At 41.8% G+C, this 144179-nt stretch overlaps 1 protein-coding gene across 4 annotated transcripts; it reads left to right on the top strand.

Moving 5' to 3' along the window:
* Window positions 1–30977: 30977 nt before the first annotated feature.
* On the top strand, window positions 30978–125979 carry LOC102781360 (axin-2-like). Of its 4 annotated transcripts, XM_035907693.2 has the most exons (16): window positions 30978–31122; window positions 45009–45212; window positions 62762–62942; window positions 63151–63205; window positions 68307–68424; window positions 90866–90923; window positions 111045–111988; window positions 114523–114663; window positions 117363–117465; window positions 119230–119370; window positions 119977–120398; window positions 120484–120633; window positions 120716–120949; window positions 121074–121178; window positions 121556–121681; window positions 124196–125979. In XM_035907693.2, exons 7-16 carry the CDS (start codon window positions 111156–111158, stop codon window positions 124320–124322), a joined length of 2382 nt encoding a protein of 793 aa, XP_035763586.1. In that variant the 5' UTR covers window positions 30978–31122; window positions 45009–45212; window positions 62762–62942; window positions 63151–63205; window positions 68307–68424; window positions 90866–90923; window positions 111045–111155; the 3' UTR covers window positions 124323–125979. The 4 variants fall into 4 exon arrangements, with proteins under 4 accessions (XP_035763586.1, XP_006790631.1, XP_006790628.1 ...); XM_006790568.3 differs by lacking the exons at window positions 30978–31122; window positions 45009–45212; window positions 62762–62942; ... (1 more) ...; window positions 68307–68424; window positions 90866–90923 and adding an exon at window positions 109412–109642; XM_006790565.3 differs by lacking the exons at window positions 30978–31122; window positions 45009–45212; window positions 62762–62942; ... (1 more) ...; window positions 68307–68424; window positions 90866–90923 and adding an exon at window positions 109865–110173.
* The last annotated feature ends 18200 nt before the right edge of the window (window positions 125980–144179 follow it).

Below are 144179 nucleotides of genomic sequence, written 5' to 3'. Positions count from 1 at the left end.
CTTAACACTAACAGTATCTCCCAGCGTGTAGAACATAACAATAGTACTACTTGGCAAAGTAAATTACTTTTGTGTAGCAGACAAAAAGAACAAAAAAGAAAAAGAAAAAAAAAAGCAGTTTGAAATGAGAGCGAGCAAACTGAAAGCGAGAGAAGTCCGTTTAGTTTTTCTGTGATTCTGGACACATGCTTGCACATTTGGTCGAGTGGTTCCAGCCCTCCCATTCACAGCTGTTTCCACTGGCTGAAGTCGTGACTTTATGTCCAACTTTGCATCTGCTCCTCTGGGTCCTGGAAATCAGTATAATCTTTCATTCAAAATCTCATTAATTTGTCTTTATGAAGAAAAACGAGACACATTCTGTGACTTTGGGGTTCATATTCTCAGACAAACTACATTGACTAGAGTCACTATTGATTAAAATAGTTCAAATCACAACTATTTGGATTAATTAGTGAATTTTGTTTTGTCAGCACATTAAAAAAGGATCATAAAAAGGATTTCAAGCATTCTTAAAGTGTGCAAAAAAGAAAACCAAAAACATACATCCTTCCTCGTGGTTTCAGGGCATCTGTAAGCCACTTTGCACCCCGCCTTTACCCCGTGTCCACCTTCCATGCTGTGACTTAATCATATTCCTGTTTCTATCAGGCTTTAACTTAAATTTACTTACTTAAATTTACTCAAAAAAGAGAATGACAAATTTATAAATTGAGTGCAAATTGTTTCAGTTTTTCAGATTAAAATCTAATTCTAAGTAGATTTTATATGTTTTTCATCACAGTATACAGTTACCATTAAAACATTGCAGCAGGTACAGGTAAATGAATGAAATAAAAATGTATTTTTCATCATAACAGCGATCGTGGGGCGATCGTGGCTCAAGAGTTGGGAGTTCGTCTTGTAATCGGAAGGTTGCCGGTTTGAGCCCCGGCTTGGACAGTCTCGGTCGTTGTGTCCTTGGGCAAGACACTTCACCCGTTGCCTACTGGTGGTGGTCAGAGGGCCTGGTGGCGCCAGTGTCCGGCAGCCTCGCCTCTGTCAGTGCGCCCCAGGGTGGCTGTGGCTACAATGTAGCTTGCCATCACCAGTGTGTGAATGTGTGTGTGAATGGGTGGATGACTGGATATGTAAAGCGCTTTGGGGTCCTTAGGGACTAGTAAAGCGCTATATAAATACAGGCCATTTACCATTTTACCATGTTATGAGACATTATTTTTAGTTACTGGCTACCATGAAACAATGCCAGGCTCAGAAACATCTGTAAGAAAAGGCAAATTCAATTACAGTGTATCTTCTTTCTGAATTCATTGTGTCGTTAAGCCTGCTGTTTATTAAAAAATAGATAAAAAATAATGTATTTTGTAAATCTCATTTAATTTCCTTCATTTTTTTAGACCAGCCCACGAAACCAAATCACACAAAGCCTGGACAACAACCCTCTTTGAAAGTAAGCGATCATACATATCGTCTTTCATTTGAGGACAAATATAGCTTCTTTGTGTTCTATCTCTTCTTTGTCTTCCGATGATATGTGAACATTAAAAAACATCTCAGTAGGCGATGCTAAGCTCGCCATTTCCTGTATGTTCAATCAGCTGGCTGCTAAAATGACCTAGTGTTACGGTTGAACTACACATCCCGGCTGGAGTTCTTTCTGTGGTGGCCTCTTTTTTTGCTCCCACTTACACACAGTTCACTTGGTCAAAGTCAAAGACCAGAAAAAAAGAAACCCTAGATGAGAAAAAAAGTAGATTAAAAACTTCACAGGCTTATGTTCTTGTTAAATGTGCTCCCCATAAGAGTCTAAGCATCATGAAAAACGCTTTTATGTTCCAACTGTGCCTTCAAGTGCACTGATGATATAAAAATCGCACTAATGTATGGTATATTTCTGAGTCGCCATTATGTGATTTTTGATTTTTTTTTTCCTCCTTTGAGATATCTACTAAAACCCCACGTAATCAAAAGCAATCTGCAATCTTTCAGAAGATTTTTCAAAGACTTTTCTTAAAAAGAACTGAGCTGCAGACGGATGCTTATTGTTGCAGTTCAAAGCTCAACATTTCACATTGCAATTTGACAGTATAATATATTAGTTCAGGGGCTTGGGTAAAAGACAAGGTGTTATGTGAAGGAACTCGTGCAAATCATGATAATCTACTAAAAACATCTTTCTGCATACCAAAACACGATACTACATAAGGATAAAAGTAATGTTTTGGCAAATCCTGCCTGAATCCTGCCTACGGGGCGACTTTAACAGCCTCAACACTCTTTTTGTGCATATCAATAGCCACAGCAACCAGCTGTTTCTTACTGCGCACCTCCAAAAGGCGCATCTGAAACCATTTAAATCAAAAGCAGTCACAGTTTCCACACTGCATTATAGGCATTCCAGCATGGCCTTTCGCTCCATGCTGCGTAGCCTCGCTCGGCGGGGGAGCGCGGCATAAAGTGGGCACACAGCAACACAAATATGCGGCCCACTGCGTGATTCCCTCAGGAACACCGAAGGAGGGAGAGACACACATAGACAGACAGAGAGAGCGAGAGAGAGAGAAAGACACAAAGGGGAGAAAGCAGAACAACCTCTAGGTTTCTTTGCTCCAGCTTCTCAGGTTAAAACCTTTTCCCTGCCTCAGATAAGAACCTTTCTCTTCCTTTGAACGCTTTGTCTTCTGGCCAGATCGAGGAGAAAAAAGAGAAGAAAGAGTAGCGCTGTCTTACTGGCACACCCCTGTGGTGGGTGCTCGTACAAAAAGGCAATGGTTCATGCAAGCCTGTGGAGGCGAGCTTCATTTATAACATGGCGTAATGGGCAATTAAATGCACGTGAGATTTATTATTATTAAGACCACTATTCTATGCACAGGAATAACCACCGTGTATCAGTTTACTTATATCATGGACACTTACAAACATTATGTATGATCATCATGTAAGAATCATTGATGATCTAGTTACACGTCTACATTCTGCGCTTCTTTAGAAAAATTTTAAACTACACTAAACATCCTCCTGTGCTTATGAAACGATGAGAATCTTGTCACGCATTTGTTATAACATACAAATATAATACTTTATTTCTATGGAAGTCACAACATGATGATCACACTGTTGCTGATCCTGTGGCCACCAAAGTGGCTGACCTCCACCACTTAGCTGCAGCTAACAATAACCGTTTTGAATAGAATTGGTGACAAAGGCTGATCCTTTTGGAGTCCAGCTCCCCATACTCTGAAACACCCCCACAGGATGTTCGAAAAGATGTGGCTGAATGCCTTCCTGAAAAAAATCCATATAGACTGGTTGGGCAAATGTCCACTACCCTCACACAACCTCAAGATGACAAAGAGCTGGTCCAGCGTTCCACTTCTTCTGGATTCGAGGATGAACTAAGAGATAAACTCTCCTCTTCAGCACCCTGACCTTCCTGGGGAGGCTGAGGGGTGTGTGCCTACTAAGATTCGAGGGCACCCTCCAGTTGTCCTTCTTGAAAAGAGGGACTGAAGGACAGTCTGCCAATCAAAAGGTATTGTCCCCAAGTTTTATGCAGTGCTGCAGAGGCATGTAAACCAAGACTAATCAGATTGACGTGGAAACCCAGTTTGATCTTGACGGATTTCTCAGGTCAAATTTATAAGTGCAGCTTGTTTATCTTGCACGTCATGTATCATTTCAAAACCTGCCCTTCACGCAGTTTTTCCAGGTCATATTTAATCTTGACTTGAACAAAATTTTACTGTGGATACAAATTTGGTGTTGTTAGGTTATACATTGGTGAAATACGCTGAACACGGCACATGAAAAAAAATCTAACGAAGAACGTAAAACATGAACGTGGGCTCTTGGCATCGACTTTTCCTCATCGACGTATTGATGTAAAAGGACGCCTTGTGCGCATGTCGATGGTTGTGACTAAAACTCCTGCATTTGATGCTCTCCAGCAGTGTTGGTCAAGTTACTTGAAAAAAGTAATCAGTAACTAATTACTGATTACTTCCCCAAAAAAGTAATCCAGTTACTTTACTGATTACTTATTTTCAAAAGTAATTAATTACTTAGTTACTTTTTAAAAACACGATTTACAACCTGAATAGGTGATAAAGCGATAGATCTTTCAGCCCAATTCTACTTTTTCTACATAATCATCATACAAAATGTAATCAAATGGAAAAGTCTCTTTTTAAAACTTGTTTTATTAGTTTTAATCTTTTAACTTTATGCATCAAGCAAAAATTAAATAATATGCAACATTCTCTGACTGGAAGAAATTTGTTTAATATTTAAACCTATTTTCTGCACACAGCACATAAAATATTTTTTTTTTGTGTGTGTGTTAACACTCACTCTTTCAAATAGATGCAAGTAAAACACAGCAGAAAATAAATAAAGTCAAAGACTAGCGGTCCTTTTGCTCTATTTTCACCTGTAAAGCAGGACTGTGGCAGGCGGAGGTTTACCCTGGTGCAGGTGTGCCGCGGTGGTCAGTTTAAGAATCCGCGAGTTTCTCTGTGAGTTTTCAGTTCAGTTCAGTTCATTTTTATTTCAAACATTTCAAACATGAGCCTTCACAAACATTACAATATATTATTCCATTATTTGTTTGAAAAGGAGTAGGTAGAAGTATTTACTTATTTGTCCCTACCCCCTCAAGTTTCCCATTACGTCGTAGCTACTCGGTGCTTGCTCGGAAGTTTAGGGGTTTTTTTCGGTGTAAAAAGAAGTTTTCTTCCCACGCACAACGGACACTAATGTTTTTGTCACTTTTTATGGAATCAAACTCAAAGTAAGGTCAGTACTTCCACGCTTTAAACGCTGCACGCTCATACTCTCTCCCGTACTTAATATATATTGTTCGTTGTTGATCTGCACACAGCTGTTGTCACCACTTGCTTACGTCACTGTCATGAGACATTCTCGCAAAAAAATCACGGTTTTAGTAACGCAGTAACGCAGCGTTCCTGCGGGAAAGTAACGGTAATCTAATTACCGTTTTTGCAATAGTAATCCCTTACTTTACTCGTTACTTGAAAAAAAGTAATCGGAGTACAGTAACGCGTTACTGCCCATCTCTGGTGGTAAAAGGGTTAATGAATTCAATAAAAACAAAATAAAATTACAGCAAAACCAAACAGTGAGTTGAAAAATGCTTAAAGTCTCCACGAGCTGAAGGAAACTGTGTAGGTCGCTGATTCTGATGTAAGTGTGAAGATTCATTTGCTTCACTTTTACAAGTAACGCGTTACTGCCCATCTCTGCTCTCCAGTAATAGTAGCATCTATGCGTCAAACATGCTGGGGGATAAATTTACCCAGTGTGGCGCCTGAATACAACACGTTAAATCATCATTTAGATCATTAAAGGGAACATCTTCAGCCTACGCCATCTTTACGTGAAGCCTTTGTGAATTCACGAATGCATTAAAAAAAGCACGTTACCTGTCATCTGAGCGCCTCTCACTTTAAAGAAAAGGAGTGTGGCTTTGTTCGTTAAACTGATAATAATTTCTCTAATGAGAAGTTAATTTGTCGGCGGAAAATGTTGAGAATAAAACCCCTCAGCTTTAGTATAAAGACGAGGCAGTTAAACGAGCTGTCACTGACATAAGTGATCACAGTAGGTTTGCTATTTTTAGTTTTTGATCACAGGACACTAAAGATCTGCTCGACCCATATCAGCTCTGTTGCTTCAACATTGTGCAATCGTCTGAGCTTTGAACGTTAAAGAGCCATGTTATCTGAGAAACGGGGAGAGGTCTGACCACAAAACGAGAGCGGCCACAGACTGAGAGGTCATCCTTGGCTTTTCAACCTAAAAAAAAAATCGTATTACCTCTCCAGGCCAAGTTTAGGCCAGCAAATGACTCCAGTTGTTGCCTCCCCCTGGGGCGAAGGCATCCCATCTTCACCCCTGGTGGTCTGCAGTCATCTCATCTTTCATAGAGCACAAGTGGCAGGAAGTATCCACGGGGATCAACAGATGCAGGGGGAAAACCCACAAAATGGCTTCCTCCCGAGCTGCCCATGTGGCCTGAGTGATTGTAAACCTTTTGATTCTGCAAACAACATACAACACACTAGGCTGTACCATGTGTGCTTTCTTGAGAAATGTCTCACAGATAAGCAGATGCAGGTGGGGGTGAACGAACGGCGAGGGCGAAATTCCAAAGATTTAAGCATGTGAATCGGCGTCGGTGTTTACGGGTGTGTGTAGAAAAGTTCGATTGCTTATTCGCTTGGAGGAAACTGTTTCTTTCTGTAGAGCAGACGGCGGAATGATTTTAGAAAATGGACAGCGGAGAGAGCGAGAGAAACCTGCTGAATGCCAGAGTAAATAAAAAAAGTAAATAAATCGCTGGATAATGTGAAGCAATTGTAGGGGTGTGCATAATCAGGGATTTGGAGGCTGCTCACTCCGCTGCTCATCTTCTGACTACAAAACCAGGCCCGACCACCCCTCCAATCCCCTCCCTCCCCCCTTTCTCTCTTTCTCACTCTCTCCAGCCAGCGATAATCTGTTCCAGTACACTTGCCATGAAATGAGCGATGCAGGACTTGTAATGCACTGGACAGGCAAAGCCTAACAGATAACATAAGCCCCTTCGCTGCCCCCCTCCTTCTCAAATCACCCGCCTCACCCCCCCTCTCGCCATTACCAGCCCTCATCTCCCTTCCACTGGTAAATCGAGGCCCCTCAGCTGTAAACAAGAAGAAGAAGATTTGGTTCATTACAAGGGGAGTTGTTTGTTTTCTCCTCCTCGACTATTCATCTGATATGTAATATCTGTGGCGAGCTGTCTCGTCGCCTTATGCTTGCGTCACATTTCATCTTGACTCCCGTGACCTTTGCTGTCAGGCAGAAGATGCGAGCCGGTTGTTGTGTTTTTGTTCTGCTCTTCTGTTTATCGTTGTGATTGTCATTTGGCTAATGTATGCATGCATATATATACACGTGGGCCTTGAAAGCAAAAGCCTTGCAGAGCTGACAGTGGTAGCGTGTAGTCTCACGGGGTGGAAGAAAGAAGCCTGTTTTGATGGCGATGAATATATAACTTTTTTTTCTTTTTACTTTGCTTGAGCTGTCTGCCTTTTCTCCTTTTTCTTCTTCTTTCCTTTATTTTCTTTTGATCTGGCTTCGGTTTGAATGTCGTTCCATCTGGATGAGTTCACTCTGGATAAGTCTTGCTCCACAAATTCTTCAATAATTTTCCACATATTCCATATGTTCATGTGCTTTACTTTAAACCACATACTTTTCACTCCCACTTGCTCACCACGATAAGCAACACAGTTGTACCTGGAGGAAAAACAACTGAGATGCTTTATTTTCGACACTGTATGGCTAAAATAAAAGCAGAGCTTTAATATGATGCAGGCGCTATAATATGAGGCAAGAAAGACGGAAAAGATCTCTTCAATGCCCTTTTAAATTTGTTGTATAATACCCAAAGGTATTCACCCCTCCAAAGAAAATAATCCAAGCCCCGCAGTACTTCATTTGGAATTAGTGTAAACATAGATCAAAAACTTTATGAGGGCAGGGAGTATATTCATCTCAACAGTTGCATCCGAATGTTGTTGGAGACCTCCCTGGCAGCATGTTTGACAGGAACCAGCAAACAGCCTCGGCTGTGATCGATAGACTTCTTCCCAGCTGCCTCGTGGTTTTGGAGGTTCGGAAAATCCGCCACGAAGCAGGGCCCTCCCATCTCGTCTGTCCCAAACATTGTCCGGGTGGCTCCTGCTTCCATGCTCCTCGCTCGCTGGAATGCCAACGCTCTGAGGATGACAGGGTTTCCTAAGATCCAACCAGGACCTCTCTAATTTGGGCATCCACTCTTCCCACTTCCTCTGACCAGAAACCATTTTAAATTGGTGGCCACGTAGGAACTGGCATTCCCCTTTTTCCTCCTTTCTTAATGGTTTGTTCAATTCTGTGGCTCTTTTATTTCTATCTGTCTCCTTCCACCTCTGTCTTGGCTATGACTAGAAAGTACGTTTATTTCTGCTCTGTATTATTGTCCATCACAATGAAATCGTGGGCTTCCTTTACAATCACAAAACCCCACCACCATCGTCACTCCACACATACACACAGGCACTATCAGTGACAGGCACGGCGCAACAGCAGCAATGTGTTAGCGATCCCACAGCCGTGTGCGTGTACAAGCTGGTTGTTTCTGCCAGTGAGCGCTGCGAGAGTGACAGACCACCCACCTGCTCTGGCTCTTCCTATTGATGTCAGTTTGGCGTCAGTAGGAGGGCAGCTAATGGGATTTCACTATCAGCACCTCAGTGTAGCCACCATGTCAGCTCGCCCTCCTCCGTAGAGCTATGCACAGTCAAGCAAGGTAAAACTGCTCAGCTTGGAATTCTAAAAACTCACTGTGAAAGGCATAAGACGTTGGGCCCAACATAATGCAATTTTTTAAGCAGGCACTGAAAAGAAAACCGAGTAACAAGAAACGCAGGTACCAAAAAGTAAACCAATCTGTAAACGAATTATCAGCTTACCACAATTTGTGGGAGACTGTGGTAGATATCCAACTGGTTTCCATTTTGGTTCCGAAAATACTGCTGTGCTGTTAGATGCAAAGGTACGTGCAAGTAGGGCTGCTCGATTATGGCAAAAATGATAATCACGATTATTTTCACTGAAATTGAGATCTCGATTATTTGACGATATTTATTTAACCCTTTAAGACCTACCATAGAACCAAGTCCGCCAGAGCTTATATTATTTTTTTATATGCTGTAGTGCCATTTGTGGGAGCATTTCAAGTTGCTATACATCAATACAACTGTTATAGCCCATATTTTAATAATATGTCTGCATTAAGTCCATAGTAACTACATTAATTGCAAGAAAGTGCAATAAACTACAAAAAAATTGAAAATTGTTTTTGTTTTGTTTTTTTTACATATATTTCTACTTGGAGAAATTTAAGAGGCTTAACCCTCAAAACTGTAAATACAAAGAAGTTGCACAAAATAGTTTACAACAACAGGAAATTTATTTTCAGTGTCTTCATAGTTTTATTTTGGAGATACAGCAATTTTTATATACTGCAGGAAAAACAAAAAAACAATCCTATGATGCAAATTTGCAAAGAAAACAGCATGTGCATCAAAATAAACTATTTCCAGCAGTGCAATTCGAGTTCTAAGCATCCCAGAAACTATTCAGAAAAGTCAAACATGACTTATAAAAACACCAGTATAGGCTTTCAAGGCCTACAAGTAAAAAACTACATTTCCCGAAAATGACATCACTTCCGGTTTCAGCCAGGAAATAGCGGACATGCGATAGTTCGCGCTGCCGTCTGTTTCAATGTGGGAAGTGTTACGAACAGCTGATCAGATAGGCAAAGCGTGTTTCTGGAATATTATGTTTTTGTTCCTGCAAGCGCTTTTTATGCAATTTTTGCAAAGCTTTATGTGGAAGGAAACTGTGACCGAGGACAAGCTGATGGCATAAGATGTAAGTACAACTCCTCTGGTTTCATATGCAAAAAAAAATATTGTGTTAGCTTACATGGTTCAGGTTCTACAGGGATTTAAAAATAGTTACACAAAACGGAGCATGCCGCTCTGACGGGCTTTAAAGGGTTAACAATAACAATGTATTGAATAATGACTTAAAAAAATAATATAAAATAGTGTGCAAATACTGATAACAGTGCAAATGTTTGCAATATAAGAAATAAATGAAAAATGTAAACATGTATGTTTAGTGAACTTTGCAGTGTTGCTCTGTGGTGCAGCTACTACACCGTTGCATAGTTTACACACTGTGTCTACTTGATCCACGTCTGACTCCACGAACCCATAATGTTTCCACACCACTGAAGTTTTTTTTTTACCTCTCTTTTCAACCAACAGCAGTCACTCTCCTCTCCAAATAACTTCTGCTTAGCTTTCCGAGCTTCCCTCGGGTCCTCTTAATTGTTGTGACGCGTGTTCGAAATGCACAGAGGTGCGCTCGATTTGCCACACGGAGCAGCGCGAGAGTAAAGCACGAGGGAGGGGCTAATAATCGGCTCAGTCATTTTTAATGATCGTTGAAAGCCCAGATCGTAATCGTGATTAAAATTCGATTAATTGAGCAGCCCTGCGTGCAAGATATTAACATATGGTGTCAAATATGACACAACCGGCCACAGCAGAATTAGACGTAGAAAGGTCACTGTCCCCTCCTAATGAGCAATTAAGTTGTCACTGGGAAATTGGTAACGTGGCAGTCAACTCAGAAGGTTGTCAGCCAAGAGCAACGGCCGTTTTGGATACTTTTATGTTTGTTTCACTCGTTTGCTTTTGCAGTGTTTGCTTTAGCTACCAAAGCTACTTAATATTTAGAAAAAAGACCAAAGAAATATGCAACATCATATTAATATTAACGGGACGTGTTGAAAAGAAACTCAATGTCACTCAATGCGTGCAAGTTTGAAGCTTAGTCATCCTCAATATGCTTTCATTATTGTTGCCTTAAGCTCGATGCATCACGCACTAGTGCCAAAGGACACCTTGTGCTTCACTTTGACAGTTCCTTTTACAAAATGTCATGACAGAGAACGAGGACAGGACTGAAGTTTTTTGCACGATGCTCGTGCCTAATTTCCACCGTGAGAACCGTGCGTGTATCATTGAGACGCCAGTGGCTTCGACAAAGCCCAAACCATAATCTAACCAAGTAGTTTCTGGTTCCTAAACATAACCAAGCAATGAGTAAAAGCAAAAATAAAAAGCAAGCAAAAACAAAGTACAAACCACAAAGACGCCAAAGGGGTTATGAAACAGTCTCCTCCGCTCAAGTACAATCTTTGTCCATCTTTAATAGACCACCTTTTTCCCTGCAATTTCTGACATTGTTTAAGCTGGTAAATGACCCCTTGTGCGTAAGCACGGCACCAGCAGACACAAGCAGGTTTGACAAAACAGCAATATATGACGTCCTTTAAATGAGAACAGGCTGCGATTCCTATTGTAGTAATGGTGTTTATATACTGTATATCAGTGGCATGCCATGAGGCAAGAAGTGACAAACAAAACAAACAGAAACATCTTCCACTTACCAATTTAACAAGCTGCCTGTCTCACTCTGCATGGACATTATCCTCTTCTGCACTCCTTTCTGGCTGAAGAATTGTAAAATATTAATACATTAACAGAGTGAAATAAATATAATATAAATATTTATAGTTATTGAATAGAAATAAATATAAATTTTTCAAATAATACTTTTTGCAAAAGATGCACAAAAAAACTATAAAAATACCTCATTATACATAAAACTGTATTACTGCAAATTTGGGCATAAATACGGTGGCCCTGAGAGGCCCAAACGGACTGCAACTTAAGAAAACACCAGCAATAAGAAAAAGGCTGCAAAAGCACACAAAACAACGCAGAAATATGAAAAAAAACCCCACAAGGGAAGTGTTTCTGGGGAGACAATAACCCGACGGACAAGTTGCAGGAACCAAAATATGCTAAGAATTATGCTGGGAGACACTTAAAAGAAGTGGAGGATATATCGGTTTTTGTGAGGAAAGAAAAGATGAGAGATACGTGTGTTAGCCTAACTATTAGCCTAAACATACGTTATCAGTATGATATGAATCACGATAAAACACGCCTACCATGTTTTGGGTTCCTGCAACTGGTCCGTCGGGTTATTGTCTCTCCAGAAACTCTTCCCTTGTGTTTTTTTCCTATTTCCGTTCTGTTTTTTGTGCTTTTGCAGCGTTTTTCTTATTGCTGGTGTTTTCTTAAGTTGCAGTCCGTTTGGCCTCTCAGGACCACCGAAAAGTATGAAAAGCGAAACAAATTATTACGCAGTATAACGTTCCACAAAGTATTAAATTGATTAATTTTACTGCTACATGTGTTTTAAGGTTGAGCACATTTAAACTAAATTATATTTTGTTTGATGTTCACCATAATATTTTATAAATCATATGCTTGCAAAGGCTGGGCTGTGAGGTACACCTATATCTCTGAAAGAAAAACCTGTTGTTCATGAGTTCAGAAATAAAGGCCTATATCTGGATTTTTTTAAAGATATTAATATTCATAAGAATCTCCTGCTTTTAAATGACTGGGCAGTGTGTGACGTGTTTAACTGTCAGTATCTACAGGGGAGATTAAAAGTTGGCGTGCTGACAAAGAAGCTGGTTGAACATATTACAGTCTCGTAGATGCTAATCTGAAAGTGCTAATGAGCCCGAACCGTGCCTGTTTTATTGGACCAGACGTGGGTAGAGCTGCTCCCTCTATAATCATCGCAATTTTCCTTTTTAATGTACTAAAGAAGTTATAAATTTTTTGACACTCCACCTTCTCTGCATCACACCAGTTTGTCAAAGTGGTTAGCAAGAGGAAGCACATCAACTTGCTAACGCTAGCTGTGTTTCCATACAAAGCACAGTTTGTAACTGATCTCAGAACAGTGAAAGCTGAGGCAGCAGAAGCTTGCCTCACAAGCTGGTCCTCTATCATTTTACCGTCAAAAACCAGCAGCTTATCTACAATGCACATGCACAAACAGCTGCTAGTCTCTCAGCTCGCACAGCTCAAGTTATCGTTGTTAACAAGAGATGGACATGCCAGGAGCAGCTACAATTTTTAGTGAGTAGAAAACAAACACCAGTTTTAGCAAAAATAGCTAACTGCAACCACAAGATGGCTCTAACCAGTGTTGCCAACTCCTCAGTAAGGAAAATCGCTATTGGCTGTCCTAAAAGTCGCTAGAAGTCGCTAAATGACGTCATCACCTAATGTGCATAATTGGTCATGCTAATGTAATTGTAACCTACGCTGTTGGAAAGAGAAATAACATAGTGGAAGAGACATAAAGTGAGCAAAAAACGTCCTAAATACATTTAGAATTTATTTAGAACTACAAATTAAATTTCTTTTAGCAATTATTGTTTTTAATGTCACAATTCCAACCCTGCTCCTTTATCCGGGTTTCGACCGGCAAAAGTGACCCGAAATAGGCACTGTGGTTGAGTTACTTTATGTGTGTGTGTGTGTGTGTTTATAAGTAGTTTTAAACCTTGTGATCCACAAAACAGCATAACAGTAAAAGAAGAACTGACTGCGTTACAGTCAGTGCGGGAGCAGCGGCTTCGCTCATGCGCGATTCATTTGCAGTTTGGACGTGTAGGTGTGAACATCTCCTGCAGCTGGGGGAGGATTGTCCTCTGCCCGTGAACGCTTTAGCACGGGTGAGGTGCCCACGGCAGCACCGCTGCTTGTTGAGAGTAAGAGCAACACGCCCTTTCACGTCAAAAAGTCGTCATAAATAAGTCTCCAGTAACACCAGAAAAAGTCGCCAGATTTGTCGCTAGTCGCTTTTTAGAAAAAAAGTCGCTAAGGGGGTCTGAAAACCCGCTAAATATAGCGACAAAGTCGCTAAGTTGGCAACACTGGCTCTAACATAAAGAATTGATGCAAATGGGGAAGGCGCTTTATGAAAGCACTGTGTGAGATGAAAGGAGAGAGACTGATTTACTTTGGCACGTTTTAATGAATATTTATTTTTAGATTTGACATGGCAAGCACTGCTTGCCTTGCTTGCCCTGATGGAATGCCACTGCTGTAATGCTAATATTGCTATTATTACAAAGGCAGAAACAAAGTGGTCTGAGAAATTAAGTGAGAAGAAATGTAGGTGAAATGAAAATAAATGTACTTTTGTCTCGCTGTGAAATTAGTAAAATAGTGGAATTCATGAAACTTGCAATCTAACACAACAGCTGCCAGTGAATGGCTGAAATCACCCAGTTATATAAAGAGTAGAATAGTCAAAAATCCACAAGCTGAAGTTTTGTGAATGGTGACTAATCAGTTCAAGGTGTTAAAAAGTGTGTAGAACTGAGCGAGTGTGGTAGTATAGTAATGAGTACCTCATTACTGAATGTAGTCACTATTTCTTCACCTGGCACTGTCATAACAGCACTGCACTTTTAAAGCCTCGCCTCACCCTCTCTCTTTCTAACAGTATTTTACTTTGTTCTTCTCTCTCTCTCTCTCTCTCTCTCTCGCTCTTGCTCTCTCTCTGTCTCTCTCTCTCTCTCTCTCTGTGTCGTTCGAAGTTTACAGCTGTTGTCTGAAAGTTCACACTTCTAGTTTGGTGGCAGCCTTGCACATTATTTTCTTCCTCTTTTCTTCTTCTTCTTCTTCCTTGTGCGCTGCTCCACATCAGAGATCTAGAGAGGGGCCTTTTGTGTCTGACTTTGCCCCAAAGGCAGTCGTCTTGCAAGGCAGATTAATAATTACAGAGTACACAGCATCGGGGAAAACAATTTCAACATCTTTGATGTTAAACATGAGAGAAACCAAAATTACAAAGAAAAAAGGATGACGAGGAAAGGTCTTGAAAGATGGTCTTTCTTTCTGTCTCCCTCTCTTTTGGCAGTATTTCCTGTTATTGTTGCTTTCCACTGTTTCGCTGTGCATCAAAAACATTAAGCAGGACTTAAAAGAGAGAGGCATCTGCCCCTGGAGGGCCACATTTGAGAAGAATGGCAACTATATATAATGGCTATATATAATGTTTCATAGGATTTGGTCCATCTGTTTTATGTCTTGGCACTTCAGCAAGATGTTGTTTGTTTAGTGTGGCATTAGGATAAATAGAAACCATGACCAAATATAGGCGGACAGAGCTGTCACGGCCCTGAGTTATGATTATGGGCTGTAATTGAAAGGTTAAGTGTATTCTTTCCTTTGCTTCACTATAAAACTCCTTTTAAGTGAAAAAAACACGGATCATTGGAATGACAATTTACAGTGTCTCCTGACTTGTACTTTAGAAAACCTTTTTTTGCCTTGTGTATTGCAGAATATGCACCCTGACAAACATGGCTGATTACTATGCGCTTTTAATAACAATATTAAATGAATAATAACAAATCAAAAACACAACCGTAATTTAAAGATAATTCCGGAGAGATGGAGAGAGTCTCTTCAGACAAGATTCTTTATTCTGGGCTGATTGAAGTCTTGTAGTGGATTCAGAAAATATTCAGACTAAGCTGCAACCCCCAGGGCTGAAAATAAAGCCAATGCTCAAGTGTTAAAACCTGCATTTCCTTAAATGGCCACTTGAGGCTGCTCTAATAGCAAGTCAGTCCCATATACTCCCATATTAAAATGTCCAACTTTACAGCACAAATAAACAGAGCCTGGTATAAAAACGGTTTGTGTCTCTATAGCTATTTGCTGTGTAACAACTGCACAAGGGCTCACTTTGTTTGCAAATCATCCACTTAAATTGTATTAAGGGGTAACATGATACATCATTGCAGTAGCAATAATAGACATCACCTCAGCTAATTTGAAATAGTCAGCTGGACCTCTTTTACCTGTTTATAGTATTTGTGTCTTTTGGTTCCCTTTAATGCATTATTCTAACAAGTATGACTTGTGCAGTACAACCAGAATTCCAAATCTGTGCTCCAATAATGAAATGCAGTTGTCTGATGCTGACTGATCCCTCTTTCTCATCCAAATATGCACACTTCTCGCTAGAAAAATTCATGATGAAAGTTCATAAACATTATAACGTACTGAAAGTATTGTCTCAAATGTGTCATTTAATTTCAATTCAGTTCAGATCAATTTAGTTTTATTTATATAATGCCAAATCACGATAACCTAACAATCGACCCCTGATGAGCAAGCACTTGGCAACAGTGGGAAGGAAAAACTCCCTTTGAACAGTAAGTGTATAAACATGTAAATGAGTGAAGAAGAACTACTCAGTACATCATAGGAGCACCCAACAGTGTGAGCTTATTGCAATAGAACTAAGAGATGGTTCAGAGTCACCTGATCCAGCCCCAAGTATAAGCGTCATCAAAAAAGAAAGTTTTGAGCCTAATCTTAAAAGTAGAGAGGGTGTCTGTCTCCTGAATCAAAGCTGGGAGCTGGTTCCACTGAAGCATTGTCGGAAAGCTGAAGCCTCTGCCTCCCTTTCTGCCTTTAAATACCCCAAAGACGATAGGCAAACCTACAGTCTAAGAGTGGCATGCTCTATTTGGACAATATGGTAAATTGAGGTTTTTAAGATCTTCATTTCAATTCAGTTCGATGCAATTTTATTTATACAGCACCAAATCACAGCAATAGGAACTAACAAGGCACTTTATATTGTAAGATAGACCCTACAGAGGAAAACCCAACAATCATATGACCCCCTATGAGCAAGCACTTTGGTGACAGTGGGAAGGAAAAACTCCCTTTTAACAGGAAGAAACCTCCAGCAGAACCAGGCTCAGGGAGGGGCGGGGCCATCTGCTGCGACCGGTTGGGGCGAGAGAAGGAAGTCAGGACAAAAGACATGCTGTGGAAGAGAGACAGAGGTTAATAACAAGTATGATTCAATGCAGAGAGGTCTATTAGCACTTGGTGAGTGAGAAGGATGACTGAAGAAGAAATACTCAATGCATCATGGGAATCTCCCAGCAGCCTACACCTATTGCCGCATAACTACGGGAGGATTCAGGGTCACCTGATCCATCCAGATATCATAGGTCCTAATTATTCAAACCCATCTGATAACAATGAATCACAGTAGTCCAATCTAGAAACATCAATAGCACAGCATTAATGTCTGTTAATTTACTGTAATTTTGCAGAAATTACAGTTAATGTTTTCTGCATTTGGATCATTTATTCTTTTAAGACTGATCATCTGAGGCTCTGTCAGACAAGTGTGAACTCACACCTTCAAGTCTCTGCATGAGTGGGTTTTAAATCTGAGCTTTGGCTGGGTCATTCGAATACAGTCAGAGACTTGATTGCCCTCCAGTGTTGTCTTGGCAGTGTGCTTCATATATTGTTGAGTCCTGGTGGCTCCGAATGTCTTTCATTTCACAATTGTTGAGGTCACTGTGATCCCACTCAGAGCTTTAGAAATGGTTTTGTACCCTTGCCCCGATCCACGCCTAACCACAATTGCACTGCGGAGATCTACAGAGAGTTCCTTGAAATTTATGGCTTGGTTTTGTTCTGACATGCAGAGTGAAAATAATTCTAAATCATGTCTATTGGAGTCACTTTGTTAAGGTGGTCTTAATCAAGAGACAAAGCCCAAAGATAATATAGGCGTACACGTTATTGTTTTCAGAGTTATAAACCAAATCTTATTCACAGTAGTCGACACATTCAATGGAGTGTTTCATGTGGGAGAAGCAGCAGTGCTGACATTATCAGTGTTAAACCTGCCTCTCCACTTCAGATATTCTACAGACACTGCAGTCAGTGTGACAGGTGTCAGTATGGAAAGACTTCTCTTTTCTTTCCATACTTTTCTTTCTCTCTCTCCCCCCTCCCCCCCCCCCCCCCCCCCCCAAAAAAAAAAAAAAAAAAAAAAACACTGCTAGTTTTACACTGTGTGCTTTAACTGTGACAAGTGGAGCTGAGGCGTCAAAGCTAAGACGACACAGAGGAGAAGCCACATCGTGCCTGAATCGTGACAGCGAGCGCCCACTTCGACGGATGCCGGCACGCAATGGCAGATGTACACTCATCTGGAGTGTCGGGGACAGTTATAATGCATCTTCTTTTTATTTACTGTACTTGTTTATATCTGTAAATACAACAAAATAAATATCCTGGAACATCCTGCCACATGGAGTCCATCTGATGACCACAGTTGAGGTGAAAGGGTTCATCACAGACTCAGTGAACCTCTGATAGTCATGAACACAGACTGTAAGTTTGTAGATGCTTCAGTCACTCAGGTTGGTTTCCTTTTTATATCACTAACATAAAATAAACAATATTGGGATTTCAATTTAATGGTGAACCTTCACTTGAAATAAAATTATAATGATGCTAGAATTAGGATAATATAGATTCTTATCAAACCTGAAAACCTTCCAGTTAAGAGAAACATGTTAGTTTTATGGGTTAATGAATAATGCAGGTTTAGTACTGAACATTATGAGTGCTTAAAAGTTGCACTTAGAAAATGACATATCATGCAGAGGAGGCAGTGCAGAATAATAGGAATAAAAACGCAAGTAAACCGCTTAGAGCACTGACGTTAAAGAGCAGTGCTGATGGGAAGGAGCTGAGTTTATGGGCAGTGTGGGCAGCTGTTCGCTCAGCAGGTACGAGCAGCAGTGAAACCACATGCAGCAAGTGTGTGTGCTGGGCAGTAAGGAAGCTGATGAGCAGCAGCAGGTGGGGAAGAAAAAGTTCCAGGTTTTAACTTCTAACACAATAATATCTTGCATTTTGAGCACTTCTGTCTTCCCATCGACAGATGATAAGTCAAGGTTCAAAGCTCAGCTAAATTAATCTGTAATACCCTGCTGGTATGCACAACAGAGCCACGTCATATGCAGATGTGCGCATTCAAAATTCAGTAATTTCAAGTCACAACAAATACACAGCTTTTTTTCCACATTCTAATTTTTATTAGGGCACCCGCTGTGATGCAACTCGGTCATTAATGTTTAATTTTGAATATTTTCTTTAGACTAATTTGAGATGGAGTTAACCAAATAGATTTTTTCCAGTCCGTATAAAACCAGAAAGGCTTGCTGGGATGTTTTTGGAAGCATTTTTATTTATTTAAATAGTTGATTGAATTTTCTGAAAAATATGACATGCTGTGCATTACGTTGCACCAACAGACCATCAATTCAACCTTTACTCCAGTTTTTGGTGAAGTGCTGATATTTTACTTTATTCATCACTTGATAATATAGTATTCCATCCACACTCATGTCCTCTGTCACACCTGGAACCAAAAATCTGAGATTGAAACAGGCCAAAAATGCCAAAGTCTACAAATGAATGCATAACATCATAGTAGCTCTGTCGATCTCATAACTACAGTTTTTGGTGAAGAGATGGATAAACAGCTTCTGAATGTTTATGATAGAAGTTAACTTTAATGTAGTTCAAAATATCCAATGCAATCTGACAGAAGTGCATAAGAGAGTCTTTGTTACCCACTGATATAGAAAACAATGATCTTTTCCACAGCCATTGTTCATAGTTTTCTTTTCTTTAGACTGGTATCTGCTGATTCATGTGCACATGGCAGGTTTAAAAAAAGTCCACATCTGGGGGATGAAGAGGATGGTAGTTGAGTGAATCATGAGCTTGTAATGCTGACCCTAGAAAGCAATATTTGAGTCATACATGTGATGCATTTTTATGATTCACTTGTATTATTTTCATATGTTTGAAATGGATGGATATATGTTAGATATGTTCATTTAAATGCATGCTGAATTATGATTAAATACTGTTTGGCTGAACAGAAGCGCTTTCTGCAACTTCCTTACCTGGATGACTGAGCCTGCATCAAGACACCGCTTGATTTGGTTTATAAGAAGGCTGCGATTTGAGTCAACATACCACAACTTACACTTCTTTCAAAGCCCTGTTGTCTTGGTTGCTATGGTGTCTGGTTGTCTTGACAAAATATATGTCAAAATACTGGTCCAGATTGACCCCAAAAATGTCATCCTATAGTTGAAGGATTTAAGGCGAACACAGGGAACACACTTTTTTTAGCAGTCACGTAGGGACAAACCATTCAATTACATCATTCTGCTCAATCATGATAGGACAAACGAGTGAAAAATACAGTGCGTAGATACAGAAACGCTTCCACTTGTGAAAGTTGACATAAATAAGTCAACTTCCAGGTTTTTTTGGGAGGGGTTCAGATATAATGGGGGCAATGAAAAATGTGTCAGCAGCATTAGTCACACTCTGACTGCTCTGAAGATCAAACTGAGGCAGCACTGATTGCAAGCTTGACATCCATTTCCAAAGACATGGGTTTGCGATTGTGAAATTCCTGGTTTTCCCTGTAATGGCTGGAAAAGACATTCTCCAAAAACCCCATAGCAATTCTAGTGTGTGTGTGTGTGTGTCGGGGTTGGGGTTAATGTCATCTTGTCAGGTGTGTGAAAACATCGGCGGATATATATGCAGGAAAGCTTTATTTCAACCTAGTGAGAGGGGATGACAGTGAGAGCAACAATGTCTTCTTCCTCAAATCCTGGAAAAAAAATGTGGATAAAAAAGAAAAAAGGGAGGAAAAAAAGCTATAATTGGGAAACAAACAACAGGGATGCAGCTGCATTTAATTTCCTGAAGCATGCTGTTTCTATCACAAGGTCTTTTCAGATGCACCAAGTGAGCTGAGGTTGGGAATGGCCATGAATCTAAACCAGCCTTTCCCACTACACTTGGATTAATGAGGGCTACATGCAGGAATGTTGGTTCTCACCCCACACCTTTTCCCCTGTAGGCTTTTGCAGAGTGATAGGGTAGGACCAATCCTCTTTGAAATCATTTTTCCATCCGTTGTGGCCAAAACTGAAAGCTTATCCACAAATTAATCTCAATCATTAGCCAAATCATAAACAGTTTTAATTTCTTCCACTGGAGCCGATGATCTATCGTGGCAAACTGGAGCCAAATTTTTAGTCTGCAAAATGAGAAAAGTATCCTACTGACATGTCAAAACTTCCCCAAATTAGTTCCCAATCTCAAAAAAAAAAAAAAAGTGGGACAGTGCATTTTCCATCCTAAAGCCTTGGAAATGATCTGTTCCATCTGGCTGCAAAGAAGGGATTGTTTTTGTATGACCAGATGAAATTGCAAACATCCCGGCATAATTATTTCAAAAAGCATCCTGTTTTGAATAACATTGTGCTATGAAGGAAACTGAAAGCTGGTAAACAACAACATGCTCCTCACATGGTCCAGCTTTTCCCGTTAGGGGCCTTTATATCAACTCCAGACTGCTCTCTTTATGAGATCACTGAGAACGCCTTGTTCAGCTCTTGATGGCGAAAAAGGGATATCATCAGTTATGGAGACTGTTGAGAACGGTTGTGTGTATCGAATGTCCCTGTCCCTCATTAGCTGGTGTCCTTATTAAGAGTCTCCTTGCTATACCCCAGAGAAGCCCAAAGACAGTCTTCCATGTCACCTCCCCCTCCCCATCCCTCGCACATTCCCTCTGTTTCTCTGACATGCCCTTTGAACTCCCCCCAGTCTCCAGCTCCACAGCGACGCTTTGATACAGGCTTCCTCTTTTCTCTTCTCAAGGTGAAGTGCTGGCTACATGTGCGAGTGTGTGCTTTTAAGCCTGAGATGGCCAAAACATGCATTTGGGCCCAATTATGAATCGTTACCTCTCTCATTATTGTGATGATGAGAAGTTGATCCTGTTTTCTTTTGTTTCCAGTGCACATTTTATGTTGTCAAATGAAAACAATGCTCTGGTTGGGGGTGGGGGGGTCTGGGGAGCCTGGAGCCTATTTGGCAGAATAATAGAAGCAGCTTTTTCCACCTTAATACATCATGACTTTTCCCAATTTTAACAAAACTCTATTAAATTGATCATTTACAAAGATTTTTACAACATTTTCTTTTCAAAGAAGAGAGTAAAGGTAGGGTGGAGACAATAGCACAATGAGTCAAAGGGAAGATTTACAAGATGGGAGTGAGACCTGCTATGATTGACTGATTTGGAGATCATGGACTGAAACAAAAGGACAGGAGGCAGAGCTGGAGATGTTAAGGTTTTCATTGGAATGACCAGGATGGACAAGATTAGACATTCAGAGGAACGGAACAGCTCAGGTTGTGTGGTCTGAAGACAAAGTTAGAGATGCAAGGCTGACAAAGAAGAGGCAAATGGATACATTGGAAAAACGAATAATAATGAATATGTGGCTTAAAGGAGGAAAAGAGGAAGATCACATAGAAGGTTCCTGGATTTATTGAAGGACACACAGAGTGTTGGTGTGACAGAGGAGGCTGCTAGGGCAAGCGTGAGAGGAGACGGCAGAGGATCCACTATAGCGACAGATATTAAATTGAAAGAAGAGTACAGAAGAACATTTAATTTTCATATGGGAGCTAGATCTATGAGAGCATTGTGTCCAGGTCATGGGGGGGAGGTAGCAGTCCAAGCAGCAGCCCAACTCTTGGGCCTTCCCTAGAGTGTCCTTCCAGCTGCACATTCCTTAAACACCTCCACTAGGAAAAATCCTACTTAGATGCCCAAACCACATAAACTCGACCACTTAACACTCAAGTCCGAGTTCCTGAATGACCAAACTCTTCACCGTATCTCTTAAGGAGAATCGAGACATCTTTCAGAAGAAGCTCATTCTTTCATTCAAAGACCACCACTCGAGGCTGTGAGTGACAGTAGGAACTTACACTGACCCGTAAATTGACAGCTCTCCTCGTCTCCACAAATCAGTACAACATCTGCAACGCTGCAGATGCTACACCAGCCTATCTGCCTGTCTCTTTTCTTCCCTGACTTGTGAGCAAGAGCCTGAAATATTTGAACTGATTCCCAGTCAAGAGTGGACAGCCTTCTATTATGTTCATGGAATAAAAAGGTCCTAATTATACTATTTAGACCTGCAGATAAAACCAAAGCTATATCGACTGTATAAAAGAGAGTCCGGCTACGCCCACATGTACACGGGTATTTTTGAAAACACGCGTTTGAGCCTTTCGTCCACACGTAAACAGCATTTTGGATCTAAAAACAGAGATTTTTTTTAAAAACTCCTGCCGGGGTGGAGATTTTTGAAAACTGGTGTTTATGTGTGTGCGATTTAGTAACACAACGTCAAAGGTGTGCACCTTTTTTGACGTCACGCTGTGCGCCCTGTATTGACCCTGTGCACGAGAAAATGCTAACTTCCTGGTTTGAGACCGGATGTGGGGTTGTGCATTTCCGGTATGTTTACTTTGCGGTCAATCGCGACTGCGAAGATATCCTCCAAAATCATGTCCAAAACTCGAAAACGGAAAGATCGCGTTAAGTTACAAAGAGCAGAAGGTGGGAACACTCACCACTGTTGTGTCATAAAAAATCTTGATCAACTTTGACGTTTAAAAAGTTTAGATCAGTTGTTTACATCACTCAACACAAGCAGAACTGCAGCAGAAGACACATCGTCCACATTCAGAAGCACATCTCTGTATAGTGACTGGTCTTATGATTTAAACAGGCAAATGTTCAGCATTCAAACTACAGGTGAAGAATAGTCAAACCAGATGTTTCCCCATTATGTTGATATCAGCTAGTCAAGTACACACCTACACAGCATGTTAACAAACCGTGAAAAAAAGCCACACAAAAGATGAATGATTGCTGGTAACGGTTTCTATACATTAGTATGTACGAAGGGTATGTTGTGACGTACCTTCAAAATTACAGCGGTCCCTCACTATAACGCGGTTCACCTTCACCTCGCTGTTTCGCGGATTTTTTAGTGCAAGTTTGCATGCTTATTTTTTTATGTCACATTGTGTCCTGCGTCCTGATCGCTGCAGACGATCTCCTCTGTGACGTCTCTCCTGTACAGTACAGAATCGCTGCATCGATGCTAGCAGTGTGACTCTGAAGTGCAGTACTGTATGTCCACGATGTCCACGAAACGTTTTGCACCGTCAAAAAAATAAAATTGGCTACTTGATTTCACCTATCGCTGGTTATTTTTAGAACATAACACCCACGATAAACGAGGGACAGCTGAGAAATATAACATTTGAATCCCTTTTCTCTTTTGCTCTGAGGCGCCGGGAAAAAATATCGACAAGTCGATGAACATCATTTACAGATATATTGGGTAAATGCCCAAGACATCTATAGAAATGTAAATCGCCGCTTGATTCATTCATTTGCTTAACTTGTTTTGGACCGTAAACAGGGTGCGAATAGGACACCGGAAACTAAGGTCGTGTCCAAATTCATGGGCTGCATCCTCCTGAGGCCGCATTTGTAGGCCGATTACGTCACAGCGACGCGCCGAAGGCTGTCCAAATTCGTAGACTCCTCCGAATGCAGCCGACAAATGCGTCCTCCTTTTCCCCGAATTTGAAGGATGGGTCGGGTGTGTCCTTCTTGGCCCACCATATCCCAGAATTCATAGCGCGGCCCAGCCAAGCTCCAGTTTCCGGCAATGGCGGCCGCTACTAAGTTTTAAAATTACTCTTATTAATCTTTCTGGGCCACAAAATAAACTTTAAACATATTTTCAGGCAAGAATGTGGGTTAGCTCGTTGATAATTAAAAATGAACACAAAAAACGGAGAAAGATTTCAGGGTCCATTTTCGATTTTCGTGCCATGACGCTGACAACCGGAAATACTCTGAATTAAGGGCGGGAGTAGATCGAGAAGGCTAGACCGTCCAATTCCATAGCCATTTACTTCCGGCCTACCCGACCTCCTGAGGACCCGGCCCACGTAGACCGCGAAGGCCGGGTCCTCAGGAGGATGCAGCCCATGAATTTGGACACGACCAAAGCTCCCCACAGGAGTTTCTGCACCGGAAGTAGCAAATGCTAACGTGCACATAGTCAATTGTCTGCATGAGATGAATTTCTACAATGGCGAATATACACAAAATACTGTTCCTGTTAATCTTGCTATCTGCAGTTTTTACACACTTACATACACACGCAGTTACTGTCGATCCATATAGAAAGACTGCTTCAAATGCAACATCTTTGTTTACTCTTTCCCTCCCAGGCTTCAAGGCTCCTGATTGGCCAATATTTCTTCACAGTTAGGATTATATCGCCACCTGTTGCTTTGGCATGTTCTTGACAGCATTCTTTGTGTTTACATGTGGATGGGATGTCTTTTTAAATGAAAACGGAAAATCTCTGTTTACAAAAATACACATGTACGTGTGGACGAAGCCTTAGAGTTTGAGCTCTTAATCAATAATGACTTGAACCTGAGATTGTTTAGCTTTGTTCCCAACTGCTGACAGGCTGGTGATTATGTTTTGTTAGCTTTATTGTATTCTAACTGTTTGTGTGGGTTTTGTTGAAGTGTTCCAAGTGTTTAGTACCACCGCAGAAAACAAAAGATTCATACCGCTTACAGCTGCAAACACACATTTCATGTGCGTGACAGGAAGAAGCCAGCCTATCGGGGCATGTATATTTCCAGGAAATGTTACAGTTTGAATGATCTTGATAAAAATGTATGCTCTTCTGCACATATTTTATGCTTGCACATGAGCTAAAACATTAGCTCTTTCAACAACCACCTTGCGCCCGTGTCTGCATTTGTAGTCGTGAGGCAGAAATGCCAGCCTCATGTCAGTGCAGCAGAAATAGGTCAAGCACACAGATAGAGGAATTACTCATTCCCTTTCATGGCCTTTGTAGATGGAGGAAGTGGATGCCAATGCAAAAAGATCAAAATCCCTCCGTGCGAGAAACAAGTGTCCTCCTCCCAGCAGCCGAGCAGGAGGGAGGAAGAGTCGCTCAACAGGTTTGTGTCACTCCTCTAACACTGCAGCTTTTCACCGCGTGTCCTTGGTTGCTCCATCCTGCCAGGTATCTGTTTTTGGATCCTTTCTTCATGGAAATGTCTGTGCTATCCGCGCATCAGTTTGAAGCTGCCTTTCCTCTTCCTGCGTCTGTGGAAAACACAATCAAAGAGAAAAATCAATGTATCCTCAAGCAATAAAAAAGCCAATAGCTTTCATAGAATCTAAATTTAGTGCGGAGTGATGTAGTGATTCTCTGTTCCGCCCGCCTGAAATTTGCCATCCGTTTTTCTACACGCATTTATTTATCAATCATTATTTTATGTCGTTGAACTGTATGAATCATACTTTTATGAACTTTATTTCATTTTGGCAAATAGAAGAAGAATGCATAGGTCTGGGTTTATGTCTGGGAGCTAGAATTGGAGGTGACGCCGTTGATGGTAATGTGACAATATCAATTCCCAGAGGAGACTTAATGCCTGCACCAATTATGGTCTTATGAATTTACCCAGGTTCATTATACAAGCTATATTACATCCTGGACTTATCTAATATTAATATCACCCAATCTTGATTAATAATCTTAGCTCATTTTCTCTATGATTGAAATATATCATGCAGATGACTCTGTAATGATTCGGTGTAATGTAGAAAGTAGCTCTATTGTTTGGGAAAATTGCTTCTTTTGATGGAAAAACCCCTTATTAAAATCCATTTACTATTACCTCAGTGCCCCCCCCCCCCTTCCCCCCCAGGATAAAATTCATCAACCGATGAACTGTCATATTTTTGATACCCATTGGCCAAATAATGCCATTTCCTACCATTTGCAGCCTGCAGATGCTTTTCTAACCATCAAATGTCGCATGTCTGATAGAATAACATTTATCGGTTCAATCGCACCACAGACTTGGGGAGAAAAGGAGGGAAAAACATTCAGAAACTTTAAAATGAAAACGTCTTTTTGATGGGAAGATCTCCAGCGAGGGCAGTATCTTTCCAAATGATACTTCAGATCTGAAGCCAGTTTATAATTTCTTAGCAATAAGTGTGTCAAATTCTTGAATTTCAGCCAAGTTAAGTTCAGGGCTGTGTAAATCTGCGCAGCTTTTTGGGTCATGTCCATACTCACAGGCACACGGCGTCATATATACTTGCTTTTATCCTTTTAATAATTTTAAATGGATTACCAGAATGGAATGGAGTAAATACATTCAGATTTTAAGTGAATAATGCCTCTTATCCCATCCATGCAGCGCTCATCATGCTTCAGTTCAGTATGCGTCAAACATGAACTTCACATAGTGAAGAAATACAATTGTGTTTTAACCCCTTTCTCACCCTGGGGTTTCAAATATTGTCATTCTGTCACATGTTGCTGGCCTTCTACTTTGAAATTGTTGAAATGTTTACCTATGTTTATTTTTTTAACTGCGCGACAGAGAGATGTAGGGTAAAAAAAATGACTGTAGTTTCTGTTGTTACGTGATCTAACGGTCCAATGCATTCTATTCTGTCAAGGGTGTCATTTGCCGTCACTCCCTCGATGCACGAACTGCACCAATATTGGAAAATATAACAATTTAAAGCTGGAAGCGTGGCACACGCCAAAGGTTTGTTTGCCTCGTAGTTTGTGTCCCATCCCAATTGGGAGTTCTTGATTGAGTTCTTTTTTGATTTGTGTACTTGGCTGGGTTAACCCTAAACATTGAGTGAGTTTAAATGTGATACCAAAAAGCCCTTTACAAGGACACTTTTTGTGTGTCAAACCAGGAGCTTTGACAAAACAAGTTTTAAAAGCAGACATGAAATACCTGCACTGCTGGATACCACTAGATGTTTTTTCTTTTTTTTTTTTGGTGAACTGACCCTTTAACCCATGTTTTTAGTACAAACACAGCTTCTCTGATCTTCCTTAACTCCGTGGTCTAAATGTCAAGAATAGCAATTTTTACAGCCTAAATGTGCAGGCTGTCCTAAACTTTGCTGCTTTGTCTTAATAAAGTTCCAAGTTGCAGTCATTTGTGGTCCCTCGCTGCTAATAGCATCCCCTTAAATGAGCTCCCATTTCCTCATCTCATCTGAGCCCAGCATGACCCACAGATAGGCTCTTGTAAATTCTCCCCCCATCTGGCTCCTTTTAAGTCTATGTCAGACTATCCATAATCGCTGTCAAAATGGCATTCTGTCACCGCTGCTTGTTATGAGGTAGCGCAGAGCAGGAGGCTGAGACATACCAGAGTCAGAACAGTCTAGCGAGTCTGCCAGCCCCCTTCATGTAACATGAGGAAATGAGTTTGTGTCAGGACTATTTTGGAGTTGCTTTGAAGTCTTATTTTACCCCCTTTGCCTCCAGGGGGACAGCACAGAAAGCAAAGGGGGGCTGGGTGGTACAATGTGGGGAAATTTACTGAAATGCCCTGATAACCCAAAAGGCAGTGCAGTCTCGATCTCGTGCCTGGGTGGTCAAATCACATATGCATCACCCCATCGAACCTGTCATCTCTGTTGCTGTGTCGCATGTTTGTGCTGCGAGATTTCATCTTTTTATGCCTGCTGTTGTACTCGTGTTCCTTTCTGCATGCATAAACATATCCTTAGGAGAAACTTTCATTATCCCGAGGCCTTCTTTTCCCTGTCTTTTATTTATGCTTCTTTTTTACATTTTTTACTCATCAAGTCTATTGTAATTCATGTATGCCTCCAAGCCTAGAACTGAGCAAACATATATGTTGTAGCGGAACAAAAACTCACATTGTTTGTAGAGTTTTTTGGCCCAGTTTGCTGTTCAGATGCATTCTATGTTGTATCCAACTCCTTTGGTACAATAATTGATAAAGACGAATGCAACAGACAAGGAAAAAAATTAAGACACATCACAATACCGCCACGAAAAAAGACGTATTGTTATTATCATATTGTACAAATTCATAGATCAATAAGCAGCAGTGTGTCTGTCGATATGAGCCGGGAGGGACGGACTCCTCGGTGAAGAGAGGGGGAGGGGAATGATCCTTAGGCGGCCTGAACAATGATTTTTATTCACTCTCTGGCAAACACAAATATGTACACACGCTGGGGAATATCTTAAAATTGGTTTGTGTGCTGAGGCATATATATATAAAAGAAAAAAGCCCAGAAGTGGGCAGTCGGCAGCACCTTGACCTTAAACAGCAGTTTTTAGCTCAGTGATGGGAGCTCATCTCAGAAGTCCCGTTTGCTACTAAACGGCAGCAGTAACAAGAGTGAAAACCTGCAGAACAATAATATCAACACAACGTTCATTCACACATGCGCACATGCACGCACACATCCACATGTACACATGCTTCCCACCCCCTGTTGCGTCCAGAGCGATGGTCCTGGAGTGGGACAGCGAGGAGGGCATCCCGCAGTGCTGTTTGAGCGTCCCTGCCAGCGCCAGACAACTTCACTATCGCTGCCCTAGCAGGGGGCGATAATCACATCAAGCTCCCCTGACAAGAGGCATTGAATTCAGCTTCGGTCCCCTTAAGAGTCTGGCATCCAGCAGTCTCTCATGAACATGCTGCTGACGTTACAATGAGAAGGTTTGTGTTTTCATTTTTTCACTTTGTGGCATTGCTCTATTTTTTACTCTCTTTTTTTTGTGCTGCTGCCGCCGAAATGCATTTAGCAGTATTTGGGATTCCATGTCACTGGGGCAACAACATTTAGCATTTAGCAGTATCGAGTGTTACCGCATTGGAGAAGTGTTATTGTATTGGAGCCTTCTGTTCGTCACGGTGAATACATAGCTTATGTACCGAGGAATATTTATGAAAAGTTTCCATGGGAAAATTATTGCGTTATTATGCATGTCATTCAAATTTTCTATAGATTGTATCCTGGAATGGTTCCCGAAACGCTTAGATTGCTCTGTTAGCGACTTGATAAAAAGACCGAGAGCCATTAAAATGCTGATATAGATTTACATTCAGGCTCAAACCCATTCTGGGTGGTGGTGGGGGAAAAAAAGGACACTATCTCTTTAAGAGGTTTCCATAATCTCCCAAACCACACTTGATCAACGTACGCTAGCTCCTCTGGTTAGCAGAGGAGCTATTGTTTTTTCCAGTTGTTGGCTTTTAGGGTTTTGTAGTTTGTTTGTTTGTTTGTTTTTTCATTAAATGAGTTTGTTGCAGCAAATGTGTTGCATGCACGGACTCCACCCTTACAAGGGTTGTGAATAGTTGTGTTTACATTTCATCAGCACCCTGATACTTTATCGTACGGCTAAGTTGGCAAAATGTTATCCACTCAACTAGACTTAAACACCAAGGACTGATCCGGGGCATCCTTTTATCTTCAGAAATCTACAAAAACAGATGAGAGCCACACACATTTGTGGGCCTACAGAGTTCCCCTGCTACCCAGGGAGCCTGGCTTCCAGCAGCTCTGCCCCATTCATCACCTGCTTTCAATGGCCACCACCAAGCAGCCTCTGGCTAGAAGGCCAGGTAGGGTGCCGGGTGGTGTACAATGTTTGGGGGATTAGTAATCAAAAGCGAACGGAGGCTAGGGCTCTCTGTCCTGGCTCGCCATTCATTCCTAGCAGGGGAGGAGAACTCCAGCAGCGGCCAAGGTCATCGTCTCCAGCTCGGCAGGAGGTAACTGGGAGAGAACCCTGGGAACCATTCGTCTGCTTGGAGCTAATCGCAGGCTAGCAGGCTAGCAGCACAGCGGGTGTCTCACCCGCCAAACATTCATCTGTTTGTGCTCTTGGTAGCATGGCTGACAACAAGATAATGCCTTGCTTTTACTTTCCTCTCACTTTCCCCCTCTTTTCTCTCTTCTTTCTGTCTTTTGTTGATGTCTTTTGCTCTGTTCCAGCCTGATTCTCTGAGATTTGGTTCACTTTCTTTGAACTTAACTGTATGCTGAGTTAGCAGAACGATGAAGTGGTACAATAGTCTTTTTAGTCTGGCATAAGTTGGCCTCAAATTTTCATGGGAATGATGTGAGCGACAAGTATTGGGATACAAGGATAAAGGCCATTTGAGAATAGAAAGTAAAATGTCTTTCTCAAAAGTTTGTGTCAAGTTTCCATGGTTTCCAAAAAACTGTCTAAACTTCAGTTCCCTTTGTAATTTTGCCTTTGTGTGTGTATGGGAAATCATAATATGGGGAGCAGGCTTAAGACTGAAAAGAAAAGCAAACTTTTTCATTGGTTAGAGTTAGAAGCTTCACTTTGGGTTTGCCATCCATTTTCTCAATGTCATGTGACAGAATAGTGATTATACTCATAGTTTTAAGCTGATTTGGCATCCTGTGGTGCGAGACATTGGTCTGAGAAACCCTGATGGGACAGCTGGTTGTAGACTCACAGACTGTGGCAGCACATTGGCCCATGCATTCTCCAACATCGCATGCTACACAGATTAGCTTAACCCGCTAGGTCTGGGAAGGGAGAAGCGAGCGGCGGTGAGGTAACGATGATGTAAAATGAATCGCTGTCGCGTACCAGGCGTTCGGAGGCAAGAGAGCAGCCGTGCCCCGCCACCCCACCCTTCCACAAACACACCCCTGTTGGGATATTGGCAAGTTGTCATGACGACAGGGATGTTCTGCTGATGAAGTCTCGCTGAGCGCTGTCCAATCAGATCGTGGAGCTACAACCGCAGCGTGAACAGGGGAGGACGCACCGATTCCAGTTGCACAATGCTGAGAAAGGACAGGCGAAACCTTGGACCACCAGCGGGAAATTGGCAATCCGGGGGAGGCAGTCAATGGGCCGCCATGGTTCGAAAATACACAAACAGTGGGGGTCGTGGATACAGGGGCTGCCAGGTAGGGGGTCTCCATCATGTCTGATGCTTTTAGAGTCGTGATTCTTTTCTGCCATTAATACAAAGTATTAATGCATTATTTATTTTTACTGCCGGTATGCCATGTTCAACATTGCCATTAGCACGGTTAACATGATGTTTCAGGTTGTTGGATGGAGCTATCGGATTGCTTTAGGTGCACTTTAGCAAATTGGTAAATCACTCCTGCAGGTGGTTTTTACAAAATTTCCACAGCCACAAGAACCGTTTCAAAAAGCAAGGCAAATTTTGTGAAGGGGGGAAATGTCATGTAGCATTAACTTTAATGCAATTTTGTATTCATTTCACTGCGGGATGTGGACCAAGAGTAGAAGAGGCTAATATGCAGAAACTGCAGGTTGCAAAGTGGACGAAAAACTCTCCCGGTGTTAGTTTGATCCAGGCCTTTTATTTCAAACTGCGGGGAGGATTTTTCTTTCATTTTTCTCATTTCTTTTTCTTTTTTTGCTGGCAGACCAAAGGAGAAGCTGAAGCTGTTTGTAGCTCTGTGAAAGATGGAGGGCTTGGTGGGGGCGCACTCTGGTTTTTTCCAAGCACTGCAGGTAGCCATTACGGACATCATCTCTTTAGCTTGTTATTCAAAAACCTGCAGAAACTAGAGCCGTTCACAAATAATATTGATTTTCTTTGGAATATTGTCCTGTCCGTAAGATGGCAATAATTAGGATTTATTTTTTAGCAGTTCATTTGAGAACCAAACCTTATCTGCCCTCTCATTACCCCTCCCTCGCCCAGCTCCAGTCCCTCTATCGCAGAGTCTCTGTGGGACGCCATTTGACAGACTGACCCCCAGTAGTGCCTGTGTTTGACTCTTCAAACTTGAGAATTAAATGGAAGTTGTCAGCATGGCAAAAAGCACATTTATCAGCATAGTTGACTCTTTAAAATGTTCACTTTAGTTTAACAGTTGTACAAATGACGGCTCAACAGCGTGATGCAGCGGGACAGTTTAGGGTTTGTTGTGTGGAAATGTCTGGGAAAGTGCTGGCATCTCATTTCTAAAGAACACTTGATGATGTAAAACTGGGAGGACTACAAAGTATTTCCTATCCATTGTTTTAAACTGCACAAGTTGCTTGTTTGAAAATTATGAAGTGGGTCCAATTAACTGTGGGTACAACTGTTGGTTAATTTTCCATGTGTGGCTTTTTCAGTCAGCAATGGTGGGACAAAGCAGTGGATACAACGGTTTCTTTTTTTTTTCTTTGTTTTTGATAAATAGTAGGTTTTATTACATACTAATTTTGACTCAGCTCTTTTCTTGAGGAGAAAGTATAAAATCTTTTGTAACCAGAACCACATTTAGGGGAATTCAAAGTCAGAGGCTAAGAATGTTGGCTCTACTCAGATTAATGCCAGGCTTTAAGTAAAACACAGAGGTTACATCACTTTTTCCTCCAGGCCACTATTTCTAATCCAGCCCAACCGAGTGGCCAAACCTTCACCTTCTAGTATTCTTTATGGGGCCTGGTCTGTCCATTTAGAATGAGCTTTTGAAGCATTTTGGCCGAAGCAGGCCCAGCCTCATAATGGGAAACTGGATCCAGGCAAAGATCTAAACTACAAACTGATTGCTGTACTATTATGCCATTTAAGATGATAATCAGCACTGCTAAAGGCATGGGGAAAACACTATTTACTTGTTTAACCTTCATGCAACCCCAAGCCAACTGCAATCCAAACAACGTGTTACTAAGATGGAGATAATGGGATCAACTGCAGATTGGAAACTCGAGCATTAACACAGCGACGGCTTCAAAAATAACTTCACAATGTCATCGATATTTTTATCAAATGTTGCCCAGTATCATTGTTAATGCTTTCATTTAGAATAGAATAATCCTGTAGATAAATATTAAATATCATTTAGGCTTTATAATATCCAAGCTTAACTATTAGCCTCCCTCTGTGCTCTAAAGCATCTTAGTGTGTGTCTCTGCTGAAAAAATAGTCAGTTACACATGAAACCAGCTGACCCAGTGAAATGTTGCTTATTCACGCTCACTTCCGAGTTGGAGGGAAGGGATTTTCCCATTGCTCTGGAATTACACACCACAAAAGTTCTGGAGAGTCTGCAGACAATGATGTCAGATTGTTGCGGGCCGAGAGGGCCTTTGGTCGGAAAGCCACTGAAGTGAGATGATTGCTGTTCTTGTGATGCAGATTAGTAACGTTTTAGTGACTGGGGTTAGATGTGGTGAGCTCTGCACCGTCCTGTTTTCTTTCTGACCTTGAGGCCTGGGGAGATGTTAACAACTCTGGATTGTCTGAAAAGATTTATCGATTTATTTCAAATGTTATTAGTGTTTATTCGATTTTTGTTTTGGCTATTACAACTCTGTTTTTCAGAAGATCTCAAGTACCATAAAAGTTGGCTTGATTAAGTTGTCAAAGAAGCCACAAAGGCCCTTGGGAAACCCAAAGCAACCTGATTGCAATTCATTTATGGCATCATGTAATTAACTGCTAATGTCTTCTACTAAATCACATTTTGAAACATCTCAAAAAAGAGGAATAAAAAGCTAATGTTTCATAGGGTTGAAGTCAATTGCTAGAGACATATGTGTCAGTAAATGTCATCTTGATGCTGATTGGACCACCCAGAGGTTGCCCATCTAAAGCCATGTGGTTTCCATTGAAGAAGTTCCAGGACTGCGCCCCAAAGGCCGTTCCCCCTGCACACCAACCCCACAGATCCAGATCCTGTGATCTGTGGCTGGGGTCCCCTTCCGCAAATTACTGTGTTTGAAAAGAACCCGAGCATGGACAAAAGAGAAACAAGGCCTTCAGACTGCTTGAGAGGAAACGTCATTCCCTACCAGTCAGCCTGCATTCTTCCCAAGAGTGAACCAGAAGTAGAACCAACCCTCTGACGACAGCCATCCGGCAGACACTTCACGGCTCACTCAGACCCCAGGCTGGAAATTTCTCTGATGACCAAGTGAAGATGGGGGGAAGTGGTTGTGGAAATTAATTGCCTATCACTTGTCAGTGCAGTGCAGAAAAACAAGCTCTGTGCAACCGTCCTTCTGAAAATCTGTCAGCCAAGGACAATGAATGCATCCCTTTTCTTCCCCACCTTCCTACATCTGATTTAATAGAGAGAGACGTGGAGCACAGACAGAGCTGTGAGGGAGTGTACTGTAGCAATGTGGTCAGGTTGTAAACACACAGACATGAAGAGGAAGAGCAGGATTACAAACAGGTTTGATCTCCTCGGGGCTGTCCAGAACGGCTGACAGAGGAGGAGGGGAAAGTAGGGGGGCGGCGGCGCTGGAGCGGCGATTCGGGCTCCTTTTATTCACTTCTCGTCCATCAACTACTTCTTTCTTGCCGGCAGCGTTGTCATTTGGGCTGTCCAGATATAACTGAAAGTCCGGCATTGAAAGAAACACTACAATGAAGCGAGAGACAAGCAAACAGGCAGACAAATGTACCTGCAGGCTGAAGTCTTGGAAACCAGCTGAGGCCCACCAATTTGTTAACAGCACAATTTTCAATAGAGTCATAACATCGCTCCCCCCCCACCCATCCCAATCTCCCTCTGTTTCTCTTTCTCCATTGTTCATTATTTTAAAGCACAGAGAGAGAGGCTGCGTTAACTTCTTCATCCAGAATGGTCAGTGGCGAGACCAAACTGCCAAACAAATCAAATTAAATTCCTCTTTAACGCTTCTTTTCCAAATGAATCAAACACTTGTTTTAATTCCAGTGAAATTGACTTCCATTTATCTGTATCCATTTGTAGTGTTATCCTCTTTGTTCATATCCTCATTGGTGTAGGAATGAGCAGAAATAGGCAGATCACGAGATAATGATGGCGGGCCTTTCTTCCGCTGATGAGGTCCAATGTGAGGATGACACGGTCTAAAGATGAAGAATCATCCTCCGGAGCCAATTTAGACAGGAGAATTAAAGGTCTTACGTAGCTAAAGAGTGAATCACGTCCTCCGAGGTAATGTGTGACATCTAATATCATTTGTGGCTAAAAGGCAGACATCTCGTCTAAAAAGAATCATTTTACATCTGCGGGAGAAATGTGACCCATCAGTTAAATCTTGTCTCCTTTAAAGAAGTTGTAAAAGGATAATTTGGTGGTTTTATATAGTTTAACTCGATTTTCTTTATTGGCTGTGAATCACTTTTGCATTTTCAGCTCTCTGCAATACAAGTCTAAATGCTGTTCAGATATATTGAATAAAACATTTAATGATTTCAACTCACAGGTTCCTCAAAAAACATGCAAACTTTGATTTAATGTTCAATAATATTATATTAATTAGATCCCTAGACACAGCTCTTTAGATGTAATACAAGTCCAAATGGCTTCTGGTAATGTAACAGAAGGTATTTTATTTTACTAGTTCTGAGTCATGTGACTGTATGTGTTGCACATGCAGAGGGGAAATCTGGTTCTTATAAAAAAAATTTTAAAAAAGGAAAAAGAAAAATTGAGCTCGTGAGAGGTTTATGTATGTAAGCGCAGCCGTGATGGATGTGCAAAGACGGAGGAGAAGGAAATGACAAACGATAATGTCCTGCCAGTCAGTGCAGACACACAAACTCGTGGAAATGTACACACAAACACATGGGCGTACACACGCACACATCAAATGGAGCTGGAACATCTGCCATACACCGGACCAGTGGTTTCGTTAAAAGATGAGGAGGGGTCTGGTGAATGCTCTGCTATTCATTTATCTCGCATTGCTGCCCATTGGTTTTAATTATGGTTGGCTCTTTCAAGTTAGAAATAGGCATGCTTCAAAAACAGAGATGTCCTTTTTGTTTTTTCGCCATTGTTTCTGTTGGGACTTTGTGCACTGGGGCATGGGAGCAGGGGGATGTATGTGTGTGTGTGTGTGTCTGCATGCGTGAAATCTTTCTTTCTGTGTGCCTCCCTGTTCCTCCATCTGTCTATTTGCATGTGTACACACACGTTTGTAATTGATGAGCATCTCTTTGTGTGCGTGTTAGCATGTGCTCTGCCATGTATGTGTAGAATCGCTCTGTCTTATTTTCGCAGCACAGCTGCAACAGGACTGGATTGATGTGTAACCCAAGCCGGCACTTTAAAGGGCGAGAGGCCTGGACAGACGTGGTCTTGCTAGTATACCAGATGGGGCTTTATGATGAAAAGAGCATAATCCCCATCCAGGCGTCACTTCCATCACTTGTGCTCCACAAAGCCATTCAATTTATTGCAAGAAATAATCTTTTTTTTTTCCAACAGTCCCAAACAGAGCAGAGTTTTTTTTTTTTTTAAATGTTTCTCTCGCATTCACGCTATTTCTGTCTTTATCTTCCCTTTCTCACATCCCTCTGTTTCTCTATCTCTTCATATCTCTCCCATCTCCCTCTTATTCCCCCTCTACCCACTCACCCTTTGCTCTTGAAGACTTGCAAATGTGGCATTAGCTAATATTCAGAGAGCCAGGCAAGCGATCCCTTTTTATCCGCCAGGGCTCCACTGATTGAGCTACAGTGTGCGCATTGGAAATGAGTGCAGCGCCAATGCTGGCAAGCCCCATCCCTCTGATTGGTATTCAGTATACATGTGACTGCAGGACATACTGGTTTGGTTTTATGGGTTTACTTTAGCTTTTATTCTCCCTTGCTCATCTTGCTCCAACTCCAGCTATTAAAAACGTCTTTCTTTACCACTGCCACATACATAGACGACAGCAAATCGGACAAAGGGGTAATTAATAGTCCAAGCCAGTCTTGTACCGTAAATGCGGCCAGTACTTTGTAGCAGGACTGTCAGACTGTCCACTAAATTCGGATTTATCTTCTCCCCTCACTGCTGAGTAAAAGGCTACATTTTTGCTCTTCATCTAGTGAAACTTTATTACACAGCGTAACACAGAATGTGGGTCTCTATTCCCCAGTGTATTTAATTCATGTCTCCCTCTCATTATTTCAGAAATAAATGCAATCATCAGCCATAGTAATTGTTATTCACATGGCGCACTTTTGTAGACTTTCTGTTAATAACATAGCTTAATATAGTAAACACAGTAACATAGTATTTAAAGAGCATATATTACATAATAATCAACTCCTTTTTTTATTAGACTCTGCTAGAGGAGCTTTGCATGAGTCACTGCATAAAAATAATCCTTATTACACAAATAATGGGACTTGCTGTCATCCTTGGTCTGAAATAGGACAGTTTAGGTCTTCTTCCTTCTTTTAATCCAACTGTCTTCTGATTGGCTGCCCCTCCTACACAAAAGATTTTAACAGCAGGTGGGTGGGGCTCCAGTGCTCCTGTAGAAAACTTGAGCAGTTTGAAGCCTGAGCTTTAAGCTGATGTTATTTGAAGCTTAAAGTTCACTTCACATAAAACCCATGTTTAATATGAATATCCACCTTTGTAACAGTGCATATATATTATATATGCACTTGGTGTTGGCTCTCTCTGCAGTATAGTATCGCTTCCTGTTCCTTTTACACAGTGTAGCCCACTTAAATAAAAATTTAGATAATGGCTTATTTCATAGTTTTCATATGTTTTTTCTCCAAAGCACACTCTTTGGTGAATAACCTGCTAATTATATTCACAGTATTCATTTACTGTGTCTAGGGATTCGCTAACCTAGCTTAATTAGTAGTTGACTCGTTAGCAGCATGGCCTCTTTACCCATCCCTCGTGCACTTTCCTGCTTAGTGTGTCAAGTGTTTAGTTACTCCTTGGTCTCACGTAGTTAATTATTATTAATCTCTGTCTCTCTTACATAGTATGTCTTCTGTGCTGCCCCCACCCCCAACGCCCAACCAGTCACAATTTGATTTTCCTGTTAAAAGGGAGTTTTTCCTTCCTATTGTTGCCAAGTTTGTTGGGGGAATACAATGGAAAATTAGGAAAACCATAATGGGTCCACGAAGTGTGTGTCAGCAGTGCCTCACTTTGTTAAATCACACATTTCTTGTGGGGTTTTTTTCTTACATCATAATACATACTCAACAGATTTTCACTTATCCTTTCAATTGAATGTTTTCCTAATCCTAATTTTCCCCCACAAACACAGGGGAACTGAAGATTTCTTTCTGTCTCAGTCTTACATCACACTTACAAAAAGTATCAGGGATTGGGCTTCCATTTACACGAGCTGTAGTGCGCACAAAAAATGACATGGCAGAAGTAACGCGACTCAAAGACAAGTTATCTATGATATCCTCTCTGGGACTTGTGCAGTGATGTACAGCAGAGCACCGGTGCATCAGTCGTGGATTTGCCACTGTGATTTCAAGGGACTTTTAATCACTTCAAAAAGGCAGGCATATGAGGGGTGGTGCATAAATGCATAAATATAATCTATCTGCACGGAGCGTTGAGAAGCACGCTATCGGTAAAACTCAAGGAAACACTGGAGTCTGTCCCATGTGATGTTGCTGTATGATCGGAAAAGTTATCAGAAATCTTAATAAGATATTTATGTGATGAGAGAACAGCATGTCTTAGTTTTGTGGGCCAGCAGACTGTTGAACACATGGATCTGTTTCCAGATCAAACTTCCTCTTGTACTCTAGGAGAGAGAAAAAGAGAACAGGGCGGTGTTGGTGGTGAGTCAATATTCCACTCCAGCCCAAGACACAATCTTTCCTCTCCTGCTCAAGTCTAAGGGCCTATCTGTTGGTTCTTTCTTGTGGGCCTTGTTCCAGATTTGCCTTGGCCCTGGTCCAGGTGTGGGAAGTGAAGTGTAAACAGTTTACAGATCGGCTGTGGCTGGGGAGGGCCGAGGGCTTTAGCTGGGAGGAATGTAACCTGAACACCACTTCACAGGGAAGCAGCGCTGCAAGATGGAGCATTCGTGCATATTGTGTCGGGACCTAACAGGAAACTGACCGAGCAGTTCAAGGGAGAGTCGGCCGGTGAGAGTGGCTGCTGACGTCAGTGAACATGTGGGGGGGTTTCTGGCAGCAGTAAGGGGGCTGCCTGGCTTTTACCCCAAAAGCTATCTTGCTACAGCCAACATTTAGATTGATTGTAGCGAGTTGGGGTTTTTTTTGCCATGCTTGATGTTTTAGTGGAGAGTAGGAAGTAGAACAGGGTTGCATAATTTCAAGATTTCAAAGCCTCATGCAGAAAAATCCCTTGATGTTGAATTTTTGTGATAAAACTTCCACCATAATAACTTTGGCCTCTTAGAAATGCAGCTTTGGGATCAATGTTGAGTTTAGTTCAACTTAATGCAAAACCTTGTGAAACATTTAGGCTGATTGTGGATCAAAGGAGTCCTCCTACATAGTACTGCGATTAGTGCTGGACTTCTGTAAAGTTGAGGGATTCAAAAGAGACAAAAAGCAACCTGTACAAACCTGAAACAGCTGTCACTACTGTGGGACAAGCAACATTTATCCTACAGGTATCTCAGTCATGTCTTTTATTAACCTGTTCGTACAATGGAAACTACTTCTCAAGAGTTATGGGTTACACTGAGATAAACTTCATATGTTGGTGAACAGTGCTGGTCAAGTTACTTGAAAAAAGTAATCAGTAACTAATTACTGATTACTTCGCCCAAAAAGTAATCCCGTTACTTTACTGATTACTTATTTTCAAAAGTAATTAATTACTTAGTTACTTAGTTACTTTTTAAAAACACGATTTACAACCTGAATACGTAAAAAAGCGATAGATCTTTCAGCCCAATTCTACTTTTTCTGCATAATCCATCATACAAAATGTAATCAAATGGAAAAGTCTCTTTTTTTTAACTTGTTTTATCAGTTTTAATCTTTTAATTTTATGCATCAAGTAAAAATTAAATTATATGCAACATTCTCTGACTTGAAGAAATTTGTTTAATATTTAAACCTATTTTCTGCACATTCCAGCACATAAAATAAAATATTTTGTGTGTTTACACTCACTCTTTCAAATAGATGCAAGTAAAACACAGCAGAAAATAAATAAAGTCAAAGACTAGTGGTCTTGTTGCTCTATTTTCACCTGTAAAGCAGGAGTAGGTAGGCGGAGGTTTACCCTGGTGCAGGTGTGCCGCAGCGGTCAGTGGAAGAATCCGCGAGTTTCTCTGTGAATTTCCCATTACGTCATAGCGCACTCGGTGCTTGTTTAGGGGGTTTTTTTGCTGTAAAAAGAAGTTTTCTTCCCACGCACAACGGACACTAATGTTTTTGTCACTTTGTATGGAATCAAACTCAAAGTAAGGTCAGTACTTCCACGCTTTAAACGCTGCACGCTCATACTCTCTCCGTACTTGATATATTATCCATTGTTGATCTGCACACAGCTGTTGTCACGAACGTCGCACTTGCTTACGTCATTGTCATGACATTCTTGCAAAAAAATCACGGTTTTAGTAACGCAGTAACGCAGCGTTCCTACAGGAAAGTAACGGTAATCTAATTACCGTTTTTGCGATAGTAATCCCTTACTTTACTCGTTACTTAAAAAGTAATCAGATTACAGTAACGAGTTACAAGTAACGCGTTACTGCCCATCTCTGTTGGTGAATGCACCTTGTGCATTTAGGTGTGGATGCAGCAGTTCTGTCTGATTATCAGGCTACCACTAACCCTATTTTGTTTCACTTCATTCATTCAGTCTGACGTGTGTTCATGTTGCGAGGGGATTTCCTTTGATTTAACTCACCAGTGAGTCAAAATTTTAGACTTGTTTTTCTACACGTCACCCTTGCAACAATTAGCGCAGACGTAGCAGAGATCACATCTCCATGTTCGCTGCCATTCTTCTATTGAGAGTTTTTGAGAATGTGTCTTGGCAGTGAAATAGAAAGATAACATCGATATCCAACAGATCTCTATCTCTGACAGTTAAAGTGCACCACACACTTGTAGCATCCACTTTTAAACGCTTTAGGATCTTTGTTTGTGCCATCCCTCTCTCAATTTTCCCTTTTTTGCTTCTTGGTGAAACTCTTTCTTTATAGGCTGTCAGCTGTCAAACACTATAGACTCTATTAACACATATATGCATATGGATATGAATCTGCAGGATATCAAAAACATGTTTTTTTGATTGCATGCAGGGAAACAGTCAAGTCAATTTTAGTAGAATATTATTATGATTATTATTATTAGTAGTAGTAAACTGAAAAAGGAAGTCTTGATATCAGTTCACAGCGAGCTTCAAAAGACTGGCTGTAGACTGGAGATGATAAACTGAGTGTCAAATGAGAAAAAAATGTCCACATACATCACTATTAAGAGATTCCACTGAATTATATGTATAGAAAGCTAAAGGGATGACTTTGGCTATCAAATATTATCAAAAATGATTCGATCTTGTTTTGATATGGTTTAATTAATGACAAGGTGGTTGTAAATTTCAAAACTCATAGAAATAGTTTCTGTACAAACTGTCCTCAGATGATCGTACTTCATCGACTACATTTATTCTGCATGTTTATGCACACACGCACACACACCAGTGTGTCGAGCACCATGCATGCTTAAAATCACCTGGTGTGTCATGATGTGGATGTGCCGTTTCTGTTGTCTGAGAATGAATGCGGCAGAGCCTGCTGTTGCTGTTGCACTAAACCTCAGCACAGGAAAATGAGGTGCTGGCAACAAAGAGCTTTGAGGAAGTAGACGCATATCTCCAAGGACACATACCACCCAGCAGATCAAAGGACCTAGAGGACGCGTTTGATGGGGAAACCACACTGGTTTTCAAAGCATTGTAGTCCTGAATCTCACTAGCTCGCCAAGGCCCATGATAGAAATTCTAATACGTCCGCCTGTCAGTTAATTGAAGCCCCATTCTGTCCCTCGGGGGAAAGCAGGCTGGTCTTTGGAGAGCATCTTTGTCCTGCTGCATGGCCATCATTAATTATTATTCCTCGATCACCTCCTCAATGACACAGTTGATTGTTTGAGTGTGTTTTTTTTCTGTCTTGTCACCATTCTCTTGTCTTGGGAGAAAACACTGATGTTTGACAGAGAAAAAGATCACAGCTATCCACATATTCACTCATATCATATCAGCCTACCTTTGGGGAAGTTGTGTGTTTGCTGAGGAGATGCTTGGTTGTCAGTGTTGTAACATTTGATCATGGGAAAGCGAGGGGGATTCGGAGTCTGCATCATTGTTAGTCTGCATAAAAGCAGAATATATGGTAGAGGACATGAGAAGGACATGAGAAGAAAATCAGCTAGAAGTTTGAAAGTCACTGTATTTAGCAAAGCGTTCTTTCTTTTTTGTGTGTGCATATTTTACTCTCGATAGAAGAATAGATACTTGCTTCCAAAGAGCCGCCCTGTCAGTCTACAGACATGTCCCTTCTTCTGCACAGACAAGCAATGTTCCAGACAGACAGGAAGTCAACCCTGCCTGTGTGCACAGATCTTAGCGAGGAGGAAGTGATGAGCGATGGCAGCCAATCTGAGCTCATCCCCGTCTCGACATCTGGCAGATGTGCTGTGTGGTGTAAAGTATACATTTGATCTTATCAGAATATACTCGTCTAAGGATATCATGCTATCAAGATCAGGGTTATCTTGGCCAGAACTGTGTTTGACAACCACAAACCATGTATGTTTTTCAGCTTGACGTGGATGCGTTCCTAGTGAGCGGGGATGACGATGCGTTCTGCTGACAGTACTGACAAATTATTTCTCATAACATTGACGAATGGTATTAAGTTGCAATGATATCATAGCATGTCTGCAGCTGTGTCAGCCTGGAGCTCTCGCAGGATGCTCTCTCTCTCTCTCTCTTTTCTCCATACATACATATATATATATATATATATATATATATATATATATATATATATATATATATATATATATATATATATTAGGGGTGCAACAATACTCATATTGATATTGAACCGTTCCATACAGTGCTTTCGGTTTGGTACGCATATGTATCGAATAATACAAAATTTGTAATTTATTTATCAACTTTCCTTCTGACGATGCTGTCTGTGTTGAGCGCTCAGTGGATCTGCGTTCGATTACTCCACATAGGCTGCACTGTCGAGTGCAGATCCACTGAGCGCAGCGCAAGCTAGCAAGACAGAAGCTAAGCTCGTTGCAACATGGCAACTGCCTCAACGCCACCCGAAATTTAACATCCCCCACCCTCATTCAGATCTGGCGTTTGGAACTATCTTGGTTTTCATGTGAAGCATGACCCTGATGGTAAGCGCGTCATGGACAAAAGTAAAACAGTATGTCGGATGTGCCACAATTTGTGGGAACTAGTGCGTTAGCGCAGTTAGCTTGTTAACGTGTTGACGCCGTCCAGCCCCACGCACGGGGCGATCCGCGGTAGCTCGTTAATGGAGATTTGCCGCGTTATGGTGTTCCTGTCATTTTAATGAGATTAACGCTGACAGCACTAGTGGGAACACAACGAATATGACTGCACATTTACGCTGACATCATCCATCATTGTAGCACGCATGCTACAAACTTTACCGGAGTCATATGAGACAGCCGTTAGCACATGAGCTGCTGAGAATATAGCCCAGAAGAAGCGTATAGTATAGCTTTTATTTTGGAAAGAGCCATTTCTCTGTAATAAACTCTTTTCCAAAGATGAGTGATTTCTCGATCAGATAGATTTATTTTTTTATTACTTTGTTGTTTCAGCAACATTAAATTTAAAAACTGTACTTTCGAGTTAAAATATATATTTATAATTTTAATAAATGGCAAATTAAAAAGGCATGAACATTTTTTTGTATCGAAAAAATACCAAAGTATCGAACCGAACCATGAATTTTGTGTATCGTTGCACCCCTAGTATATATATGACACTCCAGTTATAGACGCTGGCTCTCGCTTTGGGGGTCTAAAGAGCACTTGGAACTCTTGATCAGATCACCGTAGTTTATTGCTATGGCACACAGTGTTTCTATAGTTTCCCTCTTTGTCTTTGTGACCTCCTATCTCCAGACCAAATGACCAGTTAGGGCCTTGAAAGGGAAATTGCATGCATTCCTCCATAATCGTAAGAGGTATTTACATATGCTCTCTAAATAATTATGTGGTCCAGCCGGGAGCATCCAATGAATTTTTCACAAAAGCACTTTCTGTTATTTACATTCCTAAAATGTAATGTGGTTTACTTATGCAGCTGGACGGGCCAAATCAAAGCATTCGTTCCCTGGGACCAAGTGCAGTCAGAAGGAGAGGGAGAAAGAAAAAGAGAGACAGAGACAGGAGGGGGGCTGAGGAGAAAAAGTTCAAAGCGTGCAAGGTCAAGCTTGAGGGTCATTCTCTCAGTGCCTTTTCACAGCCTGCGTGAATACATAACCGGCAATTGACTTTCTAATCGGGAGGGACCTCATAAAATATGCGGTTTAATAATAACGATTATCATGGGCCCTTTTTTGTTTCCACCTTGTGTTTTAGTCTAGAAGCATCTAAAGTGAGCTGCATATGAAATAATGATGGAGCAACTGCTGGTGCTGGATTCCTTTTGGCTGCATGTTACGCTTCCGAAATACAAAATGACAGCCGACCATTTCCCTCTTGCCCGCATTCATAAAAGCCTCTCCCTTCTGGATTTTTCCTCTGATTGGATCAAAGCTTTGACCTGTGTTTCCAGGTGGCCTTTCCTGATCCCACTGGTGCCTCCAGAGTGGAGACCTTTGCGGGGGCACCTGGGAATTGCCTGATCGGCGGCGTAGTCGGCGGCTGTCACCAAGCTCTTGTCTGTTTGATGTCACCTCTGACACCAGCCTCTGTAGCGATCACCGGGGAGATCTGACGCCCTTGCTGGGCTGTGAATAATAGAATACATCTACCTGTCTCAGACCACCGTTGTCACCTGTGCTCTCCTATGATGAAATGTTCCCATGCTTACCTCCGTGGGTGATGTGTTCTTCCTGTCCGTTTCAGGGTACAAAGCGAGGTGATGATGGCGAGCCATGGGAAGGAGCTGTCAACAAGGTGGCTTAGCTAGCAGTGCCCAGTGTTCCCATAACGGCCAACGAGCGCCTGAAGAGGAGAGTGGAGAGGCAAACATGGCAAAGGATGACAACGGAGAACCGGGGGAATGGAGGACTTCGCTCTCTGAGCAGACTCACTGGACTTCAGTCAACAGTGAGAGACACATAGTGATGTTCAGTGTGCTCTCCTTTCCCATTTGTTCAATCTCCAAACTCCCCCACACACTTAAAACTCATCACAATTTTGTGTTTGCATTTTTTAGTGTAAGCATTTGGCTCTTTTTTTTGTCTTAAATGTTTTTTTTCCCTCTTTTCCGAACAAGTGTCTGTGTTTTTATTTCATAGTTATTCCACAACAGTCTCCTTTCCATGAACCGTTTGCTTCCAATCACCTGTAATCAATGACAGCTCCCCCGTCTCATCCTCTGGCCTGTCAGGCTTACCCCAACAAGACTGTTTAAGAGGTCAACACTTTAACATGTGAATCTGTGAGGTCGTTGAGGGTCAACAAGTGCCGATGCAAGTATGGATAAACGAACAGATAGACGGATGGATGAGGATGTGGTGGCTATAGCGGGTGATCGAGCAGCCGTGAGAAAGCTGGAGCTGCGGTTTGGCCTGACCTGTTGCTGTTTCGGAAGAGCCTGTCACTCTTCGCATTAACTGACCAAAGGCAGCGCTCCTGCCAGTTGGCTGACGAGGGGATGTTTGATTTTTCTGAGATTGCGTCAAAATCAGGCGAATTTAGGGAGGGTTTTCCCCCAGCTCGTGATATCGGTCACGTACAGTAAATCAGCACACAGGAAGTAATATTCATGGTAGTGTGGCTGCGGTGGTTTTTCATCAAAGCCACTGTCCTCATGGAGCACACGTGTGTGTCAGGCATCATCTGGTGCGGATTAGCGAGGTCTGGGAATGTCTGTGGGTTGATCTGGCCCCCATCATTTTGTCACCACATGTCACTTGTTATACCCTTTCTAATAAATTTGACATATTTTGTATCGTATGTATAACCCGCCACATATGGATTTCAGCTTGTTTGCAAATTCTTTCTGCATAACATTCTGACTTTATATGCACATCGCTGTCGACATTAAGCTCAATGTCAGCATTTAAAAACAGGATTCAGCAGTCTACTGTCAGGGCAGCGGTGCATTCACAGTGAAGGTGCCGTACAATGCATCAGGGCTTCCTCACTTCTGTGCCTTTTCTTTCTTTACAAAATTGTCTTTCTCTCCACCACCCGTTTTTTTTTTTTCCATTTAATTTTCTGTCCTAACCTTCCTCCTGCTCATTCTAGCTATCTCTCCTTCTCCCTCCTTCTACCCCCTCTTCCTAGCCTCTCTCTAAGCTGTTTGGAGATACATTCCTCATTCCTTGAATGCACACAGAAATGCTGGGTGCCCTGGCGTCAGCACTTCTTAAAATGGGCTGCTGCCACTGCTGCTCCAGCTCAAGAGAGAGAGAGTGAGATGAGAGCAAAAGGAAAATCCAGTAAATCGGCCAAACTCAGGAAAGTACTTTCATTAAAACAAGTTTCTTTGACAAGGTGGAGGTTGATATGGAGCAGCCTTATCAGAAGTGATCAGGCTGCAAAGTGCTACAAGCTTTAGAAAATAAGGATGCATTTCATGTGTACACATATGCAGGGTGGAGACTTTATTTGGCTGCAGGAATCTGCATCACTGAGCTGAGCAGTAAGCGCCTTTCTCAACTCTGTATTTCTCTGCTTGTTACCAGTTTCACTGAGGAACAGTTTCAGTCTGTGTGTGAACTGTGTGTGTGTCTACCACCTGCTAAGCCATTATCCCTATAGATCTCCTATTATCCAGTCCACACACGATGAGATTTATTTCTCACCCTGGTCAGTCTCCATGAGAGGTAATTACTAAGCAAGGAAACACGGGACTTCCTGGAAGAAGCTTATCAGAATCCAGACACCATCCACTTTCTTAAATGTGACTGCCAAGCTAGGACTGATAACACAGAGCTACACTATCCCTCTCTTTTTACATATTAACCACAGTTTCCTTCTTTTTCTTTTCTGGCTTCTTTTTAATGCCACAATTAATAATTTTAGACTAACTGGGTAATATGAAAGATGAAGCAGGGGTAATTCTGTTCTTTTCATTTCTCTTGAATACCAGTAATTATCTTAGCATCACATCATCTAACAGTGCTGTAGAGTTTTAGCAGTTTTAAACAACAGAACTAGGCTCAGGGAGGGACCAGGTTTCTTCCTGAGTCTTTCCTTCTCAGTGTTGCCAAGTGCTCCTAGGAGGTCGTCTGACTGTTTGATTGTTGGGATTTTCTCTGTATTATTGGTATAAGATTGAACTAAATTGAATTGAAGCAGATGAATGGTATCCAGTGAACAAGACACACCAGTCAGTCAGATTTAAAGAATATTTGTGGTTTATTGCAGCATATGTGTTTTCACAGTGTTGACCATCCTGATCGCTGGGGGAAAATGTGTATTCCGCAATCAGTTGGCAAGAGGTGGCAAGATTTTGCTGGCAGTCACTAGCATGGAACTGGGCAAAAAGAGGTACACACACACCTCCCTGCGATTGAAATAGGTAGTCATCTTATTACAATTTAAACCTGTAAAGATTTAGCTCTGTGTAGTCTAAGGAGCTTGGAAAGAAAAGCAGCTGGACTTCGGTAAGTTGAAGACGTTTCACCTTTCATCCGAGAAGCTTCTTCAGCTTTAAGGTCAAAGGTGGAGCTCCTTAGACCAGCGGTCCCCAACCCCCGGGCCTCGGACCGGTACCGGTGAGTCGTTTGGTACCGGGCCGCGAGAGTTGAGGCTCAGGTGTGAAATGTATGGTTTTCAGGGTTTTTTATCGATTTTCAGCGTTATTTTGTTATCGTTTTTATCGTTTACTCGGTTTTCCTGGGTCTTTTCACGTGTGTTATGAATAAATCTTCATTTTTTCGGTACCAGTACTAGTTTTATTTTGTTGTATTTATCCGCGACACCTTAAAGGCCGGTCCGTGAAAATATTGTCGGGCATAAACCGGTCCGTGGCGCAAAAAAGGTTGGGGACCGCTGTCTTAGACTACGATGACCTGGATGATGAGAACCTTGACTTAGCTCTGTATAGTTATAAAAATGAAGAAACTGGTCATACAAACTAAAACGTGCTTATAGTCATTTTGTGGCTTTTGTGTCAGATTGTAAATATGTGTATTCATGCCAGTGAGGCAGCCATGAGAGTCTCTGGCTAATCAAAGAGCTGCTTTTTTCACTTCGGTCTTGGCTCCAGGGTCTTTACCCTACAGTATAAAGCACCGTGTTGTGATTTGTAGCTATACGAATAAAACTAAATTGAACTGAGTTAAATCTTTCACTCTTGCCACGTAGTTATAATTCACATAGTACATCACTAAAACGACAAAAACCCAGCCTTTAATCAACTAAAAGTATTTGTTAATACTCAAGCCAGAAGTCTCTCTACTTATTTCACCATAGGGCAGAAGCATCAGGCCTTCTGTTTTGCCTCTCTTCTTGAATCTGTTTCAGCACTTTGTTATCTGATAACTCCCTTGGGATGTACATTATCACCTAACAGACTGAAACTAGGAAGAAATTTATCAATCAATATCACGCTGTGGTTTTGGTAATCCCTGGCTATGTGTAATAGGTTGCTGAAATCCACTTTTTAACACGCTGACTCAGTCAGTCGAACAGACCCACCAGGCTCTTTCTGCTGCTCCTCCCTCTGCTCTGCCCTTGATCAACCCAGGGTGGAGAATGCACATGGGGACCACCCTTAGATTAAAGGAACCTATTGCTCCCTTGATCAGTGGGAATGAACTCTAAACATACTCAAACACACAGAGAGAACAACATATGTGCATGATTACATGTACACAAAACACGATGGAATGTCATATGGCAGTATAATATCAACTGAATTTGATGACACACAGGAATACACACAATTTTAAATGGCAACTCTACACCGAGTATGTATATACACGTGCATAAAGTCACAGTTAGATGCTCATATTTCAAGGAGAGACGCCACGGAAACGTAAAATAGGAGACAGAGACGAGCACAGAGCGGGATCCCTCATTAAAGCCGGTTGCAAACTATGGTGTGGTGTGCGCTGGTTTCACAGGCCGCTGGTTTTAGCTGGGTGTAAGCTGAAACCTTGATGTTGCGATGCTGCTGTCGTCAGAGGGCTGCAATGTGTCGGCCAGATGAGGTTTGCCATTAAGTCCCTATCACCATGTACAGTACAACTCCCAAAAGACCTTCTGAGCAGTCTCCTGTCAATCTGTCTCTGCTTTCTCCTCCTCGCTCCCTCTCTTGGTTGTTGCCATGGGGCGCGGTAGTGCAATGGCGGGCATCTGAGGGCTGGTGCAGAGAGACGTGGGGTTAAAGATGGAACGGCAAGAGAAAGGGGAACGGGCCAGGCGAGAAAGATAAGGATGAAGGGCAGGGAGAAGGGACAGAAAATAAGATGGAGACTGAGAGAGATGAGAAGAAGGAAAAGGGGGTAAGGAAAACCAAAGAGAGGGGATGGTGGGTGTTTCTCCTTTTATTTTTGCTTCCTTAGAAAATAGCTTTGGACTCTGTGCTTGGCTGATAGCACTGCTACTGGCACACGAACACACATAACACATGCATACACAAACACAAACTCCTTTTGCTTGTTCTGCATGGCAATCACCATGGTAACCCAATGTACAGAACACAATCGGGCTGGGATATTTTTAAGTTTCAAAGGAATGGAAACAACAATAGGGATGACAAAGGGAGGAAAAGATGAGAACTACAGAGAGGGAGAGAGAGAGAGAATGAGGGTTAAGCCAATCTAAGTGCAAGCAGATGGATACACGAGTGTGTGTTAGGGTGTGTGCGTGTCCAAGGTCACAGCCCAGAACCATCTGTATAGCAAAAGGCGAGAATAAGAGATGGTGAATAACAGGCAGGGCCTAAACGCGTTACAATGTCAATGTAGACAAATTACAATCTAATTTACCAAACAAAGAATTTCTGCATAGCATAAAAAAAACCTTTATTAATGGTACCTGCAGCCGAGTGAACTGCAGGTAGTGCTAGCTTTGTTATATTGTACTGTTGTATGTATTGTCTGGCGTGTCAGTTGTACAACACTGTGCTGTACTGTGAGACCAGACTGACCCTGTAGCACCAACTGTGTCATACTTGTCAATAGGATTTCCTTAACATTAATCTTAACCCTCTTGTATGTCTCTGTGTGTTTAAGATAAACAAATTGTGTTTTTTTTTTTAATTGTCAGAAGCAGAGTAACGCATTACTGCAATCCGATTACTTTTTTCAAGTAACGAGTAAAGTAAGGGATTACTATTGCAAAAACGGTAATTAGATTACCGTTACTTTCCCGTAGGAACGCTGCGTTACTGCGTTACTAAAACCGTGATTTTTTTTGCGAGAATGTCTCATGACAGTGACGTAAGCAAGTCACGTTTGTGACAACAGCTGTGTGCAGATCAACAATGGATAATATATCGAGTGCGGGAGAGAGTATGAGCGTGCAGCGTTTAAAGCGTCAAAGTACTGACCTTACTTTAAGTTTGATTCCATAAAAAGTGACAAAAACATTAGCGTCCGTTGTGCGTGGGAAGAAAACTTCTTTTTACAGCGAAAAAAAACCCTAAACTTCCGAGCAAGCACCGAGTGCGCTATGACGTAATGGGAAACTCACAGAGAAACTCGCAGATTCTTCCACTGACCGCTGCGGCACACCTGCACCAGGGTAAACCTCCGCCTAACACTACTCCTGCTTTACAGGTGAAAATAGAGCAACAGGACCGCTGAGTCTTTGACTTTATTTATTTTCTGCTGTGTTTTACTTGCATCTATTTGAAAGAGTGAGTGTAAACACAAAAAATATTTTATTTTATGTGCTGGAATGTGCAGAAAATAGTTTTAAATGTTAAACTAATTTCTTCAAGTCAGAGAATGGTGCATATAATTAAATTTTTGCTTGATGCATAAAGTTAAAAGATTAAAACTGATAAAACAAGTTTTAAAAAGAGACTTTTCCATTTGATTATATTTTGTATGATGGATTATGCAGAAAAAGTAGAATTGGGCTGAAAGATCTATCGCTTTATCACCTATTCAGGTTGTAAATCGTGTTTTTAAAAGGTAACTAAGTAATTAATTACTTTTGAAAATAAATAATCAGTAAAGTAACAGGATTACTTTTTTGGGGAAGTAATCAGTAATTAGTTACTGATTACTTTTTTCAAGTAACTTGACCAACACTGGTCAGAAGTTTCATAAACACTCCAGTAGAATTTTCTGACTGTTATTTTATAGTTTAGGCTTTACAGGGCTAATACATGAGGTAGCATCAGGAATCACGTTAGCTGATTGAGGAACTTCTAAAGTAACCAACCTGCATTTTGCCATACACAGTATAAAATCTGTACATAGCCACCATGACTTTAGCCAATGCGCATTATCCTTCTTTTGACACTGAAAAGGCTGAACAATTTATTTACTATGAACCAAAATGAGTGACTGAGACTATAAATGCATCAGGAAATTGTTTACAAAGGTCAGAAGTAGGAATTAAATTTCCCACAGACTTCCCATAGAAGTCTTAAAGCACTTTTACATGAGCCTTACTCTTCAGACACAAACTACTTCCACCTTTTATACTGTGTGTGGCTTTTACTACCAACAATGGATATTCTATCTGTCTGTCTCTTTTTGCCTAGTGGGAGGCAACCCGTCTTCGTCGCGGTCCGACTCGGAGTGATGGCGGTCATTCTCAGACAGGCTGGAGAAGGTCGACAAATTGTCGCTATCTAATAAAGTTAACGCAGACAGATTGTTAACACGCTACAATCAATCTGAATCAGTCCGCACTGATGAGCGCAACTAATCTGCAACGATTTAAAAGACGTCTTTTCTCTTTTCTTTGTATACAGGGAAGAATAAGGGCGGTAGGACACATGCTTGTAATCGTGTGCGTGTGTGTTTTATGGGTGTATTTGTGTATGTGTGTTCTCCCCAACAAGAATTCATCCCTCCTGTCCAGCTGTAGATTTAGCAAGGACAGCTGAGTTCGTTTCAGAAGTTGAAGCGGGTCACAGGTCAGACACTGGAGTAGGTGGCCTCTTGTAGTCAGACCACCATCCAACAGTTGCCAAATAAATCAGTCTTGCTGAGTAGTTTGGCGAGCTTGACATACCTCCCTCCCTCGCACTCTCTCTTTCTGTCCGTGTCTTCTTCATGCCCTCTTTCTTTTACACACACATGCACGCACACTTATATCCAAACCAACAGCAGTCCATAAAGCCACATCTGTCCTAGCCGTCCTCACTGGACATAAACGACACAGCCACCTTGAAAATCCTTCACCGATGCTCACATTGACTTCTCAGCATCGGTCCGGCGTCATTTTCTTGTTGTTTTTTGCCTTTTAAATTTCTTATGGCAAGATGAATCATGATAGTGTATCTATTTGTACGTCATTGTACATATCAGAATGTAATCGAGCTGCTCTGACTTGTACAGGGGGGCTTTGTGCACCACTCGTATTGGCTGATATACTTGTACAAGTATGTAAGTATGCATGCATGCAAATATGTGCACACAGTTCAACTGCCGCCACCAGCACTTAGATCAGACTGCACTGCGTTCAAACTTGCACTGACGTAATGCTTTCCTCATCTATGTGCAGCTGTTCATCACACGTATCGAGGTGCAATGTTGATTTAGAGAATAGACGAACAATGGGTAGGACCACAGAGGCATGGCTAATGGGAGTGTGACGATCTAGATAGCCTGCAATAGCCTTAAACGGAGCATCTTCTGTCTAATCAACAGCTAGAGTTTGCATCAAGTCAGACTTTTTAGTTATTCTATGTTTATCCCTAAAGATGTTTTTGACACATATTCTGAAATAAGATTTCTTCAGTGGGAGTATAATTTACAGTGTGACTAGCACAGTTTGTGATGAGCCAGTCTCAGACCATCTGTCAGGTAGATTTTTGTGCCTTGTGTTTATTCTGATTTTGTATTAGTTTAGGGTTGAACCTGAAGTTCAGTGTTTTATCAGCCCTACCTGTGTCTGTCCTCGGTGCTCTGTTCACGTCCCCGTGTTGTGTCGTAAATCAGTCTGTGTGTTTCCCGCTTTACTTTGAAGGCTCGTGTTCTGGATTTCCTGTTCTATTCTGAAGGTCTATGAGCTGTATCCCAATTCAGGGTCTGCAGCCTTAAAGTACGCAGCCTCAACGATCCTCAAGGGCCGCGTACTTAAAGACCGCTAAGGCCGGAAGTGCGAGGCTCGTGAAATGGGACGGTCTAGCCTCTGCGCTGCCCAGGTTGCCTAGCAACCATGATACTAACAGCTGGAAACGTTTCATACAGCTTTGTTTGACAGAAATGAAGGAGAAAATCTTTTGTTCATTTGTTTGTTTGTTTCTACATGAGCTTTGATCATTCTCTGTAAGATTAAGCTCAGCTATTGAACGGCGTATATTTTAAAGTAAAGGCTTTAAAACCAACTTAGTACAAACGTCACTAATGTCACATAACTTTGCCGACATGTGGCCAACAGGAATGTTAACATTATTAAACATTTGCACATAAATAAGTGACATAATATTCAGTACTTACTTAAAGTTTACTCTTCGGCGCCCCTCATCCGCTGTTTTTTTCCGCCAAAATTATCCACACCCACCGCCGCGCTATGCATTCTGGGTTATGTTGGGCCACGAAGTCTACACCGCCACGTCCTTAAAATTCAGGGAAATGAAGGACGCATTTGAGGGCCGCATTTCAAGCAGCCTTCGAATTGGGACAGCCTTCGTCGCATCGCTGTGACGTAATCGGACTTAAAATGCGTTTGTCTGCGTTCTTGGTATCCTCCGTCAGTCTGCGTCTCTCTGCCTTTCACCCCGTGTCTTGAGGATTTCAAGTTGCTCTTTAGTTTCCCCAGTTTAGGTTTCCATTAGTATTTCTCGTGCTTCGTTGTCTGTTTCTGCCACTGTCACCTGTAAATAAACTCTTACTCATATCATCAGTCGGCTGCCTGCATTTTCGGCCCTCCTTTCATTCCACAACACGACTGCTGCCCCAGCCGTGACAGTTTCAGTAAGGATTTTTTTTAGGTGAAGCCCTTCCAGATTTAATGTGCTGTCAAACCAAATATGGAGCAGTAAATGTATTTACTCATCCTCATGAAATACATGAAGCTGGAACCTTGGTGGCCCAGAAAAACCCTTTTCTCTTGAGACCTCTTAATTCTCTTCTTAATCTTCTTCTTAATTGTGAACAGTTTTGGTTATTAAGTGATTTCTGTATTTGTGACTTTTCTCGTGTTGAACTTGGCTTAGCTCATTTGCAAAGGATGATGTGATTTCATTCAGTGCATCAGTCAGGACAGAGTGAAATTTGAGTAAACATCTGATGACAGTCGTGGCCTGTTTGCTAATGTTGCCAGCACTATCAATCACATGTAACCAAATCACACGGCCCTCACGAGTCAAATCAGAGAAGTTTGGGAATGTAAAAGTCTCAAACAGGAACAGACAACCAGTTACTCTTATTTCAACATCTACAGTCAAATTAAAATCACTAATAAGGCACAGGGAGAACATTCAGACCGCACACAGAAATGTCCCCGCTAACCAAGAGGTTCAAAAAGAGAACCTTTGGCTGTGAGACAACACTAACCAATCCAGCAGACCACTTCTTAGGTTTAAAGTTGAGATTTGGAAACTATCAGTAATTTAGGATAACAATAAATATAATAACATGACTCCTCCAACCTAAATCTTCAACTCAACAATAAGTAGAGCATGAAACAATGAGACAATAAAAAAAAGAGGAAAACTAAAATTACTTGATGGAGGGAAAACATGCAAAAAACTGTCTGCAATTCCAGCAAAGAAGAAAGTCTATAGAGAAACATCCTTGTTGTCATATGTCATATGAAGTATATATTGGAGTATCTGCTGAGGTGCATCGCAGCCTAGCGTTGTCATCTTACAGGCTCGCATTGAAGTTGATGTCTCAAACATGTTTATTAGATCCATGTTGCAACTTTTGTTTGCAGATTTTGGATTGCTGAATGTGTAGGTGCGTTATATACTAATCTAGGTAGGGACGGGTACCGGTATCCGGTGCCATGATGGCACCGGTTCTGACATAAACGGTAGCAACCAGACCGAAAAGCAGCGCACATTTCGGTGTTTTTTTTTCCTGAGCTGTGATACACTTTCTTCTTCCTTACATTTGTATTGGCGGTTGGCAAACAACTGAAAGGCGCATTACCGCCACCAACTGGTATGGAATGATAGCTTTAGATTCTAGCCAATCATTTTACGTTTCCGAGGATAGTAGGCGGGTCCAGGTACATACGTTCTTTTAGAGCAGAGCTACAGATTAAAAATACCCAAGGCGAAGCGGTCAAAAGTCTGGCTGTACTTCACAGCAAAATATGCAAACTCAGCAGCTGCAACAAGTGCTTTAAGCTGATACTGTGATACTGTCAAAGGAGGTAACACCTCAAATCCGATGAAACACCTGGCGACGCATAGGGTGTTTTTTTAAAGGCGAGAAATGCGACGTATTTGATAGCTTGCTGCGAGACCTCACACCGTGCACATCTACTGCTTGTGGGTTGCCTGTTATCGGACCTGGAGTTAGCAACATCCCCCAAAAACCCGAAGAGGAGAGTCCTGGCCCCTAGCCCTGCCAGTGTAGCAGAAATGATGAGGATGATGATGCAGCAGCAGCCGTTCTTCTCTGCGTGAGTAGCTTAATGTTGTTCGTGTGTAATATACGTTGAGTAGGCTAACCACATCAGGACATTAATGCATGTAAGGTGAACTAGCAAAGACCATCATAGCTACATGCAGCTGTCTTCTTGTTAGATGGCAGATACTCCCTTCACCCTGGCCAAAAAGGCTAATATGACCAAAGAAAAAGTGGAAAACAGCTAAACATGAGAGGTTTTTGGACCAATTTTGTGTTTTCCATTCTTTAAGCACCGGTTTGAGCACCGTTTAAGCACCGGCACCGTTACAAAAGTACGGGTTTGGCACCGGTATCGGATAAAACCTAAACGATACCCATCCCTAAATCTAGGTTTTAAAAGTTATGAATTTTTGGCAGTCAGTATGCTTTGAACAACGTGTTTGTTGAATGGTATCTTCCTGTCCAGCAACAAATATAATAAAAAGTGCCAGAGTGAAAATAGCAATGCATACATGCAAACTGCAGTTCACGAGAGCCTGTAAGTCCACTCATGTGCCCTCATGATGCACTTAAGTTGATGACTCCTTCTGGAGATCTGGGTCATAATGACAGAAACACGACACAGAAGTCCTCATAGGTCTTCAGGTCTTCACAGGATCAAGCCAATGACTTCTATCAGCGTCGCGTTTTGTGGTAATGATCCAAACTGGAGACGACAGACCGGCGTCGTGCGCCGCTGCAGATAGGGCAGGTTGAGCTCCGTGTGTGTATGAGTTTCACCATGACAATATGCCTCAAAAGATAATTTGATGATCTGTGTGTTTTGCTGCCAGGTTATCCCACCACCTCCACCATCTCCTCCCAACCCCTCCTACTCTGATTCCTTTACAGCCGCAGTAACTTATTAATTTCTGTCAGCTGGTTTTCCCTGCCATTTAGAGATACTACCAAATCACATTATGTCTGTCATGGATTATGTGTACAGGCAATACATCTCCTTGAAGAAGAAAGGAGGAAAAAAAAAAAGATCAAAGATGTTCTTACAATCACCTCTAAGTGGATACAGGAGGTGGAAGTGTTTTCATGCATGTGCGTGTTTGCAGCCCACGTGTGTTTTATGGGGAGTGCAGATAGTCGACAGAAAGGCTTTACGTTTTGCTGACTACATACATCGATTTTCTTCATTTATTATAAACTTTGAGGAATATTAATCATCGGCTGGGGATTGTGTTGAGTGCAGTTTGGAATATTTAAGGGTCACTCATGCAAGAGCTGCTGAAGGAATGAAATAAGAGATGCTCATCTCGTGTTATACCCAAGCGAGTCAAATAATAACAACAGAATCTGAGAGGCCACAGAGCCATATTCCCATATTTACCCATATTTGGGTGTGTGTGTGTGTGTGTGTGTGTGTGTGTGTGTGTGTGTGTGTGTGGTAGAGGATTTGAAGCTGTCACTTTGTAATTACCTCAGCAAATACAGGCTTGGAGAGAGTTGACTGAAGTCTTCCAGTTGGACAGCCCTGGGAGAAAATGAGAAGTGACAGGCCACATAACACAGCGTGGGACGTAAATAACTTTTACCCCCCTTTCTCTCTCTTCCTCGCTCTCTCTTCGTCATAGAAACACGGATGATACTTCAAGGATTTCGAAAGAGAGAGAGGGAGAGAGAGATGAGCCGAAATGAGAGAATATCCCTCTCTTTCATCTTTTGAAAAAATCTCTGACATCCTCTCTCACTTGCTTTGATGAAAGTCTTTTTTTTGGTGTTTTATCCTCTTACATGAGGTGTATGTATTATAGCCTGCGTGCTCCAGTGTGTGACGCATTCACACACACACACACTGGCACGCACCGATATCATTTTCTCACCAGAGTGTGTGTAGGTGGCATGAGGAATTGTGTTTTGTGTACGCATGTGTGCGCGCGCGTGTGTTTGAAGGACTTTTCTCAGAGCCTGTCGGCATTGGAGGGCCTGAATTTTTCATTCGGCGTCCTCGTCAAGTACAAAAAGTCCAGGGTTTTGTGTTCTACCCGGCAGCCGCTTGCCTTCATTTCTGTTGTCCGGGACTTCCTTCACTGTCCTGTGTTCTTTAAGCTCCAGGCAGGTTGTTACTGAGACAGAAACACTGTTGTTACAGCGCATGCATGTGTATCAATCAGTGCCGTGTATGTGTCGGTGTGTGTCCTGCATTGATCACTGAAGGAGCACTTCCACATTGGCAGAGACTGATGATATGTCTGCGAGCAACTTCAACCCCCGTATATGTACATTGACAGTACACACACACATATTCACACAAATACATAGTATACATCCTTTTATGCTTTACCATCCTGCTTCTGGCTCTTTATCATCAGTGTCTTTCTGCTGTTTCTTTCTTCTCTCCCGCCCCCTTTGCACCTCCACCACTCTGCCTGGCTCTAGTCCAGCTATAGATTGTTAATTGCGGTTTGTACGTGATGCAGGGTCTCGCCTCCAAATACTACAGCGGTGTTCTTTGGCAGACATCAAAGTGTCGGTGTTTCATTCCACGGGGATTAGTGATGGTAGTGTGTGATAATGCCCCTGCCTGCTCGCTGAATTAAACGCCCATGGCTGGGTGCAGGTACCAGGAATCTAATGAACACGCAGTCTTACAGGCAGTCGTACAGGCAGTCGTACACACTACGTACGCTCAAACAATGGGAGAAACACGCAGGTTAGGCAGACACACATCAGAGCCTCATTACGGAAAAATACATACATTAAACTGTGAACTAAACATCACGTCTTCCATCTGACGGGGAAAAAAAGCGTTTTATTAGCCAATCTGTCCACAAAGATCCACAGTACATGTCCTTCACTCATCTCTCATCTTTCACCCTGTGGCAAACTGGATTTTTAAACGTCTCATTTTTGATCATTCCCCCATACTCACGATCGACTGTGGTTTTCTCTCTCACTCTCTGTTTTTCTCATCCTCTTTCTCTCTTTCTCAGCAGCAAAGTTAATAAAAGAAAAGAATTAGTAATAACATAACAAGATAGATAAAAAAGCGCAGTCTCTATAGCAACTCTCGCCATGATTTGTACAAAGGACAAATGACAAGTGTTTAAAGGGCTGCGGGGCGTTTTAATGTTCAGTTTATGTTTTCTCTCGTCGACTAAGAAGGTCTCGGGAGACGGCAGGAAAAACAGCCATGAAAGAGAAATTACAGAGACAGACCGAGGGAGAGGCCGAGGGAGGGAGAGTGATAGAAATACGTCCTTGGTGATCAATGCGTGTGCTATTGTCTGTTCTGTTTCTTTGCCTGCAAGGACGAAAGCAGAGGAGAGGAGGCAAGTGATGCATACGAACAGGGTTTTAAGGGGCTTATAATAAATTCCTGACCAGACCACAAAAAGAAGTAACTGCACTGCTGCTAGTGTTTAGGTGTGTCTCTGTGTCAGGACATGTTTCATACTGTATGTATGAAAATGTTGCTAGACTTTGTCGCTGCTATTCAGGTCTTTTAATTAATCTATTAATTAATAGACGACCACACTGACAGGAGATTTAACAGGCGACTCACAGGTAAACCATGCCAGTACCAGGCTGGAACCCCTTTTGTATTTGGAATCTCCTGTTCCACAACATCCCAAAAGATCTATTGGATTAAAATCTGGGGACTGTGGAGGTCCTTTGAGCACTATGAACTCATAGTCATGTTCAATTAACCAGTTTGAGATGAAGGGTACACAGTGATCATGAAGGGATGGACATGGTCGGCAACAGTATTCAGGTAGGTTGTGGAGTTTCAGCAATGCTCAGTTGCTCTAAGGGGCCCAAAATGAGCCAAGATAATCTCCCTGACGCCATTGCAACACCACTAAATACACTCGTGAGACTGGACCATGAGTTTTGATATTCTTTTTTCTGATTTTGGTGAGCGTGTGAGGATTGTAGCTTCAGTCTCATGTTCTTAGCTGAATAGGTTTTATGTGTTGTGCATTCAGAGATGCTCTTACTCGTACCTTGGTTGTAAAGAGCGGTTATTTGAGTTACCATTGGTTTCCTATCAGCTCAAAGCAGTGTGGCCATTCTCCTTGAACCTTTGACATCGAGAAGGCTCTTCTGTCCAGAGAACTGCTGCTCACTTGATATTTTCGCTTAATGGGGGGATTCTCCAAAAGAGGGAAACCTTAGAAATGGTCATGTGGGAAAAATCCCAGTAGCTCAACTAGGCCAACCCGTCTGGCACCAACAACCCCGCCACATACAAAATGTCTTAAATCACATTTCTCCCATAATCTGATGCTCAGTTTGAACTTGAGCTGGTCATCTTGACCAGTGGTCCCCAACCTTTTTTGCGCCACAGACTGGTTTATGTTCGACAATATTTTCAGGCCAGGCTTTAAGGTGTCGCGGATAAACACAACAAAATACAACCAGTACCAAACAAACCAAACCAAAAAAAATAAAATTCATTCATAACAAACGGGAAAAGACCCAGGGAAACAGAGTTAATGATAAAAACGATAAAAATAACGATAAAAAGCGATAAAAACCCTGAAAACCATAAATTTCACACCCGAGCCTCAACTCTGGCAGCCCGGTACCAAACAACTCACAGACCATGGCCCAGGGGCCGTTGATCTTTACTATGTCTACATTCCTAAATGCCATAAGATTAGCTGATTAGCCAATAATGAGCAGCAGGACATGTATATAATAAATAAATACTTTCAGGATCTGTAAAAACATCATAACATAATGGTAAAAATTTGCAATTCTATAATGTCTAATTTGCCATAGTTGTAGTACAAAAAATTAATTAGTTGATTTTGGCAGGGTCATGTACAGTGTTGGGGAGTAACGGAATACATGTACCGCCGTTACGTATTTAAAATACAAAATATGAGTAACTGTATTCCGTTACAGTTACCGTTTAAAAAGGTGGTATTTAGAATACAGTTACTTTGTTGAAATAAATGGATTACACGGCGGTACTTTCCTGTTTCATATTATGGCGGGTCAGGACTGTTTGGGTTTTGTTTGACAGCTACGTTCTGTTGTTCCAGGCGGCAGCGTTACGGTTGCCATGGTTACAGGGTGACGCTCTCTCTCTGCGTGTTTCCTGGGTGAGAGAGGCCTTTTTGTTGTTGCTGTGCTAAGCTAATAGGCAGAATGCTACAGGTATAGCTCTAAAGAATGTAGCATCATAGGCAGTGTATTCCGTGCTGCAGGGAGAATGGACTGCCATACACGTTATGTGTCTGTGAGCGAGGGAGGGAGAAAAAGGAAAAGTACCAGCTGTCATCGAGCAGAAACGGGAGCTGGAAGCATGTAAATATAATAATAACCACTGCAGCCAAGAAGAGTGCCTGACGAGCCCAGTTGTAAGTAAGCTATTAAGACTCGACTGTACGCTGTGTTCGTGTTTTCCTCCAAAAACAATAAGCTCCGTTGGAGCAGCCTTTCAACGCCTCTCTCTGTCTCTGCTAGCAAAGTTGACCCAGACAACAAAGTAAAGCTAGTTTTCGGCTATGAGCCCGACACAGAACCCACCGTATTAGTCAGAGGTCCCTTTACTACGGTTCAGAGCCGCGGACCTTCAGTAACAGTAATAACTCACAGCAATAGTACATTCATGTAGTTGTAAACAGCATGATAATATATTAAGTAATCCAAAGTATTCAGAATACGTTACTCTCATTGAGTAACGTAACGGAATACGTTACAGAATACATTTTGGGGCATGTAATCTGTATTCTGTAATGGAATACATTTTAAAAGTAACCTTCCCAACACTGGTCATGTATGAGACACACCAATATTCATGAAGTGAGCCAAATAATAACTGACAATGAGCTGATGAAGAAGAAAGAAATATGAGCACTTCCTGATTCGTTTAAATTCAACCTCCATGCTGCTAAAATTTGCCTGGAAGACAAATTAACAATAATTTGTCATAAATACTACTTAGTTTGGTGTTCAATTTCAGCTTTAACCTGCTGTACCTGCTGTAGTTGTGTTATTATCAGTATTAGATACTCATGTTTGGTGTTATAGTTTAGTTCATGTCAGACATTAGTACCTATATATCAGCCTATGTCAGAATTTGCAGTAGGTGTATTGCAGTTTTTATACAGAAATGTATAGTAGAGCCAAATTATTCCCTGAAAAATAGATAAATAAATAAAAATAAGCCCCGAGCCCTAAAGGCTAAGATGGAGTTGGTGTGAAAGTGTAAACTGCAACACTTATGTGATTATTTCTGTTCTTCACGGGTTTTAAAATGTGTGTTTCTTACTGACAACACTTTAATCCGCTCCTCTGTTTATTATTGTGACATCCTAATCAGCAGTCTGACATGCTTCTTCAGTGTACAGGCTGTCATTCACACTTGCTTTCTGCTTTCCTCACACTGTGAATATCTGTAAATATACTATAGATATGTGTTGAGGTTCGAGACCAAAGAAAAAGAGGCAGACAGACAAATAGACAGAGACAGAAACACCTCAACAGGACAGAAAAATGACCTTTATTTGTCCTTATGAACTGGTTTAACAGCACGTGGTGGTAAAAGAAAGAAAGGCACAGATAAGGATGGCAGCAACAAGGGGAAGAGGGGAGTCTGCGCCAGATAGTGAAAGAGGCAAAGATAAAAAAAAAAGGGCATGCAGGAAAAAGAAAACACACCAAAAAATGAGAGAGAGAGAGCCTTAGCAGCCAGACAAACAGCTCTCTCCACCTTTAATCACCTCCTGCAGGTCAGCTTCTGCCTCGCCTTGACTTGCCACAATCTTCCAACTAACACTGAGCCAAGCCATCAAACAGCTATCTCTTCTTTTGCCTCCCCTTCTCTCTTTTCTCTTCTTTCTCTTTACACAGACAGAAAAGCAGAAAAGACCTTGATGTTTTTCCAATAATTGGCAGCAGAGGTTGACTTTTTTTCCCTCTGCTCCCCTCCCTCTTTTTCTGTTTATCTTTTTCTTCTTTTTTTTGCTCTTCCTCTTCCTTTAGAGATGAATAGTTGGCCCGGGATCAAAGGCAGACCCCAACCAGCCACTCTGACCACCACAAAGGGGCGTTGGGCGCTGGCTTGGGGCCAGGTGCTACACATGGCCACATAGCCAGGGACAAGCCGTGCAGATGGGGCCCGCAGAGCCCTTGTCGCCTCCACCCCCTCTGCTGCATACGAGAGGTCAGCGGCTAAAGTATCAGAGCGTGCGCTTCCTGTAAGACGATCTAGCCTCGTGCAACTGATTCCATTTTGTTCCCATCTGTCTTTGTCTTATATTCATGTTTCAGTTTGTCAGTTTGTTTACTTCCTGCAACTGCTATGCCTTTGTTTCCTTCCTCACCTATCGTGCACTCTTCTTCTCTGACTCTGTTTTTCTTTGCCGTTCCAGAGTATGGATCTGAAAGAAACTGTCTGGCTGTACAACGGGAACAGAACCAGCAGAGGTAAACATTTTTGCCCTTGTGGACAGAAACATGTTTAAATGTTAAAGAAGACCCGACTTGAGTTTAGTCGAACACTTCCCCTTACTCTCAACAGTCCTTGTTTAAATATATAAGTCCTGCAGCCTAGTCCGATGCAGCCGCAGCCAGTACAAATAAATTCTTGCGGAGGACACAAAATGTGGGACAGATAAAACAAATGAACAAGCCCTTGTAGTCCAAATATATATGCAACACCCAGCTTGCTTTTCAACTCCTTCAACTGACACGTTTGCAGAACTTGTCTGAGAGTGGCCAAGATGATATTACTGAGTCAGAGCAGGGCTATAGTCCACGTGTTTTACACGCAAATTCTTACTTTCTGTATTTCAACAAGTCTCGCGTGCCACTGTGCACATCTCTTTCACCAGCAGAATCATGACTATTAACCCTTTAAAGCCGGTTGGAGCGGGCACGCGCCGTTTTGCGTAACTATTTTTAAATCCCGGTAGCTCTGCAACCACGTAAGCTAGCGCAATATTTTTTTTTTGCATATGAAACCGGAGGAGTTGTACTTACATCTTATGCCATCAGCTTGTCCTAGGTCACAGTTTCCTTCCACATAAAGCTTTGCAAAAACTGCATAAAAAGCACTTGCAGCAATATAACATAATATTCCAGAAACACGCTTTGCCGATCCGATCAGCTGTTTGTAACACTTCCTACATCCATCAGCGTGAACTATCGCATGTCCGCCATGACCTGCCCGAAACCGGAAGTGACATCATTTTGCACATATTGAGTTTTTTACCATCAGGGCCTCATGAGCCTATATACTGGTGTTTCTAAAAGTTATGTTTGACTTTATGACTTTCTGTGTCGTTTCTGGGATGCTTAGGACTCATATTGCACTGCTGGAAATAGTTTATTTTGATGCATATGCTGCTTTTTTTGCAAATTTGCATTATAATATTTATTTTCGTTTTTCCTGCAGTATATAAAAATTGGTGTATTTCAAAAATAAAACTATGAAGACACTCAAAATAAATTTCCTGTGGTGGGAAACTATTTTGTGCAACTTTTTTGTATTTACAGTTTTAAAGGATAAACCTCTTAAATTTCTCTAACTAGAAATATATGTTAAAAAAAACAAAAACGGTTTTCAATTTTTTTGTAGTTTATTGCACTATTTTGCAATTTATGTAATTTCTATGCACTTAATGCAGACATATTATTAAAATTTGGGCTATAACAGTTGTATTGATGTATATCAACTTGAAATGCTCCCAAAAATGGCTCCACAGCATGTAAAAATATAAGAAAAGCTCTGGCGGACTTGGTTCTATGGTAGGTCTTAAAGGGTTAAAAATCCATTACACATTTATATCTGTGTTACATCTGAGCCCGTTGCGATATGCTGAGATAGAACACAGTGTGTGACCATCATATTGTTTCGACAATGCAGTTCATCCCTTAATTATATTTTGTAAGCTGCACATGGGAATCAAGCAGCTCGCCTACTTAACTTGTGTATTTCTGATATCTCAGTGTATCATTACTTAAAATAGTAAAATACTATTATCTGGAATTCCTAGAGCAGAAAAGTTCAACAGAAAACTCTGTGAACAGAAGTGAGTGAATTTATGATTTTAGTAAACATTACATGGTGCAATCTTTAACTTTAACTGGTTTGGGGAATGTACAAGTGTCTGAAACAGCGAAAACATCCAGGACATAAAAGAGCTGACGTGAATTTATAGGGATGAAAAAAAGACAACTGCAGTGTTTTTCCATACTCTGCATGCTGTCATCTGTGGATCCCCGGCTTCAGCCATATGTTTAAGATTAGATGTACTCTTTTGTTGGAGGAGAACGCAGTCAACAAAGTTCTGCTGCCTCTCCCTCTGGTCATGAATCAACTGGGCTCTGTCCACAATCTCTCCTTATGGTCTTAATTCTATTAAACACAATGATAACACATTTACAGTACGATGATGATGATCGCATGAATAATGTTCCTCTTAATATTTGTGGACACGTGTTTTTATTCTGGAGATGCTTGTGTTTAAACTTTGAGAGAAGAATTGGAAAAATTAGAAAGACTGGACTGTTTTGTTGATACTTATTGTGCGTATGCATGTGCTTTCACTCCCACACCCTGTGCTACCTGTTCTGTTTGATGTGAATAATGAAGAGTAATTACATATTACAAAAGTTGTATTAAATGATCCAGTGATTAAAAATGTATTTATTTGAATTCTTGGCCACTTGGGGGCAGCAGATTAAATTGATAATCCAGCACTGACATATTATCTGTTATTATATCATTTGTTGAACTGAAAATGGGAATTCAATCATCAGTAACTTGTTACCTTTCCTTTGTTCTTGGAGAGAGAAGAACACACAGAATAATTTGTAAACAACAGAGATTTGCAAACAGCAAAGACAGCATTAGTTCTTACCGTGCTCATAAAAAATATTGTCCCTAGTAGTTTAAAAGAAATACACTGGATCTTTAGCTTCCAAATGCTTCACTGTGTTTACTAGCTACATAACAAACTTTATCTGTTTGCCATTAGAGGCAGGCCAGGTAGTGTTTGCCTGGTTTGTAATGCAAACAGCTGTCTGATGGTGCTGAATGTGGGTCACAAAAACAAGAACAGTTCGGACTAAAAGATCAAGCGTTTAAAACTAACAGGATGGTAGAAATAATTGAAGTTAGTTATATGTTTGTGCATCCCTATGATCGGCCCATTTACTTGAAACCAGCTCAAATGAAACATCCAAGATATCAAACCAGAAGCCTACCTCACTAAAGCCACTTTCTTTATGTGTCGTCATATCTGTATTTCTATTGTACTTTAATGAGTACACTCTAACGCCTCAATAAGACCTTATAGGCTTTCCTTTTATTGTCTTAGTAAGTGTGCAACTCTTGATTTGTATGCTTTTAGCAAAGTTACCAATGTCACTAGCTGGCAGAGCACTGTTGGTTAAATAGACTTACTCTAGCTGTTGCTCAACCTCAACCAACCCTTGTCCACCAAGAATAGCCTTTTCACTGCTATTCTTTAGTGGTATTAAATATAATCACTTCTATTTAAACGATATTATGAACTCAGCCAAAATTGGATTTAAAAAAATCTCATATCACAGGCAGAATCTATTAAACTCAGGTACTGACCCAGATCACTGTCTAAAAACTAAACCCATGATGTCTTTCCATAAGACTACTCAAAGACTAACGATCTAAATTTTACAAAATTGCATTTGGAAGGTGAACTAATGGCAAATTCAGAATTTGTGTGGTTTCATGCATTCGGCTTACTTTCTCTACAGTTGGGGCAGCCAGGATAGAGGTTAGCACGGCTGCCTCACAACAAGAAGATTCCTGGTTTGAACCTCCTCAGCAGCTGTAGCCTTTCTGTGGGGTTTGTATGTGCTCTCTATGTCTCATCGACTGCCTTTAGTCTCCAACAAGTAAGCTGTGCTTGTTAGGTTAACTGGTGATTCTAAATTTGGTATTTGGTGCAACTTATCCAAGGCGTGTCATCTCTTTCATACAATATCCGCTACAATAGACTCCAGAAGAAAGAAAATGATTATTGCAGTTTGAATCAAAACTGCAAATGCAGTCTCTTAAATACATGAAATATATCTACTGTTACGAACACCAAGGAATAACTAAATCTAATATGGTCAAAATAATGTGTTACAGAGTATTTTGGAAAGGTCCCCTGTTTAGTAATCGTTTCTGGCTCAAACTAGAAAGTACGTTTGGCTCCTCCTTTATTCACACCAGAGCAGGGCTCTGTATGTTTGATTTGGCAGATCTTTACACTAGATTCCTTTCCTGACACAAGCCTGAGGGATTTTTAGACCTCCTCCCAGGACTGAATGAGGGATATTTTTCTTTTTAGGCAAATATGTCAAACAGCAAACTATGAATCCACTTTTCACAATAAGAATAACACATTTTAAAGGACTTTTTAAAGTACTGCTACATGAGTAGGTTCACAGTATAGCTTAGAAAATGTTAACCCCTGCAGCGTAGAGGTCAATAAAGTTAATTAAATGAAACAACATGGCAGACTTAATATAGAAAAAGCAGTTAGTTCCAACTCAGATAATGGCCCACTTAGCACAGAGAGCTTACTAATTAAAAGAGCAGAAAAATTATAATGCAGTTACCTAAATAGGGTCAACTGGTTGGTTGTTTAGCTTCAGCGGTAACTTCTCAGCTGTTAGACAATTATGAGCAAAGAAGGCTGATGTTGTTTTTCTGTAATAATGGGCATTATTTTCACTTTTATGTGTTCCTCCTACAGAGAAAATAGGCCTGATCTCTCCCTTTGTGGTTGCTCCAACTGCTCACTTCTACCACCCACACAACACATTTTCCCAGGCAACAATGTTCCTACAAAGTTTACACACAATAAATAACGATATGCCCAAAGCAGTTAGCAGTGGCCCCGCTCTCCGTTTCCTGGCTGGAGTTGAAATGAAATGGTAATTTTGACTTGAGGAGGATTTCAAAGGGATGGCCTCTACTTTTCATCTTGGTGCATACCACGAGCTCGCCGACACATTCACGCTGGGATTTGAGGAAAAAAAAGAAGAAGAGAAAAAAAAAGGCAGAATTTTAAGTTTTTCTATGAACTTCCTTCTTTCTTTTTACTGCCATCTCCCCACAGAAAAAGAGATGTAACATTGTTGAGATCTCTCCCCCAGATGGACAGCATTTATATAAACAACCACCCCCGGTTCACAGAACGTTTGATTGATGTGTCATTGTCCAAAGATTGTTTCCAGGCATTTGAATAGATAATTCAGAGCATTTGATGTAGACATTTTTCTTCAAAGAGCCAAAGGTCAGATGTGGGGGTAGAGCAAGGGTGTCCTCCATCTCCCATGCTATTTTTGCATCCAAGGCTCCAACTAGCTTGTCTGCTTCTCACAGGGGAGATTGACTGACACTTGAATCATTCTTCTGCTTGAGATTACAATGTGGCTTCCAAAACTCAGTCGAAAAGAAATCTGGCTGCAAACTAATGCAAATACCTTTGTCTGTAACAGCAGACCGTAACACTGTTTGGATGTTTCTTGTGTCTCTTTTGTTTTCTAGTTCAGCCTACAGTCAGATAGACTGGAGCGAGACCAAAGATACAGTGAATGGATTGAGGAAGAACTCCATTATCTCAGCAGCAAGGAATAAGAAATGGAATTAAAACAGCCGAAACAAGGTTTGTCACACCTCAGCAGCGCTGGCTCATATCTTCCAGAGGGTACTACACTATACAAAATGGGCTATGGCCATTTTCTCATATGAACTTAAGACGATATCAAGAGAATGACGTTTTTTTTTTAAAATCCATAGCACACAGCAGGAGTCTGCTTCAGCCACTATTGCATTATTGGAAATACTCAGTGTGGATCTGGTAAAGAAAGCACTTGAAAGGATCTTGCCCGAGGTAGCACCAGACTGTTCTCTGTACTGTTAGCATATCAACTCAGCCCTACACGACACAGACTTTGTGTTAGAGGGCTGGCATGTTAAAGTCTGGCCAATGTCCAATCCAGCAGTTGGAGTCTCTCACGCACTTCTGTTCAGTGTTGGGAAGGTTACTTTTAAAATGTATTCCATTACAGAATACAGAATACATGCCCCAAAATGTATTCTGTAACGTATTCCGTTACGTTACTCAATGAGAGTAACGTATTCTGAATACTTTGGATTACTTAATATATTATCATGCTGTTTACAACTACATGAATGTACTATTGCTGTGATTTATTACTGTTACTGAAGGTCCGCGGCTCCGAACCGTAGTAAAGGGACCTCTGGCTAATACGGTGGGTTCCTGACGGGCTCATAGCCGAAAACTAGCTTTACTTTGTTGTCTGGGTCAACTTTGCCAGCGAGAGACAGAGAGAGGCGTTGAAAGGCTGCTCCAACAGAACTTATTGTTTTTGGAGGAAAACACGAACACGGTGTACTGTCGAGTCTTAATAGCTTACTTACAACTGGGCTCGTCAGGCACTCTTCTTGGCTGCAGTGGTTATTATTATATTTACATGCTTCCAGCTCCCGTTTTTGCTCGACGACAGCTCGTACTTTTCCTTTTTCTCCCTCCCTCGCTCACAGACACATAACGTGTATGGCAGTCCATTCTCCCTGCAGCACGGACTACACTGCCTATGATGCTACATTCTTTAGAGCTATACCTGTAGCATTCTGCCTGTTAGCTTAGCACAACAACAACAAAAAGGCCTCTCTCACCCAGGAAACACGCAGAGAGAGAGCGTCACCCTGTAACCATGGCAACCGTAACGCTGCCGCCTGGAACAACAGAACGTAGCTGTCAAACAAAACCCAAACAGTCCTGACCCGCCACAATATGAAACAGGGAAGTACCGCCGTGTAATCCATTTATTTCAACAAAGTAACTGTATTCTAAATACCACCTTTTTAAACGGTAACTGTAACGGAATACAGTTACTCATATTTTGTATTTTAAATACGTAACGGCGGTACATGTATTCCGTTACTCCCCAACACTGCCTCTGTTGGATAATGCCTAGAAAAACATCCAGAACTGCAATATTGCAATAGGTGTGTAGAAAAAATCAAAATCATCTCCAAATTGTTCCGTGTCTTATCGCTTTCTTCACAGTCTTAATTATGTTCACCCAGCATTGACAGCAATATCGAGGGGATGCTTTTTTGGTGTTGGCAGTCACATTCCAAAGTCAGTGAGCCTTGAGAAAAGTTTCCAGATGACAAACGCTGCGTGTGGAAAAAAAAAAGGAAAATAAATACACAGTGGTGTCTTCATTATCTCCGAGCTCCACGGCCTATGAAAGAGGCCAGGGTTAATTGCTGTTGATTAGACGTCAGTATGCATGGCTGAGTGAGCATGCAGATCTCACTGAGGGGGCCACAGAGGGAGAAGAGGAAAGGATGAGGTCACTCACACATAGCGATATGAGATCAGTGTCAAGTGTTCTTCTGTTGTGCGTTTAGGTGGCTGGGAAGCAGATTAGGAATATAAATGAGGCAACATATTTTATAAGTCTTTGGGTGTGGTTACTATAGCTGTGTTTGGTTCATAAATTTGTTTATTATTTTGCTGTATTATTCATCCATCCAGCTATTTGCCATTCAATTTGTGTGGCTCTCAATATTGTCCAGACAACAAACGTAAAAGTGTTTGTTGGGAAAACACATTTATATATTTATCTAATAATATCTGAAATTGGTCGGAAATGTATTAAATTAATTATTCATCACAACTCGTTTGAGTTTTAAGGAAATATCTGTGGGTGTGCAAACTGCTGTCTTCAGCTATCTTTGTGTTCTAGTTAATCAGTGTGCTCCTTCCTTTTCATATAAAAACTGTTAATTAAAGGGAATCTATTCTCATATCTGCTCATCGATGTGCTCATTTCCAACTCCACATCTTCATTCTTGAGCTCTTTAACCAGTCAGTTAAATATGATCATTTAATATCTTATAGTGGTCATTGATTCAGCCACTAAGTTTATCCCCTGTTGGAACAAGCAGTGTTATGTTATACTGTTGCAAACAGAAGATTTGAACAGCAGGTGAGCTGTCTCAACTCTGCACTTTTAGGAATTGCTGAGTTTTCACGGGACAATCCAGCAGATGGCCTCACGTCTGACTCTAGAATTCTCTAATATACCGAGGACTACAGGTCCAACTCAGTCACCGCACTGTGCCCGTGTCCTATTGCCCAAACCATTACTCTTCCACCACCATGCTTGACTCTAAGAAGAAGGATGATTGTGCTGATGTGCCAAACAGCTCTACTTTGGTCCTATTTATATAAAAGACATTATTCCAAAAATCTAGTGGTTTGTTCAGCAACTTTGTAAACCTAAGCCGTATAGCCAGTGTTGGGGAGTAACGGAATACATGTACCGCCGTTACGTATTTAAAATACAAAATATGAGTAACTGTATTCTGTTACAGTTACCGTTTAAAAAGGTGGTATTTAGAATACAGTTACTTTGTTGAAATAAATGGATTACACGGCGGTACTTCCCTGTTTCATATTGTGGCGGGTCAGGCCTGTTTGGGTTTTGTTTGACAGCTACGTTCTGTTGTTCCAGGCGGCAGCGTTACGGTTGCCATGGTTACAGGGTGACACTCTTTCTCTGCGTGTTTCCTGGGTGAGAGAGGCCTTTTTGTTGTTGTTGTGCTAAGCTAATAGGCAGAATGCTACAGGTATAGCTCTAAAGAATGTAGCATCATAGGCAGTGTAGTCCGTGCTGCAGGGAGAATGGACTGCCATACACGTTATGTGTCTGTGAGCGAGGGAGGGAGAAAAAGGGAAAGTACGAGCTGTCATCGAGCAGAAACGGGAGCTGGAAGCATGTAAATATAATAATAACCACTGCAGCCAAGAAGAGAGCCTGACGAGCCCAGCTGTAAGTAAGCTATTAAGACTCGACTGTACGCTGTGTTCGTGTTTTCCTCCAAAAACAATAAGTTCCGTTGGAGCAGCCTTTCAATGCCTCTCTCTGTCTCTCGCTAGCAAAGTTGACCCAGACAACAAAGTAAAGCTAGTTTTCAGCTACGAGCCGACACAGAACCCACCGTATTAGCCAGAGGTCCCTTTACTACGGTTCGGAGCCGCGAACCTTCAGTAACAGTAATAAATCACAGCAATAGTACATTCATGTAGTTGTAAACAGCATGATAATATATTAAGTAATCCAAAGTATTCAGAATATGTTGCTCTCATTGAGTAACGTAACGGAATATGTTACAAAATACATTTTGGGGCATGTATTCTGTATTCTGTAATGGAATACATTTTAAAAGTAACCTTCCCAACACTGCGTATGTTCATTTTTAGTGAAGCTGCTTTCTCCTTATAACCCTTCCAGACAGGACATACGTCTTCATCTTTATCTGGTTGTCTGAGACCTGCTGACTTTAAGGAGTAGCTCTTGCGTTTTTTGCAGTTTTTCTGAGCATAGCATGTTCTGATGTTCTATTATTGTGACATTGTGTTAACACACACTTGGATGGTCCGGACAAGCAAACTGCTAAAGCTTCAGCTTTCTTAGAGGTGGTGACATTTGCTGTTGATCAGTTATTAAAGTGAACCTGGCTGATACTTCTTCTTTTGATTCCGATTGAAGCATTAAGCGTGTACACATATTTTTATTGGACTGCATAAAGCCAGACTTTTCATACTTTTTGACTTTATGCTGCTCTGATTTTTTTAAAATTTTGCTTATATTTGCATATGTAACTATACCTATACTCTATGTGCAAAACACAAAATAAGAAAATGCAGTAAAGGTCATTTTAAAGAAGTAAGACATTTTGCTTGGTGACCTTTTAGAGTATCAGTACTTATGGGTTTGATTTTGGCCTCGAATTAGTCAAAAAACCAAACTTCCCTCTAAAAGTCTTGTTTTAGTCAATCAACAATATTCCAAGAGGGACTCTTTAATTGTCATGTCTGCGTGTAGGGAGGCAGGAAGAGAGGACCCAAAATGCAGGACTCACTGAGGCGGAAGTAACTCAAAACACACAGCTTTATTGCTGGTAAGAAGCAGAACAGAAAAACACTAACTAAACTGGAAGAACAGAATAATTAGGCAGGTAGGCTGGCTGGCAAACGGAACACACAGAGGAAGCGAGGGTGAACAGACGTTAACGACGCGACACCAAGTAGGGGAAGACAAAGGTCGTGTCCAAATTCATGGGCTGCATCCTCCTGAGGCCGCATTTGTAGACCGATTACGTCACAGCGACGCGCCGAAGGCTGTCCAAATTCGTAGACTCCTCCGAATGCAGCCGACAAATGCGAATTTGAAGGATGGGTCGGGTGTGTCCTTCTTGGCCCACCATATCCCAGAATTCATAGCGCGGCCCAGCCAAGCTCCAGTTTCCGGCAATGGCGGCCGCTACTAAGTTTTAAAATTACTCTTATTAATCTTTCTGGGCCACAAAATAAACTTTAAACATATTTTCAGGCGAGAATGTGGGTTAGCTCGTTGATAATTAAAAATGAACACAAAAAACGGAGAAAGATTTCGGGTCCATTTTCGATTTTCGTGCCGTGGCGCTGACAACCGGAAATACTTTGAATTAAGGGCGGGAGTAGATCGAGAAGGCTAGACCGTCCAATTTCCCCAGCCGTTTACTTCCGGCCTACCCGACCTCCTGAGGACCCGGCCCACGTAGACCGCGAAGGCCGGGTCCTCAGGAGGATGCAGCCCATGAATTTGGACACGACCACAGACACTAAATACAAGAGGTGAACAGAGCGAAGAGGAAACAGCTGGGAGACACGGCTGACGCTGATTACACTGACGAGACAGGGAGAGCACAAAGCTGAACGCACTGACATAGGACACAGACCTACAAAATAAAACAGGAAGCACACGACAGACAGAGACACAGACTCGTAAACAGGCATAATGACGTCATGGACAGACAGAGGGACATACGGGCAGAGAAGAATAAGCACAGGCAACCTAAACCAAACATGAGGGCAAGATAACAAAACCTAAACCAGAAATAATCATCATCGTCATCAACATCAACATCATCATCATCGGATAACTAAAGAATCAGAATATAATTATAATCAAAACAGTATCACCAGAGAATAAGAACTAATCCATAATGCAAAAATAAACCAAAACATAAGAAACTCAAAATACTGGGTCAAACCGACCCAGGACCGTGACATTAATACAGTTAGTTATAGTATTCCCACCATGGATTGACCATAAACCTTTGAGAAATAAAATTTCCATAACTCTAACCTATATAAAATGTTAACATCCTGACCCCAATATGCTAAGCATTGCATTCAATATACTATTGTGTGTGTAACAGATTAGCATGTTAGCATGATGTTAACATTTTGCCCAGAGTACGAGTGTGTTTAAACGCAGCCACACGGAGCGGCTAGCGTGGCTTTGGATTAAAGTCGAGCCTTGAGTAAAGGTTCCTACTCTTGTGCAATGTAAACCGCCGTCAACAAGACTCGCGGGCTCTTGCTAGTATGTCTTAATAACGATGTCTGTCTCCTTTTGTGTGTAAAAGATAAACAAGCCCTTAGGTCAACCCTGGGTTATATTTGCCTTTCATGCGTGATTTTATCGCTCTGTTGCATTCGTAGCCAAAATAATAACCACAGTAGAGGTGATTTAGACAGAAGCAGGAATGACAAGCAGACAGTGGAGGGCAGGACGCTGTAACCTTCACACCGTTCAAGAGAGCGAGAGCTTGCTTTGTTTAAATTTCCCAGATCAAAGGCTGCAATGCAAATTCCTGCAGCTTCCACGCTGCCATTTGATGTTTCAGGGAGCCAAATTATTGTGGTGATTACAGTAGCTGTACACAACCGGTGGAGCAGGCCAAACAAGGGGCCTTGTTGTGACTCTCAATTAGTGGTGTGACATCTCAGCACCCAACGTCTGAGAAGCGCCTAACAATAAGAGAGGCTGTTTGGGCTGATAAAGTGATTTGGCTTGGTGCGGCCCTTTCATCTGCACCGACAGTGGGGTATTTGAGGCTTCTGGGTATTCTCCCTGCACATCCTCACACCTCCCTTTATTGTGACAATAGCGCCACTGTGTTCAGCGTTTCAAAGAGGCTATAGACCTACTTACTCTGTGAGCAACTTATGTCTGTCGTCACTTAAAAGAGTTTTAATGATTTCGAGGCATCTATAAAAATAAATTATAGATGATAAACTAAAATAAAGGCCTGCAGGGAAGCATTAATGAAAGAATACAGGATCACATGTATTATTTTATAAACCTTTCTTTCAGAACATGCATTAGATACCACGCCATTAGCAGAGGACCATTCGGCGTTCTCTGAATAACCGCAGACACACGCGGCCTTCTATGAAGTTGTCGATGTTTTTTTGTTTGCATGTTATTGAAAGCCACGGCGAGTTGAAAGGATAACTTTGCCTGTGGGAAGGACAGAGCACCAGAGGATCAGGTTCAGCTATATTTCTGATAACACTTTGCATTCTGCAGACACCAATGACAGCTCTGATGCCTCGCGTTTGATTGTCTCTTTCATGTTCTCCTCCTGCCGTCGGTGTAAGCAGCAGCGCTGGAGGTGGAGGTGAAGCGATGGCGAGCGATGGAGGGAAGATTGAGATGTGTTTCTGTCAGCGTGACGGACAGAGGCGCTGCAAGGATGTTGGTTTTTATTCTTTTCAAAGATGTAACAGCGAAATAATCCAAATAACCCTCGTGGAAAAGCTGTGTGCAAAAGCATTAAGACGGGAATCTTTCAGTGCGAGGTAGGACTGGACGTGCAAGAATAGACTTGGCTCGCTGTTTCTCGTGGTGCTTCCGACACATGCTCGCTGTGGAAAGCCTGGAATAATAGGATGAGACTAGTGCAGGGGTGGGCAATCTCAGTCCACGAGGGCCGGTGTCCCTGCAGGTTTTAGATGTGTCCTCGAACCAACACAGCTGATTTAAATGGCTAAATTAGCTCCTCAACATGTCCTGAAGTTCTCCAGAGGCCTGGTAACGAACTAATCATGTGATTCAGGTGTGTTGACCCAAGGTGAGATCTAAAACCTGCAGGGACACCGGCCCTCGTGGACTGAGATTGCCCACCCCTGTACTAGTGATAGTTTAGTTCATCCTCATTTTCAAGGCTTCAAATAAGGCAGTTTTATCAAGTTTTATTGTGGCGAAAAAATGCCTGATCCCTACAAACTAAATAGTACTTTAGGACTAAATTAAGTTGCTATGTCCCCAAAGAGCCAATCAACAGCTGAAAATGAACCAAACATGTTGTTGTGCTGACGTGCACATACAGGAGAGCTTCACAGCCGTATAAGAAGCAGTGCTGTGAAACATTTGGCAGAAACAAGCTTCTTAAATCACATTTTAGGACCAAGTTGCTAAACATGGAAAGACATTTTCTACGATTTCAATTTCAGTTCTATTTGTGCATTTTTTTATGTTTCACTGATCCTCGAAATGAAACGTGTGGTCGTTTATTTAGATAGAGGCATCGAAATTACATTTACTTTACCATGTTTAGTGGTGAGCCTTCCTTCTAGAAGACCTCCTGGCTGCTGTACCTGTCATTTACTCCACAGTCCTTCTGTAGCCTCTTAATATGACCTCCACTGTTCTTTAAAAGGGGGCTATTTTCATGTGTCAGTCAAATATTTTCATGGAAATTGCATCAACTCACCTTGCGTGCAGTATTTGATGCTTTGGGATAAAAACACACGTTTGTTTCTGATGTTTTTCCTCTTTTAGTATAATCGTATCCTTTAAAAGCACATAAACACCATGATCGTAAGAAAAGGAATTATAATCAGAGGCCGTCGAAGCTCAGAGAATCACAATTTTGCAGGCTGTCTGAGACCTGCGGTGTTCCTTTCCTATCGTCCCATACGCAGAACATTATGCTGACCTGGAAATTCGTATCCACCACTGTGAGAAAGCAACCCCCGAAACGCTCCTTCTTTCTAAAAGAAACATATAACAGTATTAGATCTAGTTTAATTACACAGGGGCTTGCGGATGGGCCCCTCATCTCTCTCGGCGGTGAAAATGCTTAACGTTTGTTGTTGGTTCAAGGCTCTGTAAAGGATGTGCTGGCATGTGTAGGGTTCTGGCAGAGAGGAAACTTGTGGTGGGGGGGGGGTGAACTGTTATTGTTTGAAAAGCGTGTAAGCGGCCTTCACAATACCGCATCCACGGAAATGAAGCAAAGACAGAGCGCGAGGGAGAGAAAAAGGCAGAGAGAGAGAGAGCAAGAAAGAAAAAAAAAAGTCTTGCGAAGCTTTGACTGACGACTTAACAGGCGAAACCGAATTTGTCTTTTGCCGGGAGATGTCAGATGCCTTGCCAGTGAGAGAGAGAGAGAGATGGAAAGAGAAAGACGGAGAGAGAGAGAGACCAAAAACGCACCACAGAATCTCTCCTGCGTCTTTTTCACCCTCTTCTTTCTCCTCCGGTTTAAGACGGCTCGGTGAATGCAACGACATCAAAGGCCCAGCACTCAGAATGTACATTGTTGTTCCAGTAACCACATGAAACAGACAGAGAGAGAGATGGAGAAAGGCTCAGAGAGATGGAGCAAGTTCTTTTTCCTCTTTCTTCCCTTGTACATAAATAGGGAGCTATGGAGGGAATCGGTTTAGAAACGGTGGAAGATTAACTCTTTTATCTCTTCATTTCAAACGCCCTCCGTATCCACATCCTCCACATGCTAACCACCGTCAGGATCGTCATGCCTGACCAACACTGCTACAAAGGAGAGGTGTCTTCTGTATTAGGACACGTATAACTCCTCCACAAGCAGAGCTGATGAGAGCAGAAATAGAGCCGAGGAGGAGGTTTATACGGCTTCATTCCTGACTCATTGTCATTAAGAAAGCCCTCTGTAATCGGAGCTAAACTTAGAAAGGAGCGGGCTCTTTCTCTGCCGCAGACATTCCACATGTGTATGAAAGAGGAACATAACGAAACAGTCCCGAGCTTGAGCCTCGACGTAACGTAACAGGCTTTATTCCTGCCTGGCCTTATCTTTACACAGAGACCACCCAGGAGCAACAAGTCAGTTCTCACCTTTAGTGTGTGTGTGAGGTTTGTACTTTATAAGTGTACAGCTGTGTCTGTATACAAGTCCTATGCTTTTATGTGTGTGTGTTTGTGAATGAATGTGTTTTCTGTGTGTGTGTGTGTGTGTGCGCGTGCGCTTCTACCTCCCACCATCTGGGCCCTGTTTGGAGAGATTTTCTGTAAAAATCACAGTCACGCCGTGGCAGGATTACCACTGTGAAAAGCAGCACCTGGAAGAAACTCAGTGCTCCTGCTCCTTTCCCTCAGATGCTCAAAGAAGTTTCTGGCTTCCCAGCTTGAGGCGCAGGATTTGTTTTTGACCTACATGGGCGTCCTAGGCCTCGTGTTCCCTTCCAAAAAGCAAAAAAAAAAGAAAAGAGCAAAGAACACATCTGAAATTCACACTAGGCTACATTCAGCAAGGTTACAGTATCACCGCATTACAGTAGATAAACAACTGCGTGTGTGTGTGTGTGTGTGTGTGACTGTGGATGCGCGTTTGCACCATATAAATATATATATTTCCATTTTTTATAATTGCGAGCCAGGACATGGATGATTATCCACAGTGAGATGTAAGCCTGTGAATGAAAGAGTTCAATAATCCCACATGGAAATTGAGTCGGAGCATCTTCACTGAAGATTTCCCATTAGAAAGAATCTTAGTCCAGGATTAGCCACAATTAAAACTGTTTTGATGTTCCCACACATACACACAAGCAGGCCTTTCATATTTGCGTTGCCGTATAGAGACGAATCAATTGCCTGAATACAAGAAGAAGTATTCGAGTGAAGAGACGCGTAGCAGCTAGGTTGGGATGTTCGCTTTTATTTCTACGCCATGCCATCCAGAAAATGGTTCTATAAACTGTCGTGTAACTGGAGTGAGACGTCCACATTTTTTTGATGGCTTCACTTAGCAGGTCTTAGATGCTATAAAGGAAATAACTCGTTTTAAAAAGTCTCAAGAACTCCTCGAGCTACAAATACTGCAGATAAACTGTTTTTTTCATTTCTTTCAGATTCTTATTTTTGCTGATTGGTGCGAAGGAATTACAATTGTTCTTCATATCTCATTGCACACTTAAATCAGTTTTGCTTTTTTTTTAATCTACAAAAAGCCATGATGTAGAGACGTTGATGATGAGTATTTGGCAAAGTCCCTTGAAAAGCAAGTCTCACAACTTGACAGTCATCATCTGTGGAATCTGGGAATTTATCTTGAAATCTCTATCTAAATAAATCTGGTGATAGACATCATTTTAATTTCAGTGGGCACAGCGACATTGAGTCTCTGGTCAATCTGATCTTTAAGTGATGGCATATGAACCCTGCTTCTGGGTTCAAACCACTCTGCATTTATTAAGGCCATTGTGTTTTTAACATATTTTAATGCTCTGTATCCTGTACAAGCCCCTAAAAGTCAGATTTTATTACTACTGTTCATTTTAAAGCTCAGTTTTTAAAACCTTACGATGTAACCACAGCCCAGCGCATGCAGCAGTATATTAATGACTTGTGGATGGATTATCTCGGTTGTTCTCCTGACTGATGTTTGGTCCATTTACAGCATCCTGCCATGCAACTGCATTTGTCCCTAACCGTCGGGAATCTTCGCGATAACTTTTATCAGGTGGAAAAAAAGTTAGCGTTCATCCTCCAGCCTCACTGTGTTTATATTATGCTAACATAGCCGTGTCGCTAGCCATCACGTAGCACATCATTATATAGCAGCCAGCCTATGGTGACCAACAGAGATGGGCAGTAACGCTTTACTTGTAACGCGTTACTGCCCATCTCTAATTAGATTAGATTACTAATTAGATTACCGTTACTTTTCCGTAGGAACGCTGCGTTACTGCGTTACTAAAACCGTGATTTTTTGCAAGAATGTCTCATGACAGTGACATAAGCGAGTGCGACGTTCGTGACAACAGCACCAGGGTAAACCTCCGCCTACCCTACTCCTGCTTTACAGGTGAAAATAGAGCAAAAGGACCGCTAGTCTTTGACTTCATTTATTTTCTGCTGTGTTTTACTTGCATCTATTTGAAAGAGTGAGTGTAAACACACAAAAATATTTTATTTTATGTGCTGGAATGTGCAGAAAATAGGTTTAAATGTTAAACAAATTTCTTCCAGTCAGATGATGTTGCATATAATTCAATTTTTGCTTGATGCATAAAGTTAAAAGATTAAAACTAATAAAACAAGTTTTAAAAAGAGACTTTTCCATTTGATTACATTTTGTATGATGGATTATGTAGAAAAAGTAGAATTGGGCTGAAAGATCTAAATCGTGTAAATCGTGTTTTTAAAAAGTAACTAAGTAACTAAGTAATTAATTACTTTTGAAAATAAGTAATCAGTAAAGTAACGGGATTACTTTTTGGGGGAAGTAATCAGTAATTAGTTACTGATTACTTTTTTCAAGTAACTTGACCAACACTGGTGACCAACCATCCTCTTTCCCCCAGACACTTTTAATGTTCTGTCCGAGGCGTCCAGGGGGATTTTCGAGATTGATGAAAATGTCCGGGTTTTCCTACAGAGGACTCATATGTGTGATGTCATCCCCGAGCTGCTGCTTGGTGAGTTGTTGTTCTGCGCTCAGACAGGACAGACAGCGCGCAGCAGCGTGCCTGATGATGTTTAAAAGATGCCAAAGCACAACTGCAGCTTTTCGGATGAACTGCAAAAGAAATTTCCCTCGTACCGTCCCGGTACGGGTAATTTTTCTTATACAGATGAGGCCTAATTTCTGTACCATTGTTCAATTCCAGAGGTTTTTCAAGTTAGTTTTTTGCCCTTGTTGACTTGTAAAAGCTTATATGACATTTTTTGTTTCACCATTCATTAACCGCACAGAGAAGGCATCGTTTAAATATGTTAAAATCTTCTTTAAGCACACAGTATTATTAAAGTTCTTCATGTGTCCTCTTTTTTGAAAATCAAAATATGGTCACCCTAATCTTGCCAAACTTCAGTAACACTACAAACCTCACTGCTGTTTAGTTTTCTGTCTTCGTTTATGTCAGAAGCAAAAGCAGAGCTATACGTTTTCATTTTTTCAGAGCGTGGTATATTATGCTTGGGTGGAAACTAGCGAGCTAACTTCCTGCTAACTTCTAACTCTGTTAAAATCTGTTTTTTAATGGATGCCTGGATGTTAAATGACTGTGAAACTCTGTGTGCATGCTTCAGGGGAACAAAGAGTTAGTGTATTTTCGTTTCGACCATTTTCTTCTTGATGGTCTTAACGACCATTGTTAGCATGCCTTATCATGTCCTCCATATTAAATGATATATTAAATACATGGATACACAACATAATGAGCCAACATCTTCTTTTAACTGGTTTAGTATTTGTCTGTCCCATCCAGTTCTATATCCAAAATCACGACTTTATGTAACTGCTGTTAAAGTTTCCTTACAGGTTGTGTATTAATATGACTTGTTTTGTCTACTGCTCTGTGCAGACCTTCTTGCTGATCTCGTTGTCATCATTGTCAGCCCAGCGTGGCTATGTGGCCCTTAAGCCATCAAACAACAATAGATGCGCAGGGGGAAAGTTGTTGGCTTAAAGAAGACCCCAGCCCAAATGTGTGTGCAAATACTGTAGCATTCCTGCATATAGCAGACAAAGCTGTGTCTCTAATTACTAAGACAATTAAGTGTGAGCATGAAGCCGAGGAGGGGAACTGCGGTTTAGGGTGAGTGGGTGGTTCGATGCGTCTTCTTTTCCCAGACCCAGTTCAACTAATATGACGAGTTAGCCATGAAAACAAGTGTCAGAGCGACAACAGATTGTTTCATCCCACAGCATGACTGTGGAGGCAACCGGTAGAGTGAAGTCTCAACATAAAGACGAGCTTGTCTAAATGTTTTTGCTCAGTTCCACAGTGTTTCCTCCTCCAACAACAGCAGCTCTAAAAATACACATTCGAATGCACCTCAAAACACACTCTGATGCCTTTCTTGGTAGTTTCCCCTTCTTCTTCCCTGCAGCAGTAGAGACCAGATGCATAATTACACATTTTAAATGATCAAAACTGTGCAGACTGGTGAGTCTGCTAAATACAGCCAGTGTTTCATAACGCCAAGGAACTCGTATTAGGAAGACTTTTTTTTTATTAATTGTGAATATCACTTCACCAAATGCAGTAATATCCTGACTTTGAGTCCCCTCAGACTGGACTTGTGTTATTTTACAGAAATAACCTGCGACACAGACCCAAAAAAGAAAAGGAAACTGATCATTGTGTTGACTGTGTACAATGTTAGTAATTGGCATTAAGGATCATTTGTGATAAATCCAAATTAAATACCCGATATTCTCCACAATTGTCTGTTTTTCGTGGTTATTTGCTGGTGGAAATAAAAAAAAAATGTGTGACAGTAATTTGTATAACAGCACTCAAAACATTTTTGTCATCACACAAGTGCCCAAATAGCAATTAGCTTATGCAAACTGCTGATTGAAGCTTGGTCCACATACTGACTCCTGTTGCCTAGGTAACGCTCTAACGCTAAGGGTGCAACCCTCCACAACAGTCCCAGTTTCTCATATGACCCCCTGGGTAAATTAATTGCCCAGCCCTGATGGAGCCCTGCCATGTATTTACCACCTCCTCAAATGTAGCCTCTCCTGTAATTGGCAGTGCTTCAATTGCCCACCTTGAAGTTGAGAAAAGTTTCAAAACTTCACATCGCCAGCGGTTACTTCTCCTGTTGCTGCTTGAAGTCTCTGAATGTCATTGATTTTCTATGGTCTCTGGGCCCACGTCGCTTCTGGTTGCTTGATGTGTGGACACCCCCTTTAGCTTGCCTCGTGTGTGGTGTCACACGTCAAGCATGCCCGCCACAAAGAATTGAAACAACTCATAGATGTGCACTCTCCAAAAGCTCTGGATGTTCAATAACGCACAGCAAACATTATTGCTATTTCATGTTTTTTCCTTTTTTACTAGCACCATACTGCTCCGTAGAAGCTTTTTCAAAATCAGAACGCAAGATTTTAACAAAGGCTGAGTTTTGGATAACCCTTGATGACATCACTACAACACAGAGTAAAGAGAGTAAAGAGAAATGCAGGGAAGAAATGGTATTGAAAATGAGGAGTGGAATCGCCATTTTAAATGTCAGAAATAAATCTTTGATTTTTGAATACGTTTACATATTTCTCTTTTTTAAATTGTACTCTTTTAAAAAAAGGTTTTGAAAATCTATTTTGGGGTATTGAAAAAGGTTTTTGAACTGAGGTTTTGAACTTGCTGTTAGTGGGGATAGGCTAATTGGTAACTCTAAGTCTACGTCTATGCTAATCAGGATAAGTTTGAAACGCTCCACGTCCACACTATCGTTTTTGATCCACACTGAAAACACTATGTTCCTGTACTGCGCATGCGTGAAACGTAAGACCATTTACCTGCATCATTTCCGTCTGCGGTTTATTTACTTTCGGCTCTTTGAAACGTCGCAGCAAAATGTTGAGGAAAAGTGCCAAGTTTTATCTGGATCTATCTGGAGCAGGTTCAAACTGATATTAATCTTTACTAGGGCTGTCAAAATAGAGACCAAACAAAACAACTGCTGGACAATGTCCACCATCTTAGTCGAATTGGTCACATGACTGCATCATATGACTAATATGCATCATCGTTTTCGAGAGCCTCCGTTTTCGCAGTCCACACTGCAACGCGAAAACAGCGTTTTCTCAGGTGTGAATCTGAGTGCGAACGTTTGTCTGTGGCTGCGTCCACACTAATGCGTTTTCGTTTGAAAACGCGTCGTTTTCTCTCCGCTTTGGCCTCCCGTCCACACTGAGACGGCGCTTTCCTCAAGGAAAAACGCAGCGTTTTGAAACGCTCTCGAAAACGCATACATTTCAAAACGCAGCTGTCCCGTCACAGTGTGGACACACGAAAACGCAGACTTTGTTTTTTTTTTTTGTTGTTTTTTTTGTCCCGTTTGGATCTTTAGCCATCAGAATTGTTGTCTTAAGGCCAAGAAAGATGCCAAGTGGATTTATTTTACCAAGTGGATCATCATGGCCTTGCCATATTGGTCCATTTGATTGACCTTTATTATAATTATGTATTTATTTTATTTTTGGTTGCTACAAACGGGACAGACATGACTGCGGGATAGGACAGGGAGAAAGAATGAAAGAAAGAGAGTGAGAGAAAGAAAACCAGAGGGGAGAAGAGACGGTGAGAAAGGGGGGAAGAAAGAAAGAAAAACAAACAAAACACCTGGATCACCTGTATGGAGGGAAAAAAGACAGAAGAGAAAACAAACAAAAGAGAGCAACATAATAAAAACAGCACCATCACAATAAACTAGCTAGCAGTAGATAACAGTAGATACTAAATATTAAACGATATTGTGCAGCACGCAAGATAGACAGCGCACAATGTGCTTTGAGGCAGCAGCCAAGAAAGGTGTAGTCCGCGTCTGTGAACACCTGTGTGTTATATGACTAATATGCATCATCGTTTTCGAGAGCCTCCGTTTTCGCAGTCCACACTGCGACGCAAAAACAGCGTTTTCTCAGGTGTTTTCGTTTGAAAACGCATCGTTTTCTCTCCGCTTTGGCCTCCCGTCCACACTGAGACGGCGCTTTCCTCAAGGAAAAACGCAGCGTTTTGAGAACGCTCTCGAAAACGCATACATTTCAAAACGCAGCTGTCCCGTCACAGCGTGGACACCCGAAAACGTTGATGTATTTTAGTCATATGATGCAGTCATGTGACCAAATAAACAAAGATAGTGCAGTGCATTATACAGCGGTTGTTTTGATTGCTTTGACTGCCCTAAAAAAGATGAATATCAGTTTGTACATGCTCCAGATAGCTTTTTTTCAAATTCTTTAAGTCTCACTCGCTTTTGCGCAGGACTGGAACGTAAGCGTTTTCATCCGTTTCAGTGTGGACACACGACTTTGTGAAAACGACTGAAAACGCTAGTGTGGACGCGGAGCATTTTCAGATGAAAACGCCGTTTTCAAATCTATCCGGGCTAGTGTGGACGTAGCCTGTGTCTATATGTCAGCCCTCTTGCCCTCAGACAGCTAGGATAGGCTCCAGCGACCCTGGAAAGGACAAGTGGAAGAGAATGGATGGGTTTTCATTTTAAATTAAATAATAAATTACTTAGTAATGTTTAAATAAATAAAATGATTAAAAATGAATTTACTGTTTTAATACATTATTGAAGCACAAAATGCACGTGGCTCTTTTGGTCCTCCAAACTTTGGAGTCCAAATCTAAGGCGAGGCTCCTAGCAGAGGGATTTCAAATGCTTTTTATGCTCCTCAGGAGTATCTGGCACTTTTATTTCACCCCTGCTCTGCCTTTGGTTTAAAGTCTATAAAGCTATAAAATGAAACTCTCAGAATCATGATGTAATAGGATTATGAGCTCATTCTGCCTCCTAGAACCAGCTGAATTTGCATTATTAAAGATTTGGCTATAGATTATATAGTGAAGAAATATTTGAGTATAGTACTCGTCTGAAGTGAAGAGGGTGGGATACGCTATTGAAAGCTGTGCTCTGAGATGATATGCACAAACATCAGAGCACACACGATTGCTTTATCAAATGGCATCACTGCACTGCTGCAGTTAAAGTTCTTCTAGTCTGGGACTGCACGCATGACTGTTGTCTTTATTCAGAGAGTGTATTTCTTTCAGCAGTACCAGGAACACTCACACAAAAAACACTCTCTCCATTCACATTCTGCCCCCCCTCGACCCCACAGCCCCGTGTCACTTCTTACCATTTTGCTGTCCGCCCTCTCTCTTGACCCCGTCACCCGCTGCTTGGTGTCTGGCAGCATCAGCGTCTGATGTTCCTGACATCATCTGTCACAATGACTCCGCCGCCACCTCCAGCTCTACTGTCCATTGTCCGCCTGACAGCGAGCGGCCTTGTTCGGGCCGAGGACGGCGCTGGCGCGGCACGCTCCCTCTGTAAATGATAAAAGAGAGCGAGGGAGTTGAGCTGAAAGCGCGGGCCTTGTTTGGCCGATCGCGCTGGACGCACGATGGTGAGCTGATCGGAAGGCGCCTCGCTCCCCTGACAGTAACTTCTCTGATCAGTCCGATAAAAAAGAAGAAAGAATTTGTTTGATGTTGCGATTTGAATAAATACCATGATGTTAATCGTTTTACAGTGTTAATCACATTTGGCGATAACACATCTGTGGTTTGTGTGTGTGACTACGTTTGTGCCAGCATGAGCACATCAAATCCGTAAATATGAGAGAGGTTATATGCATCAGCTTCAATCTGATGTTTACATTTTTTGGCACTCTTTGTCTCTTTTGAGTAACAAAAGTACATTACATTGGAATTGTCTGAAAAGTTTGCATTCAAGAAGCCAGTTTGGTGCATCTCTGTCAATATTCACTGCTGATTGAATCTTACCCAGCTGATTTTGAAGCGTACAGTTTGAAACGTGCAGATGAACAGCTTAGTATGTGTTTCCTGGAATTCCGCAGGGATCCACATCTGGAATTGATTTTTTTCTTTTACTTTTACTGCACTATGAAAACTCGGGAGTCTGAGCTGAAAGTCGAAATGAGCAGCGGCAGCACTCAGACGTTGTGATTTTACCCAAACCCTCTGACTGTCAGGTAGCCTGGAGAGAAGCTTCAAGGTGGTAAACTTGTAAGCATCTGGCTAAGCCTCTAAACAGCTCTGAAAAAGTATAGGAAAAGAACGTTTCTGAGCCCCAACTGAGTGTTTTTAAACCAGATGTCTTGTCCTTCTTTCATGATCTGTTCTATTAGATATCGATGTTTGATATATTTGATCCGACGTGTCCATTTGATCATGCGTTACACCTTAACCGGCTGAGACAGTTTGGGGTCTTTTTGTAATGTAAATTCGACATCCTATGGCCCATGTCCTTTGAAGGATGGAAGAGACTCAGACAGACCTAGACGGAGAATTTTCTCAGGAATTCACTGTAGGTGTCACACAGACAAAGCGTGCCCCCCTCCCTCGTCAAAAAAAAAAGAAGAAGAATCCTGCTTTCTGCCACACCATATGGAGAATTGTCCCAATTTCTGTTCCTTTAAATCAAATGCAGCACTTCTCAAGTCAGACCTTTTGTAGCAGATACCACATGCGATTTGGGCTCTTGTGTGGCGACGCAAACTTTGTGACTTTTTGATATCTTGGTGAGCGCTGTCTGACAAGTTTCTGTCACTCACGCTCTCTCCTTTCTCTCTCCCAACCAGCAAGCATATTTTCTACACCATCGATTGATTAGCATACATCAAGCCCCTGTCGTCATAGAAAAACTTCATTTGAATCTTCAGTACTTTCGCTGTGTCTTTCAAGCAGCAGCTGTCAGCCACATCAACACTAGACATGCTCTGCGCCAGACAAAGTTAAATTGAAGCACACTCTAACACTATATATAGATAAAATGTCACTTCTTTCAAGAGACAAGGCACCTTCGAAGTCGTCAATACAGACTGCTTTATCACGGGCAAAATAACTTTGAAAGCGGAGAAGAGAGAAAAGATGAAACGATTCTTCTCTCTTCCCACTTTGTGCTTGAAAGAGGGAAAAGGCGCGATTATTCTAAAGTGGGTAGAACTGTTTAAGGGGCTCGCTTTTTGATCTGCCTGTCCATCAACGAAAACGAAGAGCACCTCCTGATGCTTCTGATCGTTAGGTGTCCTCAAAGTGTCTCAAAGTCTCTTTGTTATGGCTGAGAGCGTCGATTAAAGGGAGGAATATCATTTATTCATTTTGCCATTGAGCAAAAGAAAGAAAGGATTCAAGAGCTTAGCGTTCATTTTCGTCAAACTCTTGAGGTGCGGTGATGAAGTCAGCTTTCTTTTCGGAGACGAGCGGAGTTGAGGTAAAGAGATGTGGAGCGAAAGTTTTTGCTCGGCAAATTTTGAAAGGCCCCACTGATCTTTGAGATAAAGTAAATGGTGTTCAAACTTTATTAAACTTTTCTTTTAGCGGCACGCTGCAGGATGACACATCTGAGGAGGATTGTGTCTAACAAGGTGTAACTGACGGTTGTGGCTAATGCATAAACATATGCCCATCACCCCGCCCACACAATCTCTCTCCTTCTATTATGTCTGTATCCGTCTCATGCTGCACACGCGTACGCAAAGGCACATGCCGAACGAGGAAATATCGGAAGATTAAGTATATGTTTATTGGGATGTGTCAAATGGATTTTAGGCATGTGGGTACACAGAGCGTGCTGGGGTGTGTCTGGTTCGTCTTTTCACCAGAAGACAATGCTATATTCATCTTTGCTCCATTTTTCAGTTGTGGTATCTGATTTTTAACATGCCTCTCGGTCTGGAAGTCCCTTCCATTCCTACTGTTTCGTTCTTTTTCTTCATTTCTTCTTTTTTTTTTTCAAATGCTCAATCCTGTTGCGAGGTATCTCTTAGAAGTTGAAAAGTTCTTTTCAAGCCCAAAGTTTTTGCCGTCTTCACTTTTCAACTGGCAAGATGAATATCGGTGGGACAAAGCGTAGAAAGGAAAGGCTTTTGACAAGACTTCTGAAGGCCCACGAGCTCGTCCTGTCTCTCCCTTTTGCAGTTTTCCCATAACTGGCTTTCTCGCACGGCTGCTGAAAAGACACAGAATCAAATGCAAACTGAGAAGTCGCAGTCTTTTAAGATACATCAGTGAGGCCCTTGTGGAGATGCTGCTCTGCTTAGGTTTTTCACAAGTTTTGAAAAATGAGAAATTGGTGCATTCTCTCTTGTGATATCAGAGTGGCTGACAGTAAGTTCATGTTCTGTACGTGCAGGAAGACAATGCAATGAATACATGACCTGGAGCAAAAGCGAGTGCCGAGGTGCAACCTGGATTTATATGTCAGCTCTTTTAAGTGAAACAACAATTTTGCTGTCGTGAAATCACAGAAGCAGTGCTTACTTTAAACGAAACAGACCTTTCCCTCGTTCATAGGACTGCGTGTGATACGAGAGCAATGAATCAGCGCACTTATCACGTAAAGCAACATAAGTACCCGACACTTTATTTTCTTTTCTGACAGCCGTGCGTTGCTCTATGCAGCTTGTGCTGTCTGGTCAGTCTGTGTTAGATATTTGAAGTCTAAACACTCAATTTTTTGTGTTCACAGAAGATGGGCGTGGGTGGGTTGGGGTGGATTGGGGGACTGTGGTTTAACACTTTCAAGAATCACTTTGTGGGGCGACATCGCCGGGCAGCCTCGAGAAAAACCTGAAATAGCTGAAACTAGACCTCTGTGCAAATAATCACCCTGGGCCTCTGTAAACCATCATGTTTATGCATTGTAAATTGTGAAAAGGAATGCTTTAACATTGTGTGGCGTATGTATTTCAAGGCTTTGAACATTGGATGGTATCCGAATTTCACCCACACAACCACAGGTTTTTGCTCTCGCCTTTGACTGAAATATCATTCAGATTCCAAAGAGACTAAAAAAGAGCAAGTTTCTTTTTTTGTTTTTTTTTTGAGGCTGCCTAAAGAATGTGTCTGAATTTATTCCCAAGCTGCTTTCATGCATTTAGCTACCACTGCTGCAGGTTCAGAAACCCTCCACGGGCTTCTCGGTATTCTAAGTTTTGCTTTGGTGACCATGCATTTTTGAAATTACACAACATGCTTGAGAAGATTTGTGCCTCTGCTTCAAAAATGTTCTGAATCCAGAGAAGACATAATCTTTCAGTCCACCAGTTTCATTAAAATAGACTTACGTAGTGAGAACGAGGCGCTCGTATATGCACACACAATGAGATATATTTAGATACTAAGAAAGGTTGCAGTCATTGCACCGGTCATCTACGTCCTACCTGTAAATCACTTAATTTGCAACACACCTCCTCTTCTAATGTATGTTTTGGAACCCTCATGGACACTTATTGGAAACAGAAACATAAATGTCTGTCAACCAGTGATTGAGAGATTTATAGGTTTTATCTTCGTAACTTCTCTTAACACTTAGATTCATTGGTATTTAAGCAAATTCAGAAGTAGATTGACTGAACTGATAAACCTTGTTCTTTTTAAAAATAATACATTTAACATTTTCTCTGACTAAATATGTCCATATTTTGAAACATTTTTCTTTTATTTACAAGATTTTACACCCTTTAGTAGCCATCTTGGCTAATGTCTGATAATACCACCAGATTCGCTGTGTTGGAGTTTACAGTGCCCCACCTGTCGCGTTTTGATTTCTGAGGCCAAAGGAAGACCATGATGCTGCATATAACAGACAATCAACACAGGACTACATAGTGCAAGTGTGAGCGCCACGGGATAATGCATGTCAGACTTGGTATAGCATAAACCCTGGCAAAATATATTCTGCTAAAATCACAAATTTGCACATCTTGCAAAAAGTATGCTCGGTACTGTCCCAGTTTAATTTTAGTTGATTCAACTGCGTTACGCTGTCGAGGAAAAATGGCCGAACCCACAAGTGCTTTTGTAACTTTGTCTTTTATTAACTTTAATGCTCTAAGTAAATACTCACCATTCAGACAGACACCAGAGAATGTGCTGAACTTTTGTTCGCGTTAGATCTTAAAACTCAGTCATGCCTGTACTGCTTTGATCTCGTCACACTGATAGATGTACACATTCATGCATTCCCATGAATGCACATGTATACACTTACACACGCCCAGGTGAAATCCTCTTTTTTGTGAAAGAGCAAAGAGATTTATATCAGGCAGAAAAGCACGTAGCGACTTTTTGGAACTTTGAAGCTCGAAATTGGCACCGAAAGGAAATATGATAAGTTATGTCTGTGGAATGTCTCTGCAACAGTGTGCAAACATTTTGAACTCTCACCTCATTTGCTGGCTGCTGAACTCTTTTTGTAATCGCTCGGGCATTCCTGTGCATTTGAAAACTTGAATCTAGATTTTCTTTAAACCCTCAAGTCTGTATAGTATCACAGATTATCTCACAGCTCAGTGTCTTACAGAAGCATCTACACAAGGCTTTCTATATGGGACTACCTTTGATAAAACATGCTGTAAGCAAAAGAGCATTTTTAATTTGTTGTTGACTGTGTTTGTTTTTTTTATAGGTGTCGGCTAAAATTTGGGGGAAGACGTCATAAGAACTGAGCTTAAATGCTTCAATAGGTAAGTCCATGTCTATGGTTTTAAAATGCACTCTGGGATTTGAAGTTGTTGTCACATTAAGATGCCACTGGCATTCAGTCTTTGAGACTATTAATTTGCATCATGAGCCCTTTTAAAAAGCTTATTTCTGGAACATGAATTGTCATCCACGTTATATGCATCTGTTGTCCCGCTGACAAATGAATCTCCTTCATTCTCGCCAAACTGCACTTAACTGTTTAACCCCTTTGATTTCAAGTTTGGAACTACAGTCATTCTTCTTTAAGCTGCTGGTTTGCAATGAAGGGACGACGTGAACTGAAGGGGAGAGAAAGATGGTGGATGACTCAAAACCTTGAGTTTTATAATCAGCATTTTAAACCCCAAGGCTGCCAAGGATGCAGTACAGTCATTTGACTGAAACGCACATTATTAATATACTTTTCATAAATTCTAACACAGATGAATTCGAGATATACTTTTTTGAAGACTACCACATTCCCCTGTTCTTATATCACAGTGCTTCAAGTCAAGCTACAAACTTTAAGTATCGTACAAACTGAACATTTCAAGATTTTTATCTTGATATATGAGTCCATTTTATCTTATGTTGGGTATTGTTGGGTATTATCATATTTTTAATTGTATCTTGCTTAATTGGGAAAAGTTGGTAAAACCATTATAAGAAATCCACTTGTTCATACAATAGACCTATTCTTTTGTTCCTGGCCTCCTCTTTCAACTCATAGAGAGTTCAGTGTAACTCTTCCCAACAATTAATTGGAGCACCTGGGCTTCCATTAACCCTTTAAAGCCGGTCGGAGCGGGAACGCTCCGTTTCGCATAACTATTTTTAAATCCCGGTAGCACTGCAGCCACGTAAGCTAGCACAATAATTTTTTTTGCATATGAAACCGGAGGAGCTGTACTTACATCTTATGCCATCAGCTTGTCCTAAGTCACAGTTTCCTTCCACATATAGCTTTGCAAAAACTGCATAAAAAGCGCTTGCAGTAACAAAAACATAATATTCCAGAAACACGCTTTGCCGATCCGATCAGCTGTTTGTAACACTTCCTACGTCCATCAGCACGAACTATCACATGTCCTCCATGACCTGCCCGAAACCGGAAGTGACATCATTTTGTGGAAATGTAGTTTTTTACCATCAGGGCTTTATGAGCTTATACTGGTGTTTTTAAAAGTTATCTTTGACTTTATGACTTTCTGTGTCGTTTCTGGGATGCTTAGGACTCAAATTGTACTGCTGGAAATAGTTTATTTTGATGCACATGCTGCTTTTTTGCAAATTTACATTATACTATTTATTTTCGTTTTTCCTGCAGTGTATAAAAATTGGTGTATTTCAAAAATAAAACTATGAAGACACTTAAAATAAATTTCCTGTGGTGGGAAACTAGTTTGTGCAACTTTTTTGTATTTACAGTTTTGAGGGATAAGCCTCTTAAATTTCTCTAACTAGAAATATATGTTAAAAAAACAAAAACGGTTTTCAATTTTTTTGTAGTTTATTGCACTTTTTTGCAATTTATGTAGTTACTATGCACTTAATGCATACATATTATTACAATTTGGGCTATGATGGTTGTATTGATGTATATCAAATTGAAATGCTCCCAAAAATGGCTCTACAGCATGTAAAAATATAATATAAGCTCTGGCGGACTTGGTTCTATGGTAGGTCTTAAAGGGTTAAAAAAAAAAAAAAAAGCTACACGTTAGCTTAAAGCTACATTTGGGAACTTTAGGAACCACAAGTAGGCCTGAGGCCTCTGAGGGCAAAGTACTCCATTAGGATAACATACATATGAGGTCTGAGATGATGACATGTACTACCAACTTGTCAATCACAAGGTAGGCCCGCTCTAACCACAGCCCTTTTGACTTAAATGCAGACCATTGTTTATAAAATGAAGATTTTGATAAAGGAAAGAAATGCTTGCTTCCCCATAAGCTTCTATACAACTAGACTTATTTTTGCAACCACAGGAATTGTCAACTGAAACCATTTTAAGTAATCTTACCCAAAAGCTACATCCATGTTTCAATAGATTAGTTTGCAACAGTTAACCAACTAAGACTGAAAATATATAGAGAGCAGTGTGATTTGATGATGTCGGTTGAGCTTCAGGGTCGCAAATGTTGGCATTTGATTCATTTCTTCGTCATATTTTGAAATGATGCTCAGTCCAAAAGAAACCTTTTCAAGATTTTATTTAATGAATAACTGGCAGATTTGAGGTAGTAGTGTCATGTATTACTAATATTAAATTATGATATAACTGTTTTGTTGACTACAAAGTAATAACCATGATGGCCGAAAATATGGCTCAAAGGTTACAGCTGTGCTAAACAAGAAATGCTTTCTAATAAATGATAAGACTGGAATTTTGTGATGGAAAATGTGCAGGGACCCTGATTAAGAGGATTCTTACAGGCGTGAGTGCACACACACACACACACACACACACACACACACACACACACACACACACACACACACACACACACACACACCATTAGTCCCCAGAGCTCCAGCTGCCCAGGGCTCTAAAGTCACGTTGTCCCAGTGTGATTGAAGGTCCAGCTGGTAGACCAGCCCTTTTGATCCCTTTCCCTTTTATGAGAAAGACAAACAGCTCCTCGTAGTCACCCACACTGGAGTGATTGATACACATGCACATACACACACACCCATGCACGCACGCACACACACACACACAGGCACATACACACACAGGCACACACCATGGTTACATAGAGGCAGACACACATATGCAGACAGGCACATGTGCACACAGAGAAAGGGACATGCAAATGCACACACACACACATAGATATGCATATACATATATACACACACACACACACACATGCACATTTTCTTAATGGATGGCCTCTCTTCCACTGTAATCACTCTGCTAATGACCTGCTTGAACTCTGAATGAAACCCAGAGGGTGAGAACAAAAGGTGGGGAGAGCTACAGTTGAAGTCGTGCAGCATGTGAACACAGCTGGCTGGAAAGATTGATTGTGGTTTGTTGTTAGATTTTAATAATCTGAGAGTTTTGGTGGTACTGGCTTTGTAATTGGTTTAGATATTTTACTCCATCGTGTGTAATCGAGTCCCTGCCAGTTGACAATTTGGCTAATGTTTGAATGAATTTCCAACACTGGAAACCAGAGACAGAGGTTTTATCTTTTAAAATACTACAAAATGAACACTGAACTGTTGAATCACCAGCTGAACTGACAATAAAAACAATAAAAACTGGTCAACTTTTAAACAAAATCAGATGATTGCTGTTTACATGGGCGTGATTAAGTGCGTGTAGAATGTCCAGCCTATTCGGTTAGGGAGTGACATCATCACAACAAGATTCCTTGTCTAATCCCAATCAAACAGAATATGGTAGTAATAACTAAAGGGATGAATCATCTGAATAATAAGAGATGAATTTGAAAAAGTCATGCTGATTCATTCATGTCACCACCACAACCCCCACTTCTGAACAAGAGGTTTTGTTCGTATGTAAATCTGTGCAGGCTACCCATTAAGCATGGTGTAAGGAAATGTAGAAGCCTAAGCAGTATTACTTACAAAGTTACGGCCATATTCCAAAAAGTGTATCATGCCATTGCAAAATCATTCATTAAAATGTTCTTATTTCTAGTCTGAAAGCCCAGGAATCTTTTTCTCTTTTACTTTAACTAGAAAGATCTGTTGCATGTATTTTAGAAGTCATCAGTTGCTTGTGTTCATTGAGCTGTCCAGATTTTGTTGTGTGGGGCCAGAAAATACCTGATCTTGATATAACCGTTTTTTTACTTCTAGCATTATTTATCTGGTCTGTCTTGAATGGGTAACTTTAGCCTGTTGGTAGGTGGGTTCTATGCAATGTGATGGCATCATTAAACATCATGCACAATTTAACTTTTGTGGATACAAATGAGATGTTGTTGTGAAATTAAGACAATGCATAAATGCTAGTCGACACGATGATAACATACTGTCTGATATAAATGAGAACCTTTAGGGACCCGTGTACCAAGTTTGGTTGCCCAACTACTGATGAGAGACACATTTAATGTTTCATATTGAGTAACAGAGTAAAGGCGCCATAGCACAGCACCAACCCCCAAAAATTGACTGAACTTTTCTAATGTAGTTTCTGTAGTTAAACTGATTTGGGCTAGCGTAAATTAATAATAGGATATAAAAGGTTTTATACTGAGCAGCAAATTTAGAACCACAGCACCAGAAAGATGCTTCTAATCATAGTTAAACTATTTTAAATTTACATTGACTTATAATGTGAAGCCACTGAAAGAGGAGGGCAAAGCGAGCTCCATGGAAACAATGTTGTGTAATAAATTTAAGAAAAAAAAACATTTATTTTGATAGAAAGTCAACATATGAACCACTTAACACATTAGCAACCTTTTACCTGGTTTCAAGATAAAACAATCTTGTGAGCCAAATGACTTGTTAGGATCATTTCAGGCTACTTTAACAGATGAAGCGTTTAGCATATGGGTCTGGAGCTTTTGGCTATGACATAAACACAGTTAAGCATTAATATAACTGTTTATTTTATGTGGACAGCATGGATCCCTGTATTCCTAACCATGAGTCATTCTGTGATTTGCAAGGTAATATCCAACCTGAATGTTTAAAGTGGGGTTTTCCAGTAACTGCCTTCTTTTTTTAAGTTGTGCCCCTTGCGCCTATTTTCCCCTTTGGCAAACTGAGAGAACAATAGAGGGGACAAAAGCTAGACGATAATAAAGAAGAAGAGAATGTGCAGCCGAATCTTCATTTCCTTGGTGTCTACTGCCCCAGAGGCCGTTACAGGGCCTCCTTATATGGGACCGATCGACGCATGGGATTCAGAACTGAAATGAAACTGAACTTTGATGGGATTTCCCTGCAGCTAAAGTAGTGGGCACTGCGCGGTGGATGACAAAGAGCTTCCGCACGGTGTCATCCTTCTCATTTTTGCACCACAGGGCGTCAGGATGTCTGGGTTTGTTTTTAGACGGGCAGTTTGTAATGATAATCTGAGTGAGCAAAGAAGAGACTAATGCGCTGATGGTTATTTCAGAGTGTATATATAGAAGAGTTGGAGAACTCAAGGGACGGGTGCGAGTAGATGGACAGGATGAAGGACAAATGCAGACAGGAGCAGAATATAAATAAAGATGGAAAAAATGAGTTGGAAATCCACGGGCAGACAGAACGGCAAAGGAAAATCAACAAAGAGATATGGGAGAGCAGAGAAGGACAAATGAAATAAAAAGGACAGAGATAGAAATAAAAAAATCTAGATACTGGGAGTCCTTAGAGGTCAGACTCTTTTTCTCTCGCTCGCTCCGTTTCTCTTACGGTAATCCCTCTAGTAGCAGTTAGTTGTCAGGCTCCTCCATAAATCAACGTTTGTATGAAATACCAGCAGGAGCCAAAGGTCAAAGGAGAAAATTAGCAGCTGTCTTTTCCTCTCCTTTCATGTTAGCCGGGGGGCTAATCACCAAGTGCCGCATCAGCCTCATTTCCACTTTAAAACAAACTCCCCGACAAGCCAGGGAGGAGCTGTTTGCCCGCTCTTACATTTTATGGCTCCGGGTTTTAAGGTGGGCTCCTATCCCCCAACCCCACCACACTTTCTCACATCTTTTCTCTTGCTCCACTTTCACCTATCACATCGTCTTCAGGTGTGGGAGGGCAAACAGCGGAGCATGCTCCTTTCGCACTGCTTTGTTGACACATTTGAGCTGCCGCCGGAGGAGCTGTAATAACCGACAGCCTGCTTTCCCCTCAGCTCAACTCCAAGGTGGTTTTGCTTGTTAATATGGGTCCCGGTGAACCTTGATGACCTTTTCACTCCCACAATCTCTATTATTCCCCCAGCTTACCGTTAGGGCTTCCCAGTAGTCGACACGTTTGCATCTTTGGAATAGACGTGGCATTACTGGCTAGCATTAGTAGACTGAAAGTTTCAGAAGTGTTTCCAAAAATGCTGAAGGGTGAAGTATATTAATTTATTTTTGTTCTTCAAGAACTGGAACGCATTGAAAATCATTTTCTTACTGCTGTTTTTCTCTTGCTGTGCCTCTCCTCTACTGTGTTTATTTTTTCTTGTATGTTTTTCTCTGTACATGAGGTGGACAAAATAATAATGGAAATGGCGGCAAAGTTATATTCAGCCTTTTTTTTTTTTATAAAGCACACAGTCTCTTGGCTCACATGAGTACAATTGTGTTAAATTTCTGTGGGATGGTCTATTATCTGATGATAAAGTCATATTAAACAAGGCCAAAGTTTCAAGTAACGATGTCTGCTTTTTTACAAGTACTAATTATGAATCATAGCTTAATTTTTTACTTGTGTGGACTCTAAGGAGAGCCAATAACATAGTTTTGCAAGTGACCATTGTCAGTTTCTAGTATTTATACTGGTCCCAATGTGCCTCTGTTGTTCTAAATTAGTTGGCAGTGGAGTTTGTCATACTTGACCTGAAAACCAAAACCAAAACAAAAAGCATCCAGACATGCACAGGAGGGAATAATGGTACAAAACGGGCCAATCACAGTGATTGATAGCTGCATCAGTGCAATGTGTGCGTAAGTAATGGCACAGAGTTTCAGAAGGGTTTGTGGTTATGACATACCTACATAGGTGTAGATTTAATCCAGCAGCATGCATCTCCTGTTAGGTTTCAGACTGCTCTAAAAAGTCTGTCTGGATGAGAACAGATATCTCTTATGCACGATCTGATAGCATGGTGTTGGTGTTGTTCCCAGATCATCATACTAAATGTTGTTCCAGGATCAACATTGCAAGTGACCAGTCAGAATGTTATGATGTCATACTTTTGCGACGTCGGGAAAAACCGCCGTAAAACAAAAAACTGTACTTAAGCTGCGAGAAACCGCCTCTGTCCGTCGATCAACGGACCCCGACCCTAACCCGGTCAAACGGTAAGCAGAATTTCATAAATGCACGAATGGCTTGGCGCGTAAAAGAATAACGTCACAACAGTGTGATTGGTCACTTGCAATGTTGAACCTGGAACGACATTTTCATGATGATCTGGGAACAACACCAACACGACGATATCAGATCATCCATCTCTTATATGGTCATCTGAGGCACACGGCTCTACTGGTGACCCAGAGCCTCCACCCTTCTGCTATTCAAACCTTCTTTTTGTGAGGAGCAGCCAATCAGGAGCAGGCTGGAAAGAAAGCTAAAACAGCTTGTTTAATAAACAGAATGACCTGATGGAGAAAAAAAGGAGCAATTTAAACTGTAGGCATGGAAAGCTCCTTTATTCAGGTTTCAGAATAAATGGAGTAGAATAGAGTAGCATATATGTATATGGAGTGACCAAAAATACGTAACAAATGTACTAAACATCAGTGTTGTTATTGATCAATCATTTATTCAAAATTCAGGTCCTAGTATCTCAGTCAGTTATTCATCTGCATAGCCTGGCTGGCACACACACACACACACACAAAGCAAAAACAAAACAGAAAAATGATACCTAAACATGTGAAATGGAGGATCATTTGATTGTTGGATGACTCATTCTACCTCCAGCTGCTCCTAAGTATTTCACACTGCCTGAGCAAAGCTGAGATAGATCTATCGATCGATAGATAGATAGAGTGTCATTGAAAGCAAAAAATCACAGGCTTCAATAACATTTGCTTTTATAGCGTTTTACATCAATATCAGTGTTTATATCTTTCTCCTTCCTCCTCCCTGCTGTTCTCCTCAAACATCAAGTTTCACTTGTCTTCTCGAATGACATGTACATTGTGATGCCAGATTCGCTGTAGTTAAAGCATATAAACAATACATAATACATGAATAAGAGAAGCAGACACGTTTCTTCTCATTTTTCTCTCATTCTTCCATGCCTTCCTCTTATTTCTTTGGCCCTCTCCCCCCCTCTTCCTTTCCTCTGCCTTCACTTTACAGCTCTTATTTCTTGCTACGCACCCTTTCTCCATCTTTTTTTTTTTCTCTCTGTGGGAATGTTTTCCCTATCGGTTGTCAGAGCAGTCAGTGAGGTGCATAGCAGCAGCGCTTTGTTGATGTTCCTCTTTGCCTATCTGCTGTGCAGTGTGTTTTGAAACTCATCCTCCCTTTGCACACCTGCTGAGAAGCTGCATGACACTGGGAAACATCCCACAAAAGGGTCAAAACACTTTTATCTTAGTTTTGGTTATCGATTTAGAAACTCTCTCAGGAATAAATGAACAATATGCAGCTGGCCAGAGTTGAAGTCCCAGACAATCGCACTCTTTTGCTGCATCTGGGACTTCCTTTTTTCACAGTAGGTGGGCTTAACTCTTCATTTAGTAAAAATATTATAACCCCAAAGGAAACATTCAAAGCCCCGAATATTATAGTGAACCCAAACACACAGACTTATAGAGAAAACTTTATATGCACATATGTGTGAACATGCACTTGTGTAAACATCACACGGCCTACTTACTGTTAGCGATCTGTAGCATAGACTGTATATAAAAGAAAGACATTGCCACCGGAGTTATTTGGAGGTTTTCGTCGTGTTTTGAAGCCATTGCGGACTCTATGGGAGACCCACATTTAGATCCAACCTCGAGTGGCCATTGGAGGGACTGCAGTTTCACATCTGGTAATCGCTATTTCAACATGTGGATGTTTTTCCTAATTTCTTTCATCGCTTTGTGAACAAAGCATTTTTCCTCTCAAACATCCCCCAGAAAACTTGCTTATCATATAATCAGCTTTTCATTATGACTAATAAGATGATCGTCATCCTCACAGCCTTCTACTAAGAGCTCCAGCCTTAGTGGATTTGATTTCCACTGTAATCACGAATTTCAAACGAAAAAGTTGTTTTTCTCATAACATTTTGTTTAAGCACATATGACTCACAGTGGCTTCTTACTAAAAACGACTGAATGCTACAAATTAGGCTTTTGGGTGGCTTTGCTTTGTAAGTGCACTTTGTGATTTAACTTTTGGGGACTTTCAGAGTGTGAGGCACAATCTTAAAAGAGTGTGAGTCACACTGAAACCATGAAAGCATGCGTAAGCACGATAAAAGCTATAGTTGAAGGAATTTTGTTGTTGTCGTTGTTGTGTTCTCTAACTTTAAATTTGATGTTACGGCTGGTGAGTTTATGCAAAGTTTAGCACACAGGCTTATGTTACAGCGGGAAAAAAAATCTGCATGTGTTACAGATGTGCTACTTTCCTGCATATTAACACAAACCCTCAGCAACTGCATTAGCAAAGAATGAAAATGTGTTTTTAATAAAAACAAACTGAAAAGGTTTTAATGAAATCTAATCGCTTTTCTAGCAGATCATGGTGAACATATATTCTAGGACAACTAAAAGACAAAAACAATCATCACATGATTGGCAGGTAAGTCATTTCATAAGGCAAAATATCTATTTGACAGCTATAATAAATCACGGATTCTCTCTGGGAAGCGTTTTTGTTTCTTCATGTTTTATTGGTGTAATTTGCATTTGAATGAGAGATAATCAGAGACTTACGTTTCTGAGTTTCTGATCTCTTGTACTGAAATATTTTTTCCTGATTTTCTCTTTTTTTTTTAATCTCAAACAACTTTTGTTGAACACTCAAATGCAACAAGGCTGTGTTTTGAACAGCAAAAAAACAATTTGGAAATGAATTTGCCCAGTAAAACTAGAGACTACAGGCAGAAAGTAGTGCTCCCTTTATGTACTTCAGAGCACAAAGTGTGTTTGAACTCTCCAAGCTGCTGAATGGGTTTACAGCTTTCTTGCAGTAGTTTGCAATCTGACATAAAAATGAAAGCGTTGTAGTTGCCTAACATTATGCAAATGACTGAAGCCATAATTTTCCTTTACTTTTCACTTAAGCCACTTTTGTAGCTTTTAACCTTTGAGGGCTAATGCCTCGTTTATTACAATTTCTGCAGCTGATATATCAATGAAATCAAAACAAATTAAAACATGACAACCACACAAAAATCCAGAAGTGCACAACAAGTCGAAACACCAAAGCAAGGCTTGTCATCTTCAGTGAAGCTGCAATTTGCAATGGCAACAACTGCAGGCATAAATTGATCTTAAGTCACTGATGACGATTGATGTTTCTTATATATTTGATACACCAGCAATTGTTTTTCTAGTTTAATGTCAAAGTATAACAAACATCCCCTCAAAGAAGTCCCCAAAATATATGTGGTTACAGTTACAAACAACATCAGTATAATAAGTGCCATTTTAAAAAAAGTAATTACGTAGCAATTTTTGTGGAAGATTCTAATTTTTCACGAGACCAGATTATGCAGCGTCGGTTAACTTTCACATTAGCTTATCAGCTAACCAGCTCGTCAGGTATCTGTGTTACAACTTGTGGTTCATGTGTTTCGGAGTTTAGGTCCTTTTTCATGTGGTGTTTGCATTAATGTGTTCTTCAGTAATTATGCTCCCTTAAATCCTGTGAGTGCCACTTTCGTTGCTGTGACAGGCTTCGTGACAAACAGTAGGAAGGAGCTCCAACCTCACAGAGCTAAAAGAAATTTAAAAAAGGGTTTTAAAATAACACCAGTCCTTCACACAAGTGATGAAATGTTTGTCTGGTTAATGCTAAGCCACACTGAATTGTTTCGTTTTGCCGCAGAGTCTGACACTGTGTTAGGACATAGCCATACTTGTCTGTTGGAGCGTGTCGGTACTGGCAAGGTGTGGATGTGCTGAAATCACAATGGCTATAAATGTTGTACATTAAACAATGAACTGCTGTCACATTTCTCTGCTGGTTTTCTTGTGTACTGCTGTCTCTTCTTGCTGTTCTGCCCAGAATTCAACAGCCGAGTGCCGGACCTATGCGGCAAATTCATTTTCCTTATCAGTGCATTGAATTTGCTGTCCAGCAGAGCCTTGGTTAGTTAGCAGTTGTCAGTTTGAGCTAGCGTTTTGTTTGGCCTCTAATGGGTCTTAGTGCTCGTTGCTATCAAGCACTTTTCAGTATCATTTGTCTGATGCTCATTAAGGACGGCTAAATGAGCTCAAAGTGAACACTCAAACATTTGCCTCGCTTTCGCTGTCACAATCGAGAATCACTTGATTTTTCATGCACGATAAATTAACAAACATAATTAATACTCATGAAATTGTTTTATGGAATTACAACTGCAGGAACAACTGACACAGCAAATTTAGCGCAGTATGCACAGAGTGTAGCATCAAGTCAATTAAACTTCTGGGATATTTATCTGGTCAGTTAAGTAGCAGAGGAGGTTGTTAATCAGTTTCAGCTGCTTTGATGTTAATGAAATCAACAACAGGTGTACTAGAGGGGCAACAATGAGACAACTGCCAAAACACGAATGGTTTTCCAGGTGGACGCAACTGACATTTATTTTCTTTCTCAGCTTTTCTGACTTTTTCTTTATTAGTTCTGCATTTTGCAAAGGTCAGCGTCACTACTGAGCAATACCTGCGCTTTAATGTGGCCGAACAGGTAGTCCAACTCCTCAAGGATGACACATCAATACGTGCCTTTGCCAGAAGTTTTGCAGTGTCTCCCAGCACAGCATGGAGGAAATTCCAGGAGACTAGCAGTTCCTCTATGATAGCTGGTCTTTAACCCATCAGCAGGACTGGTATCTGCTCATTTTTGCAAGGAGGAACAAGAGGAGAACTGCCCAAGCTCTACAACATGACACCCAGCAGGGTACTCCTGTGAATGTCTCACAGACAACCAAACATTTTCAAATATACTTAATGAGGGTGGCCTCAGCATCCTCTCCTGGGCCCCGTGCTCACTACCAAGCACCATGAGCCCGATTGACATTTGCCATAGAATCCCAAAACTGGCAGGTCCACAACTGGTGCTCGGTACTTTTCACAGATGAGAGCAGGAGAACACTGTGGAGAACATTAAACTGCCTGTAACACTGTACAGCATGTCCAGCGTGTCCAGTTCGTCAGTGGTCAGTGATGGCCTGGGGAGACATATCCATGGAGGGACTTAAAGAGCTCCATGAGCTACGCAACGGCACCGACTGTCATTAGGTATCAGTAGAGATGGGAATTAATAAGAACTTATCGATTAGGTTCCTTATCAATTCTGTTATCAATTCTTACTAGGTTCTAAGTAAGAGAGTCGCCGCCATCTCTAAGCAGAACATCAAAGACATTACATTTATGCAAATTAACTGCATGTTATGTTGTCACATGTTTGTGCATGTTTGCTTTCTTTGTTGTGATCAGTGTTAAGGTCATTACTCAAAAAAGTAATGTATTACACATATTACACAGAACATTTTTCTCAAAAGTAATGCAGTACATTATTTAATTACTCCCAGGAGAAAGTAATTTGTTACGCTACTTGTTACATTACTTTTGCATTTCTCTGTGCTGCAATGAAGTAGCATGTTACATCATTCTTTCACATTGTTTTTTGGGGTACCTTTCAATTCAATTCAATTCAATTCAATTCAATTCAATTCAATTCAATCTTTATTGGCAGACTTCATGTCCATAAAAACAAGACAGAAACACCCCCCCCCCCCCCCCCCCCAACACAAGGTATAAACCATTAAATGTATATAAGTATATAAATAAGTATATAAAGCATTTGTAAAAATATAAAACCATAATATACATAAAACACAATTACTTAAAATAAATCAATAAATACACAAACACTTTAACCAGTGCTTTCTCAGACTGGATGAGTAACGGGAACCACTCACTGTCGGATCTGTAAGTAACCTTTGAATTCACCCCTCTATAGATTGATAAATTAATTTCCATTAAACTATGTGGCATCTTTTAGTTCAGTATAGATCAGTATAGATATGACTTCTTTCCACAAACTGAGATCTGATGTGATTTCAAACTGTCCCTTCATTATTATTTATTATTGTTTTGGGTTTTTCTTTTTTAGCAGGGTATTTTTTTTATAGTTCTGCAGACATATATAACAAAGCAATCCAGCAAGCAGATTGTTTTTCTAGCTGTGCAAACTGTCTTCCACCTTAGGAAGAATGAAAGAAACACAAACAGTCGCACACTCTGTCCGTCTGTACAGGCTGGCTTGGCAAACATTTGCTCACATCAGATAGAGTTTGGGTTACCACAAAGGTTTGCCAAGCCAAAACGGATTAGGCCAAGCATCACAAGCATTGTTTCTATACATTATTAAACTTTTAAGCCACCGAAAAACAGGATTGTAAGAAGAAAAAAAAAACGGGGAGAGTGAGAAGAGAAAGTAATTATTCATCCTCAGCACTCACATGCACCCCACAGCTTCTATAGCAAATCCCTCACTCAGCTTTCAAAAGATGACCATTCAAGTTTTATTTCTTATTTTTTACCTTGTTGGAAGCCTAACCTGATTGTTGTCACCCTTGATTTATTTAGACTCTTCCCGAAGTTGAAATTAAAGTTTATTTTCTCAAATTGGTTCTTTTTAAAGGAATGGTCTTAACAAGCCATAACAAGCAGATGAATGGCTGCCTTCTCAAACTTTAAGGGTGTTATGCACCATGTCCGACTTCAAAGCCCGTCTTAACTCCACACTTTAATTGTATCTTCTTCAAGCCTGTCTGCCTGACCGCCATCTGATTCTGCTGACAACTACACTCCTCTCTCTTCTTCATGCTCATCCTTCTATCTCTGCACTCTTCTCTCCGTCTTTCTCCATCTGTCATGGCAGATACAACTTTGCAACCCCCCACCCCCCCACTTCCAGCTCTTCCAAAGTCTCCTTGCTACAAGTGTCAACTCAAGCACGAGCGCCCAAATTACTTTTTTTGGATGAGTGTTGACATCTACCACTCAGTCATCAGCTCATTCACACTGAATGATGCTATTTGCCTCCCGCTCATCCGCTCTATTTATTTCTCTACTGCCACTTTCTTTCTTTATTCTTTTTTTTTTTGGTATTTCTCTCTGAGCCTACAAACAGACATTCACGCTTCTCTCCATATGGGCTTTAATTTGCCATTGTCCCCCAAGATATTCCTCGCTCAGGCTTGAGATAAAGGGATAATCACTTCAAAGGGAAGCTGAGGGGGAGACTGCCCCCTCCCTCCCAGCTGAAAGGAGAAGTGGACAATACGCTAATTGAGAGGGGGAACTGATCACAGGGTCTGTTCAAAGGGACGCCTGGCCACGCCCCCTCTTTCCTCCGACGCACTTAATTTTATTAGTGTTTATGGTGATGCTTCAGCCAAAATTATCACTCAAACCCACCACAGCCTTTGAACTCCCAAATATTGGGTTATTTGCAATTATCCTCCCTCTCTACTGTTTTTTTTTTTTTTTGGCTTCTGTGCTATTTTAGCTCAAGTGTAGGATTTTGAGTAGAGGAAGGAGGAATAAAAATGAGCTGTATAGAATTTATTGTTCGCTGTGATGTGATGCAAATCCAAAGTTTCTTATGAAAAAGCGAGAAAAAGCGGGTATAGAGGCCTACTGTCTGAGTGATGCAATTAATGCAATGAAAAAGCTAAAATAAAGTTGTTTTAGAAAAATCATTCCTTAATTTTCACTGTCATAAATTTGTCCTTTTTCTGTGAAAATGCATACCTTGTCTCTGCCTTTAATATGAGCTACAATTTAAGATGATCTTCATCTATGTTCTATGCTGATGCACCAGATGCCTTTAATTTCTTCGGAACCACGAGCTCCCAATTAGCCTCCAGGTCACCCTGTTTTATTGGGGCTTTATAGCAAGTCAGTGGCAGCACTCTCGTCCTGTATTGTGCTTTTAAAGCATTTGGATCTTCCTGTGAAATGGTTAGGGCCTCAACAAAAGGGTCAGGGCAGGGTCAACTTCAAAAAGGGGCTTCTTGCGGCCACTTTACAGCACCCTCTCTCTCTTGACACTGCTAAGCAGAAGAGCGCACATTCATAGGGTCAGCAGGTGTGGTCTCATGGGCTTAGAATCTCATGACACTTGTCAAATGAATTAAAGTAGGCAGCAGCTTGCAGTTTTTCTTCCATCTTTGTTGATCACAGCAGTCTGACTCATAGAAAACGGATTAAAAACAAACAAATCTTCAATAGCCTAACATTACACGTCATTAAAAGTAGACTTAGCAAAGCACGAGCAGGCTCTCGGGCTGTCAGCAAAAATTAAACTGTCTGCGGACTCGTTTTTTCTCCATTTCCCAGTGATATGTGCGGCCTAATTTAATTTGAGTGAAGATAGCATCTTATCCAAAATGTGAAATATCCTACTTTTAAGATTGTCCTGCACTTCAAAAATTACATTTTATAACCCCTCTATATCACAATTCTCCTTTCAAAGCTGACTTTAAAGATGTCAGTGTGCAGATAACACTACGGCTACATATTTCATGGCTTTAATTTGGACCTCACGATCAGCCAAATGTCACTTGAACGTCATAGTGCCAATGCTGCTGACCTATTTCGCGTTCCATCTCGCAGACTGCAGGCACTTATGGAGCATTTTGGGTGCTGGATTGTTTGGATTTGTGCAATGTTCCATTTACAGAATGATCCAGTAGTAAACTAAAAGCAATGATGAATGACCTCTTCATATTCAAACTGTCTCTCTCTCACACACTCACACACACTCACACACACACACACACACACACACACAAAAGAGACAGACTCTGCTGTCTGCTGTCATGCAGCTTTCTGATAACACCAGTGAAAATTCCTTAAAAACATGCAACATTCAGGAAGTGGTTGGCAGGATGTCAATGTAATCAGCTGGACTCCATTGCTGTAAAGAAAAAAAAAAAAGGAAAGTCCTAGTTTTCTGTAGAAAGCTGAACTATTTCAAAAATACACAACACAATATGTCAGAAACAAAATAGGGTTGCAGGGAGTAAGTATCTATAACAGAAACAGTACGATCTTATACTACTGCAGATGGATGAATGGATTTATGATACAGTGATTTTGCAATACTCAACACACGGCAAAAAAAATCATTTATGATATAACCTATGACATTAAAAATGTGTCATTTAAAATAATTACTTCTCCCGTTTGCCATTTTCCACCCATTTTCTTCTTCACTCCATATTACAGCCATGCTGCTGTAACAAATGCACTATGTGGTTTAGTTTGGTATTGTCTTGCAAAAATATGCAAAGTCACCCCTGAAAAAAAAGAGAAAATGTTGCACTAAAACTAGTTTATACCTTCCAGCAATGATGGTATTTCCCCAGATGTGCAACTGCCAATTCCATAGACACTAATGCGCACCCATTCAGCTTGCAGAGATGCAAGCTTTTGAACTGAGTGCTGATAACGAACCGAGGGTCCCTCTGTTATTTTGTCCAGAGAACACAATATTCATGTTTTCCAAAAGGATTTTAAAATGTTGTCTTTCCAATTTTCCACTTTTCCCCAGTCCATTTTAAACAAGCTTTAGCCCAGAGGACATTACAGTGTTTCCCCATTAGGTACCTCTTCTTTGCATGATAGAGCTTTAACCTTTGTGACACAGTGAACTGTGTTCACAGACGATGATTTCTGTAAGTGTTCCTGAATTCATCCAGTGATTTAAATGACTGTTTTTTTTTTAATGTAGAACTGCCTAAAGGCCAGGAGATCAGGAGCATCAGGTATTGATTTTTGGTCTTGTCCCTTGCGCACAGAGATTTCTCCAAATATTTGTGATATTATTTACTGTAGTTGATGAGATATTCAAAGGCTTTGCAGTCTTACGCTCAGCAATATTATTCAGAATTTCCCAGTTTGAAGGTTTTTGCAGATTGGTGAACTGCTGCCCATCTGTACTTCTGAGAAACTCTGTCCCTAAGATGCTCTTTTTATACCCAATCCTGTTAATGACCTGTTGGTAATTGTGCTAATTAATTTCAAAAAGTTCTGTGTTCAGGATATGTCTGTTTCTTTTTTACTTTATTCTGCCTTTTGTTGCACCTATCCCAACTTTTCTGAGACATTAAATACTATCAGATTCAAAATGAGCTACAATTTTCACAATTATTATAATGTATCAGTTTAAGCATTTGATATGTTTTCTATGTTCTATTGTGAATAAAATCTGGGTTTGTGAGATTTGCAAATCATCGCATTCTATTTTACACAAAGTCCCAACTTTTTGGGAATTGGGTTTGTACATCCAGAAACCAGCAGGTGATGTCTTGATCGTCACACATATACATATCTATACATATGTTGTCTTGGGTTTATGGTTGCTGATCTTACTCAGCAATTAGTAATGCCAACTGGGAACATAAATGGATGTAAATACAAAAGAGATGCAGGCACACCGGTGAATCCACATGGGATCTGGTACAAAGCATGCTTATTTCCTGATGTATGACATGAATTAATCACCACTTGGGGACCTCAGAGAAGTTGGATTTCATTACTTCTCTTGTCCTGTACCATCATGAGAGTTTTGTGAATTTGAATCCTCTGACTTATATAATTATATTCTCCTTTAAAGTTGATTTCCAACATCAAAGGGACAATATAGCCTTTGAAGTACCATGGGATTGGATCACTGTCTAACCCACTCTTTAAGATTCTGTCACAATGACATTAGGGAAGTCATGTGAATTAAAAGACTAGAGAACAGCTCTTGCCTTTGCTCTGTGTCCAATTTCAATCAAAATGTCATGCTGTGCCATTTTAGCTGAATGTGGAACTGGCAAGTGAGTTAGGTTGACATCTTTGTGGCTAAAATCCTGTGACTAATATGTAAATTATTTGACAGTTACACTCCATGGGATTATCAAAGCAGTGCTATAACCCAAAAGAATAAGTTTTAAATCATCGTGGACATTGTTTGAAGTCATATTTAAGCATAACTTATTTACTGTCATTCCCTGTACTCTGGGGAATCTGTCATTTAGACGGAATATGGGAAAAACTGGGAGTATAATGGTGCCACAAACTGCCGGGAATAATTAAGAAATATCCTGCTGTACAACAGGTGATACATAAAGGCTGCAGCAGTATGCACAGAAAAGTATTCATTATAATTGCTTCTGCTACTGCTGTCACTCCAAGGAGCCGCATACAACAAAAGTATCGCTTTTGTTTGCTTTGTGTTTCTGTTGAAACTTTGTGTAGTAACAGACAGACTGTGAGAGTAACGCCATTGGCGCGGCAGATCACTTACTTCAAGCTCCAAAGCCTCGGGGAGTTGGCTCGAGATTGCTTGTCTTTGATAAGGTCCTGGCACACAACTAAATCCCGTCCCCGTCTAGAAAAGTTTAATAAGCCTTAATAAACGTCGAAACGCTAAAGTCTGCTGATTAAGAGCAGCAGAACAAAATACACGGTAAAATTATCAGACGATCCCACTTAACTATCCGTCTTCCTACTCGCTTTTATTTGTTTTATTTTGTTGAATATTGCGAAGCCGGAGCGCTGGGTTTTTATGTATCTTCCGGGACCAGGCCAGCGGTTCATTACTTTGAAGTCCACAGTTAAACCTTTAGCCCAGTTGGTGTAGAAACAGCCCGGAGGATTTCTACCGCCTGCCATGACTTCTTGAAACACTACCTGGGGAGAAAAGTAGAGAGAAAAAAGCTCTTCTCCTTTATTCGCATTTAAGGGTAAAAAAAAACTGTCCGATGTGACGGTACAAGGAGCAGAGCCGGGGCTGGTTGTATATATGCGCAGCCTGTTGTTGGGACTACTTTACTTTCACGTTTTCTAATCGAAGAGGCTACTCGGGTACATGGATGGTAAGTTGTAGGAAAGCTGTTCCACAGGCCCCCTCTCTTGGCCGCTTTGATGTGCTGCTGCTGAGCTTTGAAGTTGAGAAATGCGGGCTATGTTTCTTGTTTGTGGGCGAGAAATACGGTGAGATAGATAAGAAGCTTATGTGTGCGCGCGCGCGTATGAATGTGTAGCCCAGATAAAAACCGAATATTTGTCGGATGGTGCGTCTTCTGACTGGGGAGAAAAAGTGGGATGTATTCGTCCGTCGGAGCCCCCCTCCCCTCAACCTCCAGATTTTGACACCCCCAGTGATCTACATAGGGACTGAGCCTGCCTACTCTGAGGTCAGTTGTTGAATGGGACAGGGTACATTAAACTACGGCGCTTGTTTTGCGGACACATGTGGCATGACTTGAAATAGCACGACGTTTTATCTCTATTGTGCTGGATTACTGTTCGGGGAGTTTTTGGAGTGTATTCGTCTCGACTAAAAAAAATGGAGTAACAGTTTAACTTTTTAACGGGTTTCACTGTGTTTGGATCTGTCTGCGATGGTATGTTATTTTACGCTCGTTAATTCATCCTTTGGATTTTAGTGTCGGTTTCACCGTGGTGTATACACTGGCTGTTAAGACTGTAAATGATTGTGTAGCACTTGCAACAGCCTTTTAGCAGTTTGTCATTTATGGTGGCAGTGCTTTAGTAGTCTGCATTTTTACGCTCAGGCTCCGATTAAAATCTCTGGCACGGGATCCGTTTTTTTTCTTTTGTTTTTTCCCCTCCTAATATTAAGTGTTTCTTTTCCCGTTGGTAGTTTAAACACGTTACCGGTTCTGTGGCTTTATTAATGTGCTGTAATAACCTTCTAGATATTTAGGCGACTGATCGCTTCCATTTACGCATGGGCGACCGGATTCTCCCGCGGGGCTTTTTACCTCTCGCACATTACAGCGTTTTAAGGTCATTGTGGTGCAGATCAGGTGCAGTTTGGCTGTTCATTTCTGGGATAGTGAGGACAAGTGTGGAAGTGAGTGCGAGTGTGCGTGATGCAGGCAAGGGGTACAGTACGGTCGTCCGAAACAGATTGGGAATAAATTGGAGTTGAAGCCTGTGACATGGACTCGTTAGGAAAACACGTGTAAGCCACAGTTGTGAGAATACGGTTTGGTGAAGAGTGTGGCTGTGTGAGATGATTATTCTTGTAAAATGTGTTTTGATGTGGCAGATCAATGCACGTTGAGAATGTAGGCTGCAGTTGATCTCTCATTTAGATTATAAATAGATAAATGAAACGAAGAAAGCCTTTCATATTTCCTTTCTCTGTGAACCCGGCGAGGTTTTTTTTGAAAGGGACTGTTTACTTGATGTCTTTCTTTGAAGTTCAGCAGGATCTGGCTTTGATTAGATCAATACTTTGTGTTTCAGAGTGAAGAGGAGCTGAGAAGCTCCCCTGCTGCTTTTAGAGAGTGAGGAGGATTAGGCTGGAGCTCAGTGGAGGCACGACGGCACTCTCACACGGCAACCAGAGCTGGAGCCATGAGCAGGGCGCTTACGGAGCACATCAGCAGTAGCTTCCGAGAAGATGCTCCTCGTCCTCCGGTACCGGGGGAGGAGGGAGAGGCGTCATGCTACAACCCCAGCAGATCTGCCAAAATGAGAGCCCAGAGCAAGGTTAAAGATATCCCCGCCGCCTCCGCTCCTCCCGGCTCCACACCGCGGAGGAACGAGGATGGACTCGGGGAGCCAGAGGGCAGCGCGTCCCCGGACTCGCCTCTAGTCCGGTGGACAAAGTCGCTGCATTTTCTCCTGGGCGACCAAGACGGCGCTCACCTCTTTAAGACCTTTTTGGAGCGGGAGAATTGCGTGGACACTTTGGACTTTTGGTTCGCCTGCAACGGCTTCAGGCAAATGGACTTAAAGGATACCAAAACGCTGCGAGTTGCCAAAGTTATTTTCAAGCGGTACATCGAGAACAACAGCATTGTCGCCAAGCAACTGAAACCGGCCACCAAGGCCTTCATAAGGGATAGTATTAAGAAACAACAAATAGACTCGTCCATGTTTGACCAAGCACAGACGGAAATTCAGTCCAACATGGAAGAGAATGCATACCAGATGTTTTTGACCTCTGACATATACCTCGAATACGTGCGCACCGGCTGCGAGAACGCGGCATACATGAACCACGGCGGTCTTGGCAGTCTCAAGCTGATGTGCGGATACCTTCCTCCTCTCATGGAAGAAGAGGAATGGAGTTGTAACGACCTGAAGGCAAAAACGTTAGGGTCTGTGGTCGGACTGTCTGCCAAAAACCTGAGGGCTACCGCTACCATCCGGACAGCAGCTGAAGTGCTGGAAAACAGTTGCAGGTAAGAGCAGCGCCCACCTAGAAGTGCATGCCTGTGTAATTACTTCTCAGTGCTTGTTGCTTTATTGAGCATTGCTTACTGTGGTCATGATCCCTCATTAGTTAAACTACACTGAATATGTGGCAGGTATTTCACAAATGCCTGCGAGAGAGGTAAAGGCACTTGATCAAAGGGTCTCAGAGGAACATGCCTGTATATTTGTGCCCTCCTGCCTTGCAGTTAGTCAAGGGGTTGGAGGGGTGGAGGGGCGGGGTGGGTACAAAACATCAATGCATCTGAGCCTTCCTTTTAAGTAAATGGTGTCTTGCAGGCAGCCCTCTGCTGGCTTGCTCAAGTTTCCTGTGCTTTGAAACCCTTCCTCCGGTTCAGGAATGAATTTAGACACCAAACCTCATGACTGTTACAGCTACATTAAACAGTATGATGTGCTATTGTAAAGTTTTTCAGCTTTTTTTTCCCTTCTTTGTTCTGCTCCATAACCCATAGAGCTGGTGTATACTGCCACAAAATCTCATTTATACATAGAAATGGCAATAGAGAGTTAAAAGAACTTGTGCAGTCAGTCTTATGCCAAGCGGAGATATTGTTCTCTTGGTCAGAGATGAAAGAACTGTTTGTGCAAAGTATTTGTGCTTTTATCTTAAGAGCTCGTCCCACACATTGTCCAACAGCTGAAATCTTTTCAAGCCAGGAACATTTTCAAAAAGTGGATTTTATGCATGAACCTCCATCAAAGGGTACTTATTTTTTCCACTCAACTACTTTGTCCTCACATCTGGAGGCAATTATTACTTAGAGGTTTGACAATGTCTTGTGGTTTGGTAGGAAAAGTGCAATTTATAGATAATCCATACTTTTCCTGTCAAGTTATCTAAACATTTAATGAGCTGAGATAAAAATTGTCTCAAGCCCAACTTTTTTTAATAACAGTGTACAAAACTAATTGATTGAGTGCAATAAGTCTACCTAAGGACTCCCTCGAGGGTTTTAGCCTTCATGTGAGCAGATGTCAGATAACATCTTAGCACAGTTGCTCATTTGCTTGGAAGTGACCGTGTTGGGTTAGGAACCAATAAGCACGGGTTTTGTTGACATGTGGGCATATCCTGCTCTCCTGGTGTGATCCCCTGCATTCTTGTTTTTCACTAAAAGAAAAGCAGGGGGGGAGAGAGAGCCCCTTTCTCCCTTCCGTCACCCACACTCTCCCCCTTTCCCCCTGCCTGCCCCTCACCATCCCTTTAGGTCAACCAATTTCCATCTCAAACATGTGGAACTAATTTTGCCACTGCACAGATTCTTTTTTCCCCTTCTTTTTGAGAAACCTCCAACACTAAACTCCAAAGTGATACAGAAACACAACAACAAAAACATCCTCAGCTCAGTTCCGCAGCTTCAACCACCAATCCCACTCTGCCATAGATTGTGTGTGTCAGTGTTTTCCTTCCTCTTTCTTTTCTGCCCAGCACTTTTATCTCTCCTTTTTTAACAGAAAAATCTGTCTGACAGAGACTAAGCATGCTTTGGAGGGAGACATGGAGAGACAAGAGGAGGGAAAGGGGGGAATACAGGAAGGGGGGGATCATGAAAGAAAGAAAAGAGATGGAGAAAGGGGGGGGGGGGGGGTGAGGAGCCAGCTGTGCTAAATACCTGACTCTTTGCGTGGACCTTCCAAAGGTCAGGGTTGTGCTTGGGGCCTACGGCTTTAGTCATGCTGGGGTTCTCCTCAGCACTGCCGGCAGAAGGCATTCTCATAAAGAAAGGGGCCCTCCTTCCCCCTTTCCCTCTCTCCTTCTCACTCCCCCTCTAAAGCTCGTTCCCCCTCCCTCTTCTTCCCTCTTTCTTCCTTGTCCACCCCCTTCACTAGTGGAACAGGAATGCAACACAGCAGGAGAGAGTAAAAAGACAGAGAAAGAGAGAGACTTTAGAAAGGAAAGCAGGGGAGAGTTGGTAGAGGAGGGGCCCCAGACTGGATGATAGCGAGAGAGAGAAAGAGAGAGATAAAAGAGGGAGGGTATGGAGGAGAAAACACTCCAAGGAACACGAGTGGAGTTTCAAAGTGGAAAAGAGCAGGAGTATGGCGAAATAGTGGAGGGATAGCAGAGGAGAGAGAAAGAAGGGAAACGCTGGTGTTCATTTACACACAGCACGGCTGCTCATTTCACCCACTCCAACCATAAACACCCCCCAAAACTGAATGCTTGTATTTTAGGGAGGCAAAACATGAAAGAGAGAGTGATACCAGACGAGGCAAGAAAAAAGAGGACTTACAGCTCCATCTATTGCGCTGTTGTCACATTCCTCAGGCCCCAAACTCTCAGTAAAGTGACTCAGAGATATCTGCAGAGAAAGACGGCAAGACAAAGTCCAAGCAGACGCAAATCATTTTTATAACTATGATATAACAAACAACAGCAGGAAACAGCAAATAAACACAACCCCCATACCCCAGGGTGTCACCTCTTTTAACTGTATTGATTTGATATCTAGAGACATCACAATAACTCTAGGCAAATGTTTTCCCGGATCATTCACAGGTCCCACCGTCGAGGAGACCCCGCCAGCCCGTACTTTGTGAACTCTGGCTACATTTTTGCCCCTGCCACCAGTGCCAATGACAGCGAGATCTCCAGCGATGCCACAACCGACGATTCCATGTCGATGACAGACAGCAGTGTGTAAGTGTTTGCATTTTTAAAAAAAAAAAAAATTGGAATCAAAACCCGATCAGTTTCATTTGAAACCCAGCTGGCTCTGGAGATGTAGCAGCTTCAAAAAGCTCATTTCCTTTCAACTCACAGTGGCCAAAGGTCTGGGAATTTTCTTATTTCCACCAGTATCTGAACGTGCCTGGTCCAGATTTCAGTCATCAACTTTCCAGGAAAAAGTGTAGGGGTGTGAAGAAAAATATTTGGCCTTGTACTTCAACAGAATCGGCTTTTCTCGGGGCCAGGGGACTGCACTGTTGCAAAATAATGGTCTGTAATTTATTTCAATTATCCTCTATGATTGACTCCAGGTAATTCTATTAATGTGCAGTTGTTGCTGTGGCCTCCAGGGAGATAACTCTGGGAAAGTCATTATGTCTGAAGACCTTTTGAAGTTTATTCTGATGTGTTACAGGCTGTAGAGAGGAGAGGAAAAAAATGAGAACGTCTTGATGTGGGTGGGGGTGTTGCCTCATTTTCCTCAAAGTTGATATGTATCCATCCCACCCACCCTTCTGCCACAACAGACTTGTTTTTTTATATTATCTAATCGCTTTTTCCCTTTGAAGAGCTGAAGGAGAGGGGGGGAGGGAAATGGCCATTCGGGCCTCAAGACAAACTCATTGAAAAATGTTGGCACCAAATGAAAGAAGGCTTACTCACATGGTGGGTCGGTTTCCTGCCACTGGCCTCTGTGGCGTGCTGAGATCATGTGTCTGCGAGGCTTTCACAGGGGTTACTCATTTCTAGACCTTGGGACAAGACATAAGGAACCCCCCCCCCCCCCCCCCCCCCCGCCCCTCACGGCCAGGCAGGGACACCCCTGAAAAAAAATCACCTCCCAGCGCTTCACAGCTTCTCTCCTCCGCTCTCCAGAGCCAATAGCAGGAGTGGTGAGGCTCGAAGTGCAAGGGAGTGAGAAAATAAAGTGCACGGAGTATAAAGGGCTTAACTGAATCGCTTTCAGCCTATTGTTAGGTGAGGGGAGCTTAGCGGGATAAGAGGGTGGCTGGCTGCTTTGAAAATGACTTGCACAACTGAATAGGAGATCCCCATAAAGTAAGGGCCCATGAAACCATGAAAGAGTATGTTTTCTCTTCTCCAACCTGGACAAAGCGCTCAGCCATCACATGGTTTGCTGGGGTGGGGACAGTTTGGATTGTTAAAAACATAGTTAGCGAGGGGGAAGTCGGCGAGCTTTGTTTGGGATGTTTTGCCTCTAATTTGGGGGTTCTTGTTAGCTCACGAGTTCCTCTGGGCTGTTGAGTTTTACTTTTGAAGAGTTTCCTGTGTTTCTTCCTGCGCCTTGAGGGATGATGGCTTGTAGTCTCAAGGGTGCAGTTTGCGAAGCATTGATTTTGGAAGCAGGCCTCTCTTACAAGAAGTTCGCTGGAACACAGGTGATATCGGCAGGCTGGCTTCACTGTCTGACTCTTCTTGACGATGTCACACTGAAAATCTTGCTCAGAAATACAAAAAAATGTCTAATTGTTGAACAAGGATATGTGTCAAAGTCATCTCCTTTTAACAGTTCTTTATAAAGTCTTTGACATAGAGATCTTTCTGGTTCTTGTCCTGAGCTCTTGTCTCTCTCCGGCTCTCATTCGAGGGAACAATTTGATTGTGTGTCCTTTTATAGTGGTTAAAAGACACACTGCAAATTTGAATCTCATTTCCCAGATAAAGAACAAGAAGAGAAGGATTTGGAAGGGGGTGGAAGATGGGGTGGGAGGGGGATTTTTTTCTTCTCTTTTTGCTTATATCTTATTTATGGATTTACTTGGACGCTGGGGAATGCTGCAGCACCAACTTCAAACATTACCTTATCTTACAAACCAGCCTTTTGATGTTGCTGAGATCAGAGGCTCACAGCAGAGCGCTTGCCAAACGAAGATGGCAGCGGGTGCATATGTGCATGAGTGTGAGATTTCAAAGAGGCAGCAGAAAAAGTAGCGTTTGGGCTAGGTCAGGCACTTCTGAGCAGCCAAAACGGCCAAGATAATTGGCCCAGCTTAAGTGGCAACTGACTGGAAAAGCAGACAGAATGAAAAACGGAGAATGAGATTCCCAGAATAAATGCCTAATTGTCCCGAGACTTCTAGCATTCCTGGCTCTATCTTTATTCTCATGTTAATATATCACAGTTTTTGCTAGGCTGCTTTAGTCTGTTGTACTTTGTGACTCTTAACCAGTTGCTCAGTTTGGTGATAATTGTTTTGCTTTTTGAATAACCACCGTCAGGGCTGACACGAGCCAATGTAATCTTATCAGTGGGGCTCTTCTTTTGAAGCCTACAGTGAGATGTTTTGCATATCCCTGCCATTGTCCTGGCGTGTTTTGTTATGTGTTTTTTTATTTGTCTTGGCTTCAAGGGATCTTTTGCTCTTTTTGATTTAGCAGTACTTTGCCCAGTGAGTGATTTCTGGGTGGTGTCAGTAACTTCCACGATGAGCTGCTGCCAAATGGCCCTCCTCCGCAAAGACGGGCTAATAGTGCTAATGCACCAGCGGTTAATGTAGAGGTAGTGTGACATGTGTGATGAGTATCAGCAAACTATCCAAAACCGGGTGGATGATTGTAGCCAGCGACTTCTAAATAAGGTCATTTTGTGTGGTCTTCGTTGTCTTTTATTAGTTAATGTAAATGTATGCCGTCTTTTTGTGTTACAGAGATGGAATTCCTCCTTACAAGCTGGGTACCAAGAAGCAGCTTCAGCGAGAGATGCACCGCAGCGTCAAGATCAATGGCCAGGTTACGCTACCCCACTTTCCAGTAAGTCCTACTTCCTTAAGTTTCGCTTCCTGTCTTAGTGTTTCTTTTTTCGTAATCTGGTGAAGTCAAACTTTTACACAACTGACAGACAACTGGGTCCTAATCCCCTCAAGGAGTTGCACTTTATTTATGTATTTATTTTCAGAGCTCGCGTTGTGACAGAATACTATATTTCGTTCCCTCGCTAGTTTCACATTAAAGGCGGCAGGGTTTGCCTATTACTTTGGTTCTTCTTCTGCTGTTTCAAATCCCCCTTCTTCCCACATCTAGAGTCTCTTCTCTGGGGCTGTTAATGTAAACGCTGTCACGTCTCTGTCACTGTAGGTCACAAAGCTGATAGTGTTGTATGTTTTCTGGAATAGTAATAACTGTACGGCTATTGAAACTACGATTTAAATTCCAGCACATGAATAGGAGACACATCACTATTCAGTTCCAGTTTCGCTGTATTCCCATCATGTCCCATCAGTATTTGGGTCAGGTTGTGTGTGCTGATGAATTCAAGATATATATTTTTTGACCTTCTGAAGTTGTTGTGAAAAGGTTTAAGGAACTGGGTCAAAACAGATTGACACAGGTTAGCAGAGGCAAGAAAATAAATATTAAATTCTTTTGTCTTCATATCCAAACACAGGTGTGTGTGTGTGTGTTTGTGCATGCATTTGACAGTAATGCCCCCCCCACACACACATGCACGCACTTTTCTCTCTTCCTCTCTGTCTTTTTTCTCTCTCAGTCTCTCTCTTTTCCTTTCCCACTTGCACTCCTTTAATGTCTCCCTCCTGATTTGGAGATGGCTCTGTCTCCCATGATGCACCAGCCCCAGGCAGCGGGGGCCCCGTGCAGGGCTGGCGCTCCTTTGCCAGCAGCTCCGCTTGCCTTTCTTCTTCTTCCCTTCATCGTGTTTACAAAGAGATGAGAGGAACAACAAAAAAAGAGTCAAAATCAAGAAAGCCAGTGTGCCAAATAACAAAAAAAGTAAGAAAGGGAGAGAGAGAAGCCGGCGCATATAGTTAAAGAAAAAGGAGGATAATGTGACTAGAGTACCTCTGAGCTGCCCTGCATGCAGCCGGGAAATAAATTACTACTTCCCCTCAGATCTTCCCAGTATTTGACTCCTCTATCCTCTCCCTCCCTCTTTCCCCTCCTTCTCTGTCTCGCGCTCTCCCTCTCTCTCTCTGCCACCATTGCCACTTCACGAATGTACGTCTCAATCCTCTTCTTTTTTTCTCACTGTTAATTTTGTCCCCTCTCCCTTTTCTTCCCCTCTCTCCTCGCTCTCTCTTCTCTGTCGATATCTGGCTTTTATTCGGAGATTTAAAGCTGCATGTCCCTCCCACCCCTAGTGTGCGTTTGATGTTTGACAAGGGCCCTTTGAAGTGTGCTGACTTCAGAGGCTGCCTAGCTGATGGCTTGGTCGGGCTACAGAGGGTGCAGGCAGGGGGCCTCCCCTCCGAGCGAGACCAACTGCTACCCCGCCATTGCTACCCCCTTCTCTCCCCCTCGCCCAGCAGCCTGGCACTGCCAAGGGCACTGGGCATGAGAAGATCTAGGGAGGGATGGGCAGCGGAGAAGGTTCAGGTTAGCTCGAGGGCAAGGGCATGTGGATTAGGCCTTTGGAATAGTAGCAGGATTTTTGGAACAAGATAGGATTAGGGCAAGGGCAGTGGATTAATGCACCATATTGCATCCATCAGAAACACTAAGTCGTTACACTAGCACACACTCTAAAGTGTCCTCTTCTCTGTCTTGTGTACCCTGCAGAGGACACACCGGCTGCCTAAAGAGATGACCCCCGTTGAGCCCTCGGCCTTCGCTGCCCAACTCATCGCCCGGCTGGAGAAGCTAAAGCGAGAGCAGGAGACTATGAGCTCACTGGAGGAGAGGCTGCAGCAGATCCAGGAGGTATGGATGCTCTCAAAAATGTTCTAAGTAGTCTGACACTTCCACTTACTTCCACTTACTGCTATTTGGAAATTGTATCTTGTATCCAAGTTAGCTCAGGCAGTGGTTCTGCGCTGCACTACAAAAGCCTTTACTCCAGTTTGAGCATGTTGAAGAACGGGGTACAGACCAAGGGATTTAAAGTCTGTCTTGGTTTAGTTGCTACTTCGCTTTTCCTCCATGTCCTCCCCCATTTCATCTGGAGGAACTTTCAAACTTATGTTTCTAGACACACTTGAAGTTCCTTCAAATAGTTAGTACTTAGTTACTCTCCAGTGGCACGTTTGCTGAATATGTGTAGTGCCAGTCTCTTTGTGCAGCACAGGCACACTCTGCATTATAGATGAAGCGCACCCAAAGCCTGTTAGCGAAGATAACAGTGCGGCAAAAAGGAAACTCAAATCAAGTTATCCAGGCGTTTGCTCTCACTGACTTCAGAGAACGATAGATATAAGTTGGTGTAAGCTGAGACATGAATTTCTCTGCTGGCTGCATTTCCCACATGTGACTGTATGAATGTTTTGTCAATTGCTTTAAATTGTAACAAAATCTCTTTTCATTGTCCAGGAGGAGGAAAGGGAGGAGGGCAACGACCTTATCAGCAGCACCTCCCTCCAACACCCCCTGCTCCCGCCTGCGAGCCAGTGTGAGGAAGATCCTCAAGCTATCCTAGACGAGCACCTTTCACGTGTCCTCAAGACACCTGGCTGCCAGTCACCAGGAGTGGTTCGCCACTCGCCACGCTCACGCTCGCCAGACCAGACGGGTGCTGTGGTGTCATCTGGCCACGGGCCCTTCTTTGGTGCTTATCCTGGGGCTTCTAAGGTGCTGATGACAGGCAGGCAGTCTACAAAGCACATCCACCACCACTACATTCACCATCACCACGCTGGGCCAAAGACCAAGGAGCAAATCGAGGCCGAGGCGGCTCAGCGTGTGCAGTGCCTCTGCCCTCAAGGGGGCGCCAATTACTCCGACTTCACACCTGCGTGAGTTTTACTTATAAGCCGTCCCTTAAATGTTTCCTGTGACGAGCTGCTCTTCCTCTGTTGCTAATTTGCCTTCTTCCTCCAGTCGCTGCAGCACTTTGTCCAAACGGCCAGTGAAGGCCTCCGATGAGGGCGTGTCTTCACCACGCCTTCCTCTAGTTGCCACCGACCGCTCTCAGAATGTTTGGCAGTGGATCCTAGAGAGTGAGAGGCAGGGAAAGCACAAGCCACACAGGTAAGTGTTTGCACGAAATGATCTTTAGAAATGTGCGTTGAGTTCTCAGCTCAAGAGGCTGACCCTTTTTTTGTTTTAACAGCACTCAAGGCCTGAAGAAGTCCAACCCGCTTGACTCCAAGACCCTGCCTGGTCGAACCTCCTCATCTTGGGGTGGTGGTGGCATTGGCAACGGGGCTCACCTCCGTGGCCATCACCCAGGCCACCCTTTCATTCAGGACCCAGCAATGCCACCCCTACCCCCTCCCAACACCCTGGCACAGCTAGAAGAAGCCTGTCGCAGACTAGAAGAGGTTTCCAAGCCACCAAAACAAAGGTAGGAAACCTTGTAGACAAAACAGTTGTGCACTTGATTTGCTACAACACAACACTCTATAAACGAAGTCCCGTTTCTTTTCTTATAGAATATTGATTTGTCATTAATCTTGTGATTTTCACAGACATTCAACTGGAGCCAGCAACCTTCAGAGAGACAGGAACCACCCGGCAGCTGTCTTCCCCACGGGAAGCAACTCTTTAGCCAGCCCTGGAGTCCAAGCAGACGAGTAAGAGCTCTTTTATTTCTACTTTTGCTAAATCCTTTGCTTCTAAAGCTCAGTCTTTATTACTTTCACAATTACTTTCTAGTTTTCCAAACACCATTACTCACTTATTTTGTCATTCTGTCATTTATGAGTTTTCACCCTCAGATTTTCATTCTCCTCTCTTCTTCGAGAGTCAGCTTTGCTTTGTCTTTGAACTCCTTTCTTAAAGAAAAATAGGATTAGATGTGACATTCTACCTCTCTCCCACATTGCCCAATAGCCCCTGGTTCTTCAAACTAATCAGCCCCCTTCATATATATGTCAGTGAATGTGGTGGATTTTTAAAGCCAACTGAAAACAAAGTTTTAAATCTTACAATTTTGATTTTGCATGTTCAGGTCTAAGGAGCTGGTGGTCACCTACTTTTTCTGTGGCGAGGAAATTCCTTATCGCAGCATGATGAAGACCCACTGCCTCACCCTGGGCCACTTCAAGGAACAGCTTAGCAAGAAAGGCAACTACCGGTAAGCACGCGCCACTGGAAAGTGCGCAGAGATCACACTAGCAGATACATGCTCGGATGTGTTTAGCGTCACGACAGGGTTAGTCATCTGTGTTTGGATGTGCGTTTGTTATTGTGCTTTTATGTGCTCGTCTGCTAAGTGGGAGTGTGAAATACTGGAGCCTGATAGTTGAAAAGAAACTGGGCTGATCCGCTGTATTCGAAGCTTACAAAAACTGGGGAGGGGAGCAGAGGGGATATTCTGCAGCAATTTTTTTTTCTCACATCTGGTACTGATTTCCATGCTTAGGCAGCCTTAATAAATATGGCTTTGAAGCCTGGGCCATTTTATTTTGTGCACAAAGACCATTGCAAGGCCTTCAAATTCCTCCTCCACACTATTGCATCAGGCATTAGAATCAAATGCTGGAGGCACCTTCTTCTTCTAATGACAGTTAATGCAGGAGAAATACCTCCTGTTTGAAATGATGAGGGGAAATTTCTTCACATAGGGAAGACTTAAGGTAGTTTCAAAAGTTATAGACAGTTTTAAAGAAAATTCTGAATTAGGGGTTCCACAATCCAGGAAGTTCAACCTTAATTTATCAAAAAAAGTTGTTCCAGTGCCTCTGAAAACAAATGTAGCCTTGCATGCCCGTGACATCAACATCAGGTTTTAGTCACATCTGCTCGTTAGGCAAGACAGAAGAAGAAGAAGAAGGCCTGCAAAACACAAGTCGTTGCACCCCTGCTATCCCATAACTCTTCAGCGAGCGAGTGAAAAGGGGGGGAGGTGGGGATGAAGCGTCTGGCTTCAATGGCAGCAGAATGTGTGGAGTTGGTTAATTTGGACATGGCAGCAGTACAGCTGAGAACAGTACGCCGCAGCTCTGCCAGACGATATTGGTGCCAGATGTTGTGAAGAGAGAAAAATCCTGCCACATAAAACATGTTCCAATGGAAAGACTCCTGTGTCTCTCTGTCTCACTCTCTGCAACAAAGTGATGACTTTGAACTATTTGTGAGTGAAAATGTAGCGTTTTCTTCTATTAATAATTAAAAAAAAAAGGGTAACACGCCTCGAGAGCTAGGAATGAAACAATGAATTAAACCAGAAAGTTAAATCAGCAGAGGAAACGTGTGCATAAATGTCAGACGATTAAAGAAAACTATCGCTGCACGCTGTAGTGCAGATTTAAGTTTTGCAGCTGTGATAAAGCGGGCCCCTCTCTCTTTTATTTGTGTGTAGCAATCAACATGGAAAGTACGGCTGCGTGTGTACATTTTTGTACGCCCCTCTGTACATGTGTTGTTTGAATGACTCTAAGCTGAGCTCATAAAACAGTGAGCCGTTTCCCCCTTTTTTCTCCTTTTTTATATTCTGAACACAGGCACACATGGGCAAAATGAGGCATTTTTCCATTACAAAGCTTATCATTATATCCCCTCCTGCTGATCTTTTGCTGGGTTTAAAGTAGAGAGGAGAAATCATTAGGAGCTCCAGGAGACTTCACAGTCACTGGAACCGAGCTATACTCTGTGAGTTATCTCTGCTTGAGAGAAGAAGAAGAGTGGGTTAGCTAGGTGACCCCTCGACCTCCAGGAGCCCGTCTGAGCAGTCGCCACCCTCCCTCCCCCTTCTAGGGTAAAGCCCCTCAGTCTCGGCACGCATCCAACCCATCACACCCACTCACCGAGCCGGGGAAGGCCTCCGCTCTGCTTCCCCCTGCTTTCTTCCCTTCCTGTTGCCTCTTTTTTCCTCTGTTCTCGGCTGGTGATCGGAAAGCTGCCCGAAGTGTGTGTGTGTGTGCGTAACAGGGAAGCATAGTACGTGTGTGTTTACGTGCAGACAGCAGAGCGCAGTCTTGCAGTCACAAGCAGACTCTCGGGCACCTGAAATGTCAACCTGTGTGACAGAAATGCCCTTCATTTGACAGCCAGCCCAATTATAAGCCATGGAGACACAGAGAGGGAGGGAAGGCACTGAAGAAGAGAGGAAAAGAGAGAGAGAGAGGCTGGGGGGGGGGCTTAAGACAGCCTCTAATTAACCCTTCAACTTTAATAAGGCCTTACAGGACAGAAAGGCATTTGCAGAATGGCTAGCAGTCAGGATGAACAAGTGGATGAGCACACATAGATGAGCACGCACACAAACAGGCTTTTTCTAGCAGCTCGAATTATCACAGGGAGTGTGTAAACGGAGGGTTCAACTCTGTTTGCGCAGCGGTGTGATGTGGAGTCAGGCTCTACCTTTGAAGTGAGCAGGGATGGCATTGAAGGCTATGACTAAGTTGTTTTGAGCAGGATCCATTTCTGGCTCTCAGAGTGTGTGTGTCTGTGTTTGATTTGGACTAAAGGGAGTTGAGCGCGAGCGTGTATATGTAAGTAGTCGTGTAGGTGCCTCAAAGCGCTTTAAAACGCGCTGAAATACATCAGATGCATCCTGCTGCCACTCTGTCAGGTTTTGTTTGAGTTCTCACCTACGCTCCACGTTTTCTAATCACAAACCTCTCTTTTTTTGTTTTTCCCTTCTCAGGTACTACTTCAAGAAGGCGAGTGATGAGTTTGAGTGCGGTGCAGTGTTCGAGGAGGTGTGGGAGGATGCCACTGTGTTGCCCATGTATGAGGGCAAGGTCCTGGGCAAGGTGGAGAGGATGGACTAAAGGCCACTTTGTGCCAACCAACTAATGCCCTTCCCCCCCACCCAACCAAAAGCTAAATCACTTGAGCAAGAGACTGTAATTTACAAGAACACTCTGGACTCCTTTTTTTTGGTTTCTTTGTTTGTTTCTTTTTCTTAATATTAAGCTAAACAGAGTTAATATATCCAGCACAAGAGGAGCGATTGAAGGAAGACGAGCCAATGAAGTATGCCGAACACAGAGGAGGCGCTGCCCCTCCCCGACTTTCTCAGCCAATCAGCCTTAGAAACACAAGGGAATGACAGACCAATCCAAGGATGACGATGATGATGACCGGAGGCCAGTGGCGGGCGCGAGACCCCGCCTCTTCTTGAATATAACCACTGAAGATGTAGATGACTGTTGTCTTGTGATGTGTGACAGACTGATGGACTTGCAGGAGGCGAATGCGCAGCGCCACCGACCTGCTCTTAACATTACACTCCAACATCGTTACAAAAACGTCCATACGTGTGCATATACATACATGCATATATGTATATATACATGTATTATATATATAGATGCTTTTTGTCATGAGTTGAAAGTTTTTATTAAGTATTTATTGAAAATGACCTTCCCCCTGTTGTCCCCTCCCCCGAGTCTTCTTAAACCTGTGTTCCTCGCCCTCCCCTTTTTTACAGCCAATGGGTAAGCTGCTTTGAATGTTGGGAGAATACTGTGGTGATATAGTTTAGTGTTCTAAGTTACACAGAGGACGTGATGCTAGCCTAGCACTTCCTATAGCCTTGTAGCCACGTCTGACCCAAACTTAGCGGTGGTCTTGTCCGAGGCGCACTCCCTCCACTCTTTTAATGGTCAATCCCAGTCTTATATGCTGCTGATAGTTTATAATAAGCAAGTTTTTCACACTAGCATCTCCTCTCCCTCGTCCTCTCGGCCTCCCTCCCTCCCCCTCCTTTTCGCTTTGTCTCGAGCGGCAAAGTTCAATCTTTTTTGTTGTGCCTTTGTTTGTAAACCAGGCATTGCACAGGGATGGGGGGTAGAAACCGTTGTAGATTACACACAGAGACGAGACCCGGAGCACAAGTTGCACCACCTAATAATGGCAGTGTTTACAGCCCCCACACCAAAACGACTTGTGCTAACGAGAACCAGTTTGGGTCGCCGAGAACGACTTCTTCGAGGAGTTCAGCTAGCGTGTCAAAAAAGACGAAAAAAAAAAAGACAAAAAAAAGTGAACGTTGAAGAATTATGGCTCCAATATCTTTTGAATGTTGTTACAATAACACCGTATATAGCAGAGCTCCTGTATACATTGTAATTATGCATTCTGAAGTATGGATACCGACACATGTGATGCACACATACACAAACAAAACACGTACAAACACACGATCGCTGGTGTTTTATGAGTACAGCACCTGTGCCTACATGGATGCCATACCATGTGCTACCCTGTTTCAGGGTTTTAATATATATCCCTTGGTTTTCAGAAGGGTTTTATGTTGAAAAGATATTTTTATGCTTTTAATATCCTGTAATCATGTTTTGGTGTTTTGTTTTTACACCACAGCCTTTTTTTTTTGTTTTGGTTCATTCTATCTAAACTGTAAATTATACATTATATAAAGAGTTTCATTTAAAGATTTACATGGACCTATAATTATTGTAATTATTGAGAGATGTAGCCTTTATTAAAGTTTTATATTTTTCAAATGAAAACTGATGTGCTTGGAACTGCTTCTTTCCTGACTCAGAATAGCTTATTTTTATTGCTGCGCTGTGAAAATGACTTATTTTTCACAGCGCAGCCATATTTTTCAGACAGTTATTTAGACATGATACAAGTTGACTGGAGTGTTTTGTCCACTTAAAGAAAATTACAGTGCCACAGTCGGTCTGGGACATGTGGTAATGCATAAACAGGGGCTGTTTTTACACATGAACCTCGGACAGTGTGAAGGGAATTAGGTCGGGACATTGTCCAAGTTGCTCTGTCTCACACAGCAGGAGATCGTCTGCTTTTGATGCGGACTATACTATTTCTAGTCAAGTATACTACTAGAAATACTCTGTGGTTTTTTTGTTTTGCTGGTGTTTTTTTCTCAGCGTGTGCTGCCTGAGCAAAACGTGCAGGAGGCAGCACGTTGCGGGCCTTGTCGTTCGATAAGAAGTCAGTTACCTGCTCTATTCTCACATGGCCTTTGTTCCTGAAAGCTGGCAGGTCAAACAACATGTAATAGGCGTTCCCATTGACTCAGAAATTTAGCAATCTCTCAAAGAGATCCTCCTTTTAATATCTTAAAAATGGCCATATATACATAACTTAGACACCGGGCTTCTTGAAGCTGTGCTCATCGAAAAACTTCACGTTTTTAAATTGTCGTATAGTTTACCATTTCTACCCCAGAGACCCCTTCACAGAAACCAGGCGGTAACTGTTAAGAAAGTGAAACCACTCCAAGAGTTCTACTGTAAATAAAACGGGTGTAGAATTTGTTGTGCTTCATTTCGGTTGAATTACATTTTAGCATCGTTGCAGTCGAGAGTTGTGAGAACTGGTTAACATCAGCGTTCGGTTCAAAGTTCCCCCCACGCCCAAAGGTCTTCATTTTGGCCTCACAGACATGAAACCGTCATCGACTGAGTTTCTAGATGTTTTTGAGGTGACAAGGTCAAAAGGTAGCCTTAGGCTCAAGGTTTTAAAATCGCCTTTCAGGGCATTTGAGTCACCTTGTAGTTTAACACTTAACAGATTCTAGTCAGAGACCTTTGTTGCGTGTCATGGCTCTGCATGTGAGGTCAGGTCAAATGTCACACTCAGGTCTTGGTAGTTTTCCTTCCTGCTTTTGCTCTTCGACTAGAAACAGAGCAAATGTTACTTAAATAACAACCAGTGCTGGATAAAAGAAAATTTCACCTCATAGCACCGTACAGTTAAACGATGATGGCAGGATTCCAATAAGTAGGCCGAGAGTGTGGAACCTGTTGTTAAATACTCACAAAAATGATTCTTGACAGTTACCTGCCTTCTCTGTAACCTTCACGTCTCAGTAATGAAGAACATAAAATGTTGTTATCACCATCAAAGAAGTACAGTATCGTAGCGCTGTGATCATAGCGCGGTGCAGACGGAAGGTGGAGAGGTGACTGAATTTGAGCCGAAAGTAAAACAAAATAAACAAGTTATTCTTGCAGTCGCTTCTCAGACGCATCATTTCCAGGAGTTTCGAAAACCTAAAAGACACAATTTTGTGCTGAAAATAAAATGCAACTTTAAATTCACAGATGCCGGCTGCTAATTCACAGCGCAAACAGAAATCATTGAAAGCTTGTAACCTTTTGATGTGCTACAGACCCTCCGTGGTTAAATGTGTGAGTCCCGTATTCAGCACTTAAATGGAAGACATTAGGCATGGAAATGAGGGCATGGGCTAATTGGTCCTATTAAAGAGCAATGAGGACCAGCGCTACTCTCTGACAGTCAACACAAACATTAATGAAGCACTCTGCACCCCCCATCAGAGGGCCTAGTCATGTTTGCCTCAATTAACTGGTGTTATTTCAGCAGTGGGGGGAAGGAAAGAAATCATTTAACACCAGGAATAACTCGATGGTGGGGAACGCGTCTGCTATGTGCACATTCACTCACTTGTTACAACTCAGTTGAAACTGTTGACATGAGCAGAGACTTGAAATGGTCAGAAAGGTAGCCACATAACAAAGATAACAACACTCATTACTGACAAGCTTTCACTTCTCATTAAATGATCTCATTTTTCCCCCCTCTGCAGAAAGAAAACAGACAAAGCTCGCCACATCTGCGAGACACTGCTTTTCCTTTCCCAAAGCCCATTTCTTTAAACGACATTTCTGCAGCTGAGCAGTTTGTATTTTTAACACCGCAAATAGCAGATTAATTCTCCAGCCTCATCAAAGGCACTGAGCTGTGAAACTTCAATACATAATCAATGCGTTGCATACTCGCCCCAACCTTGAAATCAATTCCTCCATGCTCTAAACTCCACAATAAGGAACTGTCTGGAACGGGGCAGGTGTAAGCCTCCGCCCTTCTACCCCCGCCCTCGCCGACTCTTCCCAACTCTATTTTTACAGCTTCTTGGGGCTCCGGCTTTGAAGGGAAACCTATCCAGGAAAATTGCTTGCATTTTTCCCCACTGAAGCGCTGATAGATGGACATTGACTGTCGCATTCCCTCTCCTGCCCATCAGGAGCCCCTGCTTCTCTTTTCCCTCCCTGTCATCTTCGCTCAGCCTTTCTATGACATTCCAGTCCTAATAGGTGCTTTGTCGAAGTGCTATGCAGGTTACATACGGGCTCTGAAGCTTCGGCTGTCACAGAAACTCGCCTTTCTTCTGCTGCTTCAGACTTCTTTAACTCAAATTTTAATTTCGTTGAAGCGTGCAACTCTTTCTATCTTTTCATCAGCGGGAAACTTTTCTGAGTTGTAACTCTGATTTTGGTTGGCAGCGCTGCTTTCCTTTCCCGCCACCCTGTACGCCCTATATGTCCCATACGCTGCTACCTTCGTCGCCGTCTTTTCTCCAAACACTGGCATTCGTTTCTCCTTGCATTGTGGTAATTGGCATAGCACGGTCGGGGCTATTGTAAACATGCCTGTGTGAGACTGGTATAAAGAGGCACCAGTCACTCCCCAGGCTAAGCTAGTGTGTGAAGCAGGCAGGGGCTGCTGCCTATTGTGCTGGTGAAGCCTTTGTAGATTTGCAGTGGGCCCCATTTTAATCGCCTTCTCATACACCGCCTGCCGACTCGCTTTGCATATTTAATTGCCAGGTAAAATCATTTTGTCGACAATCCGTTTAATTATTTGATTGTACAGTAACCGTAAAGAGTGAGCGAAGGGAAGTGGAAGGGATAAAGGGGGATAGAGAGGAGGCGAGAGACAGAGCGAGAGAGAGAGAGCAGCAGGCAGCGGAGAAAGAAAAGGGGTCTGTTGCCAGAATAGACATCAAAGCCGTGCCTTGATGTTGATGTTGAATGGGCATTAATGGTTTCTGAAGGCAAGAGATTGCAGAGAGAGAAAAAAAAAGAAAGAGAGAGAAGAAAAAATAAACCCTCCTTTTTCTCTGACAATCCCGCCAGCCATCTCAGTAAATGCATAAACACTGAAACCCGGTGCCAGATAGAAGGGGTTGAACAGAGAGAAAGAAAGTGAGAGAAGCCAGTTGGCTTGTTCACTTTCACTTTCATTTCCTGTAATGACTGAAGGGCGAGTAATGAAGAAGAGGTGGGTCAAATGGACTGATTGGAGGTGATTAGGAGACTGTCAGCACATTAAACCTTTAGGTTAAAAGACCAGAAGATTCAAATCAGCGTCTGCTCACTTATCACGAGTCACAAGGACCCAAAAGAACAATACATTGGGTTGCGTTTCATCCCGCAGCTAACTAATGTCCTCGCTTTTTCTTTTCCCGTGCACTGATTGTGCAAATCCATAAATGCAGGGAATCTTCTAAGGGAGCACTTTGACTGTTTGATCCACATTTTAGAACTTCAATAGACTGCAATCAAAGAAGTGGACGTAGCCCGCAGGTCTGAAGAGTGAAGCCAGTGTATGCTGCTTTCCACCTGCATCCTTTAAATTCTCAGGAAGAGAATTTTCTGATTGCAAAAAGACGTCTGTACAGAAAGAGAGCGTGTTGCCCTTCCTGCTACTAGATTAATTGCCACAGTAAAGATTTTCTGTAGAGTTGAGTGCTAATTTCAGGAAGCTAAAGTCTTCTGCGACACAGTTTGATGTGTAAAGATTGTTCCCATTTAGACTAAACTGGATAAACAGAGCATGCTTTAGGGTGTTGTTACATTGTGATTGACAAGTCACTCCCACAGCAACCTGTCAGTCAGGTTTTAGGCACTGCAGCGCCTATCATGACAATGCTTACATTTAAAATAGCCCTGAATAATTTTTTGTTTTTTTGACTGTGCTTTTGTTTTAAAACTCACAAGTGTGTTTTCAGTTCTGCAGGGTTGACAGAAAATGTCAGTCGCTTGATTTTCTCAAGACAAGCTCAGCATCTTAGTCGATATCACAGCTAATGTAAAATTAGATGTAGGTGTGTGTATATAAAATGCAGTAGAGTATAATTCAGAAGGATCCGGTATGGCAAAAATGTTGCGCACCTGTTGCAGAGGAGACTACAGTTGTGCCTCCTAACTTTCGTCAGCTGCAAAGCCACACTGACACAAACATAAGCCCAGGAATGTCAGCTAGTTTGCCTTGTAAGCGACTGTAATTGTGTTCCACTGGTGTTAGGGCTGATATGAAATAGCAGCTACAGCCGCAAACTGTAACCTAATAGGGTTAAAACAGTTCTGGCATTTTTAGATTAGAGAATTAATCTCTTTCTTTAAGTATTTGACATTATACCTGATTTCAAAAAATCAAACGAGCAGCAGCCACTTATGTGCACTCACTGCTGACCATCACAGCTACCTAGAATATATAAGGCCCTCTTATATCCTTCACAACAACCTTAATTCATGGCACAGAAAGGTGTGTTGCGCCATAATGACTTTAATATTGTCTCACAGTTGTCAGCTGCACATCCATGATGGCAATCTTCCATTCCACCGCATCCAAAGGTGCTCAATTGGACTGAAATCTGCTTACTGTACAGCTAAGTTAAAGTTTTGTATTTTTTTTTAAATTTCATTTTGGTTTTATGGTTTTAATTAACTTTAGAGAACTTTAGTAAACTAGTAATTTCTCAAAAACTCTATGTGTGACCTGTTTAAAACTAAACCTTTTGGAGAAGTTTGCTTTAACCTCCTAGGACCTGGCATCCACATATGTGGACATTACATTTTTGGATGTCTTGGGTTACGACGTTTGGGTTATTTAGACCAAAATACTTAATTTTTTTCTACAAGGGCCTGATATCCACTTATGAGGACATTATACTGCCACTGTTCTATCAAAATTTGATACAAATGTCCTCATATGTGGATCTCATTTTTCTCAAAAACAAAAATTAGGTAAAAAGAAATCTGGTAATTCTTTGTTTTTACATTTTTTAGGTCCCAATCAACCCAAATAGCAAAGAAAAATTAAAAATGCATGCCATGAAAGAGTTCAGGTCTTATTTTTCTATGCTTTACTGCTGATGGCTGAAAAAGTGGGTGAATTGTGAAAGCATGTAAGAAACCACCGACTGTGCAGCAGCAACAAATTTAAAATCTTGCTTTACTCATTTAGAAAAAGCAATCAAAAATAAACAAATACGATTTGGGGATTTTTGTTTCTACAGCTGGCAACATTTACACACTGGAAATGATATGAAAGTAGGAAGATTTTGGCATCAAGTCAGTGGAGAAAAAAATATGAGACTACTTCCTCTGCAGGACTTAACAATGCAACATTTGCATTCGTGAAACACCCCAAACAGTGGAAGCTGTCCTCGCTGCTGTCACCAAACACCTGAATGCTGTCTCGTGTTTCATGATGTGTGCGGTGGGACTTGGCTTTTGCGTGTGAACGGTCCAAGCTAGCAGCTTTAACTGCAGCTTACCTCTGAAATTCATCCAAGACCACCTTGATCCTCTTTTGGCTGGCACTGTCGGAGATCTCTCTCTGTCTCTCTTCCAGTCTGTCTGTCTGTCTCTCTCACCCACTCTCCTCTTTTCTCTTGTTGTCAGGTTTGCTTATCTTCCCAGCTTCCCTGAACTATCTTGTTTCTCTGTCATTCTACTATGAGGGTGATGTGTGTGTGGGTGATGAGGGTGTTTCTGTTATCTGGAGGAAATATTTCGATTCAACATAACCTTGACTAGCAAGTATGCCTGCTGAGCAAGTACATAGCCCTACTTTATTTACTGACTTAACCAGACCCAAACAAATCCTGGTATGTACGATGATGTGAGAAAGACAGGAGGCTAGAACGAAAGGGAATTTTTCTTGACTGTTGATACAATCCTTTTTTTCTAGTTAAATAATAAACTGGTAGCACAATGACACCTGGATTTATAGTTCATTAACTACCTGCAAGCAAATACATTTTCAGGAAAATACAGAAGCCTTAACGCAATCTGTAAGCAAGGTGGAGGTGTCAGAGTCCACTTCAACTGTGCTGATGTGCTTCATTGGTACAGCCAACCGCATTTCTAAATAATCTATCTAATTAAAGGGATAATGAACTTTTGACAATTTTGGGGAGAATCGGGTCGGGATATTTCACATAGTTGTTCTACTCACGTGGAGCACAAAGCACTTTAGATGCACGACTGGGAATAGTCTTTTTGCTTTATGCCAGGATGCTGCCAGAATAGAGCATGCACACAATCCCCAATTGCTAGTAGTGAATGCACTATAATATTAGCTGCCCCACTCACTCTTTGCAACCAGAGAAAAAGAGCTGCTGACATTTTACGTGCACCTCTGTCAAATAAGTCCCAGAAAAGTTCAGGAGTGCATGAGATAAAACATTTTGTCAGACAAATTTGCTGTCCAAAAAGTTGTATTCTGATCTAAGAAAATTAAAAAGCTGATTCAACAGTTCTACAAAACAGCAAATGATTAGTCTCTTGATGGACCAAAACAGCTACTAACCAACTTTTCTGGAAGTTTGGGCCTCAAAGGATATCCTTTATTCGCTACTGGTAAAGTATAGAACTTTTTGTCCTTGTAAGAGGAACTTGATATATTTCTTTTCTCTGAATTTCTGGAAGCCTGAACCTTAAATGCAATTACAAAAATTCTCCAGAATTTTTTTGATGGCATTAATGATCTCTTTCTGTGCCTGCAGTAATCACAAACTCAAAGAAGTGTATAGCAGCTTTCTGGCCCACTCGGCTCTGATTTAAGAGCATTCTTTTTGGATGGCATTCGTTCATTTATTTTGGGATCATCCATCCGTCTCTTTCCCTTTCTCTCTACCTGTGCCAACTCTGTGTCAGCGGTGGATAGGCATTGTCTATTTTGTCTAACTATCCCCTGTTGGGTCTCAACCACCCCCAAGGGAAGCCTGTGTTCTTTGGGCAAGATACAGCTTTGGGCCAAAACCACTGTCAACAAGGGGAACAATTTGGCTGGCTAGGGCCATATTTACAGATTGGTGAGCCACAGCTCCATTTAGCAATGTTCTTTCGTCAGTAAACACCACAGGACGGTATCTTTCTCAGATCTCAAAAGCAGAAACAGATAGAATTATGCCATGCGGCCCAAAGTTGGTCTACTCTGACCGCTGCTTGGACCGCCATTGTTTAGAAGTTCAGAATGGCCAAATGATCCGATAACACAAGTTAGTCATGGCACGTAACGTTGTCCACATTCCTCAGTGACCGAGGAATGCAGTCCCTCGAAAGGCTTCGCCTGTGGCCTCAGTTTGGAGGGTGTGTGGTGTATTTTGAATCCGTTGGACTCTTTTCTTGTACCGTCCTGAATATTGAGAGCCACTTTTCTAAAAATACAATGATTAAGGTATTGTGGTTTTTCACATGAACGCTTGACTCAAACTCCCTTAGGGACACTGTACATATACAAAGTATGTTAATGTGTCAATACATGGCAACCCAGAGTCTTGTTATCACGTTGGCCTACATTACACAGTGGGCAGATTGGTATGCAAACAGAGAACTGGTTTGGAGTTTGGGGTCAGAAAAGGCTTTGAAGCTAAACATATTCTTACAATAAAGACATATTTGGGATGGATGCGACCCATAAACCAACACCAGTCTGTCGCCTATGAAGTCTGGTCATGAATTGGTGGTGTAGACAAGAAGGAAAATGTCAGTCCTTTACAGATAAAAGCTGCTTCTGTGATTCCAGCAGCGTTTTCGGTTGACAAGTAATTGACAAGTAATCACTTGTAGAAAATTGTCTTTGCTGTAAGTGTAGCAGAAAAGCTGACTCAGATGTCTGTGACACAATTCTCATTCGCTTGTCAAGAAGCCATTAAACTTTAGCAACAATAAAACTGCGGTCTCTTGGACAAGACTCGCTACATTGTTGCTGTTGCGGTTGTTGTTTTGTTTGTCTTGCAGACAACTCACAATGTCTTTTTCTTCTTTTTGTTTCTCTTGCTCTTTTTGTACAAACAATAGACTGTATATAAAAGATGGACACAGCCCACTGGTTTGATGACCTGCTTGAAATGATCATCTTTGGCTGTTGCCATCTTGCTCATAAGATTTTTTTTCTTTTCTTTATTTTCCTGGTTGTTATGTTTGAAAAAACTGGGGTGGTCTTGCATTTGAGCACTAGATAGAAACATGTTGACAATTATGGTCAGAGCACTGGTGTCATTAAAGATTTTGCATCTTTTATAGCCACAGAGGAAATAAATGAATCACAAGTGGAAACAAGTTTGTAGAATATCTTCAGCTCATGGAGCGAATCTGTCAATAGCCATAAAACCCAAACTTTCTTACCCGAAAAGCACCAGACTTACTCGATAAGCCTGAAAGAAAAATGTTAACAGCTTGAGAAAAGTGCTTCAAGGCAGAGGAGGTGTGAGAGACGTGTATGGCTGAAAACAATTAAAATTTATTCAGGTTATGAAAACCCATATATTATGTTTCACTTGCGTGAGAGAAAAGGGGTCAAAGATGTCGACTCTTCCACTTCTCTATAGATATGTCACTCCAAACTGCTTTTCTTCTGCTATCATCACATTACTACTATGGTTTTGCTTACCTTTATCGAAAGTGCAAAAAGCACACAATGAAACAGCTTGTTCTTCACATATGTATACTCACACATTGGTTGTACTACCTGTCACTGTTTCTCTTTTGTTGAGCTGTTCAAGATGGTAAGTGGTGTTGGCTAAAGTTACTTTTAAAAGGTAACTTGTTACATGGTAACAGTTCTGAGAGCTGAAAATAATCTGTTACATTGTTACCAACTGAAAAAGTAACTCATTGGGGTTTCTTCTGAATTACCAACAGTTAATGCCCCTTCATGTGTAGGTGGATTTTGTTTTCATCCATCCGTTCTCTTCCGCTTATCCAATTCAGGGTCATGAGGAGCCTATCCCAGCTGCTATAGGGGGAGAGGCAGGGTACTCGCTGGACTGGTTGCAAGTGTATGGCAGGACTAACAAAGAGAAACAGACAACCATTCACACTCACATCTATGGGTATTTAGAATTATGAATGTACCTAACCTTAGACTGTGGGAGGAAGCCAGAGTACCCAGCGAGAACCCACACAAACGCAGGGAGAACATCCAAACGCCACACAGTGTTGGTGGATTTGAACTCGGGACCTTCTTGCTTTGAGGCAACGGTTTTATTGTTGGGCTAACATACACAGACAGACAACCATTCATACCTATGGCTTGTTTAGAATCACCACTTAATCTAACATACATGTTTTTGTACTGTGGGAGGAGGCCACAGTACCCACAGAGAACCCACACAAACGCAGGGAGAACATCCAAACGCCACACAGTGTTGGTGGATTTGAACTCGGGACCTTCTTGCTTTGAGGCAACGGTTTTATTGTTGGGCTAACATACACAGACAGACAACCATTCATACCTATGGCTTGTTTAGAATCACCACTTAATCTAACATACATGTTTTTGTACTGTGGGAGGAGGCCACAGTACCCACAGAGAACCCACACAAACGCAGGGAGAACATCCAAACGCCACACAGTGTTGGTGGATTTGAACTCGGGACCTTCTTGCTTTGAGGCAACGGTTTTATTGTTGGGCTAACATACACAGACAGACAACCATTCATACCTATGGCTTGTTTAGAATCACCACTTAATCTAACATACATGTTTTTGTACTGTGGGAGGAGGCCACAGTACCCACAGAGAAGCCACACCAACACAACAAAAACATGCAAACTTGACGCAGAGAGCCCCAGCCGCCTGTGGATTCAAACCGGCAACAAAACTTACCACCATGTGGTTGTGTTATTTATCAGTTGCACATAAAGGAGGTTACCATACTGCTTTTGCTCTTAGAGCTTTGATGTTGTATCCACGGCGGTGGATTGCTGTTCCTCGACTGAGCACAGTTTGCTCTTTAATGTCATGTTCTTGCCCCTTTGTACAAAAAATTAACAGTAATTGTCTCTCTCCCCAAGACGAGGATTATATACTCGGTTGGGGGCATGGACAAAGACAGCTGCAGTCACCATGGACGAGAAGTCATTTCTGTTATTGTTCTTTGAAGTCCACATGAAGGACATATATTTGGAGTCTCTGTGGATGAGTCCTCACGGTCGTCGAAATTAGTAGGCACCATCTGATGAGGAAAATTTATGTCCCACATGCCAAAGCAAACCTTGGCAGAGTCATACATGCAAAAATGATTGAAGTTGTAGATGACTCTGTCATTTTTGTCATCTCTTACATGCTGTAAGGTCAAGCAATGGCTGCAACAGTGTACACAGAACGAAACAAGGTTGTTGTTTTTTTCTATTGATCCATCATGCAGAAGACAGAAGAACACAACTCATCGATTAGTAACTAGAATTTGAGTACTAAATTTAGTACAATGCATTCCTTTCAAATGTAATGTTACTGCAGTAACACCTCCCTTGAACACTGTTCATAAGTAGCATAGAAGAACTAAACACCGATGTGATCACGTTCTAGATTTACAAGTCAAAAAACGTTGTGTTCCAAGATCCTGAGAAAGAATCTGCAGCAGCGACCAAACGTTGTTGTCCGTACATGTTGTCTTGCTTGGGTGTGGCTGCCTCAGAAAATATTGAACTGCGCTTGTTTTTAGAAACTGGGGAATTTCTCTGCTTTCATCCTAAGACAGCCATAGTCCTTCAGTGTTGTGCCTCACACATACCTTCAGGTCCGCAGTCCATTCCCCAGACGGCTGTGGGAAATGTGGTGAGGCCACTCTGGGTTTGGAAGCCTCCCAGACACCACAGGGATAAAAAAAAAAAATAAAACCTCTGTCATGTGATGCAGTCACGTGATTCTTGCGGAACTAGAGTCCAGCGAAGAGGGGAAAGACCGGGCAACAAGTGATTTTCATCAACTTCCTTAATATTATAATCTACAAGAAATTCTAGCACCCACAGATTTGATCTTTGTCAGTTCCATGACACTTTCATCTTCTGTCTTTTGCCTCACACTTAAGATTTAACTTGTAAAATATCTAAACTTACCTTTTAAATTGATTTTATCACTGATTTCCATCATCCAAAACAAGTTAAGCCACACTAAGAGTTTACACATGCCTAAATGAACCTCTGAAAGCCACCTGCGTTGCGAGCCCTCAAGCCTGACTGTTTCCCACCCTAAACACTCTGCCTGGCAAAGCTCAGGGCTTAGCCACCATTGTTTACTCTTTACCCACAGAGCCCAGCACCTGTTAGAGATTGAGTTCTACACAACCCAGCTGCAAGCCATTTTCATCTAACACCCAAGAAGATAACTACCCCTGAAGCACAAACGATTAGGCTAATCGGCCTTGATGATGGGAAGGGACTAAGTTGGATGAGAAGGTAGAAAGTTGTGTGAACAAAATGGCTGTCTCTGAAGGAATCTTTCTTTGTCCAAACTAGACAACAGTCTTTTAATGAGGATTGCTGTGGCGCTGTCTTTTCTGGTTTATGTTCCTCATCTCTCGTGTAACTTACTGATGGACCAGCATGGACTCCTTAGTTTAACGAGGGGCCACCATAGTGAGGAAATGGATCTGCAGTCAGCAGGAGCCCAGAGCAGCCCTGTGTGATTTTTTTTTTTCTCCTCTCCGTCGCCACTTTGTCCCTCTTCTCCTTTGCTTTTCACACACATGCAGTTAAGTTTCCCAATGCTGTGATTCCTCTACCAACATTCTTTGTTCTTGTTTTTGTTTTTTCCCTTTTCCTTTAAGTTTATTCTCTCTCGCCCGCTTTCTTGCGGGTTGGTTTTGTTGGGTGAGGAGGTCGAGGCTGGGGGTGGAAAACAGAGAAAGGGTGGGAGCGGGGGCTGCATTTCCAGCTTTATGACTAACCACATGTGTTTCTAGGTCTTAGTATTTACATGTTTCTCATGGAAAAGAGGGCGGTGGAAGAGGATGACGGAAGAAGAAAGACAGGCATATGGTTCTTGTTTGTTGAATTAAATTCAGAGCTGGACTGTTTGTTTCCTGCGATGAGCAGAGGGAAGTATGTTGGCCTAATCATCTTCAAATCTGACTTTCCCCCTGGCATTTGATGGAGTCTTCCTTAATGTGGGATATTTGGATTAGATCATATACATGTATGTATATCTTGTTGAAAGCACCAAAAATTTAGGTTGTCACTGTTGAAAGACATATTTTAGTTTTACTGTGAAGTCAACATGTTTTCTTATCATGAACTCTCATTGCTTCAGTGTCTCTTTTTCGCTCTCTGGCTCAAGTTCAGCGGTTCACACTCCCCTGCTGTAATCCTTTCACTTGCCTTGGGCACCTCAAATTGCTGGCACTGGCCTTGCCATTAAGGAGCCTTCATGAGAACCACACACTTTTCTCCTCTCCTTCTTCCTCTCCCGTGTCTGAGGTGTATCCACACCAGTCGGTGGTGGTCCAGTTGCCTTGTAGGAGAGGTAGCGAGAGTCGGGGCGTGGGAGGCATTACTTTCTCCCTTTGTGCAATTGGCTTGTAATCTGCCGAGGACCAGACTTTACATGCATCGATTGTGGGAGGTAAAGATCTCGGATGCCTGGTTTCGTTTGGAAGTGCAGCCTTGAGCATTCCAGGTGTTAGTGTTGCAAAAGTGTTTGGAAAGCTGCGTGATTTACCCTTTTCGCCTTTACCTACTGCACTTCACCTGCAGCAGTTTATGATTCAAAGTTCAAGATCCTTAAATCAAACCAGATTTCCTCTTTAAGTCGTAACCTCTCTTAACCGTGTGGCTGTTTTGCATCATTTATCAAAATCAATACTTTTATTGCTTTTTATTGAGTTCTCACTTTATCATTGTTAGACATCAAAGCACAAATAACAGTCAACAAAAGTCATCCGTTCTCGATTACGTGGGACGGACACTAAATAATTTCACTACACATGGTTTTGATGTCTGAAAAGCTTTCATTTATACAAGTGGCTTTCAGATGAAGTGGAAATATGTTTTTGGACCTAGGCAAGAGAAAGTGTTTGTAATTAAGAAATCATTAATATATCCATCAGTGTGTCGGGAGAGCTAAAAAACTAAAATGTGGTATATTTACTGTTTCAGGAGAGTCTCTTTCTTGAGAGAAGTGGTGATGGGCTTGTTCTGGCACGTATGGTTACGCCTGTCTTTGTTGCCTTTGTTAGTAAAGCTTGTTCAAAAGAGGGCTAACACACTTACAAAAAGGCATATGTTTATTTTTAAGATATTGATGAGAACCAAAAGCTGTATGATGCATGGCAAAGTTGCAGTCACATTTGTCAGAACTGTATGCATGAAATTATTGCAAAACTTCTAATTCGAGATGCGAATAAAACACAGATTTCACACCTGCTAAAAATATAGTTCTTTAAGCAAGAATTTCAGTTTGGCTTCAAAATTTAGACCGTATAAAATTTATAGCTTCTGATACTGAAAGGTTTGTGTTATCTTTAATGACCAGCAGGTGGCCTCTTTTAATTTTATTCATTTTTACTAATTAGCAGGTGTTTGTGCAATGCACATCTACATCCATCCTTTATATACAGTCTTTGGCTGACTATTGTGGGAAAAGCCCTAATAGGTCATTGCTTAACGGTACATTGTTTCCAGGTGTAAAATACTTACCGTAATTTGAAAATGATGTACAGTCTACACTCAGTTAAGCTCTAAATCTGCAATCATTTCAACTTGTCAAAGTTTCCGTTTTTGGCAATGACAGTAAAATCTTTTGGACCTGATGTGGAACCAACCTGGGACCTATTTCACTAAATTTGCAGCATGAGATGATTCTCCTCATTTTGACACATTCACAAATCAAAACAAACGCCAGAAATGCAAAGACCACAGTGCAATCAGTCATTTGTGAACAGTGATTTTCATCCATGCACATGTGATGCTTATTCTGCTGTTTCTAATGATTGTTTTCGGGGTATCTGGCAGGGTTAAACATCTCCGTGCTCACAGCTGAAAGAACGTGAGCATGCAGAAAGATCCACGATGATTGAAAACAGATGATGACATGTCAGGCTAACAAATGTGGTACCAACAGATGTAAAAGGGGGAAAAAAAGAAGAATTTTGAGCTTCTCATTGATAACAGGTGAATGACTTTGCCTTGTTTGAATTAAAGTTGTGAAAATTCATGTAGTGTTGGTTAATAGCAAATATCTCTTCCATTACTTTAACAGAGCTGATACAGAAAAGGATAAAACAGTGCGATGAAGCTGGCCCAAGGGCCACAACTAGAAGGACAAGTGTTACCTCTGATGAGGAGAAGTAAACACCTCAGATTACAGCCCAAATCAGCTTTCCACAGTTAAAGTAGTCGACACATTAACTGTTCAGAGGAGACTATCGGTCCTTCGTGGCTGATACTGCTGCAAAGACACCACTGCTGAGGAAGAACAAAGAAACTGGAGTGGACATCTGTGCCGGGGAAACGTGCACTTTGGTCTTTTGGTCTAATTTGAGATTTCATGTTACAGATGCTGCGTCTTTGTGAGACGTGGTGAAGGTTAACTTTTGAATATGTAGAATATGTAGAGGAGGAGCTGTGACTGTTGGTTAAGGCCTCTTTAAGGCAGCATTTAACCAGTATGGTTTCCACAGCACCGCTTAGGGATGCACAATCCCATCTAGTCTTAGCTTAATGGGACCATCATTAGTTTTCCAGCACTAAATCACATCTCAAGGCTCTGTAACGGCTATTTGTGTAAGAAGCAGAGTATTGAGGGCTGCATGAGATGACAAGGCCTCCAGGATTACATAGCCTGAATATAAGTGAGATAGTTTGGTCAAGAGTATTAAGTCATTATTATGACTGAAACACCAAAATTTGGGAAGTATTATACTGCTTTAACGAAATATATAAAGCAAATAAAAGTACATGTCCAAAATAATACTTTCTTATTTGAACTACAATTTGGGATTATTTAAAATCAATTTGAGAGACTGAAAGAAAAAAGTAATAAATCCTCAAACAGTGATGTGAAAAAATAGAATTTAAAAAGTGCATCCCGTGATTTAGCAGCGAGTGGAATCACCTTCACCAGCAACAACTTCAGGTTATTATTTCATCACTCTTACGTTATTGTGCAGGAATTTTGACCCACTCTTCTTTACTACATTGTTTCAGTTCATTGAGGTTTGTGGGCATTCGCCTATTTACAGCCCATACCAGAGGATTTCAAGTTTAGGTCTGGACGGTCATTGCAACACCTTGTTTCCTTTCATTTTAAGCCATTCTGTTGTACTTTTGTTGGTGTCTATGGGATAATTATCTTGTTGCATGATATCCACCTTAGAACTGAAGAAGCTTCTCGGATGAGAGGTGAAACGTCTTCAAGTAACTTAAAGAAGTCCAGACGCTTTTCTTTGCAAGCTCCTTTGACTACGATGACCTGGATGACTGAGAACCTTCACAGACATGTTGCATGATATCCTGTTATACTTTGATACTGAGAGGAGTTCATAGTCAATGGCTGCGAGGTGCATAGCTCCTGTGGCTGCAAAGCAAGCCCAAGTGTGTTGATATGCTGTATTTAGAAATCCCAAGTCATCCAAGAGACTTAATCTCTACAGCATGTCTGCCTTTTACCTCCTAGTCTCCTGCTAGCCGGAAGTCCTTCTCCACCGGGAGGTGTTATTCTGCGGCAGGTAAAATTGGACTGTTTCATAGGTGTTGCTTGAGCTTTACCTTTGAAATGAGTTAAGTAATCATGCCTGTCCTCCTGTGTTTGCTAGGTGGTTCAGCTGTAACTCAGCAGAGCTGCTAGTCCTCTAGTCAGGACTAGCCGCCCTGTGTAACAACCCTTTTGGGTTATAGCACCACTAGGGGGGGTTGCCCAACTATTGTAATAGCTATGGGAGTCTCCTAGTGGGTGTATGTTGTTAGCGGCAGCCATTCCATGCTGCTCATGTTCCATTCTCCAAGAAAACACCTTACTGTTGTAACAAGCTGGCAAGGAAGGAGCGGCTAGCAGGTCCAGCGAGCGTGTGGTGTGGGGGTTAGCTGAATAACCCGAAGCCAGTCGGTTAAATCCCATAACAAACCTTTATTCGCCGTCAGCAACATTACACTTTATAAGCCAGGTCTCCTCGGCTGTACTCGTCCGAGCCTACATGCGCAGGGATTGGTATCGCCAGCTTGTTACAACAGTAAGGTGTTTTCTTGGAGAATGGAACATGAGCAGCATGGAATGGCTAACGCTAACAACACCACACCCACTAGGAGACCCCATAGCTATTACAATAGTTGGGCAACCCCCCCCAGTGGTGCTATAACCCAAAAGGGTTGTTACACAGGGCGGCTAGTCCTGACTAGAGGACTAGCAGCTCTGCTGAGTTACAGCTGAACCACCTAACAAACACAGGAGGACAGGCATGATTACTTAACTCATTTCAAAGGTAAAGCTCAAGCAACACCTATGAAACAGTCCAATTTTACCTGCCGCAGAATCCCCCCTAGTGGTGCTATAACCCAAAAGGGTTGTTACACCTGTTCTCAGACGTACAAGCATTTAAATAAAATTTGTCTTGCAAACTGAAAAGTTGTCTTTAACTTACTTACTTATTGCTCTAACCTGCACTGTGGGAATATGTTACTGCAGCCTGAGTCATTTCTTTGTGATTCGCTTAATTTCTTAAGTTTCCATAGTTTAAAAAAAGTGGCTTGACTAGCAACTACATTTACACATGAGGACAGAAATGTGCAAAAGTTACTAACTTCAGTTATTGCAATATGTAATATTCAACAAGTTTGTTCAAGATGCTTGCTTGTCTGGTTGTTATTGTTTAAATGACTCCAGTCACTGGAAAATTACTGTATAAAACAATAGAACTATAAAGGCATGTCAAAACTCAGCCGAACATCAAAGAGACGTGTTCATTCAAAACAGTTCAGCACCAAATGAGTCACAGGCATCTTTCAGGAGGGATGGCCTGCGGTTTGTCGAAATGGGACGCTGAAAAGGCAAACAGATTATTTATTCATGTGTTGATTTGGTGGTTGTTTTTGTCCCTCTTGTCACACTTCCATTTCAAATGTCAAAGGACCTCATTTGGGCTGTGTCAGAATGCACCATGTGGAGACAGGGAAGAAGTTGTCAGTCGCCCTCGTGGATAGAGACGGCATTTTCAGAGGATCCAAGTTTAGCATTAGCCTTAGCTGTAAACTCTTTGGGATCCCTTCATGAATATGGACCGAGTTGAGATCCTATCTATCGCTTGGGATTGTTAGAAGTGCAAAATGAAAGTGAATGAGAGCATGTGCAGCGAGCAGAGGTGGGCGGTCATATGCGATGGCGGACGAGCGCAAGCCAGGAAAGATATTCAACAGTGCTTTATTTGTCTGGGTGTAGGCTGATGTAAACAAACACAGAGCTTATGCGAGCTTTTGATCTTGTGAACCGTGAAATCTTCCTGCTGAAAACAGGAAAATTAGGCCTCACTGTAGGGAGGGAGGAGGGGCACAGTGGGCAAAGGCTCATGGGAAAAGATATTTAATCTTGAGTCTGGAGTTCCAAGCTATTAAATGAACTTCCCCCGTCTGACTTAATTTGATACAGCTTAACACTGTTTTCCCAAAATGTTTAACCCGGAGGAACTCATAAGGATGGGTATTGGCAGAATTATTGTTCTCTCATCAAAGTGGTACAGTTGTAATCGAGCCCTTTGTAGTTTAATTGTCTTTATTCAATGGCATGTCCTCGTGGCAAAAGACCATTCAGAAGGGGCAAACTGTGGATAACGCGGCCAATAACCAGGCGATTAGTTCAGTTTCGTGATAGATGGGGCTCATAAAG

Source organism: Neolamprologus brichardi, chromosome 6 (genome assembly GCF_056152115.1).
Source record: "Neolamprologus brichardi isolate AB-2024 chromosome 6, ASM5615211v1, whole genome shotgun sequence".
In the NCBI taxonomy this organism is placed as follows: Eukaryota; Metazoa; Chordata; class Actinopteri; order Cichliformes; family Cichlidae; genus Neolamprologus; species Neolamprologus brichardi.
This window is presented reverse-complemented; position numbering and strand designations above follow the sequence as displayed.

Coding starts and splice junctions, on each gene's coding strand:
- LOC102781360 (XM_035907693.2), top strand. CDS start 111,156: ATGAGCAGGGCGCTTACGGAGCACATCAGCAGTAGCTTCCGAGAAGAT. Junction 117,466..119,229: donor TTACGCTACCCCACTTTCCA/GTAAGTCCTACT, acceptor TGTACCCTGCAG/AGGACACACCGGCTGCCTAA. Junction 119,371..119,976: donor GGCTGCAGCAGATCCAGGAG/GTATGGATGCTC, acceptor TTCATTGTCCAG/GAGGAGGAAAGGGAGGAGGG.